This window comes from Nesoenas mayeri, assembly GCF_963082525.1.
Source record: "Nesoenas mayeri genome assembly, chromosome: 2".
NCBI classification, from domain to species: Eukaryota; Metazoa; Chordata; class Aves; order Columbiformes; family Columbidae; genus Nesoenas; species Nesoenas mayeri.
The window spans coordinates 42,420,867-42,565,045 of record NC_137543.1 but is presented as its reverse complement, the minus strand read 5'-3'; the positions used below and the strand labels follow the sequence as shown (position 1 = coordinate 42,565,045).

General features: G+C 39.7%; 4 protein-coding genes across 6 annotated transcripts in view; 2 read left to right on the top strand and 2 right to left on the bottom strand.

The window, feature by feature from the left end:
• Positions 1–16,175, top strand: part of RGS20 (regulator of G protein signaling 20) — a gene marked incomplete at both ends in the record, with an annotated part of 40,763 nt that extends 24,588 nt beyond the window's left edge. For both annotated transcript variants that reach the window (XM_080339116.1, XM_080339117.1), the window contains 4 exons: positions 9,570–9,718; positions 13,647–13,733; positions 14,584–14,818; positions 15,987–16,175. In XM_080339116.1, the coding sequence (XP_080195242.1) occupies positions 9,570–9,718; positions 13,647–13,733; positions 14,584–14,818; positions 15,987–16,175 (660 nt within the window). The remainder of the gene's footprint in view (positions 1–9,569; positions 9,719–13,646; positions 13,734–14,583; positions 14,819–15,986) is intronic.
• A 6,365-nt stretch (positions 16,176–22,540) lies between these two features.
• On the bottom strand, positions 22,541–51,898 carry TCEA1 (transcription elongation factor A1). The gene is made up of 10 exons (XM_080338573.1): positions 51,613–51,898; positions 45,206–45,268; positions 39,991–40,096; positions 32,145–32,232; positions 30,958–31,106; positions 28,551–28,607; positions 27,436–27,590; positions 24,719–24,865; positions 23,547–23,618; positions 22,541–22,983 (listed from the first exon to the last, which is right to left on the bottom strand). The coding sequence occupies exons 1-10, from the start codon at positions 51,679–51,681 to the stop codon at positions 22,975–22,977; spliced, it is 915 nt and encodes a 304-aa protein (XP_080194699.1). The 5' UTR covers positions 51,682–51,898; the 3' UTR covers positions 22,541–22,974.
• A 4,502-nt stretch (positions 51,899–56,400) lies between these two features.
• LYPLA1 (lysophospholipase 1) lies at positions 56,401–69,619 on the bottom strand. Its single transcript, XM_080338574.1, has 9 exons — positions 69,532–69,619; positions 68,942–68,973; positions 65,872–65,937; positions 64,393–64,440; positions 63,489–63,559; positions 62,733–62,806; positions 61,929–62,030; positions 61,170–61,346; positions 56,401–59,751 (listed from the first exon to the last, which is right to left on the bottom strand). The coding sequence occupies exons 1-9, from the start codon at positions 69,598–69,600 to the stop codon at positions 59,698–59,700; spliced, it is 693 nt and encodes a 230-aa protein (XP_080194700.1). The 5' UTR covers positions 69,601–69,619; the 3' UTR covers positions 56,401–59,697.
• Positions 69,620–73,535: 3,916 nt separating this feature from the next.
• MRPL15 (mitochondrial ribosomal protein L15) lies at positions 73,536–85,031 on the top strand. 2 transcript variants are annotated; one of them, XM_080339643.1, is made up of 6 exons: positions 73,536–73,669; positions 76,995–77,152; positions 79,470–79,635; positions 80,112–80,235; positions 81,383–81,763; positions 84,580–85,031. In XM_080339643.1, the coding sequence occupies exons 1-5, from the start codon at positions 73,571–73,573 to the stop codon at positions 81,718–81,720; spliced, it is 885 nt and encodes a 294-aa protein (XP_080195769.1). In that variant the 5' UTR covers positions 73,536–73,570; the 3' UTR covers positions 81,721–81,763; positions 84,580–85,031. The 2 variants fall into 2 exon arrangements, with proteins under 2 accessions (XP_080195769.1, XP_080195768.1); XM_080339642.1 differs by lacking the exon at positions 84,580–85,031 and having other exon boundaries at positions 81,383–83,877.
• Positions 85,032–144,179: the final 59,148 nt, after the last annotated feature.

Here is a 144,179-nt window from a genome sequence, read left to right as displayed (position 1 = left end):
ACTTGCAAGGACCTCAATGAGAACAGGAGGAGAACAGCATCTCAAGGTCTGAATCTTTAACTATTTAACAAATATATTTAAAAACCTAAACATACTTAAACTACCTTAGAAAAAATTAAAACATCCATGTCTAAATTTACAGTCAAAACAGTAAGAATTCTCTCAAAGAATTAATTCAGTCAGAGCAGAAATAGAGAACAATAGTTTATGCACACAGATACACATTCACCCTCTGCATTCTCTAGTAAGATGATAGAGGGTCACTTTTAGTGATCAGATAAAACTCTCACTGTTGGTAACGACCCATGTAAATGCATTCAGGAAGAAGAAGGAGGATTTAAAACAAAACAAAACAAAACAAAACAGACATATTTTGAAGAAAGGCATTTCAGCCAATTCATAACACCTCTGCTTAGCATGACCTGGTGTTAAGTCCAACTCAAGATATGAAATCACTTTTTTCCGCAGCATAAAAAATACAAATAACAACCCCAGGTTCCAGTATAGGTTGGGAAATTACATATTAGAGAGCAGTGTAGAGGAAAGGGACCTGGGGGTCCTGGTGGACAACAGGATGACCATGAGCCAGCACTGTGCCCTTGTGGCCAGGAAGGCCAATGGCATCCTGGGGTGTATTAGAAGGAGGGTGGTTAGTAGATCAAGAGAGGTGCTCTTCCCCTCTACTCCACCCCGGTGAGACCACATCTGGAATATTGTGTCCAGTTCTGGGCCCCTCAGTTCAAGAAGGACAGGGAACTGCTGGAGAGGGTCCAGTTGTAGGGCAACAAAGATGATTAAGGGAGTGGAGCACCTCCCTTATGAAGAAAGGCTGAGGGAGCTAGGTCTCTGTAGCTTGGAGAAGAGGAGACTGAGGGGTGACCTTATTAACGTTTATAAATATATAAAGGGTGAGTGCCATGAGGACAGAGCCAGGCTCTTCTTAGTGGCAAACAGTGATAGGACAAGGGGTAATGGGATCAAGCTGGAACACAAGAGGTTCCACTTAAATTTGAGAAAAAACTTCTTCTCAGTAAGGGTGACAGAGCACTGGAACAGGCTGCCCAGGGGGGGTTGTGGAGTCTCCTTCTCTGGAGATATTCAAAACCCATCTGGACATGTTCCTGTGCAACCTCACCTAGGCGTCCCTGCTCCAGCAGGGGAATTGGACTAGATGATCTTTTGAGGTTACTTCCAGTTCCAAACATACTGTGATACTGCGAAACAGCAGATCAGATCCTCAGCTGGTATAAATCTCCTTGTCTTCAATGGCCATCGTGAAGTGATACATTTTTTCAGCAGCTGAAAAATTGACTCTTGCTACATGTAATCAGCATTAATACTTCAAAATTTAAAGTATAAAAACTGGGATGGAATTTTCTCTCATCACAAGAAGATTTTGGTGTTGCAAAAAAAAAATATGCTGATGGACATACTTATATTTGATTGTCCAGGAAAATAAAACAGAAAATCCTTGACACTGGGCAGTAACAACTCCATTTAAAACAAGATACTGATTGCATGCCATGCAAACTAAAATCTTTAGAAAGGACAACTCCATCTTGCTTTTATTTCAAAGTGTCAGCTGACAAAATAAGCGACTGTCCTGGGAGGGTGGTGGGACAACAAGCTGTATTTACCAATTGCCATTTTTAAAGTGCACACCTGGTGAAAAACAACATAATATGTTGGCTGATGCAAGAACATTTGCTCTGATGTTTACAGAAAATACACCCAGTTTATTCTTTTTTTTTCTAACCACATTATAAAATTTCTCTATAAGGAGCAACCTGTCCAGTTGAGTTGGAAGTTCTTTCCTACTTCAGTGCCAGATTGACCAAAACCAAAAAAGTCTCCTATCAGATCTGAGTGATCTGCCTGACAGCTCCAGGTCTAGGATGATGTCTGTTCCCCTTGCTTTCCCCAGGAATGCACTCTCTTGTTCTACAGCCAAATAGCAGCTCAGAACTATCCCTCACCCTTGAATTAACTTACTTTTATACACAGTCAGCTCTCACGGCTCCTCAAGCTCCAAAGTGTTCCATCTGATTGCTACAACTGTTTTCCCTGCCCAGTTCTGTACGTGCATTTCTCTGCAACATTATACTACTGTTTTTAAGACAAACAAACAAACAAACCAGAAATCATTATTTAAGCATCACTATCAGGTTGTGGGGACAAGTTCAGGCCGCCTCTTATGCTGCTTATGAAATGCAGCAGCTGGTGGGGGAGCAATACCCATATCAATTTAAGGCTTTTGACACAGTCCCTCACAACATCCTTGTCTCTAAAATGGAGAGATATGGATTTGATAGGTGGACTGTTTGGTGGATGAGAAATTGGCTGGATAGTCTTATCCAGAGGGTAGTGGTCATTGTACTCGGTAGTGATGAGGCCCCCTCTTGAACACTGTGTGCAGTTTTGAGGTCCTGGAGAGTTCAGAGAAGGGCAATGAAGCTGTTGAGGGGTCTGGAGAACAAGGCTTATGGGGAGCGGCTGAGGGAACTGGGGCTGTTTATTTTGGAGGAGGCTGAGGGGAGACCTTATTGCTGTCTACAGCTACCTGAAAGGAGGTTGTAGCGTGGAGGGTGTTGATGTGCCACGAGGATGGAGCCAGGCTCTTCTCAGTGGCAAACAATGATAGGACAAGGGGTAAGGGGATCAAGCTGGAACACAAGAGGTTCCACTTAAATTTGAGAAAAAACTTCTTCTCAGTAAGGGTGACAGAGCACTGGAACAGGCTGCCCAGGGAGGTTGTGGAGTCTCCTTCTCTGGAGACATTCAAAACCCACCTGGACATGTTCCTGTGCGACCTCAACTAGGCGTCCCTGCTCCAGCAGGGGGATTGGACTAGATGATCTTTTGAGGTCCCTTCCAATCCCAAATATACTTGTGATACTGTGATACTGTGATCTCTTCTCCCAAGTAACAAGTGATAGGATAAAAAGAAATGGCCTCAAGTTGTGCCAGAGGATGTTTAGATTGGATATTAGGAAAAAATTCTTCATGTAAAGGGTCATCAGGCGTTGGAACAGGCTGCCCAGGGAACTGGTGGAGTCACCATCCCTGGAGGTGTTTAAAAGACATGTAGATGTGATGCTTAGGGACATGGTTTAGTACCAGAGTTAGGTTACAGTTGGACTTGATGGTCATGAGGGTCTATTCCAACTGAAATGATTCTATGATTCTATGAATGGCTCAATATTTGGATGGACACTGGTGACAAGTGGTGTCCCTCAGGGGTCCATATTGGGACAAATACTGTTTAATATCTTCATCAGTGACACAGACAGTGGGATTAAGTGCACCTTCAGCAAGTTTTCAGATGACACCAAGTTGAGTGGTGTGGTTAACATGCCTGAGGGATGGGATGCCATCCAGAAGAACCTGGACAAGCTGAAGCAGTGGGCCTATGAGCTTATGAGCTTCAACAAGACCAAGTGCAAGATCCTGCACCTGGGTCAGAGCAACCCCTGGTATCAGTACAGGCTGGGAGATTAAGGGATTGAAAGCAGCTCCGCAGAGAAGGACTTGTGCGTACTGGTAGATGGAAGATTGGATATGAGCCGGTGATGTGTGCTTGCAGCCCAAAAGGCCAACTGTATCCTGGGCTGCATCAAAAGGAGCGTGGCCAGCAGGTTGAGAGAGGTGATTCTGCCCCTCTCTGCTCTGGTGAGACTCTACCTGGAGTCCTGCATCCAGCTCTGGAGCCCTCAGCACAGGAAAGACACGACCTGTTGGAGAGAGGCCAGAGAAGGGCCAACAAGATGATCAAAGGGATGGAACGCCTCTCCTGGGAGGATGGGCTGGGAGAATTAGAGTTGTTCATTCTGGAGAAGTCTTTGAGAAAAAGACCTTATTGCATCTTTACTTAAAAGGGGCATGTAAGAAAGATGGGGACAGACTTTTTAGCAGGGCCTGTTATGATAGGACAAAGGGTAATGATTTTAAACTAAAATGAGGTAGATTCGGGTTAGATTTAAGGAAGAGATTTTTCACTATGAGAGTGGTTGTACACTGGCCCAGGTTGCCCAGTGAAGTGGTAGATGCCCCATCCCTGCAGACATTCAAGCCCAGGCTGGATGTGGCTCTGAACAACCTCAGATGAAGATGTCCCTGCTCATTGCAGGGGGATTGGATTGCATGACCTTTGAAGGTCCCTTCCAACACAAACTATTCTATCATTCTATGTGCCTCTTATCTTACTTGCCAACTCCACAAGTTGTGTTGTCTACTGAGTGTATTCTCAACTAGGACAAAGAAAGTAAAATATTTAGCTAGACATAAGTAGCAATATAAATAATTCCCTTTAACAACTTTAAGGTAAGCCATTAGCTTAAAATGCTGTTGATCATTGAAATTTTTCTTATCAAAACAACCTTATCATTCATAATGTCAGTCCAGAAAATAAGAAAACCCCTCTTGCAAAATTAGCAGTCACACTTCCACTGGTTTTGATTACAGTTGATTGATACCCTTTGGCCTAGTACTGTGGGGTAATAAACTTGAAGAGGTTGCCAAGGTAGCATGTACCATAGCAGTAGCATCCACAGGTGAATAATTCTTCAACTAATATATAATGTTAGTCTCATCATTAATGAAAAGAACACAGGCACTATATTTTCTAATTGGTTTTACACCTACTGCCATGACCTATTCAGATCACCTAATCTCCCAAATTAACAAATGTAACATTATATGTAGAGAAGACCTTTATATTGGGAGGTCTAAAAAAACCCTCTGCTTTTTGCCTTGAGCATCTAAAGTCTACTGAAGGGAAAAAAAACACAGCTGCCTCCATTCCCACAGATCCACAAGTCAGTCAAGCAATTGTTGAAGTTGTTACTAATGTGGGTTGTACTGTAAAGAAGCAGGGCCTTTTGTAAATTCCTATAAGCAATATTCACTTCAGTTGTTGAGGAATCTATTGTCCATTCCTGCACACAGCACAACTGAAAACAGTAATTCAAGCAGTTGTTTGGGAAGGTTCATTACACACCAAGAAGCAGCAAAGTGTGATGGAGAACTTCAACGACCCATAGTGATATGGGTCTGGATATAATAGAGGTAGCAGAAACTCAACTACAGACATAAAATAAGGCTTTTCTGTTTCTGTCCCATTAGTGGCTCTGTCATTAGCTCACTGCATGATCTCAGACAACTTGCTTCACCTCTATGACTTTTTTCCATACACCTTCCAAGGTTATTATACTTTCCTGTGTATAGTCATACTAGGATAGTCTCAATGCTTTTCAAGGTACTTTTCTTTGAAAATGGGTCCTTACAAGACTTGCACAAACTCGGTGTCCGTGCCTTTGCCTCTGTTGCAGCAAAGGTGCAGCTTATAGGAGAGCAAAGCAGCAGACAGGGAGCTCATGGTAAGCTTCTTGTATCACCATACACAGCTGCAGAATTGCAGAGCTTATGTTTCCCTGGTTTACTTTTTTTTATTACATATGTTTTTAAAAAACAAATCTAGAAAGCCAGCAAATATACATATGAAATTAAAATATATCCTTTAGGCAGAGCTTATATCTCTTGCTGTGCGTTCAGGCCTCATGTCTGGCATTACACAGTCTCAGTACAATCATGATTAGGATATACATTTACAACAAATTGTGCAGCAAACATTAACATTTTAACTTTATTTTGCAATTCTGGCTAGACAATGAACCAGAACAATGTAGACTTTTAATGTAAGACATCCCCTCCTGCAGATTAATCATTCTTATGTGGCCAAAGGGAGTTAGTCCAGGTAGAAAGGTACATAGAATCATGTGCCTGATGGCCATTTGGTTAAGAGACAGAGCTGCATTAAAAATAAAAATAAATAATTTTTTTTTAAAAAGGCAGGGAAGAATGAAGGTAGAAAAACTATGCTGGGATGGTTCACTTACTCTCTGTTTGTTCTGTGAACTTGTAATAGCCTGATATGTTTTTGTCTCATGGGTCTTAATACTATCTGTGCCAAAGGAGTTTCTACAACTTCATAATAACCTGCACCACTGTTAAGCTCTCTACCTTGCTATCCTACAAAATCGAGACTAGATTTTATTTAGCCTAAGGTAACTCATTATTTATCTCTGAAAGAAACAGAGAACAGCACAACACCATAGCCTTTTACTGATCAGAAGATCAATACGCTTCTACACTTTCTAAACAACACAAACTCCTACAATTTTTCTGTGTAAGTCATGCCTTCTAAACATCTCGTTACATGTTTAGGCAGATGCTCTCTCTTTCTTGAAATGCAATACCCATAGTACTTACACAGAGGAGTAAATTACTTCCTGTATCTTACCCCAGTATTCCTGCTAATACACCACAGAAAGTCAAATCCTAATTAGTCAAATCCAAAGCTCTATTGAATATACAATATGACTGTCAACTGCCACAGGAAATACAAGATAATCACTAAACAGCTCTGTAATTCAAAAACTTGGGCTGTCTTTCAGCCAACAGATATATCCCAGTCCTCTTTCTCTTATTTCCCAGTTCTCTAATATAGCTTGGCTATCATGAAAGCACGTTTTATCTGCTAAAAGTATCTTTCAAATCAAATCTTCATCACATAAATGACCAAAAACTACTTGCTTATTCAATGAGAAATGGTCAACTTGTTGTCAGCCAGAACTCCAAGATCCTTCTTCACGGAGCTGCTTTCCAGCAATCTTGTCCCCGAGTCTGTATGCACAGCCAGGGTTGCCGTGTCCCAGGTGCGAAATCCAGTACTTGCCCTTGCTGAATTTCATGTGGTTGGTGATTGCCCAGTTCTCCAATTTGTCCAGATTACTCTGCAGGGCCTTTCTGCCCTCAAGAATGTCGACAGATCCTCCCAATTTTGTGTCATCCATGAACTTACTTTCTCAAGTCCTGTGTTCAAGTAATTTATAAAGACATTGAAGAGTGCTGGCCCTAAGATGGATCCCTGTTGAACCCTGCTAGTGACTGGGCACCAGCCCGACATAACCCAATTTACTAGAACCCTTTGATCCCGGCCTGGCAGCCAGTTGCTCACCCACTGCACTGTGCGTTTATCCAGCTGTATGCTGGACATCTGGTCCAGGAGAATACTGTGACAGTGTTGAATGCTTTACTGAAATCAAAAAAGATCACATTGGCAGGCTTCCCTTGGTCAATTAGCTGGGTAACCTTGTTGTAGAAAGAAATTAAGTTGGTCAAGCAGGACTTCCCCTCATGAACCCACGTTGGCTGGGACCAATGACTGTTGTCGTTCAGATGTTTTTCAGTAACTCCCAGAATGATCTTCTCCATGTTGACCTGGCAGCCAAGAGGGCCAACTGTGTCCTGGGTGCATCAAGCACAGCATTGCCAGCTGGGTGAGGGAGGTGATTGTCCTGCTCTGCTCTGCACTGGTGCGGCCTCACCTGGAGCACTGGGTGCAGTTCTGGGCACCACAGGATAAAAAAGATATAAAGCTACTGAAGTGTATCCAGAAGAGGGCTATGAAATTGGTGAAGGGTTTGGAGAGGAAGCCATATGAGGAGTGGCTAAAGTCACTGGGTTTGTTCAGCCTGGAGGAGACTAAGAGGGGACCTCATCGTGGTCTACAGCTTCCTCACAAGGGGAGGAGGACGGGCAGGTGCAGATCTCTTCTCTCTGGTGGCCAAAGATAGGAGCCAAAGGCATGGCGGGAAGATGTGCCAGGGGAGGTTTAGGTTGGACATGAGGAAAAGGTTCTTCACCCAGAGAGTGGTGGAGCACTGGAATAGGCTCCTCAGGGAGGTGTCACAGTCCCAAGCCTGACAGTGTTCAAGAAGAGACTGGACAACACCCTCAGAAACATGGTGTGAACTGTGGGGTTGTCACATGCAGGGACAGGAGTTGGACTCTATGATCCTTGTGGGTCCCTTCCAACTCAGGACATTCTGTGATTCTATACATTTTGAAATGAGAAAGGTGGTGGGGTTTTGAGAGCTATGTTATTTTTCTGATTTTCTCTTTTTGGGTATTTAGGTGTTGCTTGTCAGCTTAGTTCTACAGAGTTACAAAATAGGTTATCATTTATATCTGTACTGTTATTCTTTTAATTTATTCCTCCAGCAAAACAGGTGCACCTTCTGCTCAGCATGTCATGCATTTTTCTCTCAGGGGAGTGGGTGGTTCTCACAAAAACAAAAACTATTAGGCTCTATAAAAGGGAAAAAAATTCAGCAGAAAAAAATCCAGCACACTTTAATGCTGCACTCTGCTAAAATAATCTTCTTTCTTCTCCTGACACTTCTCTCAAGTCCATGACAGCATCTATGCATTCTCCCACAAGTTACCACAGTAGTATTTTCTAAACCTGGCTAAACATTTTATAAATGAAGGCAAATTTTAACCCTCCAGTATTTGTCCCATCAGATTTTTTATCGATAATTTAATATCAGACTGAAACAACTCAAAATCTGTAGCAGCTAATTTTAGTTCCCCTACAACTGTCATAGTCCCAAAAGAACTTTTAGCAACCTGAAAAAACCTGCACAAAAAGGGGTTTCATGACACAGGAAGATGACTAGTTATGTGTCCAAAAATTAAATAATCAAAATGAAGACGTACTTGTCTTTGTACAAGCTGGCATTTCATCTATAAAAGACATCTGTCACTTAAATATGGCACAACCCTCAGCGTAATAGGGGGAGCATTATTAAGTGCTGTAGGGCAAGTTTGAAGCTCATAGAGAGGTTAGAAAGAGACAGAGACTTCAAGGGGACTTGTCATTTCATTAACACCATTTCTCTGCACAATCTGCAGAACTTAGGCTCCAAAAAGGTTTCCTAGAATAGTGCAAAACCGATAACCAGTGTTTCCATGAAAAATTGTTTCATTCTGTCTTCAGTTGGGGAGGCAACCAAAAACCTGCATGTTAAATATTAACATGCAGTCATACGTTTTTTCCATTAATAATTCCTCATCTTTCCTTGACTCCTTCTTGAGAGAAAAACATTTTAAAAATTTGTGGCAGTCAGACCTCTAATGGACAGGTAAGTATTATTGACCTTTCTCCTTTGCTGTAGGACAGACAACCAGCAGGTTTGAGACATCCTCAACTCTCACCAAAGGCCAGAATTTCAAGAGAGCTCAGGTGTCTCTCAAGCATCACTAAGCCTGTGCATTGGCTGATCAAGACAAGAAAATTTTAAAAAGGAAAGAAAAGAAGAGGCTCTACCTATCTCTATTCTGTACCATTTTCTTTAAGATTAGCCTTGAAGTCAAAACCTCAGGAAACCCTTTTCAACTCCAAGGTTTATATACCACTGTCCTAAGAGCTGCAGCTCTGAGATCCCTCACTTCCACCTTTTGCTCTCTACATCACCGCTCTCTCCTCTTCATATGCCCACCCACGTGCAGAATTCAATAGCCACTTCCTTTCCATCACAGCACTTAAATATAAAATCTGTGCATTTTCCAAAAGATTCAACACCTAAGAGCACCTGTGTGGAAAAGCCAAGCATTTAGCTTTTCAGTTCCCTCAGGAGCTGTGGCCTTTGGCAGTCCTTGGTACGACTTTTAAAGCAAACAGAAGACAGAGACGCTTCTTACTTGCCTCTTCTCTTGCTGTCTAGCAGCCCATGGGATCAGAGCGGATGGAGATGCGCAAACGGCAGATGTCTACGACCCAGGAGACGCCAGGCGCTGCCCCGGCCCAGCACAGCACAGGGAACCGCGGGTCCAACGCCTGCTGCTTCTGCTGGTGCTGCTGCTGCAGCTGCTCATGGTAACCCCTGTCATTCAAGCCTCTGGGGAATAGAACAGGGGAGGGAGGTAATAGCCAGTGAACTGGACAACACAAGCCAAACAAACCACCTGGGTAACTCTGCAAGCCTGAGTCTAATAGAGATGACTCTGCTCTAGTACTAGACACAACCTTCCACTCCAGTTTACTCTTTTTTTTTTTTTCCTGCCATTGAAATAACATTTTTTTTTTAAGAAAATCTCTGTACAGTATCTTTGTTGTACTTTTGTTGTCAATACTGTGTAATGGAAGGTCTGTGTTGTGCAGGACTGGTTCTCCTCAGCCTTGAGCTTCACCAGGACTTTCAGTAAAAACTGAAAGCAATACCAGAATATGTAACAGCTTTAGATTTATCACTGGAACTTAGCGGTGAGCACAAGCGGTGTTAAACAGAGTTAGAAGAGGGTGGAAGAATATACAGGTCAGAAAACAAATAACCAGGTGCCCAGCGCTGTTCTTTTGTTTCAAAACTGGATCTGTTGTCATTAATGAGTGTTGCCAATTTATGGCACCTGCAACTTGCATGAAGTTAATCTGCAGGATTAGAGATTTTAAGTATTGTAAGTATTTGCTGAAGATAAGGAGTTAACAAAACATAGTTCAGAAGAACTCCTATTACAAGGTGATAAGGAGGAAAATTTATCAGGGAAGCAAATCATACTCAGAAGTCCTTTATCTGTTTGGGCCCACATGTTAATTAATGGGTGAGACCAGAACTTGCATTGAAATAAAGGAAAAAGAAGTCTTAAACAGTCTTAGGAGTTCAGCCAAAACAGACAGCAAGCTGAGTGCTTCTTACAAATAAACGATCGACCAGAGCAGGCAAAGCTGGCACTGAGGTAGAGGGAAGAAGTCATAACTAGTCTTACAGCCTAGGCTAGTAATCTATTCCACCATTATTTGTTTTTCCAACAGCAGCTGATAGCAAATGCTTTGGAGAACAGCATTAGCAGGTGAGGGAAGGGCAGGCTGATCACCTCTTTCCTATTGGTACTCAGCTCATCAGAAACAGAAATGACCCAGTTGTGCCCTCTCCAATGCAAACAGTGAGTATTCTACAAGGGCAAAAAGGCTGCTTGGATTTTTTTGCAAGATGCCAAGTACAGTGGCTCTGATCCTACCAAGCTTTTCAGCAGGTGCTTAGAGGTAAACTAAGGTAGAGTTTCAGGAGACAGTAAGTAGTGTGCCTGTACAGGATCAGTTCACTACCTTGCAGAATGTCAAAGCATCACCATACAAATTCCAGTGTCATCTGAACAACTGTCCAGTGCAATCACAAGTCATTTAATCTAGAGCTGCATATCACACAAACATGTCTTTCCACAAAAGCACATTTATCTACTATGTCAGAGTACATAAAATTTGCATTTTACCTTTTAAATTGTTAGTAAAGTGGTTTTTTGCCATTTTACCTGACATCTTCAGGATGCTCATTTTCTGTGCACCTCACTATTCAAACAATTCAAAGAAAGCAATTTACTCAATAGGGTTTGTGAAAGTACCCAAATTTAATGATGTTTAAAATTCCTATTTGCATTTCAGAATCATTTGGGAAACCAACACAGGCTCCAAAACAGAGCAGCTTGTTTTAGCTTTAAAATAATTTCTGATTTTTTTTTTTGAGAACAATTGTTTTCTACTAGCAAGAAAAGCAAAACAAACCGTAATTAAGCTATTTATATTTCCTATTCATAGAGCCTTTCCTCAAAATAGCTCAAGTACTTTGCACAGAAAAATTATGAATAGGAATAAAAATAACAGTCATGAGTCATGCAGCCAAGTTGCTGAGCATCCAATATCCAGCATACTCTTAATAGTAGATTTAGAATGAAGAACTGGTGAAAGGAGTCTCTCAGCTGGATGCTCAGAGCCTGTGTTCATTCCTACAACCAAAACTCAAGCCTCTAGCCTGTTACTCTTCCACATCCTGACAAGTTGCAGTATTGCGATAGTCTCTTTTTTTTTCATTTGTTTGCTGGTACATTTGTAGGGAAAGCGTCTACCTGCAAGTAATTTCTGAGGTATGGCATGTTCTCTTAAGCTCTTATTTGTCTTTTTCCTCTGTTGTGCATTATCCTAGGAAGACTGTAATCCTTTCTTTTGGATTTGTTGTTTGCTCTCAATCCAAAAATAACTCTGACAAGCATATCATTTCTTGTCTGTCTGTGAGGAACACAGAATATATCACTTTGCAAATTAAAAAAAAGCCAGAATCACTGGTAAAAAGGGCAGTAAAGGATCGAGACCTATACACCCCAAAAGAATAGAAAATTAATATTAACTGCTTACTTTTTTTTTTTTCCTGAAAAGGTGGATTGAAATAATTAATTAGTTTTAATGTATGGTTCAGATGTTGCAGAAGAAAATAGGTTTGTAATAACTGCTCTACAGCTTCGCAACAGGAAAGCTTCACTACCTCTTCAATGCATGGACTGCCTTGGCAAAGAGGGATGCAGGTCTCTGCAGATCATGCACTAACGCTAGAGAGAGCAAGAGGAGGAGCTAACCAGTAAATAGTAAAGCTCCATATAAGACAAAGCCATGAGTTTAGAAGGCAGAAAGGACAGAAAAATCAGCCTTACTAGAGATAAATGAGATTCTTAAGGATTAAGGCAACAAAAACTGTTAGGACATTAGCATTAAAGAAAGGTAAGATACAAATGAAGAAATTAAATTAGTTATTTTCCTAGAACAACTGTATTGCTTTAGTGCAGCTGAAGGACCTGTTTCATACGAATTACAGGTTGTATCTCAGCTGGACATTTTCTTCTTGACAAATTTTAAGCAGCTTTACAAATTATATGAATGTGTGTGTGCATATGTGCGTGCATTTCTTGCTAAACTATGACAGCGTATGAACTGGACCATAGTCCCTATTCCCTAACAAGAAATATGCACGTTCTCAAATCCAGTCTCAAATGAAAATGAATCATCTGCAACTACAATGGGAATTTTTAAAAACTAGAATTAATTAAACTAACATTTGCTGAAATCAGCAGGAGTTGACAGCTACTCTTCGATGGGACATGAAAATCTCTCAGTGATCACTAGTGATCGCAGCAAGCATATTTTTATTGTAATGCTACAAACAAGCTAATACTCATTTCCAGTCAGACATACTCAAAATGATATTCAGCAATTATATATCTGGTCTTTGTGCTCCAGGCCTCACATTGTGAAGCATATACTAGCACTTTTTTAAAGTTGCAATAAATTACCACACAATCTGGCACCTGAACTCTGAAAGATGCTTATACTTCCCACAACACATAAAGAAGCATCTACCTTGCTTAAAACGTGTGCTCCAGCTTCTCAACTCTGGCTTTCTTGTAACATGGTATCACGATTCTAAACCAGTCTTGGCCCTCATTGTGCCCTATGGATATAAAAAATAGCCACGGGGGTCGGAGGGGAACCCTCAAAACTAAAACCTGAAACAACCAACCTTGAATAACTCAACATAAAGCCAGTTCATGTAGTCAAACTCAAGTAAAAACATTGCATCAAGCATACCCAGTATAATAAGGATCAATGGAACATAGATTTGTTATGTGATAAAGGGTACTCATGTATACATATATATCCCATGCATATATATGCTTGTGTACACATACATATAGGGAATTTGACTTGATGATCCTCATGGGCCCCTTCCAACTCAAGACAGTCTACGAATCTATGGTCCCTGTATGGAAAGTCTATGTGATACAATACTGAGCAGCATGCAGCTACATTGAAGTCTGCCAGGTTTATATAACTGTAACATTAATGTCAGAGCAAAACTAGGGGTAATGTGGCTAATGTTAGCTTCTGTCCTTTTTTCTGATTTAATTTTGGAGGAAAAGCATCTGGGGTACGTTCAGCCTCTTCCTTTATAAAGTTGACCAAGATTTTATTTGCTACCTTGCAGTCTTACTGTTAGAAATCAAGACGAAGAGAGAGCAAGGAGAACATCTCATGAACTCCAAGCAGAGGGTATTCTAAACTGTGAGGAAAGGTATGGTCTTTACAAGTGTTCTGTCAAGCTAAAATGAAACAAACCCAAGAAAACATGCTAAATAATTAAAGCAAATTACTTGAAATATCCAAATAACTATTATCACCTATTTGTCATTTATGCTGAATTTGCAATCATCTATTTCTTACCTCCTAAGGAACCAAAGGTCTGATCTATGATCTCTTACCTTATTTATATGCAGCATGTAACCACATCCCCACTTCCATAACATGGTACATCAAAACCAGCATTGTAAATGGTCTCCTTTTTTTTCCTGAAATAATTTTTAAATACAACCTTTTCCCACTCAACAACTATGTAATGAAGCTACCTGGCAGTGCTCAGCCTTACAAAAATAAGAACTATGAAGAGGCGCTCAGATCCTCCCAGGAGTCAGGCAACTCTCTTCAGAATCGCTCCAACAGGTAGCAACACCTGTAAAACCGTAATAGACAGCAAGGTGCCTTTTATGGGATTTGAATCATTGCTGCTTTCTACATATTTTCATTCAATTTTTAACAATGATTCAACAAGGACTACTAGGCATAGAAAAAATGCTTAGCAGTTGCAGAGGAACTTTGTTGCAATTACTTTGAGCAACGACCTGCAATTTCTGCATCACAGCGCTGGCAGGCATCTGCACCCGAGATTTTAATAAGCACACTTTAAAAGGGCATCTTGTAAATACATTTACTAGAGTTTGTCCTTGAGTAGTTCAGGTGAGGAATTAGAGCCCTGTGAACCTTGTGATTTTTTTCCATCGTAATGGGAGATGCCTCCTGCCAGCTGCAAACAGCTTCAGTCACAATCATTAACTTCTCTCTTCTTGTCCTCTCCTTCCCCCCCCAAGCCCAGCTCCTACTCTTGAAGAAGTAAATGCCTGGGCTCAATCGTTTGACAAGTTGATGCTTACTCCAGCTGGCAGAAATGCTTTTCGTGAATTTCTACGAACAGAATTCAGCGAGGAAAACATGCTTTTCTGGATGGCCTGCGAGGAACTAAAACAGGAATCCAACAAAAGTGTCATTGAAGAAAAAGCAAGACTAATTTATGAAGATTATATTTCTATCCTTTCTCCAAAAGAGGTATATTACTGTCCCAAACACATTATTTGGTGCTGTTTTGCAGCTGGTTCTGAAGTTGTAACATGTGTTTAAAGCTACAACAATACCCAGGAGTAACTTTTCTCCCCTCCATGTTCCACTGCCAACAAGCAGAGATTTAGGGGAAAAAGGCGGACCCATCCTTGAGGTGAGATGATCAAAACTAAGTCCAGTGGCTGTAAGAAAGCTCTGGCATGCTGATGTGAAGCCTTTAGTTTGAGGCATGAATATACAGATCATTACTTCATCCTTGCTCAAATTGTATTTGTTGAACAAATCAGTTTTTTTTTTCTTTACACTAGGAAGGGGGTGGGGGGGTGTGTATCTCTCCAAAAGCACAGTAACCACAAATAAAGTGTTATTGGCAAAGCGTAAACTGTTCAAAGAGCAGCTGACAAAATACAGCATGGAACAAACACATCGACTTCCTGAAAATTTTAAAAACTGTTGCTTTGCTGTTAGCAAATATGTCACATTTTGAAGACACCTCAGTTCAGTTTGAATATAATCCTGCTAAGTAGGCTGAAATTTTAAGTCTTCCAATATCCTTGCAAAACTCAATTGTTTGCAGTGCAAGCTATACTTACCTACCTACAAAAATGCTGTTTAAATCTAGTCGGTCTATTCCAGTAATACTAATATCTTTCTGCAGAGACTAGAACCTTGCAGGATGACATGTATGTTGTATGGCATCATTACATAGCCATAATACCTGTGATTCACATCAATTCACCCTGCTTTTTACCATAGGAATTTGATTAAGCAACAGCTTCCCAGGTTAGGGTTTTGGCCTGTGTCACAGTGCTTACTCCAAATTCAGTCTCTTTGCAACAGCACAAACTCCCAAGGAAACAAACTGTCACCAAAAGTTACAAATCCTCTCTACTACAGAGCAGGAGGTTGGTCTGGAAACAGTCCCCCAGTCCCTCAGGTTTCAATAATAACAGGAATGCAAACAGCCTTCTTCAAAGTAAGGTCACCTCGGTGAGCGATTTTCTCTGTCCATCAGAGATTACAACACAGGCATTTTTTGCCTAAGTATATTTAGCAGTTTTTACACTCTCAAAGGACATCAGCTGAAAAGGTTAAAAAAGCCCGCTTTTTCAAGCCAACCACTATTAATTACGTGACTTTCTGTTTTAATATGCAGGTCAGTCTGGACTCCAGAGTACGAGAAGTTATTAACCGAAATATGCTGGAACCCTCACAACACACCTTCGATGACGCACAGCTTCAAATTTATACCTTAATGCACAGAGACTCCTACCCTCGGTTTATGAACTCTGCTATTTATAAGGACTTGCTTCGGTCCTTATCTGAAAAATCCATTGAAGCATAGGATTTTTTTCTTAAACATTATTTATTTTAAAACAAATGGAACTCTGGGCTACGCCAATTCACAGGGAATTTAGAATTAAACAGATATTTACCTGAAAATAACTCAGGCAAGTTTTACTACGGACTGAATGATTTAAACCCGCACAAGGCTCTGACACAATCAGCTAACTACAGTTTCTGATCAAATTCAGTGTTATTTTGCAAATGAAAATGAAGAGAATGGACAGAAAGCGGTGGTGTTCAAAAAATGCAGTATTTTTTCAAATGCAGCACGCAACTCAGATGCAAATCTGTTACAACGTATGTCTGAGGTACAAATGCCAACTGAGCATGAACATTTAATTTTATTTTTAAGTGGAGTGTTGAAAATTTTCTTGGAAACCAAACCAGTTGCCACATCGACAGTAGGAACAAAGTGAAAACAGTACTGTCAATATCTGGGTTATGCTAGACAACGTTTCACATATTGTACGGATCGTACCTGGCACGGGTACGCTCCACTCGTCTTGGTAAATTTAATTCGTATACGGTGTGCTAATGGAAATCAGTATGGCAACCTCAAGCTCGTGAAAGCTAATGGTTGAAATAATGCTGCCCATAAAAATCTTTTGCTGAAGAATTGTTATTTTACTACTAGAGTCTGCTGAAAGCATTTTTAAGTTCATATTGTTGATGTTTATAAAGTTAAATTATTTACTTAAGAGGAAGAAAGGTCTGGGCATTTGAATTCCTAAATAAAGCACAAGAATTCTCACATATTCTTCTCTTCCCTTGGTAGGTAGATGTAAAAAACATTTCAGTATTTGCTCCTGACAGGATGGCAGTATCAGCCATCCTGCGTTTGTACACATGAAATTCTCCTGTTACCTGACAGATCTTGTACGGTTTCTATTACAGATACTCATGTACTTAATACTCTGTTCTGATTCAGCACTATTTCAGACTGTCTGGAAGAAAAGCAACAGCTCTATCTGCTAATAAACCACGTTAATTTACAGTATCCCCCAAACATTACACTTGATTTCTGATCATATTCTAGAGTCAGTAAGCACAGGAAGTACTTGGAAGAAAGTAAATGGAATTCTGCATAATCTGTTTGTAGATCAGTGATTCTAATAACTTATTTTAAATTAAAAGATACACTGCAATTCCACTATGTTGAACTTGGGCATTTATAGTGGATTTCAATTCAGGATTATTTAAATTTATCAAATGACACATATAGGTAGGAAAAGGACATACTGGGAACAAAGAATAAAAATATCCCTAGAATGAAAGAACCAGACAGGCATAGTTCAGTGACATTTACTATAGCCTTTCAGAAACCTGCTATTTGCCTAATTCTAGCACTATGGAAAAGCATAAAATAAGGACTTTCTGTTTCTGAGAAAAAGGAAATGGGAATAATAAGGAAGAATTTAGGAAATCAGTTTGTTTCCTCAGTGCATTCAGCAGGAGACACATTCTCTCCTTACTGCATTTACATTATTAAACAAAACCCAAGATTTTCCATTACACAGCACCACAGGAGAAGACCTGAGACACAGTAAGTTAACAACAATAATTATGGATCAGTTACCATCATCTTCTTCCAAAAACAAAGCACTATTCAACTTGTCAGCACAAAAATGTAAACCAAAAAGCTTAAGTGAGACAGCAAAACAAAGTGTTTTGTCCTCTGTTAGTACAACACTGGATGACTAAGTTAAGACAGAACCTTCTATATACCCCTGTTTAAGACACAGTCCAGTTAGCAGTTGCCACCGCTGAACATATCAACACTGGTCGTTCCAGCTGAAGTTGTAGTGCCAGATTTTGCACCTGGGACATGGCAACCCTGGCTGTACATACAGACTGGGGGACGAGAGGCTGGAAAGCAGCTCTGTGGAGAGGGATTTGGGGGTTCTGGTCAACAGCAAGTTGAACATGAGCCAACATTGTGCCCTGGCAGCCAAGAGGGTCAACCGTGTCCTGGGTGTATCCAGCACAGCATTGCCAGCTGGGTGAGGGAGGTGATTGTCCTGCTCTGCTCTGCACTGGTGCAGCCTCACCTGGAGCACTGCGTGCAGTTCTGGGTGACACAGGATACTGGAGAGTGTCCAGGAGAGGTCTACAAAGTTGGTGAACAGTTTAGAGAGGAAGCCGTATGAGGAGCAGCTAAAGTCACTGGGTTTGTTCAGCCTGGAGGAGACTAAGAGGAGACCTCATCATGATCTACAGCTTCCTCACAAGGGGAGGAGGACGGGCAGGTGCAGATCTCTTCTCTCTGGCGACCAAAGATAGGAGCCAAAGGAATGTCAGGAAGATGTGCCAGGGGAGGTTTAGGTTGGATATGAGGAAAAAGTTCTTCACCCAGAGAGTGGTGGAGCACTGGAACAGGCTCCTCAGGGAGGTGTCACAGCCCCAAGCCTGACAGTGTTCAAGAAGAGACTGGACAGTGCCCTCAGACACATGGTGTGAACTGTTGGGTTGTTATATGCAGGGACAGGAGTTGGACTCCATGATCCTTGTGGGTCCCTTCCAAAGCAGTGCTTTGGAGATCATAGAATCATAGAATGTCCTATCAATACAATCTCAGTTTATATAAAGTGTTACATGAGAGGTAGTAACTTCAACAAAGCAAACAAGATCTATCAGTAAAGCAGCATATTCATGGGGAGCTTGCAGTCAGCCTGACAAAGCTGTACTTGTTTTAATCAGCATGGGTAAGACTCTCTAAAACTCTAAGCTGACAAAGTAAGTTTAACTAGGTCAAATTCAGCTTGCTGGAAAGATCAGACACATATATCAAAGAAAACATTCAAAGTGTGTCATTTCACAAAATGGAGGAATTTCTTTCTTTTAAGTCACATCTCTTCCCTGCAAAAATACCTCATGAAGAGCTGGGAAACAGACCAAATACTCATACTTTTTAATCAAGTAATATATTACATTATTCTGCAAGAAAAAGATGCAATGAAATTAGAAGGGAGAGAAAACTATATTGGTTTGGGCAGTTCTACAGTTAACATCAGATTATTAAAAAATAATTTCTAAGCTTATTTCCCATGTGCCACAACTTCTAAGCAATTAAAATTCTCTAGGCAATTTTCTTTTTTTCTTTCTGCATTGCATCGCACTGACATTTGCACTGCACCTCTTTTCTGAAGGATCTTAACAAATTTTAATGCTGTGTTTTATATTTAAGCTTACATTCAGAACCAATAGTGGAATGTTGGTCCCTAGATACCCTCACAGTATCTCTTAAAAAACCCAAACAACCAGCCCACTCCCCTAAATATCATGTTATTTTGAGTCTGTTCAGCACTGGATTTAATTGAAGTGGAGGAGGAAAAATATAATAAAAATAAAGGACACTCACCCACACAGAAGGCAGATTTTTAACTACATTTCACTACTATATACTTGCTCATTATGCACAAACTCTTCTCACAGCAAAAGTGAGTTGCACTGAAAAGTTACTATAGACAAGCTGCTACATGAACAGCAGGAAAAAATCATCATATTGACACAAGGTATTATTTATAATTCATCAAGCAAGAAACTACCACAAAATCAATTTATCCTGGTTTGAAAATAAGCATGATTGGTTTGCCTTGGCATTTATCTAACGGCAGGATATCATTAAGCTCTAACACCTTTCCAGACCACCGGTATTCTTCCTTCAACGTCTGCACTTCACAAACCAATAAATCCCACACAACAGGCACACTGTTAGGAACTGCTCTTTTCACCAACCTGCTAAGCCGTATTAAAATTGCATGGGCTTCTTCAGCCAACATATTGTGCTTTACACTGACCTTTAAATTCCAAAGTCATTAGCACAATACAAATGAAGGCAAAGGGGGGAAATATATATATGCATCTCCCCTGAAGGGTTCTACCATACAAAGACAGATTAAAATTTTTCACACAAAGATCATGTACTTATGCATTCTGATTACAAAGGACATCTGAAAAAGACTATCTCAATGTGAAATAATTTTCAAACAGCAATTCAGAAAAAGTGTCTTCTGCCATGAAAGGTGTAAGCATCATTTCAATGACGTGAATTAAAGATTTTCTACAATAATGTAACTAAATTAATCCCAAACCTTTTAAAATGGTAAAACAATTCAAGCTTAGTGATGATCTAGAAAAACAGAAGCTAATATTCAGCTGTATGAAACTGTAATTAGAGGTGAAACTCCTCCGGTTTATTGATGTGAATGACTACTGATGATCTATTTCAAGAGGCGGGCATTTGAAACCTAATACAAACACTTCTAGCAGAAACAAGACTTCATGTTGATGAATTTAAGTTCTACCTAAACTGGTATGGGTGGTAAGTTTCAATTTAAAATGCTCGTATGCGAACACAAGTGGAATCCTGAACCCTGGACAAAAAACAGGTGTTTCCTTTGCAATGCCTGGAAAGTGAAACAGGGCTTCAAGGTGGGAATCACAAAAGCCAAGACCATTGAGCGGGTATTTATCTTCTGCTTAGTGCTAGTCGAAAAGAATCATTCAGGACAAGACATTTTAAAACACATACTTTCTACTGAGCACATTAAATGAATTATTTATGAGGAAATGTCTTCTCACGATTTCTTTCACTGCAGGAAAGTAATTTTTCTTTCTACCCTGGGGACACAAGAGAAGATGGATGAAGGCTGTTGTCCAGCCATAAGGTAACATTAGGTGAAACAACATTTTATTTGAACTCCTACTTGGATACACCTACATCACAAAAAGAGCTATTGCAGTTTAGTTCTTTTAATAAAGTCCAGATACAATTTGCTAAGTACAGAAAGAAAACTACTACATGTTCTCAAAAGGTAATTCTCCTAAGCGCCACAATCGGGCACAGACACTAAAGGACACGTAGTGTGAGGAAGGTGATGCAAACCAACCTCTGTCTGTCCTGTATTTACGTTGCAAACAGTACTGGAAATTTTGGTCTACTTGGCATCCAATTTGCAATCATTTCTAACGCATTTTGTTAGACTTGTTCCTTTAGTAAGGTCCCCAAACAAAGCAACATAATTGATATTAAACACCTGTCATTAGTTTGTTGCTGTCTTAAACAACTTGAAAAAAAAAAAAAACCAAACAATTATGCATCTTTAAGTAACTCTTAAGAAGCAATTCTGTCAAAGGACCTACATATAAACCAAAAATAAACCCATTCAGTTAGTAGAAAAAACCAGAATGTTTTATAAATTAGGGTAGTAATATAAAATGAGTTTAAAATGTTTTATACAAAGCTATACAAGAAACTTTAAATGCTTAGCAATTTTCTGCCTACAAATGTTTGTAACTAAACTTCTCCTTTGTTTTAATCATTTTTTTGTTTCAAAAGAAAACCCACTTTTCCTTACTTGGACAAGGTGACTAGAAAAGCTTGCTCTATTAAGTATTTACCTATCACTGCTCGTCTTGAAAGCTCAAGAGTCATGGTACTATTTCCAACTCATTTGTTATGACGGTCACCGCCATGCAAAAAAGTATTAAACAAAGAAAAATCTTGTTTTTCCTGTGCAGCCAAGGAATTTATTCTCCAGGAACTATACATACTCTTCCCATCCCCCTATGAATCCTTTCTATGTTGCCTGGATAGACCTCCGCAGCCCCAGGCTTTGATAAATAATATAAACCTAGGTATAATGAAAGAATTTAATCTGTTCTGAAAATGTTGACATGTTTTTCCTTGAAAGCACATTTGAAAATACTTCTAAAGACGAGCATTGTTACAAAGCAGGCTCTAACAAAGCAGCATTTATATCATTCCACATATAGGAAAGACCATAACTTCAATACTTTATTCTCACCTGCAGGTCTGTCCTTGACATTGGATACTCTCCATCTCAAAATTCTGTTCATGAACAAAATTAATGTCATTTATATGAAGTGAATTTCATACTACCTTCCCAGACAGCTTATATTGTGATGGATTTGCTAGCTGGTGTTATTAGGACAGCCTAAAACACAATGCCTCTGCTTATTTACAAAGTCTGAACTAAACTTAGTTGTCAAGCACGTTAAGCAAAACTGAACACTCAAATCAGATTTAACCAACTATCTTAAGACATTCCTAGAAATAATACCTACTGATAGAAAGTAAAATACACTCTTTGGGCAATTAGAAATATTGCATTGATTAAGGCTGGTTACACAAACAAGATTAACCAACCACTGCAAAAGAGGTCATCACATCCACTAATACATCTCCAAACGCCAGATTACAAACCTAGTCCTAACTCCGAAACAGTATGCACAAACTAGGAGTGAACTAAATTGTTATTTAGTTACCAACTGAGTTTAACGTAATCAGATGAAGTTAGATACCCTTTCTCTTTGCAAAACTAGTAAATGCAGCAGCAAGAAACAAATTCCATTCTTAGAAGTGAACAAATGTGGGGATGTAAAATCCATATGGGAGGAGCGTGTATGTTTCAGACTGCAAAAAATACAGTACCTTATTCACATCGTTAAAAAAAAACACCCAAGTCAATTACCAAAATGTTTAATTGGTAAAAGTTTAATGTCAACTTACTTATAAAAATGAAAAAATATTTTAACATTCACCATACAATTGAGCAACCTGGCCCTACTTACTATCAGCTATAGGAAGGCATTTAAGGAAATGATGGTTGTGTCAAAACAAAGGCTAATGTTGGGCATGTATGCTGCTTTAAAAAAAAAAAAAATGAAAATCAAAAACTTCTTGTCTGCTGGAAGCTAGATGCTTAGCCTAGTTTTTAAAGCTAATTACAAAATCCTCCTTTATACTGGTCCAGATGTCTTGAGAATTTCTTCTTCTAACAGAACTGTCAAAAGAAAAGAATTTTTATGAGATCTTCATACAGCTTATTTCTAAATCTTTGCAAGAAGAAACAGAAATATGACACCATAGTTAGTATATGGAAATTACTAGTTAAAGCATTTGCTTAGATCATAACCAGTCCTTCACTCAAGATTCTTTATACAGACACTTTTGGAACAGCAATGTTACCAAAGGTTTTAAGGACAAATGAACTCTTTCAGGTACTGCATCAAACAATTTCTAGGCTTTAGAAAGTATCTGGATATCTTGAAGTACAGACTTGAACGATATTCAGTAATAAAATATGCAAAACAAGATGCATATTTTTTTTAATGCAGTAATCTTAACATATGCTGTGCAACATGGTTCTGCAGAGCTGCAGCGTTCTTAATACAGAAAAAAACCAGAATGAAGACATCACAATTCACATTGTCTGCTATTACATCTTAAGTTGTATATTTTACAGGCCTTCATTTGAGTGTGTCTTCACTTCACTGGACTAACCAAAATTAAGCACAGAGTCTGGCTGTCTGCTATTAAATATGCAGAGCAGTCTCACAGTCTTACCTTCCATCTGTTTCCACATTCATTACAGACAACAAACGTTGTCATGGGTTCATCAGCACTGCGGGTTTGAACCTTTGGCAAAGGCAAGAGCCAGAGATGAAAAAGAAAATTAGTGTCTTAAGTTTTTGGTAGTATGTCTTCAGTGTAAATGTTTAAAATCAAAATTTAACATTAAGGAAACACATTGGGATAAAAATACAAGTCAACTTTCCATATCAATTGAAACCAGTTTTTTGTCTAGACGATAACGTAATCATAAACTTACGTTTTGACAGGTTTAGAAGCATAAAAATACCAATTACAGCACAGAAACTGTGCACATACTTCCAGGAAAAGATTCTGCAATAAAACTACCTGTTCAATACAGCTTTACATATATTTACTGATGCCAAGGCTTAAAAGTCTCATGATTGAAAATCAGCTTTCTACTTAAAGTGTCTGATATAACATACTAAATTATAAATGCAGTTGATCCGATGATCAAAATTACATGCCATGAAGCACTGCTAAACAAATTAAAGCCCTACTTTCACATATTTCCTAATTAAAATAGAAAAAGGTTGTAGGAATGATTGTAAATCAGGTTTAATGTTAGTCAAATGGTAGATGATACATATATATATAAATATATATAAATATATAAACACAAAAATGCTCTGAGCAACCTGACCTAGTTGAAGATGTCCCTGCTCATTGCAGGGGGGCTGGACTAGATGAGCTTTCAAAGCCCCTTCCAACCCAAACTATTCTATGATGATTATATATGTATATATATATAAAAGTGTGTATATATCATTATTTTCTGCTACTTATTCCCTCTGTAAAGAAAAGCTGAGAGATATTAAAAACAGTAAATTAGCTTTCCTCTACATAACACTATATTAATAAGACATAAAAAGAAGAAATACCAAAAACTCAGCATTGCAAAGAAATTGACATTTCAGGCTATAGAGATTCTCAGCTTGGATTTATATAAAATCTTCGGTAAATTAATACAACTAACATTCCTTATGTAAGCACACCTAAGCAGATCCAACTGTTTTCACATATTTTGCAATTTGTTTACATTTTCATCTAAGTTCGTTCTGTAAAGACAACTTTTTTCTCTGACAATCTTTACATAGGACTTAAGCTTTGAAAAATGAAAACTAAGAGTGTGAATAATCATGTACCTGGGTGTATGTACAGTTCTTCTTTTTGCACTTGCCACACGTAAACAGATCAGTCTGAGTACCTCCTGTTTTAGCCATCTGGTGCTCTCTGATAGCTTCTTTGGTCAGATTTTTGCGCATTTCTTTCAGTTCATCACTTGCCATTTCCTGTTATGGATAAAGAGCAGAGAAAGTATAATAGTTTTTATTTTAAACAAGGCATTACCACTGTGCAAATACATACATTTTTTAATCTAGAATCCATGAACAGCAACTCTATTGAAAGGCAAAGTAATTCTACAAGAATTTTATAAGACTTAAATTGTGGTATTTCTCAGTAGAGAAGCTAATAGTTAAAAAGTTTAAAATGTTTGTGAGTTTTTTTTCTTATGAAGCTTGGTAAAAAAAAAAAATCAGGAAAAGTTAGAATATCAAACACCAAGAAGCATTTCTACATAAATGCATTTCTGAAGCTCAGAAACGTAATCGACAGATAAGAGATGGAGGAGGACTGTCCTGGTTTTGTTAAAAACAAGTTTCTCTTTCAGTGAATTTGCCTGTCAGCTAAAGCCTCCATATTAACTGCATTTTCCTGGAGAACCAGACACATGTTTTGGTAAACCTAGCAATGGAATGCAAACTTATTGATAAGCATGGATGGACATCTCACAAGAGGGGTAACGAGAAACAAGTGACCAAGAAACTGACCAACTGTGTATAACATTCCATTCACGTGAATACTTCATATAAAAGTGGGAGATCACGAGGATCTCGTCCCTTTTCCTTTTTGCCTTTGGTTTTTCCCTTCTGCTTATGGTCGACATTAGGAGGGGACCTTGCTAGTCGTCCCTGCGAACTGAGGCCTAGTGAGAGACTGAATCCAGCTCTGGTTGGCTGCAGAGTCTAATCCAGGACTTCGGGTGCCAGCTCTGCAGTTGCTGAGACTTTCAAGATTGGTTTTGTATATTTTGTATTATTTTCTCTATTCTTATTAGTAGCATTAGTAAAACATCGTTAATTTTTCCAACTCTCTCTTCTCTCTGTCCTTCTTTCCCTCCCAACTGCCTGTCCTGAGTGGGAAGGGGGAGAGGGAGGGGCAAAACGGGGGAAGTGGGGGGAGAGGAGGTTAACAATACATCTGCCAAGGTTTTATTGTCACCCCGCAATCTTAACCCTCGACAAGGACTAAAAAGTTCTCTAGAGAGGAAGAAAAAGATCTCTCTAACTCAGATCCTTGCATAAGTATCTCATTGACCTATAGAACATTATTATAGGAAAAATGTACACTATTTTGACCATTTCTGTATTCGTCCTGAGACAGACAGTACAGCCATAATTTACCATACAGAACAGAAGTCACACACTTAGTTTCAAAACACTAACTGAAGAGCTCAGATTCACTGGTCTTCTTCTTCATTTAAAACAGTTCTAGCGTGCAGATCTCCACAATGTACAGTAATCAAGTGTGCACAGCAAGAACAAGTCGTTCCATATTGCTTCAGTCAAGTATTACTCCACATCCCATGTAGATGTTGAATGCAAATCTTGTATTAATGCTGTTTCACTTTAGAAGTAATCTTAACATTAAGGGTGACATTTAAGCCATTAGAATTTTAATCCAAGACATTAACTAAAACAAAGAACGGGCACTGGAATATGTTTGTGCACATGTACATACACATATGTAGAATGAAAAAAGATGTGCACTTTTCTTTACACATTCCTTTATCAGTGTTTGCCTATAGAAACTATAGAAAACAAACAAACAAAACAAAAATAAACACCTCTCCTTTAGAAAAAGCTAATCATTATTTTAATTACTTGATCATGAATTTAATTTCTTTCAGTCTCCAAGATAATTCTATATAGCTGATTTGGTGGGGGTAGAATTCAATACATACAAGCAGAACTACAAAACCAAAATCAGATACTACCCTGCTTTTGGTTTTCGCTCTCATAAAATCCAATTTTTCATTTGACTTCCTAGATTTATTTTGATTTGTAAAGACAGTAAGCATCTGAATGGCAACTTTTAAAGACAGTGAGCATCTGAATGGGAATTTCTATTCAAGTGTCCAAAATGTTCTTTCAGAAACACACATTTAATTTTATTTAAAGGGCAATTCTCCTAGTTTATTTTCTCTACAATTTATGGCCTTTTCTATTTATCGTGGAGAGTTTCCTTCAAACTGACTTGCTGTATTCTGTCAAATGCGAGATAAACTTTAAGTAAACACTAAAAATTCCAACAGGAGAGGGACTGATCTTTAGAAGCACAGTGCTATCCCTTGCATGGGAGTATAACAGCAGAGGTTAGTATCTGAAAAACAAATAGCAAGACAGGCTAACACTTACATATCCAAAAAGGTGAATGGGTAAGCAACTTGGAGTCACTGGTCAGACATATTCACATATTCCTAAACTTTAAAAAACACCACTGATATATCCTGCGGCCTCTTAAAAATGGCACAAGATGTCGTGTTTCAGGAAATTTACATGCAACAACTTACCTGGTTCCTGACTTACAGACCAATTCAGATATTTAGGAAACGTTAACAGACACCACTTTAATCCCCTCTGCCCCAACACAGCCCTGTAATTCAGACTGCTCAAGCCACAAACAAGCCACAGTAATTCAAAAGTGCAGACAGCTTACATAAATTACTTTCATGGCTAATAAATGCAGGCCAGGACATAAATCCAATAGGGAAAGAGTTGAAGATCTCTGTTTCACTCACCTCTGCTGTCATTTTGGCAAACTTGTCAGGAGGAATGTTCCCACATAACACGTTTTTCCTTAGGTTAGGATTCTTTGCATCCTTGAGATTTGCTATTCTACTTCGTACCCTATTTTTGTATTTCATATCAGTGTTTTTTAATTCTTGAAAAATAGGTGCCTTGTATTTAAGGAACAAAACATTACCAGGTAAAACAGAGCACTATAAAGGGGGGCATTTGGCGGGGCAACTTTTCTAAAGCGATACACTTCTCCACTGTTGATTAAGTCCTTCCCTCCACCCCAACCAAGTTACTTTCCTGTTCAACACAGCTGACTTGATGTCCTTCTGAAGCCTAATTGTCCTTTGGCACGTGGTGAGTGAAACACAAATTTTTGGGTAGTGGGATCTCAACTGAAATTGTGAAAAGTCACCCATAAATTTATGTCCAGTTCCTTGACCTCATCCTAAGGATTAATTGATTTCTAAACCAAATATTGAAACACTAGCTGCCCACTAACAGAATTTTAAAACAGGTTTGCAACAGGAACAAGAAATTCCTTAACAGGAATGGTGGCCGACTGTAATTACTGAAGGACATTAACAAGTTAGAATCCTGAAGCTTACACTACTTCTATGCTTCAGAATACCTCCCCACCCGCCCCCCCCCCAAAAAAAGCCCAGATCTCTCCTCTGTACCTATTCAAACACTACTACTATTTCAAAATTTCAAACTAATTTAAAAATAAACTTGCAGCAAATTAAATAAAGACATAAGAAACAGATTAAAACTGTTAACAAGAAAAGATGTTAAAATAACATAGAGGAGCCCAGAAATTTATGTTAGAATGCTGCAGTAAGATATAATATTGCTGCTGCACGGAAAACATACTGAACTGAAAAAAAACCCATACACACTCACCTACACACATTCCTAGATGCTTTAAGGCAAACCATTTAGGTTGTGCTGTTTTTTAAACACTAAATGGCTGCGTTGATGTGTTGAACATAGCTTGCTATTTTTGTTTTAAATTAGATTTTAAAATATTTAATAAATAGATCAAATTAATTTTAACACCACCAATGCTTTTAAAAACACTCTTGTTCTAGACGCATAGATGTAAAACAAAGGATATCTTCTTCAATCTGAGAACCCAGCTCTTCCTCATCAGCACCAATAGCAATGTAATCATCTGAAGGAAACAAATATTAAAATATTAACAACCTGATAATTTCATCAGTGTTCTATAGCCCCAAGAGCCCAATTAACACTCAGAAACTCAGCAAATTATGAAACAACTGCAGTATATTTTCCTTTTGTACAGACAAGTTTAATTTACTGTACACTTATCCTTTCAAAACTTTGTCAACATATAACTTGGAAGAACAAAATGCAAAGCAGAGATGTGTCATAAAATATGTAAACAGAAAGAAATAAACCACAGCAATCTTGAAGACAATGCAGCATCTGACTTAAAATGTCTCAAGGCAATAAAAATTTAATGAAATATAACAAGGGCAAGTGTAGAGTCTTGCATCTGGGTAGGAACAACCGCAGGTTCCAGTATAAGTTGGGGAATGACCTGTTGGAGAGTGGCATAGAAGAAAGGGACCTGGGGGTCCTGGTGGACAGCAGAATGACCATGAGCCAGCACTGTGCCCTTGTGGCCAGGAAGGCCAATGGCATTCTGGGGTGTATTAGAAGGGGGGTGGTTAGTAGGTCAAGAGAGGTCCTCCTTCCCCTCTACTCTGCCCTGGTGAGATCACACCTGTGTCCGGTTCTGGGCCTCTCAGTTCAAGAAGGACAGGGAACTGCTGGAGAGAGCCCAGCACAGGGCAACAAAGATGATCAGGGGAGTGGAGCATCTGCCTTATGAGGAAAGGCTGAGGGAGCTGGGGCTCTTTAGCTTGGAGGAGCGGAGACTGAGGGGTGACCTTATTAATCTTTATAAATATGTAAAGGGTGAGTGTCCCAAGGATGGAGCCAGGCTCTTCTCGGTGACAATCAACGGTAGGACAAGGGGCAATGGGTACAAACTGTAACAAAGGAGGTTCCACTTAAATATGAGAAGAAACTGCTTCACAGTGAGGGTGACAGAGCACTGGAATAGACTGCCCAGGGGGGTTGTGGAGTCTCCTTCTCTGAAGACATTCAAAACCCACCTGGACACATTCCTGTGTAACCTCATCTAGGTGTTCCTGCTCCGGCAGGGGGATTGGACTAGATGATCTGTCGGGGTTCCTTCCAATCCCTAACACTCTGTCATTCTGTAATTGTCTACTGTCTCTGACCAAAACCCTTACTCACAAAGACCGCTGCCTTTCCAAGACAAGTTAGGACAAATTATATGCAATCTGTGCTTTCCTCTTCTCATTTTAATACGGGTGTACTTCAATAAGTAATCCAAACACCATTTCTCCCTTGATTCTCATGCAGAAGGCTATAAAACCACAAAACAACCTTATTGAGATTAGCATTCAACCCATGGATGAACAGCTTATATGTGCTGTGGAAAGTAAAAGAGGAAAGAGTTCTTGAGAAAATAGCTAAATTTAAGACTACATGGAATAAAATTAAGACTACACAAATACTAAGATGATATGTGCAATTTCCTGGGCAGAAATTATTTTAGAAGTCTATGAACTACATATCTAGAGGACCAAAAATTCATGGTCTTTTGTCAGCTTTGATTACTGTCTGTATCTGAATTTATGTGAACTAAAATAAAGAATAAAGGAGTGAAGAAGCTAAAAATGGATGACTCGGAAATCTGCTTACATTGGGTCAGGTTACACTAAGCTAAAACCAGAGCAACAGGAGCTTACGACTCACAGTTCTAGTAGAAGAGAAGGATCCACAAGAAAAAAAATGTCATTCTGACGAGTCCAACTTTAGTTTGCTCTTAATCTGGCATAACATTCAATTAGTCAGTTTAAAGACAACCCAGTGTACATGAAGGAGGAAAAAGAAACAAACAAATAAATGAACAAAACCCCAAAACTGAAACAGTCAGGGAATTTACAGATTCCCAGAAGGTATGAAGACAGAGCAATGCAAGACTCTCTTACTGCAGGTATCTCAATGAAACTTCAAGATTAAACCAAAACAAAAAGGAGCCTCCAAAAACCAAAATATGAAGGCCACAGGATCACTAGTGTAAGAAAGACAGGCATGCAGACAGTAGCACTCTCAGTCAGAGACAGGACAAAAAAATAGCAGCTTCCACAAAAAGATTTAAATGAGGCACTAAAGGGGCAATAACCTTCCTGAAAAGAGGATCCTGTGTAGGCAAGATATCAGATGAACAGAAGCCACAAATTGTCCTGCATCATCGGCAACAAAAAAGTATTTCAATACATTTCCATGCTGTCAAGTTACTCATTACTTGCAACTTGGGTGAACTGGCCTACGGGTATATGCACACAAACGAGCATAAACAGAGTTTATTCTATCCTATGGAGCAGGAGAAAAACAGAGTGGGAAGAACTGAAAGAAAGAAGGAAGAAATAATTCAACTTGAAAATACAGTCTAGAAACCTCACCTCCTGTTCTGAGAGCTGCAGAGAGCATTTCTCTACATTTCACTCGTACAGAATCCGAAGTGCTTGGAGCCCGGGGAAAAGACGGGATGAAAGAATTTGAGGGAGCGCTACCCTCCTCCTTCCTGCTGCTGGAATTGCTACTTGAACTGCTAAAAAAAGCAAAAAGAAAACTAGTATTAATGGTTTTTTTCCTCCCTTTGAATAACTTTTTTCCATGGAAATATACATGACTTTTGCTATATCCAATTCAAAGTATTCCAAAAAAAAGATCCAGGCCACCTTTTTAAAGCTACTTATAGCTCTAGAGTCAACACAATTTTAAAAGTGTCTTTAAAATATGCACTAGGGTATTCCATACAATAGATACAAAACAGGTATTTCATTCCATTATGTAGCATATAAGTTTTAATTCTCAGTTCTCTATATTAACATGAAATCTTTCCCCCCACTGTGAAATTTTACTTGAAAAAAAGTGAAGATATATCACATAAACATTCATTCTGCAGTGAATGCATTGCATTCAGTCTGCTTACTGTAGTGAAGTGGTACCATGGTCATAAACAAACAAGTGATGTAGACTTGCAAACTGGAAACCAAAAAGTTTTCAGCTTGCGTCAGGACAAACAGTTAGCGGTTAAATTTCAATTTGAAAATGGCTGCTGGAAACAGATTCACTAAAACCAGAAATGCATAGAAGAAACGGGCTTGCAAATACTATTTTGCAAATGTTCTTCAGCTCCTATAGCGTCATAACATGGGCTCATTTTTCTGATAACATGAGATTACCAAAAAAAGTGCAGAATGGGATTGTTTACTAAACATAAAGGCTAAGAGACAAAAGAAGCATTCTAAACCACTAACATATGCAACTACCACAAAGCTGTGACTGAAAGCTGTTTTACAGTTCTCAAAGCTCAAGTATTGAGAGGGTGAGGTATTTGACAGATGAGACAAATGTAATAAAAAAATAACTAGTCTGGCCATATCTTGACCTGTGGCTTTCATCTTCTTTTATGTCAGCAGCACCAGGATTTACTTCCCTAACAACACTCTGTTTCTTGTAAAACTCTTAAGTATTTCAGAAAACAATGTGGAAGTTGTCTCTAATATGAAAAATTTGGACCAAACAGTTTAATGTTATTTTATACTGAGTGAGGTTATTTGCACAGCCATGAAGAATTAAGCACCTTTCTTCTCTTGCTTCAGGGCTGTTTTGTGAGGAAGATGCAGGCTCCTTTTTCTTTTCTTCAGAATCTTTATCAGTTGAAGGTCCATCTGGAAATACAAAACATGAGAAACCCTCTTTTATCCAGAAATTGTAACTGATTCAAAAGCAGTGCTAAAATATTTGTGAGTTCTCCTGAACATGGAAATACTATAGGCTCCCACTCTCTGCTTTGACCTTGTCTTGCAGTACAGACTTCCACTCTTCAACATCCTTCCCAGCCTCGCAAATAGGAACGATGGCAAAACTTCACATCCTTTAAGTCCGGCATCTGCTTCAACTGGCAGTGAAGACATGTAGACTTTTATGATTTACTTTTGCCAACTCTGCTGCATAAGGTAGACAATAACTTCTTAAACTACTGCATCAAGTCTCTGGAGTCTGTCTTCCATGTTTTAAATATAAGCTCCTACTAAACACGTCTCATTCTTTTTAATTATATTCATTGGATTTCTACCAAAGGACTGAACCGAGTGAAATGGAGGTACGAAAACTACCATAGTTGGTATATATAATTTTCATATGCTTTTGAAGGAGTTTTCCAGATACATATACACTATTTTTGGTGACAGCTCTTAAATTATTTCCCTTAGTGTTTAAAAATATTTGAATTTGCCTTTTCTATACAGGCTATGTTTAATGATGATTTTACAAAAAATAAAGACGAAAGCCTTTATTAAAAATGGCAGTCACAACATTTAACTTTAGCCTAGACAGAACACATACATCTTTCCATTGTAAAGAGCAATTCAGGTGGCTAGATCAAGCTACTGCTTTGATTTGCTCTCTAGGAAGGCTGACTCTCTTCAGAGCCTACAGAGAGAGCTGAGTGAGACTGGCATCACTCACTGACAGATTTTGTAAATTCCTCTCTCTAAGCCCTCATAAAGCCAATATTACTCTTCTAAATCCATAGACTATATTATTGGGATAAGCATTTATTGCATACTTGAAAAAGCAGTAAAAACAAATGACAAAAAGAGAGGAAATTGAATAAGGCTCAGTCCTTCCCACAAAGATGTCCTGGATCAGGTATCTAAATCCTTGTTTAAGCATCTAAAAGCACCCTCATTTCCTGAAGAGCCCCATCCCCACATTCCTCAGGGGAATTTGGTGGCATGGAACACGGAAATTCAGATCTCTTATTCAAGCACTGGGCTTTTGGTGTTTTTTTTCCCCTAAAGAGTAGAAAATTACTGCACTGGCTTATTTTTAATAGGAATAATTTACATTTAAAGCTATACAGAAAAGAGAAACTGAACAGGATTTGTATATTTTCCTTAACTTTTGAGTTAAGGAATTTAACAAACCAAATATCACTTTGTTAAAAAAATCATCATCATAAAAGGAGATCACATTAAAGAAAAAAGGAAATTAAACACAGTAGATTGTGCACTTGAATTGATTGTCTTTAATAAACTACAGGTGCTGTTAAAAAACACTAATAAAGCTATCAATTCAATCAAGTATTACTTATAAAAAAGTAATTTCACTAGAAAGCAAATGAGGCTATAAAACTGCATGGATCACAGAAGTTCTTTGCTATGATACATAAAGTGCACAACGTGCAGAGAAGAAAACCAATCCCATTTTTAATATGCATATTCATATGACTACTCTCTATGGCAATAAACACTTCGATGATATATAATTTAAAAATATATTCTAAACAAGCATGTGATCTCATTTACCCTCACCATTTTTTGAAGTATATGATAATTTTTGTCAGAGGCTTTAAGACAAACTGATATATTAAATAGGTACGTTGGGCTACAGCTCAGGTTCTGCAAATGAGCGCAGCTGCCTTAGAGCTGAGCTCTGCTTCAGCCCATTTACCTTCATATTTTTTTCTGGCAAGCAAGCTGTCACATTCAGAGCTGACCTGGCTATCTCCTGCTTATTTTTGCATCAAATACACCGCTGTGGTATAGCTGGCACCTAGCTTGAGTTTATCAAACACTTCTATTTAGCCCAGCACCTGAGAACCTCTGTCCATACCCCAATTGCTTCTTTCACCTGTGCAGGGCAGGTACACATGAGGCAAAGGCCCGGCTCTTTGGACCAGCTGGGTCCAGCCTGCACCAGTACTTCTCAAACCAAGTTCAAATTTCAGCAGCTGAGACAACTGGTACATCTCCAGCAAACATGTCTTCAAATCTACAATTTCTTTAATCACCTAGAGTTTATACAGTCTCTTGTTTAATCCAGAAATCTGAAAACAACGTTAACAATATTCTCTGTTTGCTCAAAATATTCTCCTCAGTGTTTAAGTCATTCATTCTTATGGATCATACACTGGAGATCACCAAGAAGAGGAGATCCAGTGTCAAGAAGTATTTACTCTAAAACCCATACATTAATAAGGATTCTTTATTTTATTAAACTACTGTACTGACAAAAGACCAGAATGCAATTAACAGCCTGCTAGGCTAGACAGCATTCCAGCTATCTGCTGGAGAAAGGGAAAAAGTTACCCTTGAGAAACTAGAAGTCCCTCCTAATTAACTTATTTTACATTCAACAGCCACACTCTATTGCAAAGGAAAAATGACAGCTAATGGGAACTACAAACCACCACATAAATTCTAAAAAAGTAAAATGGCCCTTCTGTTAAAGACATTTTAAAATTACAATGAGCAAGTGATTCATGTTAGGAAGTCTATAGAACATCATAAATATTATATAACATAAATTACAGGTTGCTTTAAAGAGGCACAATTACCTTTTCAATTACATACAGCTATTAAAACTTATCCAAACCTTTTTTTTTTTATTATTTTTTTCAGAAACAAACTGAAATTGTCATCAATTTTAGGACTGAAAACTGTAACTTCACAGTTATTAGCTATGGTAGCTTCAGAAGGCCATAAAAAAATCTTTAAGCTTTTTTTTTTAAAATAAGCTGATTTATATTAATGCTTTTTTAAAATAAAAAGAACAAGCTAGTAACATGAATTGACTGTTAGCCATTGGAATAAGACTATCAAATTCTGACTACTGCATTGCAGTTTCTATCCTGGGACTTGAAATTAATTCAAAAGATACTTCTACCTTTTCTGGTGAAATAAGCTCTCCAGGGTAAATATGACAGTGTCCTTTGTTACCAGAACAAAATTTTTAATACAATAGTATACAGTCAGAGATAACATAATTAATCTGAATGTTAGAAGCCATTAATAGCTTCATTGTAGATTCTTCTAATTAGAATTATATTACAGGTTAACTCGAGACATTTGCTAGCAGCTAGAAAAAGAAATAGAAAAAAAAATGTATTGTTTTAAATTAATAAACATAACTTTAAATTATGACATTTTAAAAAGTAAGAGTATTTCAGAAATGTTAATGAAAGGTGCTTAGTTATTCCCTGGAAGCACATGAGAATTCAATTTAGTGGGTTATCTTATGTTACTGATTCAGATATCACCACCAAAACTTGAAAAGTTTTTTAAAGGAAAGAGATACAAGAACAGGTAACGGATGGCATACTCATTAATTTAACAATGACCCCCATGGTTAACAATTCTTTAGCCCCCACCTTCCAGATCCTGATAAAAATAATCTTGAGATGCACAAGCAGCTACACTTGTCAGAAATTCCACTGCAAGATGTTGCAAGGCATGAAAATCAGAAAAGTGTCTTTCTAAAAGTAGCATAGGGAGGAATAAGACACTATAAATAAACAAAATAATGAACTGTTTGCCATTTTAAAAGATTTTTTTTATAAGTGACAAAGGAGCATGACACATTAACTTATTTGCTACAAGTTTTTTCTCCTATACATTACGATGTAATTTGTATCACGTGTTATTATCTCTCCATTGACAATCCCAATAAATTATAGACCAACCAATTGTATATGGAACAGTTCCAAATTTCCACAGCTCATACTTCACATGGAAATGAAACTATTGAAATTATTCATGCACTTGGTATCTCATAAAGACATGTACCTTTCTTATCAATATTAAACGATGATCTTAAACACTATTAGACTGTAATTTAGGAACCTGTTTTGTCAACAACGATTTTTTGAGCAAATCCAGTAGGTTACTAGATGTTCTTGAACAACTTTACCTAATAACAGCATTAACATCCCTGTAAGATAGTTCTAGATTGTACCAGCTTGTGCCAACAGAATCAAATTCAGGTTCAAAATAACAAAGGATTGCATGAACAAAGCAATCCGAGTAAAAGACTTCTGTGAAGTCTGGCTGGTGTTATCTTCTCTTGACAATTACAAGCACTTGAACATTACTTTAAAATAAAATTACTCAGGCATGCACTTTTCTGAGATGGGCATTTCAAAACATTTGTGGCCTTATTTTTAATTACTGGCCGTAGATGATCACACTTGCACTTACTGTTAAGATTATTGTCCAATCATTCTGTGTTTCCAGCTCAGTACGTAAACTAAATGCAATTAAGCCTACTTAGTTAGAGGTCTGGACATTCTTTTCCACTGTATACTTCTACAGTTCAGCACGTAATGATTTGTGATGGAGAATGTTAAATGCATTAAAGTTTATTATTTTTTTTTTTTAATATAAAGGATCACCCCACATAATCTAGGTGGGTTTGCATAGATCCATTACCTGCATAGCATACTCTATACACTCAGCCACTTGGCAAAACAATTGTTATTTGCAAATCCCATGTTATAATTGAACAGTATTTTATTCTGAGAACAAAATTTGTTTCCTTATGTAAATTGTGACCAACACGGCTGTGTGGTTAAACGTTCTTACAGCAACATCTGAAAGTGATCTTCCACTGTAGCTCACTCACTTGGTGAGTCACTTCAGACAACGCCTGCAAGCTCTTACAGGCAGCTTCCCAACCCCAAAAAAACACCGCTAACATGGCATGGCTCTGGTCCAGCCATCAGCATCTGGTGATTCACAACCTTACTGTGACTTCTTCTCATGTTTCTCATGCATTCTTAAAAGGTAAGTTCCAACAGCTTTCAACTTAGAAAGTACATGCAGGCTGAATAGTCAATGATTCTTGCCTAAATTCAAAATGTCTTTGATAAAAATAACTCACAAAAACTTCAGATCTCTGAGTACGACGCTTGGTATGATTAACAGCTGTCTGCTTCCATCTTTGATCCATACCATTTTACATGCACTACAAACAGCATAATCAAAATTGATTTCTCAAGCATATGGTATTTTGTATTCTTCTGAGAAAGTCAAAGCTAATGATAAAACAGCAAGAGAGTACTTTGTAAGACTCCCACCCATACTTCACCCAGCCCAGATACCCTATCTTCCACAGTTATGAGATTTTACATTCTAATGAATGACTGAGCAGTGAAATGAGAGGTGAAAGATTTGCCCTACTATGCTTTACTACAAGGTCTACATTATGATCAAGGAAAATCTAGCTACGTAAGTTTTGATTACAAGCAGTGCTATATTTTCAAGAATAATTTGATTTTATACAATAAGCGCACAACCACAACCGTACTAGACCTGGCACAATAATGTACACGCAATACCTGCTCTGTAACAAAAATTAGAGTGTGCACAATGGTCACATACCCAGTTCAAGAAGAAAGTATTCAGTTCTGATTAATGTCAAATATTTGCTATTTACTTTCCAGTTCCTCACGTTTGATTTCACCTGATGTCAGCAGCCTTCAGTAGTCTCCCAACTGTCCTAAAACAATCTGAATGTGGCAACCCATCAAAAGGGGAAGGTCCACCTCTCCCCAGCTGTGTGTTACTGCCGCAATCCCTGTGCAGCAAACAGTAACTGCAAACAGGCTGGATCAGGAAACTGATACAGTTGAAATCTAAGCTGGAAGAAATGAGTAAAAGGATTGGTTCCCAACTGGTCCGTTCTCAGCTCCAGCCTCCTGGAGAGCCACTGGAGCTCCACGGAGGCCCCTGTGCAGAATGGGCACCAGGAACACCCCTCGCAGCAGCATCCCACACCCAAACTGCGACCCGCTGGCACCACAGGCTCATTCCAGACTCCTACAGCACCAACAGCCTCTGATCCCGGGCAGCAATAACACACCCCGTGTTTCACATTGTTCAAACACAAAGATGAGTCAGTAACAACATACTAAGACAAGTTTGACTGACTTAAGATATTGTGTTAAAAGAAAAAAAAGGAGACAGAAGACTACTTTTACTGTCTCAACAAATAAATGGCAATTCCCTTGCTCGAAGGACAGCAACGCCCAGAAGGGTCAGTCCCCCTGTCCCTCCCAAGAGCACTCCCGAAAGCTGAGAACTCTGTGGGAAATACAAGAGTATTTCCTCTACTTTGCTGCCTACACTAAGTTGCAGTATCAAAAAATTTGAGCTTTAGAGAATTAAAAACAAACAAACAAACAAACAAACCCCCCCACTTTGACAGGGTCATTTTTTTTTTTTTTAAACTTAAATTAATACCTTGAGAGCTGGGTCACTCAATCCAGCTGCTGCTTTTAGGAGTCTTTAGAGTAATTCAAATTAATATGCGAGTCCATTTCTCCACTTATGTATCTTACCACTTTTATGCATTGGATAGAATACAGCGGGACTTCAAGTTCTAAGTGGAAATTTAAACATAAAAAGTACATAATTTTCACTACCTATCAGGGAACTCTAACCAGATCCTTTCTAAAGTATGCATTTAATTTATAATAAAAGTCATTATCATTATTTTAAAAGTCTTTTATCAGAATATCTAGTATTATCTAAGTTTAATTACTAAAACTAACCTCATTACTATTATCTAACTTTCTAAAGGTAGGTTAAAAAAAATGTCTGCTGTAGAGGTTATTGCTTCTTGCTAGAACTTTAAAGCTGTCACAAATTGTCCATTTCTACATACATATACTGTGAAATAGATACAAAGTAATTTCTACACCATTTACAAGAGAGTAATAAAGTATCTGATAAAATACTTCACAATTGATAAAAATGAGGCTGACTTCAAATGGCAAGAGATTTTAACACCTCCTAGTATTTAGCATATTTTTCCAGACAGAACAGTAAATATTTAAATCAGTGGAAAATAATGTAAACTGCTTTCTATTTCAAAATTTCAAGCCTTCTAAATCTTAGTTTAACTAAACCTGATACAAAGAAATAGAGTACAGCACAGTGTATGAACAAAAATACCTTGACAGTTTGAGATGTGAGCATTTTCAAATATATTAAAATTAAGCACTACAAAAAAACAGCTAACAGAAAGGTTTCATTAACTGCATTCATTGCTTTAAGGGCAATTAAACAAAAAGTATAAACTCACTAATTAGTATGCTGTTTAAAACTCTGAAGGTTTTAGAAAGTGCAGCTCTATTTCTCACTACCTTTAAGTTCTAACAGATTTTTTAACGCCAACTTTTTTACCGTTTTTTTTTCCTCTTCACAAATCACTTTATAACCAAACTTCAAAGCCTCCACCCTCTCATATGAGATTTTGCACAAGTTCTTCAGAGTACCTGTTATATTTGACAAAGGAAATAGTCAACAACAGGTTCGTTAGTGCTTGGTACTGCAGTACAGTCACTGGCTCAGCAGCAGGCAACCAGACTTCAGAAATGAGTCATGTCACAGAAGCTGACTTCCTACTGCCTGCCAGCCCCAATAAGAATATATTCATTTTTTCTATGAATACACTTTCACAGTAACGCACTGGTGATAGTCCAAGGGTAAAAAAAACCCAACTACATCAGTGCACAAAGTTTCAATACCTACACAGGAGCACAAATGTGTCTAAAGCAAGGCAGTGGTCAAGGATTTCCACCAAGACTGTGTACAGTTAAAACATGCAAGAGCAGGGGAAAAAAAAAGCTCAAGTCGCCATACCTAACAGTTTCTTCCAAGACTTGATAAGAGATTTCGCTAAAGATGTAACTTCTTCATCTGTGCTTTGCTTGCGTATCGCATTCACTGACATTCCAATTCTGGTAGACTGAAACAGAAGTAAAAATACACACTATAAAAGGTGACATGAAGATAATTTAATAAGCATATATAAAGTTGTATTTCACAGGTTTTTTTAAAGTATCTTTTTCTTTGCTTTTGGTTTTGTGGGATTTTTTTGTTTGTTTGTTGTGGGTGGTTTGTTTTTTTTGTTTTGTGTGGGGTTTTTTTATAAGAATAACAGGACGAAATGCTGCAAGCCTTTACAGAACTTAGATTAACAATATGAACATTTTAAGAACAAATGCAACAGTGTTACCATTTGTTTCTATCACAGAAGTTTGGGGCCCAGGGCAGGGTGGTGGGGTATGACAGTTAAGGGGAGTCAATCAGAAGACTTTTCGCTCCCAAACGATTTACCTAAACCAAGCATAACATTCCAAACATATAGCTATGTAAAAATCATATGTACATCTTAATGTTACATAAGTTTTTAGCAAAGTTTCTTGCCTCAAAACCTTATTTTTCTCTGAAGCAATGACTATATTTACATTTTGGCATGATTTTGGCTTGCCAACTGCTTCAGTGACTTCATACTTCATTTAGTGGCTGTCAAAGAAGCTGGAATATCAGTTGGGAGGGATATGTTTTAGATTCTTCATCATTTTGGCAATACTGAAGTTCTTCAAAATCTTAATCACGGAGGGCTCTGCTTTTAGAAAGGAACAGCAAGACCAGCCTGTCCCTCTGAAAAGGCCAGGATAGTGACAGGCTTTAAACCTTTGGCACTACTGCCACCTATGGAGTGAAGGGATTAATTTACAATTCGGTCCTTTTAAGTCTCAGAAGATGAGGACACAAATTAAGCTCAACAGCCACAAAAGTTTCATTTTAGAAGACTTCTGACTAATGTGTTAACCTAACAAGTAGAACGTTTTCACGCTTCTAGTTTCATGAAACAAGAAAAGTCTTTAACAATATGAGTATTATATTATCATATCATATTGTGATTGATAAATATTTTTTTAATTGTTCTGAAGCTGCTCAGTTTTGTTGCATTTAGTATCTACAGGAATCACTAAATATAAATTATTCTACTTACTTTTTCAGCAGCTCATCATAAATTTCCTTCTCTGTTAAAGGAAAATTTAAATCTTTGTGGCTCACTAAAAATGGAAAGGATTTGTTCCTGTAAATTACTCCTTACAACCCACACAACACTTTTTGGGACACTGTGGATGTGCTAAATGAGTGGAAATGTACTGAAATACTCAGTAGCTATTTCAGCAAAGGAAATACATCAAATAACCTCAGTTCTGAGCATCAGCTCTAAACACGTATTTTGAATTAAAGAAAACAGATGGTTAATCACCTGTAACTGAAGTGTTTCAAGATGGACCCCGCTCACTCTGACTAACAACACTGGCCAGTGCTCTTGACATGTTAAACACATACTCTGGACACTATGTTCAGATAAGAAAGAATAACATGTGCTTGGAACTCCATAAAACACCTATCATACCTGAATGAGAAAAACATATCTAAAAAAAACCCCAACAATCCTCCACTGATAACTGGGCATAACCCCAGCCTACTCTCAGCCACAAAAAGGAAAGACACCAACTAATAGACTTACTTAGGCAAGTAAAACTCATAATTAATTGGATAAATTAATTTCTTCCTCTTATCACACAGGAGAAACATGTTATGGTAATTGTCTAAACCACTGGCTTTGTCAAGGCAGTAGATAAACAGTTTATTTTTTTTGCTTTTATACAGCACTTGATCTGGCCTGTCCTAAAAAGAGAAGGAATGATCTACCAGTTTATTTGCCTGCAAATTGACTCAGATAATCATAAAAGATCAGTGTTATTATATTCTCTAAATGACTTTGCTTTAATGACAAACCAGCTATCAGTATCTGAAACTTCCTCAGTCTTCCAGCCTATGGAGTTGTTTGTGTGAGAGCTATTCTAAAAGTGGAAAACTCTGGTATTTTTGTCTAGCGCAGTGTAACCTGTGGAACTGCTTTATCTCTGTGCCAGTTTATAAGTGTGCAGGCATATGGAAAGTTTCCTCACCCTGCCCAAAACTCATTTTTAACAGATCATTCTTCCCCACTTCAAATTCTAGAGCACTTTTCATGTGCTTTCTGAGAGTAAAGAGGCTTAGAGACAGCATAAACCAGCTGTTTTCACCCCCAAAGCATTCCTGCTGTAGGCCAAGCAGCCTTTAGCTGGTACCAGCCATAGTTGGCCTAAGTAACTTACAACTGAACCCAAAACAAAACTTATGGTGGCAGCCACTCTTCTCTAAACCAGAACAAATGAGAAAATATAAGAAACATAGTTGGGGAAGAAAATAAACCACTGAAGTAAGGAGAGGTGTTACCAACTTTAAATTGTAAGAGTATGAGGACAGAATTGGTGAGCACCTGGACCAAATGAGAGCCAGATCGACCCCTGCACATCAACCACCTCCAGGTTCCTGGGTCTCCCCGGCTCACCAGTGAGCTGGCAGGAAGTCAATAACAAGGACCGTACATCACAACCTAGTTCTGCAGACGAGTAGCTTCCAGTAAAACCTGTTTGTTAAAATAAAGACCGTCTGTCTTACTCACCATTTGGCTGCACACTACTCACAGTTAGCACTAGGACCATGATGCCTTTAATACTGTGTGACTGCTAAACAGATTTGCAATTCTGACCACTGGATAAATCACGTGTGCAGAAGGCTCCTGGCTCCCTGCCCAGCTGAGCAAGTATCAGCTTGCTTACATAAAACTCATTAGATATGACACAGTTGTATTATTTTCTGTAACCACTTGAACCTTCTGTGGCAAAAACAAAGAAAGACACAAGCACAAGTCCAGACTACTGATGTGCACCTTCCTGCTCCACATACCTGTAAACTGTTCAGAGGACTTTGTTGCTTCTATGTGAGCTGGCAATCATGTAACAGGAAAAATCATCACTCCTTTTATTACACAGGAATAATTAAATGACCACATCAGCTAGCAGTGGTTTTCTCAATGCAGCCAGTTTTCAAAACTGCTTAAAAATGGGTGTGGAAGTATGCTTTTCAGTTGTGTCCTGTGTCTCATCAGTTCAAACACATCAACAGACATCTCAGTCTTCACAGAGGAAGCAAGTGCCCCCACCTTCTCATGATCATCACCCTCTTTGACATCACCACACTAACAATCTGCTACCAGAGCGATGCGTGTGATTACTTTGCATTTCAGCTCTTGCTTAGCAAATCTGGGAGACTAATATAGAAAATTTCTGGCAGACCTCACATATTTATAAAATTCTCAACAAAAATAATGTAAATTTGAGTCTACACATACTGCTAAATGCCATCTTATGCAGAACAACTGTTTTGAATAGGGTAACGGATACTTAAGAAAAACTTCTTAACTTAGCTACAGTCAATCTATTAAACAAGAGTAGGCTAAAATACCTGATCCCTTTAGACCTACTGTAACACAGAGAAATGTCCTTTACAACAGTGCCTGCCCACATACAGATTAAAACCAATAATTTACTGTAAATATAATTTCACTCTAAAAACAAGTACCTGTCATATGGATAGGAATGAATAAGCTTCTTCCAAGTAGGACAGAGAAGTGGACAGGATTAATATGCAACCCTATATAAATTAAGTCAGGGTCACACAAGAGTTGAGTCTGTTTGTACTTAGCAAAATTGGGAGTCCTCCTCTGTCGATAACATTACTAAGGTTTTCATTGCAACTAAAAAAATAATAAGTTATCTACTTGTACATTCTTCTGATCCTCACGGTTCAAGGATAAAGTCGTTCTGCTGTTCTGTATAAACCTTCTCCTTCTAGTCTTGCTCTTCTCACTAAGCAGAAGCTTTGCACAGCAGCATTTACAGAATTTCTGGAGCACTTGCAGAGAGATTTTTCCTTCCAAAGGCAAAAACATTATTACACAAATACTTTGTATTACAACCTGCACAAAGAAACTCCAAAGAATCAGGCTAACAGAGGGGTTCTATGGGTTTTGTTGTTTTGTGCGTTGTGGTTTTTTGTTTGTTTGTTTGTTTCAGTTGGATTTTATTTCGTTTTTAAGGAAAGAGGATGGACATAGGGGAGAAGGTTGCAGTGTTGTATCAGCCATGCCATTCATGCATTTAGGTGACAGTTTCAAATTCCTATTTTCTGTCACAAATAGTACTAGCAAAAATGTACTAAGTACATTCTGCAAATATATAGGATGGATACGTCAAGAGTGACACTGCTACTGCCACTTAAAATTTGAACTTTATTCTGTATCTGTGACCATTAATTGTCACTTAGAAAAAAAGTCACTTTTTCAGTCTCTTCCAATTGAATTGGCTACCATGGCAAATCAGGTCTTACATTTACCTCTGTCATTTGAAAATTTTCACAGAGATAGGAAATACCTAGTTATTTTAGAAGAAAAGTTGTTCCTTGACGAATTACTTTACAAACTCTGAAACTTGACATGCAAACAGAGTTCACTGAGCTACATTTTTAAAGAATTTATAAATAAAATATAAATGCTACATTAGAGATGTAGATATAAGCAAAATTAGAGAGAGCATGCATGCAAGTGAGAGAGGTCGTACCACACCATCATTCCTGCCCAAGGGGAGCAAAAGGGGAGGAAGAACAGTAGTAGTATAATTACCTTAGGAAATACACTACTCAGAGTTAAGGGGGCAGAGGGGAAAGGTCAAATACAACTTGCCCGAACATATGAGTTATGTTTCTCCTCACAATCCAAAACCAGAACTAACTACATGAGAAAATAAGGTATCAGCTCCAATCAGGTGCATTCTCCTTCAGAAGGAAGGAAGAACACCACATTTGTGTTAGTAAGAACCTAAGACTATACGTACGTTAAGTTTATAAGCAGCACTTCCCCTTGGTCCATAACAAAATTCACTACTTTGAACTTAAACAGAAAGACATAAGAGCTTGCTACTGGGAGAAAACACTTAAGTGCCCTAAATCAGTGTGAAATAAGACTAGTTATTCTGTAATAACACCAATGCTTCCCTACATGGGAATCTACTTCATTAGTGCAACCTTCTTCCAAATTTGATTGCTTCACTTTCATCATCATGGTGTTAGTACTTGCAACATAACAACAATAAGAAAATCATACCTGTAACAACTCAAGGGTCATGGGAATATTCTTAAGTTCCTTCAATAAATCAAGAGCGCCAGCCTGCAAAAAATAAAGGAAAAAAAAGAAAAAAGTCAATTTAGTAGCAATCAGGTACTTTAAATATAATATCAACAACACACACTTATCTGCCTTCAAAGTCCCAGGCTGGATTCAAACCATGAGTTCCCAATTTATCCACAAAACAACACTAGGACAAGGAATGTTCTGTTCCACAAACTCTAAGCGTTAACAGGCATTAACTCAGAAATAAAAGTATTCACTCAAACACTAGAGAAGTTTATTTCATATAATTCAAATGCCAATTAAAGTATTCTGTCAATTACTACTTAACCAACACACATCCTCAAGAAAACAGCCTCAAGGGTACTTAACTTAACAGCATCAGAAACAAGCCAGACAATAACAGCAATTTTCAGTTCAGAACAACCTCACCTGTTTTAGTTCAAGAACTTGGAGTTGAGAAGCTCTGCATGGCCCATCAGTAATGCATATATGCACATATAACTATATATATATAAAACAGATCCAGCCAACACTCTTAACTATGTTTGCGGTGGTATGGTAAAGCCAGAAAAGCTGACTGGTTTAAAAACTGTGATCAGACAGCTCTATTTTATTAGACACGGCTATAGTTTCCCCAACAGAAAAAGACAACTTTGTGAGTGTCCAAATAAAAAATGCTGAGCAAGATTTGCTTTCAAGTCTTATTTTTCGACTACTAAATTCAAATGAAATTCAATGAAATACATAGGTTAGGTTGCACAGATTAGTGCAGACAACACTCTCCAGCCTTTACCAGACTGGTCAAGCACCAACATGTTCCAGTCTAGAAGTCAGAGCCCATCCTATTGTGCTATAACATCTGAGCTAATGCACTGGTTCACTATTCAGCTATGGTGAGTTTTACTTATTTTCCTTTTCCCCTTGCTAAGTCAATAAGGAAAGGTACAAACTAATACTGTGTAAGCAGCAACTTTCTAGATAGATGAGTTATTTTCAGAGATTGTACTCTTAGGCATTAATACACTCTATACACAGCTACTCTGACTAATAATTCATTCCTTGACAATGCAGGCCTTACTTAAAAAAAAAATCATAAATATGAGTTCCATAATTTAATTTGTACATCCTTGCTGACCTACGACTCTGTTTAAGCAAAGCTCTACACCATCCACTTCTTACCGTGCACACAATACAGCAGCTTCCTAGAGACTGAGATGATTTTGCTGTTATTCAAGTGCACATGGTTCTGAACCTGTGAGCTACAAACAGCCAGAAGGCAACTGCCTGTGCGCAGAAGCAGCCACCCTACCCTGGCTAAGCCCATTACACCTTCCCGCCCTTTTTTTTTTTCTTTTTTAAATTCATGAGGTTTGGAAAAACAAACCCACAAAATTTCCATTTTGCAGAGCATTGGAATTTGGTTCCTTACTCTTTCCTTACTGCTCTTTTAACTCACCCTATTTTGTTTACTTTAATATGCATTTTGCTTGCCTTTGTTTTTAAATTCTCCCTGCCCAGCTTCTAATATGATACTTGTTGCAAGGAAACTCTTGTAATCTCCTGCTGCATCTGCAGGCCTACAATTTAACCACTAAAGATAGCACAAAGAAAATAACCAGCAAGGAGCTGAGATGAAAGTGGAACTTCTGTGTCAGAATCAAACACACACAGCTTCAGACACTCTCAAATGTCTGCTACAACCTGATTTTAAAAACATCTGACAGCAAACAAGCCTCTAAAACCAAACATTTCTCTATGTACCACCTACAGAAATCCAATTCACTTTAAAAACGGAACTTTTACTATTTTGCCATCGTAGATAAAACCGTTAAACTTTTATTCACAATATACAAAACTTCTCAATTTTTAAATATAGAATTTTAGCAGCGATGATGCAAGATTGGGAAATGTCATGCTGTTTTCAGGTGCTAAATTGAGTTAGCAAACTAAAGCATTTATTTCACTAAACAGCCATCAGTGAGGTATCTTCTGTAAAAGCACAGATCCAACTAAACCAAATTAATTCTCTGCTCTGCTACAGAACAAAATAAAATTGAAGAAAATTTTCTTAACTGAAACCAAGTGAATAATGAAATTCAGTGTGCCATTTTAAAAAACTATAATCCGATAATACTTATTTCCAAACCAATTAAGTTATTAGGAAACTGTACACAGTATGTGATTTCAAAATAAGCACAGGTTATTGTAGTCTGCAATATCAGCATAACAATGATACTCTCATGCTAAGTAGCGCTCTCTACACCTCATCTTAGAAATAGTCTAGTCAAAATTTCTTTGCCTCTGTAAAATCCCTTTCGAATTGTACATGCAAAACTAACTTGATTATTGCCAGTCTAAATACCTTCCAAAACTAGTAACATGATCCATAGGAGGTTAATAAACTATGCCACTAGTGAGAAAACAAACAAAAACTGCACAGGTTCTTTCTACACACGTTACCAAAATTTCTAATGCACTGATGTTTTCTAATCCTTCACTCTTTTCTAAACAATTATATTAGGTGTATCAAGAATTAGATGCTTTAAAATTAAATTCAAATTGAGTTTAAACTCACAGCAACTAAACAGTTTTTCATAACCATTTTTCTTATCATCAAGTCAAATGCTCTCTTTTCCTCAAAGCCAGACTGAAAGTTGCACGGTAGAACTATAATTCACTGGGTCTGTTTATCTTGGAGAGGAGAAGGCTTGAGGGTGACACCTTACCCCAGAGTCTACAGCTTAGGGGGGCAGTGGACAGGGAGGTGCCGACCCCCTCTCTCTTGTGACCAGCAACAGGACACAAGGAAATGGGATGAAGCTGCGTCAGGGGAAGTTCAGGTTGGACATCAGGAAAAGGTTCTTCGCTGAGAGGGTGGTCAGTCAATGGAACAGGTTCCCCAGCAAAGTGGTCACAGCACCAAGCCTGTCAAAGTCTAAGGAGCATCTGGACGATGCTCTTAGTCATGTGGCTTAGTTTTAGGTAGTCCTGCAAGAAGCAGGGAGTTGGACTCAATGATCCTTGTGGATCCCTTCCAATTTGAGATATTTTATGATTCCTATTTTTTTTTTATATAAGACTTCTCTGTTTAAAAAAACGTGAACCATTAAGAACATTATTCTAAATCTACTTTTAATGGCAGTTATATAATTGTATAGAAAATGAAAGGCAATGGTCCATTCCACCTGGCTGGTTGGCTTCCAGTTTACCTTGTTACTGGAAATAACAGAAGTCAGTTTCATACAGATTTAGATTATTCTTCTCAGCTTCTCTGTTGATCAGATCATAACAGCAGAATGATGTTCTGTATTCATATTTTAAAGCTACGCTTGAGGTGACAGAAAATGGAGTACATTTCTGAAGGCAGCAGAGCTATCCAGTTATAGTTCTGTTCTATTTAAGGAAGCAAACATTTAATAACAGGAACAATTTTACATTCTCTTCTCTAAACTTACTCAACCATTCTCAATTATTCTAATCCATGGTACAACCTTATTTTTTATACCTATTCATTACAGTAACTTAATGAAAGAAAGGTGTACTTACAAACTATAGGAAGGCAAAACATACATTTTAACCCAATCACAGTTATTATGAAATCTATTTCAAACAAATATTTGAAGTAAAGGCACAACTACGTATATCATAGTGTAGTAAATACAATATTGCAATTATTATTTTGTCCTTCAAAACTAAAGAACTTCATATATCACCTCACTAAAATAGTTGTGAAATCTGCACACCTACAATTAAAGACTTAGCCAATGCAAATCACCAAGAGTGTGACTCAGGAAGGGTGTCTGCTCTAACTCCCAGTGAAATGGCAAACAGCACTTTGTCACAAGCCACGCCATCACCTTTTGTACAAGAGATTAAGCATCTCTTGCCGTCTGATTCTTAACAACTTCAGAGTGAAAATGTATCACAACTTTTCTTTTTTCCTATTTTATTGATTGGTTTCATCAGAACATTCTTGTTCAAAGACATACACCAAACACCTGCTCAGTAAAAATGGAGAAAGGAATACGAGAGGTTGTCCGAGCATGATTATTGAGCAGGTACTTATATAGGAATGTATTTTTCAATTGAGCTTCATCTTTGTGAGACAATGAAGTATATCTTCATAGAAATTACCTTAATAATTTTTCTAAAGTTAGGATTTTAACTGTAAGGCAGGATGAAGTAAGAGATCACATTGTGTAATTTAAAAATAAATATCTTATAAATGACAAAGACTAGTAAAAAAACCCAGACAAATCTCCTGTACTTCCCCTCTCCTACCATACAAGTAAGGCTTTTTATCATGGTACACACACATGCTTCAGATAAACTGTCAGATCTCAAGTACTGGCTACAGAGGCAGCTCAGGTCCTCAGAGTTAAAAGGGTTTTGAGACACCAACAAACCAACAACAGAGCCACTTGTGTGCGGTAACAAGCTGGAAAAAACGAAGTACAGAAGCACAACTGCTGGTGGTGCTGCTCTGGCTCATGGAACGGGCTGAAGACAGAGACCCAGGCGCTGGCTGCAACCCAGCACAGCTCTGTGTGGTCACATCAGAACGACGCTGAGCCCAGCAAAGACACCGCACTGTTCCATAGAGCTCTGAAAGTTAGCAAGGTTATACAAACTAAAGCGTGAATACACGCCCACAGCTGCTGCTAGGAATTATATCCAAATTCCCAAGCCTCCCAGATCACCGAGAAACACCCTGTGGTCACCAGGAGCATCTCTGGGATCTCTGCAGCAAACACTCCCCAGCCTCAACACCTGTTCTCATGTTACCTGGGAGTTACTGTTTTCTTTCTACTGTCAGAAGTTGATGCAAAAAAACCGAATTAACTGCACTTTATCATTCTTATTGCCACAATACTGAAATACTTCATAGCTGGTAAGCTTTCACCACCTCATAAGAAAGAACCGCTACTCCAATTTTAAAGCTGAGAAAGCAAGACTGAATTATTTTGTCCTGAAAAAGCATGGGTAACAGAAATACAAAGAAAGAAGCAGGGGACAAACCAGAAAAAAAATATTCAAGTGAGTAAACATTGGTTGTAAAAAGTTCTTCCCACACTGTATCATTGCAGGGTTCAAATGTATCAGATCTAAGCGATGTAATACTATGCAACATCAAGGACTTTGAAACATAACAACGCCTGGCCTGTGTGTACTTGCAATGAATTTGTTTGGATTCTGAACCAAACAAATTTAATTGCTGTAATGCAATCAGTATTTCTACAAATATGCAAATTTTATTAAAAAGCATTATTTATAATTTCGATTATCTTAAAAAGCACAAAAAAATTGCTGCACCCATTAAGACTTCTATAAACTGAAATACCACCCATCTCAGTTCCAAACTATAACTAAGCTTTAGCACTCAATGCACTAATCATAACATATAGAAACATTTTAACTTTGCCTACTAAACCAATAGTTTGTAGGAAGAGCAGCAAGCACAAACATACAAGTTAAAAGAAAATAACAATATGCCCACCTAATAAAGAAGCAATAATTGGAGTCTATAATTTACTTTTATGCTATTTTATGTGTAATATCTAGAAATAGTACAGACATTATATGATACCTAAGTAAATCCTATATCAAACGCATACATGAGAACAACACTTGAACTAAGCTAACTGAATTCTACCACCATTCTGAGGCAGAAGTTACTCCTTCACTTGACAAACCCAGTTAAAGTGACATTCATTCTTTGTTTCGGGCTTAAAAAGTGGCTCAGACCAAGTGGCCAACATCCGCTTCAGCACTTTACCCACACAGCTCTTGCTGCCCTGCCGCGGCAGGATTAGGGTTATTCATTCACATTTAAGTTTGCACAACCAAAATAAAACTGCAGCTTTCACGCTTGAAAGCAGAAATAACCCAGGTAAGAGACCACCTCTGCAGTTCTCCCCAGGATGACTGCCCTCCCCACTCCACACTCAAGTGAGGCAAATATTGGGATTTTAATGAATGGGCAGCGGGAGGGAAACGCCGATCGGAGCCAGGGCGGGTGCCCGCGGTAAGAACCTCTTCCCGGTCGAGAGCGCCGCGCTCGCAGCCGCGGGGCAGCGCGGGGAGGCGGCGGGCAGCCAACCCGCCGGGAAGGAGGGCCGGAGGACGGGGCGAGACCCCTCGCAGCGGGCGGGCCGCGCCAGCCGGCAGCTCCACGTCCTCCCGCGGCGGGGAAGGCGCCAAGGCCGCCGGGCCGCGGCGGGGAGAACCGTCGGCGGGGGAAGGGCGCTCGGTGCTGCGCGGCGGGAAGGGGGAAGGGCCCGGCCCCGCTGGGAAGGGGGAGTGCGTGGTCGGCCCGGGGCCCGCGGAGGCTCCGCGCCGCCGAGCCGCCTCCCGACGCGTCCCGTCCCGCCCCCGCTCACCGCGTTCTTCTTCTGCACCATCTTGTCCATCTTCTTGGCGATGCGGATGATCTCGTCCTCCGTGGTCATGGCTGCGGCTGCCCAAGCGGGGCCCGGCGCGGCGCGAGGGGAGCTGGAGCCCTCGGAGCAGACCCGCTTCCCTTCACCCGCCCTCCCCGGGGTACGCGGCCGGGGCCGCCGCCGAGCTCTGCGGGCAGCAGCGCAGCCAGGCCGCGGCGCAGCGCCCCGACCCAGCAGCCACAGCGGCGACGCCAGGCAGCGCGCGTCGAGCGCCGGCCACAGGAGCCAGGCAGCTCTGCCACAGGCCGAGAACATCGGCGCGGGGGCGGGGCGGTGGGGCGGGGCGGCAGCGACACGCGGTGGGGACGGGGATGGGGGCGCTGCGTGGGTGGGTCTCGCCCGCCCTCCCGAAAAGCCCAACACCAGTACGGTTAAACGTTCTGACCTCTTACAGTGTCTCACCCTCTGCCTGCGCGTACCACGCGTAAATCACGGCAAAACGTGGCACCAGCAACTCGCTTCCTGCGTTCAAGCTTTTCTTCAGCCAGCTGAAGGCTCAGAGTAACTTTGTTAGCTATAGAAGGATGGAAAATGCTCTCACCTGTAATTGAAAAGGTGCTTTTTTTTTTTTAAGTCTATCTCTAAAGAGCTACTTTTCTATAAAATGGATCGAGCATTTCAAATTGTAATTTTACAATCAGTTCAGGATTTATAAGATAAAGAGTCAGCACAAGAGTTGGAGATAAACTTCATCGCACTCTAATGTGCTACAGCACTCCCATGTCTTAAATCAGCCCAAATCTTGTTCCAGTGAGACACACGCTATAAAGTTCCACTAACTTATAATATGCACCATCAATGAAATTCTGTTCATGAACAGAGTTACATGCCTTTGTTACTGTGATTTGCTGTTGAAGAAAAGGAACAGCATAATTAAACTGTAAAATAAAAGCATTTACTTCAAGAAAATGGTAGGCATATCTGAAGGTTACAGAAAGATTGCATGAAGATAATCTCTTACGAAGATGCAGGAAGGCGCTTAAACATCCTTCTGGAATCTATTAGTGAGCAGTCTAATGCTGTGGCTGCCTGAGTTGTAAACTGAGGACTGTAAAATATGTACATTTTGGAGAAGAGGCGAGAGGCATTTTCCTTGAAACGACACTGAAGGACATGATTACAGCAAGAACTGTGGCTGCACTTCTGTGTCATGTACTTCGCAGCAAGGCTGTCCTGTGTTTTGGAGCCATATAGAGACAGGTGCTTTTCAGGTGCTCCTACGTATTGCTCAGTTCACACAATGGTCGCAGTGTCTGCCAGCTGAAAGGCCTGCACATACACTGATAAGAAGCAGTTAAAATTATTTAGGAGCTATACGGGATCCTCCCACAGGTTAGATTCAGGCCACGGACTGGACAAGCACCACAACATTTAAGGAATTGTGCCAGTTCAGGTTAAATTCCATTTTGTCTGGATGCAGTAACCTAGTACCTGAGTGTAAATAATATGCTAACCTCAAATGAAATTTCTCATCATGTTTCCCCACAAACACACCAATGATAAAAACAGTACAAGTTGTTAGCAGCTGAGAGCTATTGCTACACTGTATCATAAACACGCTTGTACGTGTTCTACAGTAGGTGCAGTTTAGGTCAGGGATAATGCTATCAGAAAACTAGAAACCTCAAAATCAGTCAGCATGGTTAGTTTGAATATACTTATGTTTGGGAATGAAGTCTTCCAGTATTAATGCCTTCAAAAAATGCAGTTCAACACCTTCATCGGAAATGCATTGAAAGAGGTAAAAAACTGAAGATGAAATCTATTAGCATCCGAAATGTATCAGATAAGGAAATAATAAAAGTAAATTAAATGCTACACAGCACTTAAAAAAGGCCTGCTGCTGGACTGTAGTGGAACACATACTTCTTTAACATCTAAGCTAATAAAAGTAGCATCAGAAATATTTCAGTAGGGAAATCAACGATTAATCAGATGGTAATGCATATCCTTTGTCTGCAAATTGATGCAGTAAAATAAAACATAGCTCACACTGTATGCTACAATATCTGAATGACACTCAATTAACTGAACCAGTACTAACCAGATTCTTTATATTAGCTGCTCTATCATCTTTATGACAACAATTCCTTATTGCAAAGAAATACACAGCACTCTCTGTGGTTGTTATCTTTTAGATGGCTCTAAACCAAGCTGCTTTGTACAGCATCAATTTCTTCTATAATGTGCCACTCTAAGTCCAAAGAGCAATAGGAGAGGGAAGAGACTGAACAAGTTAAACTATGCAACCTTTACCCCTGTAGCTTCTTCCTCCTAAATAAAGCCATTAGAAAGAATGACACACTATTTGTTACACTGAATTCTCACAAATCTTTTGGCAACATTTTCTAAAGAATATAATATACCTGCTGCTGCAAAGAGCCTGTGTCTGACTCACTAGAGCCTGTCATCTGCTAGACCACAGGACCTTTCACAACACTAACGCTTCCTAGGCATAGATGGCTCTCCTAAGGGGGTGCACATATGAGATCTTGTAGCATTTACTGACTAGCCTCATTCGATATGAGAGATCATCTAGAGAAATTAGAATCATAGCATCATTTTGGTTGGAAAAGACCTTTAAGACCACCAGGTCCGACCCCTAACCTAACACTGCCAAGTTCTCCACTAAACCATGTCCTTAAGCACTGAATCTGTACATCCTTCAAACACCTCCAGGGATGATGACTCCATCACTTCTCTGGGCAGTTGGTTCCAATGCCTGACAACCCCTTCCATGAAGAAACTTTTCCTAACATCCAATCTAAACCTCCCCTGCCACAACTGGAGGCCATTTCCTCTTGTCCTATCAATGGCTACGTGGGAGAAGAGACCAACCTCCTCCATGCTACAACCTCCTTTCAGGTAGTTGAAGACAGTGATAAGGTCTCCCCTCACTCTCCTTTTCTCCAAGCTAAATTTGGGGGGTGCAAACAGCAGCACACACAAAATTTGTAGTGAAACATCCCTGAACTTCTATCAAGGTACTTAAAATCGTCCATTTCCATTCTCTATGAAAAAGGCTCCTCTAATCAAGTGCTAACAGAACTATGCAAAATCTAAAATTCACAGTTCTCCAAAAGGTTTTATATAACCACGTGTTACACCCATTATGCCTCTCCTCTTTATTTGAGCTCTCAGTAGAAGAATGACTTATATCTACCAAAACAGAATTTCAACTCAGCCAACTGCTCCCTGGCATTGCAGAAGATGCGATGAGTCCAACCACAGATACCTGAGGGCAGCTGTAGCAAATGGGAGCTCCGATTCCTCACAATAGCAAGATTTTCTTCAAAAATTTCTGAAACAGTAACATGCATCTTGATTAGTTCTTTCTATGGTTATGCAACTGATGGGTTGGTGGTGTTTTGGTATTTTTTTTGTTGTGGGTTGGTTTGTTTTGTTTTTTCCCTCCCCTCTTGTTCTCTGTTTCCTCACACTAGCTCTCTAGATTATAATGGTTCAGCCTGAAGGTAGACCAAGTATGATTTTCAAATTCTGGTGTTTTCAATAAGTTCTTTGCAAAATGCCTTCACTTTTGTGAACACAGAAGCAGTAACTACAGGCATTTAAATACATTGCAGACTATGGACACAAGCCGCTTTTCAGTTGCTTTAAACTGCTTGAGGGGGAAGGTGTACCTTTATTACATGTACATCCCATTCCCTCCCAAGTTTCCTCAGCATCTCTTCCTAGACAGTCTCTAGTTTTCTCTAGGATGCCCCATGCTACATGTACCACTGATCAGCCTCAAGTATTACAGTTAATCCTAAAGAGCATCATGTAACTCCTGAGCTAAAAACTGCTTGTTTAACAAATGCGTAAAGTGGTATGTATGCTATGCCTAATGTAACTTCAAAGGCTCCCAGACGTCACAGAACCCCCCAAGAAAGGTGCAGTAGTACACAGTGAGAAGACTGAGGCTCTTTAGTGTGCTAGAATAAGGCTACCAGAAAATACTTACATTTCTTCTACCTTTCAAAATTACTGCAAATTCCAAGAAAACAAGCTAAAATAAAATTAATCCAGGATATGGAAAAAAATCAAATCATACTTACTTAGCATTCTCTCAACAAGGTAGCAAAACATAAATTGGTGATCTTCTTTTCAGTAATTACAAATCATCGGTTTTTTTGTATTGCAGTATTATGGACATATTACCATGCAATACATCTGCAAGCAGCCTGTGAAATGTCCATTTCACAGCACATGAAAGCTTGACTTCTTTCAGGTAAGTGTGGAAAAAAGTTGTTAGTACTTTACCAAACAGTGACTGAAATTTATTTCACAATGATAAAAATGGAAAGCTTTCACATTTTCCTTACTACAGAATAACTCCCAAAGTTAAGAGTTTTCATCATAAATAAAATGAGTAAACCAAGTAAATTACATCTTAGATGCTTATAGTAAATATAAATGGCTTATACTTCATAATACAAAGACTAAGTGTTCAGTATTTCTTTATAAAATTTAAGATACACAGGCCTTGTACATATGGCTTCATTAACATCTTAAAAATTTGTTCTCAGTCATATCCATCAACACAAACAGCACCTCTACATAAAAGATGCATCCTAATGACTTCAATGAAGTGCAGTATGCTTCATTAGAGAGAACATGTTTTAATTAACAGTTCTAATACCAGTTGCAGTGTACAGTTATAAATCTACTGTGTTGTAATTATACAAGATAGGAGGATGAGACCAAATCATAAAGCCCTCAACACAGTACAGAGCTCAGTATAGGTTTACTTCAAGAATGGCGGCAAGATTGTCTGATAAGACATATTTCAGCAAGAAGTCAGACTTCTGACTGCACAAAACTGCAGTCAAATTTAAGTACCATTTTGAAATTAAAAATGCATTAGGGAGTTAGATACCCATAGAAACACACTGATCTGCAAGTCAGGTATTTTCATATCAGTGCTTTCAGAAGTTTGACAGACATCACCTCCTTTTGCAGAAAGTCTAACATTACAAAAAAATAAACTTAATTATTGGACAGTTTCAAATTGCAGTTTATGAGGATATGACATTCACATTTACAATACTGACAGTTCAGCTTCTCCATTTTAATAGGATATTATGAAAACTCCTACTCCAGACTGAGCGATCATTCAGCCTAAAGACACATGCAATTGTGACAACCATTCCAGTATCAAATCACTTCAGGCAGTGAAGAAGTTCAGCTACAAGATCATACACACAGCTTTCCAACTAGCTGGGAAGCTACAGAAGACAAGAGCTCAAAATAGACACTGTGATACTGGCGGAGACAGGATATTTCCTTGAAGTTTCCTCCAGCTTCTGGGCTCTATAACAACCCTCAACTACAACATACTCGTTTACCCCTGAAAAAACAAAAACAAAAACAAAAAAACCCCACACACTGCAGGGGTAGAATTCTTCCTAGAATACAGAAATTCAGAATAAGTCACAACGTTTACTTACATTTACTTTGGTAACACAGCTCTTTGTAGATAAAGCAAGTGGCAAAACAACAGTATGAACAAAATCTTGTTATGATAGCTGAATATTTGAACAAAGTTAGCACATAAAGCATTTCTGGAAAAACATCTGAAAGCATCACTGAGACAACAGTTGAAGCAGACTTGGATTAAAATGCATAAGCACTAGAAACTGACCACAGGCTGTGAACATAGTTCACCAAACTGAAGAAAGTGTTATGAAGCTAATGCAGAATGAAGTTAGGACTGATCTTATTTTAACATCTTAGAAATTGTTTTAAACTCCTTCTAACAGAAGAAAGAATATGTGAAATGTATGCACAGTCAATCAAAAGTTCAACAAGACACCTGAACATCATTGAACAATTTACAAACAGAACAAGAAAATAATATAAGAAAAATTAGAAGCTTGTGAAGAACTTTGGAAACATGCCAATATTCAGGGAGTTATTTAGAAAACAGGGGAATTAGGATAAATCTAAAATCTAGGAGAAATAACATACAGTTTGCTTACCAAGTTTGCAATTTAGCAGGACTGCAAAATTAGCTAACGCAATTTAGGAATGACTCCAAAATAGGACATAATGTTTTCTCAACAGAACTTTGGCACAACTACAATAAGAGTATTACGGTTTCTTCTGTGAACTAAATTAACTGAAAGACAAACTGGCAGATCTATAAAACAGAATGATTGAGGAAAAAGATTAATTAAACTTCAAAGTTAATAGACATGCCCTCTCAATGAGAGATGGAATATCTTAAAGTGTTTCAATACCATCTAGAAAAAAATAAACCTTTTAAACTTTACATATTAAGAGATGTTTAATAATCCAGAGAAACTGGATTAAAAAAGAAAAATAGCTTCCTAAAAATTAAGGTTAATACATATGAAAAAAAGCACTGAAAACCTAGAATTCATACTATGTGAACAAGCCAGATTTCTGGCTGCAGCCCTGTTAAAGAAGGGATATAGAAGTGTAATTCCCCATTTATGTATTTGTGCTGGCAGATGTCTCAGACATAAATCCCTATACACTGTAAGAGGACCACTTGATTAAGTTGGGAGAAGAGAAAGTACCTCGAATGCAGGTATGAAACACAGTGCTGACACAACATATGCAGCCAAAACAAAAATAATCTTTTCTTGCAAACATATTATAGAACATTGTTATGCAGCATACTATGTAGTAAAAAAACGTAGTGTATTTTTTTAAACATTCTTAGTGTGGTGACAGCCTCTAACTCTACAGAAGAACAGCTGTTCCAGAAGCAAATTATGGCTCTCAGCTACAAAGACCTCTTGAGTGTGCATTAATTTCTGTAACCCACTGTGTTCTAGAATTTTTGAGCTTCTGAAAGAAGAGACATTCTGCATCTTGTAGACGTGCTTTTTTTTTCCCACAGTAGGTCTTCATATTCCTAGGCTATACTGATCTAGGGAACTGCAGAATGGTATATTCAAAAATAGACTTCTTTGTTCATTTTCAGAAATAGTCAAGTCTCAACATGCAATAAAAGAAAGTATTAGATGGTATAAATTTAAAGTTATATCTCAATTGCACTTACATTTCTATTAAAAAAAATTTCAAATTTGACAACAGCTATGTTGCAGATGAGACTTCAACAATACACAGAACTGCACAGCTGCATTGTTTTCAGTTAGTTACTCCAAAGCAGACAGATAAAACAAAATTATATGCTGGAATTGCTCATGTGAAATATATCAACATTTCCACACAAATGAAAGCTACAAAGACTAAAGCACAAGATGAATATTCAGTACAGAAACAGGAATTTTTAAACGAAACTCTAATTAATTTTACGCACTTCTTCAGACTTCTGTTCCAAATCAGCATTTGACGTGAGTTTATAGTAATAAAAAAAAGACAATAAGTGACAAACAATGGTCTAACAAGGAATGAGTCCCGTTAGAATTTCCACAATATCTAGCTATATGAAAACAGCTAAAATTGAGGTGGTTTAAAGATAAGAAATATCTTAGCTGACTTCTAGCCATTCTAGAACAATCCTCCTTATCTGGCGTAACAATATATAATCCTTAAAGCTTTGTCCTTAGTAACATTTATTCTACCATCATATGCCCATTACATTACATGTTGTATACTTTATGCATCCATTACATAAAGGAAATGTTTTACTGTATTTTCAGTGAGTATTAAGAACAAATCATGTCTCAAGTATAACTAAACCAGTCACATTGATGTTGCTCACTTAAATTTAGTTTTTAATTACTTGTACAAATGGTTTAATCAAAAAAATAAAATCAGATATTTTAAAACAGTATGCTTAGGTTGCATTCTGTCATTGTTACCTAGCTGCCTCATTCATACAGTCCCACCAGTGGATGATTAATACTAGAAAGATTTTCATTTATTGTACATGTGTATTATTCAAACCTCATCCTAAATATAAATTTGCAATACAGTAGTAACACTGCAGGTATAGAAGTAATGCTTCCTATCAGGCATACGAAAAGATTAACACTCTACCACAGTTGATGCTGGTGTATTTATACAGAAGGCTTCTCGCACATCATTTCAGTCTACGGGAGGTAGATGTTTGTCTATGAACTGTTTTACATCCATCATCTCCTGTTTAAAGATAAAAGTGTTTATTAGTTGAAGTTCCCTACTAATATATATTCAGCTACACTAAATCAGTGTTTCAACATTTCAGTCATAATAAGCAGCTGGGCTACAAATACTGAGTAATTAGTTACTTGATAAAATCATACCACTCTGCACAGAAGTCAAGGCTGATAACTCTTTAGGCACTATGCACTCAGAAGATGCTAAAACACAAGAAAAAGAGCAAAGACTACTTTTCCTCTCTCTCTTTGAAGTTGAGCAGGCAAGCTACTTATTAAACATCAAGTGATCTGAACAGCACCAAGCTGAGGAGTGACAGGATTTGAATGCAGCAAAGGCTGTAGCTTCATGTATAAACTTAGCAAGTCAGCAGCAGCATGAAAAGCCAGCAGCTTTTCCTCCTAATCATTCAGCTTCACCTTCAAGATGCTTCCTCCCTTAAGGAAAAGCAATATGGTGAACTACCAATGGAAATCAAGCCACATTAAAAAAAAATATAGCTTTTTTTTTAATTAGGTCAATGTTGTAAGAAAGAGCACAATTTAATATATTTGTGCAACAACTCAGTGCTATTACTCCCTAAATGCAATACAACTGCGTAAATGTCCCAAAGAGGTTGTCCAAAGGTACAGATCCCACAAGATGAAGCAATCCAAATTAGCAAAGTTACTACTGCTGACAAATGGCAGATCCATTCTTGGCCTCCTCTTCTGTTTCTTGCTTCCATCATATACTTTGTGTGAGTTCTGATGCTTCAGCTCACTACAGCTGCAAAAACTGAAGCCAGCAGCTTTCGCCATTTTAGCAAGTTCAAAAAGTTCAAAGACATTTCTGATCAGCTCCAGAGCTAGTATAAGACGAGAGGGCCACAAGGTCACGGACAGAGGAAACCAGTCCACCCCCTTCTGGCAGCAGCAAACCATTACATCAGCTCAGCTGCCTGCTGAGCCAGATCCATAAACAGAAGTTCTGAGACTGCCTCTTCTATAGCATCAACCCTTGCTCTCCATTCCTTTGATGGCTCCATCTATAGAACTAACAAAATTCTTCTCTCCAAAATACCAAGTTGAATTAATACTGGGAAAGTCTGACTTCTAATTCAGCAATTTTTTTTTAATAAGCAAATAACAAAAATTAGGAAAAATAAAAAAGACTATTTTATAGATCAACTAGCATAGTCCCAAAAATACCGTCTAACAAGGAAGTTCCCACTAGTCACATAAACTTGCCTTGGATGCTTTTTCAGCCAGGCACTCAGTTACTCACTAAAATAAGGCAGTAGCATCAAGCACTTGTTAAAGCAAACCAACAAACAAGCAAGCAACAAAACCAACACAAAAACCCCACACCCAATACATATCTGTTTTGAGGGAAAAAAATTAACCATACACAGCTGAAACACTGTATATTAATAAAATTACCTCAATACATGAGCTATGCATCATGCCAGAATAAGTTCTGAAGTTTACGTTGGCTGGATTTATCATACTCTTTAGCTTCTCAACAGTGAGAGAACCAAACATTAAAGGAACCAACGGGTCACAGTCCCCATGGCACTGAAGAACAGGAATCTCCTTGTTGACACCACTGATAGGGCCCTGTTAAGAGGCAGAATTGGAGGAGGGAAGAGACAATAAACGGAAGTAAGGCTAACACCTTTGAGATAAAATTATCCCATGGCACTAAGCCCTGTAGTCTGACAAAGCAAGTTGAATTCTGAAGGGGAAAAACCACAATGAATAGTCTGCAAGTTCCTTATTAATTCAGCTCTGTGCCTGACAACATATTAAGTTCAAAAACCTAAAATTTTGGCACTAATTATGGAACAGAAAAACATGATTGCAGATACCTGATACTTTCTTTAAATACCTGGTCTCTAGTAAGACAGTGTGTTGAAGATGGAAAGAGTAACAAATAGAAAACTCATGTTCAAGGAAAATTTCCTGTACTCTTTAAGTTTCCTAGGAACACATTTAAGCAGAGACAGCTACTGAGTATTTCCTCATTTTACTTGCTTGTCAAACTCCAGAAATCCAGGGCCCTATTTTAAAAACTTCTGAGTTATCAAACAACTGTCAATATTCAGTAATAACAATGGCCACTAATTCCTGCACAAGGTACAATCTTCAAATGCACTCATTCCCCAACTGCAAATAAGCTTAGGAAAGAACCATAAATACCTGAGGAAAAGAAGCCCGTAGAGGAAGCCAACAGCTGAGGGCTACAACACCTGCTAATTTTTGTTGTGTTGTAAGAGCTGTATACAATGACAAAGCACCTCCCTATGAGAAACAGATACAGGCATTACAATGGTGATGGTAATATTCCTTCTAATGTTTGTTTCAAGATCTCTGGTTTTTAATTTAAAGGTGTTTTTCCACTCCAAACTATTCCTCCTTAGAACCAGCACTAAAACAAATATTCCTGTACTTTTATTGTGCTTCACCTTCCTATCTAATTTCATGTGATCAATTAGAAGTAAAACAGCAAATTATCATAACTAAGAGCTGGAAAAAAAAACAAAACAAAAAAATAAAGAACTATCAATCACAACAGTATAAGCACAACTAGAATATTTTAATTTACTTGCACACAGACTAGGGAGCTGGTGTATGGATCAATTAATCTATAAACCTGCCTACCACAGAATTTCCCAAATACAACCAAACCGTCAAATACCTAACAAATGAAATTTAAAATACCAGCAAGATTTTCAAACAAAGCTACGTAAGTTAGGTGCATAAGGACTTTTAAATAGACTATTAATTTTAGTACTTTTTTCCCCACATATATGTAATTTTCCAGTGAAGAGTAATTATTTGCATAAAACTAAAAGACTTCATTTGTTAAGGAAAACTGACATTTTAAAATTTTAGAAGCACGTAACATCAGTTCTTTTCAGTTCAGGTTCCTGGATTTCCCATGTTAGGAAAGCTAGGTTACCTCCACAGAAAAATACACAGTTCTTTCCAATCACACCTTACCTGAGAAAAGCCTCCCAGAATAATTCGATTAGAAGGAATTCCATTTTTTACTTCTTGATCTATCAGTGCTTTAACTACAACATAAATAAAGGCCAGTAGTTAAAAACCACTCTGTTCTGTAGAAAGTCTAGAAAAGGAGAGAGACTTTCCCCCTCATGTCAATAGAAAGCTAGTGAAAGAAAATCTAGTCTACTGTACATTGAAAAGTATCAAAAGATCTAGAGCATGATCAGAAATTCCAGTGCCACTGTACCATTTCCAAAAAGAAAAACATGCAAGTAAGTCTTGCAAAAGCCCCACTACCAGGAAGATGGTATCCTCTTCCAACCACTCAGCATCAGAGGTAGATGCTCATACAGTTCTAACCTACTGTGCTACCCAGAAGCTCTTTAAATAAAAGGACACTGGTTCCCATGTACATTTCATAGTTGATAGTATGAAGTGTTTATGCTGGTGAGTTACTCTATTTACTCATGTAGTTTAAAAAAATTTTAAAACCCCAACCAAAACAAACAAACAAACCCCCACCAAACAAAACAACCACACCCACACAAAAAAAATCAAACATAATCAAACACAAACAACCCACCCACAATGAACAAGGCACTTGGCTAAATTTGATCAGCAACAATACAAGATATACATATTACCTTCCCAAATAATTTTGTCTTTATAAAATCTGTTTCAGACTGATAATTCTTTTTTAAGAATACATGTAAGTACTTTTAAAGACATAAAAAGTATTCCTAAGCATACCATTCTCGGCTGCCTGCTTGATCCCAGCTTCATCTTCCTGTGAATCTGGAGAAAGCCCAATGATATCAAACCTTACAAAAATATCAACAAGAGTATTACTCATTAGAGCATCCATTCCACTTCCTTAAAACAAAAATAATAAAATTGGGATATTTTCCAGATAAAAAGGGTAGCTGACATTTTATTACTAACCACTCACAGGTTACAAGAAATGGTGGACAATCTGTGAATGTTGCTAAAAGTCTAGAACTAGTCAACAAAGCTTTTCTGAATTTCAATGTCTTCTGTACTTTACTGCAGATTACACAGCTCAGTTTTGATATTTGCTGCAAAAATATCAGCAGGAATTTCAATTTATCCATTGCACGTACAATATTAAAAGGCTGTTTGAAGAAATACAGGAAAAATAAAACAAGTTATTTGAGGAAAAAAAAAATAAAAACATAAAGAGGACTGGTTTAAGACCACTGAAATCTACCACACTTTTCTTGTTCTCTATTCAGAATGGATGTTCTAAAGAACAGTTTCTAAATATCCTACTCACCCACCAAATATTACTCACTAGTAGCAATAATATTTCTACATCAATTCCCTACTACTATGAATTCATACACAATACAGACTATAGACTATACTTACTAATATACTAAAAAAAATAAAGTTGGCTTTGTATTTTAAGACATAGAGATTAGTCCTGAGAAATAACAATTACCACAGATACAAAAAGAAAATCAGAGCATACTCATTAGAGGCCTTTTATAACAGAACTAAAGTAAAGTTGTTTATACTCACATGTGATTAAAACCAGCCATTCAGGTTGTTCATGATTTTTAATTAAGAACAATGAGTTCAAACCCCTAGCTATCTTTTGATTAGCATCGTCTGTAATTGAACAAATACTTACCATGATGGCATAGCCATGTTCATGTTCAAAGAAACTGGCATGACTGGCCTAGAAATGAGAATGAACATCACTGACATTAAGATATACACTGAAATTCAATAATGTAGATGCAGTTACATAATGAAATTACATACCCCTAATTCTGTCTTATTTTTAAGCCATAATTACCATTAACTACCTTGTAGCATCTCTTCAATAAATCTCTCTTAAAACCTGCCAGCTCAAGCATACTTAATATTCTGTGTTGAACTACCATTCTCTATGGAGAGCAAGCAAAGCATCAGCAGTCTGCTTTATATACATGTATGAATGTATGTACATCATATATATATTTTTATATTTCTATATCTCATTTAGTTATTTCTAAGTAACAGTTATTTATCACAGCCCTCCCCACACACACAGTGGGTGAAGGCACCTTCCACAGCAGCATCAGGAAACCCAAGGAAGTAGCCAGACACAGTGCAGTGGTGGGTACCAGTCTGGCCATGGGCACTTCTCTCAGCAGCTGAACCTGCTGAAGCAGCACCCGCCTCCACTACAGGGCTTATGCCCACCCTTGGGCTGCTTTTCAGACAACACCAAGGCAACTGGAGGAGATTATGCCATGGATCACATCTGGCGATAGTTTTAATCTACTGAAACTGAGGAATAGAAGTTATGTGGGGAAAGACTGAAAGAAGACAAAGGGAGAGCCAAGAGAACAGCAGATATTGCTAAGCTCTTTCTGAATGGTTCAGCAAGTGCACCCACGTGATAAAAGAAATACATAAATCACAGCCTGGCTAATCAGTAATACACCAAAACATTGCTTATTATCTCCCTATCATCCCTGCTCCACTTCTCACAAGACTGCTGGAGCAAAAGACAATCTCAATTTTGTGTTCAAATAATTTAAGATTATACTTAACTAGTTTTTCCTATCATTAAGTAAATACTAGATAAATCTTAATGCTTTATTTACTGACTTCTGACCCTGTTTAGAAATATTTCACTTCTCAAATTGCACAAAGACAGCTCAAATTGCATTACTTGCTGAAAATATGAATATCCTGTGAATATCTGAAACTTGCTGTAGGTATCGGGGAAATTTCATCTACTGTACATGCCCCTGAGTTTAAGAAGTACATGTACCTAATGCGAAGTATATTTGGTGGTCAGTAAAATATTAAAAAATATTCCTTTTAACAAATGACTGTTGGGGGGGAAAAAAAAGGCAACTACCAACTCAACTCAGTGAAAACAAAGTCAAAACAATCTCACTTTGCACATAACATTTTCCAAATATGTTTTCAGTCTGAATTAGTAACAAAGGCAAAACATGAACATTTTTACCATAGTACCAACATTACTTTAGAGTGATTTTTAATATAACAGCAAAATGCAGAGACATTCAAATCCTATTTGACTTCATCTGTGCAAGTGTCTTAATAAATAACTCTGCAGAAAAATGTAAAACAAGAAAAGTTACAAACTTACGCATGTGGACAAATGTATTTCACATGGGGGCTTTTGATACCTGCAAGTGCTTCTGACCATCCATGCCTGCCAACAGAAAAATATATTAAATTGCATTTATGTTTTGGCTTAGCTCTTATTTCTAAGTTGGTGCAACAGCACAGCGCAAGTGTGAAATATGCTGAATTAAATCAATATAAACACACTTGTAGAAAATTTTTACATTAACTGCAGTATGCTATGAATATAGTACTAAACTTATAAGGTTTGTTCTGCCTCTGAATATTTGTTGTATATAGCCAGAGACATTTTATCTAATTTGACTATCACAGTCACGGCATAGCTGAAGAAATACCACTGTGGCTCCAGGCAAAGCATGCTCTGTATCTGGCTAGTTTATCAACTTGGGGGCTACAACACACACACACAGTTATCCTGCTTCCAGACAGCTCTGGCCCAGAGGCTGCTTTTCTGCTCCTGTAGAGTTAAAGCAGCTTCTTTCACAACCAGCTTTGCTTTTCTGAACCAAATTTCTTGATGCAGGAGAGAAGCAAACTGACATCCAAGCTAAATCCACATGGAGCCAACCTAAACAATCAGACCTATTAACTCTGGCTCAGAGTGAATGCTCTCAGATTCAGGCAGTCATGAACACCGCTTCAGATTGCAGGGAGTTTTTTAATCTCAAGCACATGCTGTATGAATGCAGAGAATAACGCAAGATCTGCACAGCAGATGAGCTATCAAGCTTCCCACAAACCAGAAAACTGAAAAGCCTAACTTAAATGAATAGCTCCAAATGACTCACTCCAGGGCTCATCTAGACATGAACTGAGCTTCACCCAAATCTGAACCTGTGTAGAACCAATGCCTGTGCCTGCACTTCGCTTTCAAAAACATGCCAGAGTACCTGTATTTCCCGATCTTTCTCATTATTCGGTGTTCCTAACTCATCCACTAGGAAGCTGATGCTAAGCAGAAAGCACCTGTAACAAACTTGTCAGTGACACAGCAGAACTAATCAGACCAACACCAGACAAGCCATAAAAGCATGCTGGCTTAGTTTTAATATCACCCTGAAAAGTTAACGTGTGCTACCTAAAGTTAAAGACATTTCAAACACACAGACAGCACAGACATTTGAAACACTGGCTGCATACCTCAGCCTACTTCCTGCCAATCCATAAAAATATATACCATTAACAAATTGTGGTTGATAATTCTTGCATATTTGCAGTATCATAGAAGGCCAAATAAAAATCTAAAGGAGAAATAAGACTTTTTTTAGCCAACTATAAAGATTAATTTACAAATTTGGAAAGCAATATTGTATGCACATTTAAGCAGACTCTTCAGAACAATCCTCTATGCTGTACCTTTTGTTCAGATTTTGACAAGTATGTACCAATCGTTAAGTACCATTTATATAGGAACTAAGAAAGAAAAAGAACATAACCTCTATTAGACATTTCTCAGAGTAAGAAAATTACAGCTGGTGAACTGAAACAAGTAATTTAAAAAAAATTATGTGAAGTAGGTCAGCTTAAACAGTATGAAATTGTAAAATTGTTAATTAGTTCTCTTCAAACAATTATTTTTCCCGTCAGACCTATGGTTTTTTTGAAAAAAAAAAAAAACTGGCAGTATGTCAAAGGCAGTTTTAGGGTAATCTGATCTGCAGTGAACTAGAGGAACAAATACAGCTCAATCACCGTATTTGCAGAGGTGTTATAACTTAATGCATATATTTCCAGTGTGCCCAGTGCATTTGCAACCTTGAAACTGCATAACATTTGCATAAGAAATACAATTTCTGTTAGAGAGCAAATCTTTGTGGTTTGGTTTTTTTTGCCAGAACCAACATCAACTTGATTTGGAAGGACTCAAATTCCAAAGACTCAAAAGATTCTACAATCATTTGCTGAACATGTGGTGCCAAGACACAGGCAGTCCTGCTGCCTCAGCTGCGTGTAACCAGCAGATAATGCAAACAAGGTGGTGGGTCAGCACAACAAATGAGAGCAAACATCTCCACTTGTAGAATACTGGCAAGTGCATAGACTTCACTCTTTTAACTTATTAAATGTCCAGCTTACTCATGTTTCAAATTTGACAGCTTACCTTTTTTTTTTTTTTTTTTAAGTTCTCCAGAAAAAGTTTGTCTTAAACATTGTAAGTTTCAATCTAGAGGCAACATTCAAACTACACATAAAAAAAATTAAGTTCTTAAAAAAACCCTATATAATTGCACTCATAATGGAGCACAATACACAAAGCATTCATGCTTATTTTCAGTATCTAAGTACCAATTCCTCTGAAGTCTTCTACCAAAAATAGTTTCAACACACTCCTAACTTGTTGATTCAATGGTTTTAATGAATGTATGCTTAAACCTCGAAACACACAAGCTTTAAAGTGAAACATTATACCACACCTGTAACGCCTCCCAGAAATTCCCTACTCTTTCTGTTTTTACTCAAATGTGGAAATGATACAAACAAGGCAAACAAGGTAATGCACAGATTGTTTGGGGTTTTTTTTTTTGGAGTCTGAAGACCATATTTCAGAAGAGAAACCTGGAGACACCAGGTGACTACTTAGGAGTTCGCACAGATGAGTAAGTAAGCCTGGATTTTAATGTGTGGCATACTGAAGAGGAATCATGGCCTAACTGCAGCTCCTAGCAAATCAGCAATCTGCAAGTCTGGAAAAAAGAGAGGTCTAGATGTACACAAGCACAAGAAATACAAGAAGCCCACGCTCAGGGAAGTGAAAGATCAGAAACCCACGGAGTTATTTTTCCACTAAGTTCAACTCCAGAACAAAAGAGTGAACACATTCAGAGCAAATTAGGTAAATGACTGAAAAGAAAGAAGCAGCTTTTGAGGAGTTACACTGGGAAATTTTAAATAAATAGCTGTCACCATCATTCAAACATACATGAAGTTTCACCTGTTTTTAGCCACTACAGTCAAGTAAGGGCAAAATAAGAACCTTAAATAACTTTTTAACAGCCCATACCTTTAAAACATGCAGCCTTATATTTGAAACGGTAGTAACTATTAAGTATGCAACAGATCAGAACACGTACCCGGTATCTCCCAGTCCATGAAGAAAGATGACCTAAAGGAAAAAAACAAAACAAAAAAACCACCACGGTTGTTTAAGATCACTGAACAATAAACGCACCCAACCCACGAACCACAGAGCCCACGCAAAATCCCACGGAGTTCGAAGCACGACACGACTTTCTCTGAGGAAACCTCTGCTTGGTTCACTTCCCACCCGGCGCTCCCCCCGGCCTCCACGCCGCCATCAGCGGCCGCGCCCGCCCTGGGCCGCCACACGGCGCCGCGGGGCCCCCGCCGACACCGGTGACCTTCCCCCGCCAGCGCTCACTCCGGCCGCGAGTGGAGCGAGATCCCGGCCCCGAGCCCTGCGGTAAGGTAACAGGGGAGAACTGTCAGCCTGCTCGGGCCGGGCCGGGCCGCCCCGCCGTACCCCCTCACCGCCGGGCCTGTAACCGCGGCGTCGCCTTCAGGCCTCGGGGCCGCTGCGGCCGCCCCCCACCCGCGGCTGAGGTCACGGCAGAGAACAAAGCGCGGCGGGGGCCGCCACCCGCCAGGGCGGACCCCTGCCCGCCGGCGCCTCCCCGAGGCTCGCACCCCTGCCCGCACTCACGGCAGCCGTCGCCTTCCTGGCGGCCGGAACGATGGCGGGGAGCGGTGCCGACATGTTGTTGCCGCACATACACCGGGCTGCAAGGCGGCCAGCGGGACAGCGGCCAGGAGCGGGGAGGCGGGACGGGCGCCGGGCCAGGAGGGCGGGGTGAGGCGGGCGGCGGGCTGGGAGGGGCGCGGCCGAGCGGGCGGCAGCCGGGGGCGCTGCGGCGGCTGCGGGCGGGGGAGCGCGCCTGGCGCCCACAGCCCCGCGCCCACCCGCTCCCCGAAGCGCGTCCCCGCACCGCTCCCGGGCAGCCTCCCTGGAGCCGATTGGCTGCCGCCGCGGTGGCGGGACTGGTGTCGGCCGGGCGGTCGCGCGGCTGAGGGGAGTCGTTGCCGCCCGGCCGCGAACCTGAGGTGAAACGTTAACGCGGCCTCCCTGGAGCCGGGGCAGCGACCCGCGATTCCTCCCCCGGCCTTCGACGTGTCTGCCCGGGCCGGCCCGCTGAGGGAGAGGAGGCGGCGGCAAGTGCGGCAGAGCTCTCGGCTGTAGCGGCGGCAGCGAACGCCTAGTAGGGAAACCCTTCTGGGAAAGTCCGCTTGAAGCCCGGTGTGTTGGAGAGTGGCGAGTCTGCGCACGCTGTTTGGAAGTCAGGCTCTGCAAAGCTGCGCCTGTATTTGGCTTTCCAGTGTTTTAAAACTCGCTTTCAAGTAGCCAGATACATCTGTCAGATTATATTGCACTTTTATAGTCTAATTTGTACATGTCTGTGGTTTGAGTGTTCCTGTAAAAATCGGTTTTATGCTGTATTATAAGGCTTAGGGGAAAAGGGAAATTGCAGTGTCTTAAATAGGTAAATATAAATTAGCAAGTAATAGGAAACAGGAAAAACAGCATATATACAGCAAACAGCATTGTTAGACAGAACTCATTTGTCCTCAGCGAATCAGATGCCTTCATCACCAAATTAAATCTCTTGGTTTACAGCTAAAGAGTCAATGATTCTTATTCATCTTGAAATGTATTAGGCTATTCATGCACTCTGTATTGAAATTACTGGATCGGTCCTGTCCATTCCGAATATTTAGACTGACTCCGAATAAATATGGCAAACACATTTCTATCAAAATGAAATACTTTGTTCTTTGTCTTCTATTCCATACATCTTTGTCAGATATTTCCTCCCAGAAAGTCAATCTGCTCATTGTATTTGCCGGGTGCTATCTGGCTGACATAGATGCTATTTTGGCAGCTCAAACAGCAGCTGAATGCACACTATCCTTCTTTCACATCCTTCCTTCCCACTGGTGTGGTCCATAAGCAGCAGGGACATTTTTCTACAAAGTTTTTGCTCAACAACATTAATATTCTTATCAGCATGGCTGCATAAAATATATTGCAGAAGTCTTCGCACCAATGGTGTAACATTAAACACACACTCTCTTTTGCTGTGATTATTAGGCTGCTTTGATGCATAGTACTGCTGCTGGGGGTCCCTGTTATTGACAAAATTGGGTTATTTTCACAGGTAGCTTTTTGTGTTCTGATTTATCCCTCCTTTAGTGTGTGTTCTTGTCTCGTGTACTGTACCTGACTCAAATCTGTTATGAAAATACAGTTTATGAATGAAAGATTCCTAAAACATTAGGAACTTCAGATTATGCTAGGTGCTTATCAAGTACACTGAACCTGATTCTTGCTGCAGAAAATCTTTTTGGAACATGAACAAAGTTTTGTTTTCCCTCTCTATCGTGCTATTTACCACATAAATGTCACTTCTGTGAAGTGGCCTCCTGGTGAACCTCCAGCCTAGGAGGTCAGAAGTCTGCTGTTTAGCAGAGAAAAGAGCCTGTTTAAACAAGCCAGAGCTTGTTTAACCTGGAGAAAAGGAGGCTGAGGAGAGACCTTATTGCTCTCTACAACTACCTGAAAGGAGGTTGTAGTGTGGAGGGTGTTGGTCTCTCCTCCCAAGTAGCAAGTGATAGGACAAAAGGAAATGGCCTCAAGTTGCACCAGGGGAGGTTTAGATTGGATATTAGGAAAAAATTATTCCTGGAAAGCATTGTCAGGCATTGGAACAGGCTGCCCAGGGAAGTGGTAGAGTCACTGGTCCTGAAAGTGTTTAAAGGCATTTAGACAAGGTTCTTAGGGACATGGTTTAGTGCTAGAGTTAGGTCATGGTTGGACGCAATGATCCTGAGGGTCTCTTCCAACTGAATTGATTCTATGATTCTAACATTTTAAAATCTTTTAGTCGATATGTCTGGAATGACCTTACCTGGATTCCTGGTTGCTCCCAGCGTGGCTCAGGGTTGCTGGAGAAACATGAGCTGTGCAGGGACTGGGGATTCATGAGTCACAGAGCTGTGGGGTGGCCTGGGCTGGTGTGGAGTGTCCTGCGGGTTACAGAGAAATGTTCAGGGAACTGAGCTTCTGAGCTTTTAAAGACTTGTAAGCTGGCTGTCCCTTTACAGTGAGATATCAATCATGTGAGTGATGTTTTTCTACCCAATTTCAAGGTTCTGCTTAAAGTAGTGACAGCTTTACAAGGCAGAGCATGCTCTAAACTGTGTTTTTCCCATGCTGGTAGCTAAGATCACAGAATCACAGAATGTAAGGGATTGGAAGGGACCTCAGAAGATCATCTAGTCCAATCCCCCTGCCAGAGCAGGAACACTTAGATGAGGCTACACAGGAGTGTGTCCAGGTGGGTTTTGAATGTCTCCAGAGTAGGAGACTCCACAACCCCCCTGGGCAGCCTGTTCCAGTGTTCTGTTACCCTCACTGATAAGAAGTTTCTTCTCATATTTAAGTGGAACCTCCTGTGTTCCAGTTTGAACCCATTACGCCTTGTCTTACCACTGGTTGTCACCAAGAAGATCCTGGCTCCATCCTTGTGACACTCAGCCTTTCCATATTTATAAACATTAATAAGGTCAGCCCTCAGTCTCCTCCAAACTAAAGAGCCCCAGCTCCCTCAGCCTTTCCTCATAAGGGAGATGCTTCAGTCCCCTAATCATCTTTGTTGCCCTGTGCTGGGCTCTCTTCAGCAGTTCCCTGTCCTTGAACTGAGGGGCCCAGAACTGGACACAATATTCCAGATGTGGTCTCACCAGGGCAGAGTAGAGGGGGAGGAGAACCTCTCTCGACCTACTAACAACCCCCTATCTAATACACCCCAGGATGCCTTCTTGGCCGCAAGGGCACAGTGCTGACTCATGGTCATCCTGCTGTCCACCAGGATCCCCGGGTTCCTTTTTCCTGCACGGGTCTCTAATAGGTCGTTCCCCTCAGGACTCAGGTAAGATGTTTGTCGTGGCATTTCATGTGTATTGTTGCATTGTGTGTTTATTTTGTGAAGGGGGTCAGATTTCATGTTAAAACTCAATAATTTCATAGAATTGTAGAACAGTTTGGGTTGGAAGCTCATCTAGTCCAACCCTTCTGCAATAAGCAGGGACATGTTCAACTAGATCAGGTTGCTCAGAGCCCTGTCCAGCCTGACCTTGAATGTCTCCAGGGATGGGGCCTTGTAGTTTAAAACCATTACCCCTTGTCCTATCGCAACAGGCCCGGCTAGAAAGTGTGTCCCCATCTTTCTTACAGGTCCCTTTTAAGTACTGAACGACTGCAATATGGTCTCTTTGGAACCTTCTCCCACTTCACCCATTTTCTCTTGGAACAGGGAGAGCTGTGGTGTGACCTTTTCTCCCAGACGTGACCTGCAGCAGATTCCACCCACAGGAACAATTTGCTCAAAGAGCAGTTTCAGGACGGAGTGTGGGATGCGACACTGAGAGGGACCGGGTGAGTTTCACAACGAGAACCGGCCTTTCTGCTCTGTATCTTCTCAGCAGCAGCTTCCCTAGTTCAGTTCTTCGCCCGGGTCTCCCCGCACCCCGGCGCTACCGGGTGACTGACTCCTTGCCCCGCCCTGCCGGCGGCGGTGGAGGCTGCGCGACACTGTTGGGAAGACGCGGGAGGTGTGGTTTACGGTTCTGCCGTAAAGCAGTTCACCCGGACAAGCCTTGCTGCTGCCCTTGGGAGGCGAGCGGACATGAGTGGGAATGGCGGGACCAAGGCCCTGGAGCTGCTGCGGTCACTGCCCAGAGTCAGCCTGGCCAACCTAAGGCCCAGTCCAGGCTCCAAGAAGCGGGTGAGTGCCTGCAGCTCGTCGGGCGGCTCGTAGGCACGCTTTCCCTCCGGCGGCAGGGCTCTTCGGCAGGGGGCACGCCCGGCCCTGGTGGCGGCTGCCTCGAGGGCTGTCAGAAGGTCTTTGAGGACGCTGCGGCAGGCCCAGGAGAGCGGCCTGGCCGGAATAGGCGTGGGAAGGCTGAGGAGTGGGTGTCAGTGTTGTGTGTGTTGGCCCTGTTCGTGCCGTTTGTATGTCTTGTAGCCGGTGTGCGTGCCCATCCCCACAGAGAACTGGCTGAGGAGTGGCTCAAGCTAAACCTCAGGACCATCACGGGGGACAAGCAGAAACCATAAAAACTATAGAGTACCAAATGTTTATGAGGTGGGGTAATATACTTGAAAAAGGAGGATTAAAAAGCTTGAAAAGGAATGTGATGCCAGCCAGCACTTATTTTCTCTGTTGCTTTCTCAAAAACAAAACTGAATGTTATCTCCCATGTCTCGTTGTAAAGTAATTGGGGAGTAAAGAAGAGCAATCATGAAGAAACCCACCTGATTTGTGGGAAATATCAGTGAGCAGGGGGATGACGTTCAAGGGCTCAAATCACAGAATTAGAGAACTGACAGGGAGCACCAAACAACACTTCCCTGTCAACTGTCAAGTTTCCCTAGAGATGCATATGGAGCCGGTGAGTGCTGCATAGTTGCAACCTCCTAAACCTGTGACAAGAAAAGAGAGTGGAAATTCTTCCCCCCCCTGCAGCTGTTGGGGTTCCCTTGTCAGGTTACTTCTCTTGAAGCCATGAACACCCAGCTTGGCCAGAGTCAAGCACAGCTAGAAGAAGAAGCACTGTGCAGGACTGAAGTGGTGATTACTAAGGTTTTTTAAGTCAATGCAGGCTCCAAAATAATGCTTTCAGGTTTATCATCTAGAAGTTATGAAACAATTTAAACTTGAGTTTTACTGGAACTGATGCTTTCCTGACAGTGTTTGGTCTCAGGACTCTTCATTTTTCAAGGTGGCTTTTGGGTTGAGGAAAACTTTTTTCTTTTAAATCTTGAAAGCAGAGGTTTGTCTACACTCACTGAGTCTTTGGCAAGTAACCTGCAGCTCTGTATAGGAAATTAGAATTTTTTACTCATGTTACTGCTAACTCTTTACCTTCAGTTAGAGTTTGTACAAGTGAACTCAGCTCTGTTTCTCTGTTTTGTTTTGTTATTTTGTGCCCAGCAGTCATTTTTTTGTGATTAATGAAGTTCTCAAGTAAGTAGGGCAGGTTTACGAGCATTTGACTTCACAAACAGAAGTTGTCGGAAAAAAAGGTTTTAATTGGCTCCTCTAACAATGTAAAATGTGGTCAATGTACTGATTACGCTGCATTTGTGGCTAGATATTGTGGGTGTACTTGTATTAACTAGAGTCACGATGTAATCTGGTGTGTGTACAGGCAGCTGCCAGAAAGGGTGGGTGGACCAGAAGTGTCCTCTCTTTGCTTCCAGGTGCTCTCTGCTGCTGGAGGTTGTGTGGTGAGCCAAAGCAAGGAGCTAAAACAGCTGAAAACTAGTTAGACAAAAATTAGTTTTCATCTAGTTTAATTCCCTGACCTGTCCAACACGGAGCCACACAACTTCTTGTGTCAGCACAGGAAGCACTGTGAGTAAAGAAGCTTAGTGTGCCAGCTTCCTTTGGTGGCAGGGATAGTCTGGTCTAGCATAAAACCGCACTTGAATGCTACGCTATTTAATATTAATACAGGTAAGCTGTGCATCTTAGGTCAGATGATGTTTCAAATATATTAATGTATTTTTTTTCTGATATATATCCATACGAACTTTTCTACTAATATTTCAATGCACATGCTCCATAACTTTGGAAACTTTACAGACATAATAAAGAGCATAAAACATCAAATTTTATGTCTTTGTGGTGTTAGGCTGATAATCAAATAGCATGATGTAACGAGCAGTTTTCAGACCTGCATTTTGCTGAGTATTCTATACTGCAGTTTAACTGCACAGAGTGGTTTTGTAGAGTTAGTGGTGCTCGAAGTTTGGCCATCTGAGCTCTGAACACATAAAATGAGAAGGTGAAGAGGCTTACTGTAGTCTCTTTAGTAATTATTTATGTACATTATTATTGATCCAACAGTGACTATGCTGTGACTTAACCAAAGTTAGCTCATAAGCAGTACAAATGCTGTTTATACTGCCTTGCTTTACATGTATCCCAGCCCGACTGATTAACATTAAGGAACACGATGGAAAATAGCAAATGTATGAATTGTGGTGTGGAAATATGAGACAAGTCAGCAGCATGACATTGCTCGTTCCATATGCGTTCATGCTCCAGTGAATGTTAGTTTAAATGAGAAAAGCTTTGTAAGATCAAATGGATCCATCAAAGTGATGTGACTGTGCCTCCTGGAGCTGAACAGTGAGCTCTATCACATGTGGCACAGCAGCAAGGATTCTGAACCTTGTGGCTCTGTCTTATCCCTGACAAAGTGTGAAGAAATCAAAGTGAGCCTTAGTGCTACAGATTCTTCAGTATATGAATTAAATAAAGTCACCTTACACAGAAAACTTTATTAGGTCAGTGTCAGCTGGCACCGTTTCATTTAGTAGCAGTGGCTCCCAGCTGCTCATTTCCACCTTTGCTTACTGCTGGTTTTGTAATCCAATAGATATTTGCATACCCATGAATTGTACTGAATGGTGCAACTGACCTAGATTTTAAATTAAAAAAGAAAAAAGGTTTTAGCTTTGCTTATCCCATTCATCATTTAGCTATGCAAGTGCATCTGCTGGCAGAAATAGGAGCTGAGTGCAAGAAGATTGCTAAACTGCTACTTATGACTGTAATATTATTTTAGAAAGTCTGTCCATGAAAAGAATCATATGTGCATAGTATATATAGCCTGTTCCCCTGCCTCTTGAATTAGAATTGATTTTATTTATTTTTTTTTTACCTGTTTTCATTGTCAGTGTTTGGAAACTTCTGAGCACTGAGCAACTTTCTCGTGATACAGGAAATATCAATAGTAATTCAGGAAAATTCCCTAACTTGGAGAACGCAGGGTGTAAGGTATAGGATTCGGTACTGGTATTCATTTTGTTGCAATATGTGTTCATGTAAAGTTTCAGACTATATGTGGTGTCTACCTAGAGCTGTGCTCTGCAAACATTACATTAACTGCTTTTCTGATAAGTTTTCCCCTTAGAAAAGAGCTATTACTTTATTTTTCCTGAAGAATCAGTATTTTGCTTGTTGTTTGGATCCCTGAAATCTTATGTTTTATACTTATTGCCAAAGTAGTTGCCTGAATGTATCATTGATTGTTTTCAAGGAGAAAAGACGTGGCCGTGGAAGATATGGAGGCAGGAAGTGTGGTCGAGGTCACAAAGGAGAAAGACAAAGAGGAAATCGCCCCCGATTAGGCTTTGAGGGTGGTCAAACTCCATTTTACTTGGCCATACCAAAATATGGATTTAACGAGGGACATAGGTAAGTTTCTTCACGTTTAGTCAGAAAGTAATTGTTGTCTGCTTTGCTTGGTCTTTCTTCTGAAGCTGGAATACAATATGCCAAAACAGACCTTACTGAAAATGAGACAGTCCTCTTGATTGTTAGCTCCCTTACCAGCAGCATCTTCCATTTCTTGTGAGATTTTTTTTTAAAATGAATTATGTTCTGTTGGTTTACAGCTCTTCTTCTTTGCCCATTTCTTTGCATAACCCCTCATATATAGCAGTCTCCTTTCCTGCTGCAGCTGAATGTATTTCTTCTCTCAGACAACTCCTCCACACGTATCTGTTTCTCCTGTAGTCTGTCTGCACAGCAGATAACCTGCTGAAATGACTGGGAACAGTCCCATTGGCTCGAGTGAGGATGTTGGGCATGGAGGTGTAATCCAAAGCCTTGCTTTGTGATCTCTCTTTGCTTCATTCATTTACCTGGTCTCCTGCTAGCCAAGCAATTCTACTTCTTTTCATGACAATTTATTTTATTTAATTAATTTATTTATTCATTTAGCCCTGCAACACTGCAGGTTTTATCTGCACTCCTATCTGGTCCACTTGGGATCTTAACAAGCTCTTTAATATAAAATCCATTGGATGAAGCCATTAAGTCATCTTTGACTATTGTTCTCCTCAGTCATTCTGCCTTGTTTGACACTTCTATCCCCTTCACATGATGTTCTTGTTTATGCCATGCCCCTCTTTCAGCTTTTTAATGTTTAAAATTATTCTTCTAACCAGTCACTGTTCTTAGCTGGAGATCTGTATGCCAGTTTTTTATTAGTTTCCTCCACTACATTCTCAATTACACGTTTGATTGGTTCATTTTGTTGTTGTTTAAAGCTGGTTTTGTTTTTTAAGATAGCATTTTTTTTACTTTGGTCACCCTGGTTGCTTTTAGGTATGGTCATGAAAGCATTGTATGGATAGAGAAGTTGTTCTAGGCAGTAGTAAGAAAAATATGCCACACCTCGCAGACAGTTCAAGAATGAAAGGACTTGTGAATTCATTTGAAAATTGTTAAACTTCCATTTGCTGTTATAACTTCATCAAGTAGCTGTGTATTTTTAAATTTCCATTCTTTATGCGTGGAGTATAACTTACCTGTCCTGATGATGAAAGTTTTTCTCTGTCAGTCTTTCCAGTTTTGAAGCACGATTCAAACTGTATTTCCACGTACTGTCATTTTCTTCTGAAAGGAGTACTTCTAATAGGTGAAGACATGGTGTAGATCCTACGAAGGAAACACTGCAGAATGCAGACACTGAGCTTACGTCAACAGCGGTCACATGTTTGTGAAGAATCAACAGCAAAAAATTCCAAGTTTCTACAGTGACAAGAAATAGGGTCTTGCTGTTTTTAACTGCATCTGACAGCATGTGGGAACAAAAGAACTACTCTGTAGTTTCTTTTCAATGTTATGGGCAAAATTTCAATGCCAGGCCTTTGTAAATGTTTTTCTAGTGAACACTGTAACTGCACTTGAGCAACACTATCATGATGGGATGGGAGCGTGCTGAACAGTGTGGATTGGCTCGTATAGTAAAGCTAGAACTTTATAAAATGCAAAAGTAGGTTCTGCTGAAGCTGATATCTATTGACAAAATATTCTAGTTTCCTTTGGGGATACGGCTTAATGCATATTTTCTCAAAGTTTCTCTCTCCTGGTGGTATTTTGAGGAAGACTCCATTAAATACTTGTGAGATGTCAGGTAGAGTGGTAGTGGACTAAAAAAAACCTTGTTGGACATAGGCAAGTGATGCAGGAGCATACACAGAGTTTGGCTGATTGTCTTGGACTAAATTTGTATGGGAGGAGAGGATATTTTTTTGACAGATTTTCTGAATGTTTAAGTGAAGCTACCAGGCTGGATTCACTTTGAAGATGGTAGTTATTTAGGATCTTGTTGGCTTACCAAGAAACGCTGACTCTTTCATTTCTTTTTTATTTTATTTATTTATTTTTTTTTCTTTAATTCCTTAAGCCAGCCAGGAGGTGGAGAGATATTCTGGAGTAAAATTAGCTCAGCAACAGCAAAATTATTAATATCATATTGGAGTAGGGTGTGTGAGAAAACCTGAAAGCATAATGGAGTCTTGGACTGTAACTAGGGATTGTATTTGCATTAAACTTAAAATTTTGACTTATAGGTGAGTGTGTTTTAAACACTTGGTATTTTTAGGAGTAGGTAGAAAATGGAGTACACTGTGATGTATCTCAGTTAACCAGTTGCTATTAAAGCTTTAATTTTGTAAATTTATCATTGTTTTGTTTGAGTTTTATTTTATTTTTCTCTCCCCAGCTGCAGACGTCAGTATCAACCGCTCAGTCTTCAGAGGCTGCAGTACCTGATTGATTTGGGTAGAGTTGATCCCACACAACCAATTGACTTAACGCAGCTCATTAACGCCAGAGGTGTAACAGTGCAACCTCTCAAAAGGGATTATGGTGTCCAGCTGGTGGAGGAGGTATGCGTACAGGATATTTATTACTTCAGGCATATAAAGCCTTGGGTCTTCAATTTTCCATGCCAGGCTGTCAGATTGACCTTCCTCTGTATTGGAAGCATCTTTGCCATTTATAGTTTGCTGTCGGATTTTTGTGGTAACACCACCACAAGAGGGCACTGTGTGTTAGCAAAAAAAGCCAAGATGGTGTATTAAGACCTGAGAGACTACAAACATAGTAGTTAAGTCACACATAACAAGAGGTTGAACTAGTATTTTAGAACAGAAGCCTAGAATGTACTGAAAGAAATACCTTGGACAGGCAAACTTTTTTTATTCACACTGAGGACAGTTTGGTTACTTGTCTTGGTGCAGGGAACAGGCACATCATAATATTTTGCAGGATTTAATGTTTCTTGCAGCTTTGCCGAGAAGAATAAATTTATATCCAAAACCACTTGTTTTAATTTTACTGTAATATGTGTTAAAATTTACAGGGTGCTGATATCTTTGCAGCAAAAGTAAATATTGAAGTTCAGAGGGCATCTGAATTAGCGATTGCAGCCATAGAAAAAAATGGAGGTGTTGTTACAACATCATTCTATGATCCAAGGAGTTTGGGTAAGAATTTCTTTTCATCTGTGACTTTTTTTGTTGTTGTTGTTTTGATTGTGCAAAGATTAAATGATCCAAATCAAAGTTTCAAACATAGTTCTTACTGTAAAATCATCCACTTCTATTCTAAAAATTTCAACAACACATTGTTGTACAAATGTTGAACCGTAATGCATCCTCAGTTTGGGGTCTTTATTTTTTAAACTGTTCACTTGTTTAGCCCTACCAGTGTTATTGTCATTTACCAACTTAATAAAGACTCTTTATTTGAATTTTTTTCTTCCAACTTTTCCAAGTGTTTAATAACCTTGAGAAAATTCAGGAAAAAAATAGATTTTTAAAGAACTGTGGATATTTATCTTTTTAATTTAAAATATTTTTCCACTTAAAGTGAGGAAATAAGTTACGGAAGCTCAGAATCATTCTAGTCAAAATGGCTATTGTTTTCAGAACACTTTCACTGAAGAATGAAGCTTTGCTTTGCTTGAGGCTGCATCCTGCCTAATATTCATTCATGTGGTTTTTATTGACAATAATGGAGCTTTCATGTGTGAATGAGGCTGAGAACAAGAGCAACAGACTTTTTTAGTTGCAAAATATGTTATTCTGGAGTGATACAAGTTCTCTTTTTCCAATCCAGAAAATAATAAAAATAGTAAGGTTAAAAAGATCCAGAATGTCATTTGCCAAATTCAGTAAAACTTGAGAGGGTAGTCTCACAAATGATGAAATAGATACACATGCCTTCGATTCTTTATTTAAAATACTAACATTTGTTGGTACACTGTATAAATAGCCATGCAAATGCATTGCTTTTAACCTGGAAGTCAGTCCTTTAAATAAATGGCGTCTTTTAGCTTAGTTATGGTATTTTACCGAAGTAGTCATTCTAAATGTATTAGAAGTAATGATTCATCTGAATCGTCACTATAAATATCAGTTAAACAGAGTTGTTTGTTTTTTTAGGTGAAATTTGTAAAACACTATCTCATTCTGAACAAGAAAATTCTTAAGATTTGGTTTTTTGCGTGGTACTTTTTAATAAGAGTTTAATAACTTATTTAGCACAAAATACTAAATAAGGTGTCACTTAATGTCTTTAAATATGTATTATGGAGCATAATACCTAATTGTCCTTCATGTTTATCCACAGAAATTTTATGTAAGCCAGTAGTATTTTTTCTGCGTGGCCAGCCTATTCCAAAGAGAATGCTTCCACCTGAAGATTTAGTCCGTTACTACACAGATGCAAAGAATCGGGGATACCTGGCAGATCCATCGAAGGTTGCAGAAGCCAGGCTTGAACTTGCCAAGAAATATGGCTACGTCTTACCAGACATAACGAAGGATGAACTCTTCAAAATGTTAAGCGCACGCAAGGATCCTAGACAGATATTTTTTGGTCTTGCTCCAGGCTGGATTGTGAACATGGCAGACAAGAAAATTCTCAAACCAACTGATGAGAGGCTGTTAAAATACTATAGCTCATGAATTCAGGACTAGAGACAACTGCAGGTGCACAGGAAACATCTGGGTATGAAATAATGGATACTAAGTGGTATTTGTTTTGTTTTGTTCAAGACTCCTGTTAGACTAGACAAAACATACATTTTTGTTTATGTAATCTTCTGGTGTAGCTCTCAACTCTCTTTATTATCACAATACAGTATATGAAAAGTCCTAACATTCGGAAACAGTGTAGAATCTGACATAAAGAGTGTGTTCAGGCACTTTCTCTCGTGATGATTTGCCATTTCTTTTTTTCAGATAAAATGTTTTGATGTTGCCTTTATTTCAGAGAATGGTTCCAAAGAGTTACTTGACCTAATAATTAGTTTATATTTCTCCCTTCAATTTAAAATCAGAAATGTGGCTGTACGAAGCCCATATTAGTTTTACAATCATATTACATATCATTATAATCTATGTTTTAGAAAATGGTATCCTGAATACCTTTGAGAGGTAGACCATCTGTTTTTGGAGAGGGGAAATTAAAAAGAACCAGAAATAACAAAGTACTTCAGAATTCATTCTCTTCAATTCAATAGCGATGTTTTGGATTTTGCCACTTCCATCAATATCACTAGAGCTTGAGAGGTCTTGATTTTTGTCTTATGTCTGCAGGTGGAATTGAGAAAGACAGGGTGTGCAGTTTAAAAGAACTGTCTATCTAAATTACAAAAAGAAAAAAAAAGGCTATCTTAAATGTTTTTTATTATTCAAACTGAATTTAAAACTTGTCCAGACATAAATGTAATGCCATTAATAAAAAATGCATAGTAGGATCCAGAGTCAATGCACATTAGACAGCGACAATAGATCGCGAAGGATGGGAATGTGATTAAGTACACAATTAAGATTCAGTTTTCAGCTTGATCTCAGATTGCATACATGACCATCGACAAACGAATATAGATGTGAAAAGTTATGAACAAATTATTTTAATGGGAAACAGTATTTTAATCACACCGATCTGATACAACTACGAAAACTATTTTCCAACAAACATTTGTTTCATCAGTCTCTGCAGAATACTGTATTATTACTATGCAGGAGTATTCTAGGTTTCATATGGAAGTTTAGGATTGGGTGTTGGGACGATGAACCAAGCGGTAAATGAAAAGATGAGAGAGGACACTAAGTTAATCCATCAGAACTTGATCAGACTCCTTAGAAGTTAGTGAGATGTTTCATAATTACATGAACTTAATGGAAGCTGAATTTGGCTTTAAAATATGGATAATTTGGTTATTATGGTGCAGGAAACAGTCCGGAAGACCAGAACACAAGAGTAAGTCTTGCTTTCCAATGTTCATGTGCCCTTGGAAATGCTATATATAGTTTCCTGTAGCTGCCAAACCATCTCATCTCCTAGGGGAAGCTGCCTTGAGTGTCAGAATCTCCTGTATAACACCTGTATTCCACTTGTGTGCTTCAAGGAGGAAAAAAAAAAACAACAACAACTTATTTTTCTTTCAGGGAATAACAAGAAGCAGATTAATGTTTTCGTTGGTGTTTGTGAACTAGCTCAGATATTTGTTTCACTCAACAAACCGCCTTGTAAATTAATATGAGCATCTGTAATTGCAAAACAAAATAAAACAAGTCTTCTATTCTCATGATGATTAAATAATCTGAAATCCAAAGATTAACAATGGAAAGTCACTAATTTTTGATAATTTACTCTTCAGCTTCTATTGTCTGTTGTTAATGTGTGTTAGATGCTATCAGCACCGGTCATTCTCCTGACTTGTGCTTTAAGTATAGGTGAAACATAGGAAAATAACACCAATATAAATTGGATTGTGAATAGCAGGAATTTGGTTTTAGTGGCACTAACATTCATATTTTATACAGCGCACAACACTTTTTTGGAACATTAAGAATAATACAGCATGCCAAAAAAAGTATAGCTAGTGTTAACTTGAATGTGAAGTAAATAACTTTCTCACTTTAGATGTATCCTGTTCTGCATCCTGATGATTGTTGGTTTGGAAACTTAAATGACAAGCAATACTTTTTTACTTTTTTTTTTTTTTTTTCTTTTTTTGTTATTACAATACTACTGCCTCCATTGGGGAAGGAGTTGGAGGAGGGGAAGAGTATTTATTGCCTTCCCTTATTTGTGCCATAATGTTTCTGTTTTTATGAATCAATTCACAATTGTATTTTGTGGAGGTGGTGGTACTCAACAGGAAAGCTACTTAACTGGAAGCGAAGAAGGAAGTTAGTCATATTAGTGAAGACCAGAAGACAAAAGTGTTTATGTATCATTGTGTATTTTTGGGAGGAGAAGAAGGGGGAAGGCAACTTTGTTTCCACTCCTGCTCTTTGTATTAAAATGAACAAATTGCTCTCAGCAATTTTTTTTTTCAAAATCAACTTCTTTGATATATACATGCGTGCACATGTTGGTTTCTGTAGGTTTCTAAATGGTTTTCAGGTGAAAGGGTAACTTGGATAAAATGATAACAGTGAAAGAAAGAATGAAAACAGGAAACAGATGCCTGGTGACGTCGAGGGATTGGATAGCGCTTATTCAGTGAACGACGTCTTAGTCACAAGGCAGCTGTATCCTGGCTCTGATACTATAACGCTACAAATACCTTGGAGCCAAAACAGCCACGTTCCACCAAATCCGGTCATTCTACTTTATAAAGGTGATCTTTTATCATCTTATAATTGGAGAGGGCAAAAAGGGCTGTATGTTGCTTTATTTAAAATATGCAATGCTTGTCTTTTTTCTTCTGTTTACAGTAGCTAGTGTTTTATAACTTGTTCTGATTTTTATTTACTAGTGAAAAAAGTGACAAGGTTATAGAGGATTTCCTGTTCATTTTATCTCATCAGGAATACAAGTCTCCGGGCAACCGAATACAGAATTATCAAAAGCACAAGTAAGTTATTGACAAGGTTTCTAATAAATCCATAATAAACAGCCTCCCGATGGACCATTGTTTATATGAGGGTGAGGCTCACTGATGAAAGACTCTAGGCCAGCACTGAGGCTATTCTTTTTATTTAGGAATATCTACCATGTTTTCATGTTCATAAGATAAATTATTGTCTTAGATATCCTGTTTTGATAGGGGTTTTCATACGCAACAATGTATTAACACAGCAAAAAGCACCCAATTGGCTGTAACCGGAAAAGCACTATCAAGTATCTGAGGAAAAGAAACGTGATTTGTGCCATAAAATACTGAAAGCCATGTCAATTTTTATCAACATCATGCTTTTGAATGGTTCCTTGATAAAATTGGTTATGTATGTGAGACTGAAATAAAAATAAAGGCCTCTGAATGAGTACGTACTTCGTTATATCATACCTCGATAATTGGAAATCACCTGCTTCTTATGAGAGAGACTGATAGCAGCTGGTGAATACTGTACTTACAGGTGGCTGACTGCAGATTCAAAATGCAGCCAGTTAAAATAAATGCACTTTCCTTTTTACTTGTATCTACAACAAAGACACACTGCCTTTTACTTCATTATACTTCATATTAGACATGTTTAACAACCAAAAGTTGATTCCCTGATTTCCAGAAAGAAATAAATGAATAAATCAGTGGCCCTGATCTGAATCTTCACTGGCAGTGTGCCAACATTGTTTTGACATAAAAGCATAATTGATGTTAGTGCTCCAGGAAGTCATATAAAAGTGATCAATTACGAAGATAGCTTCCCATTGCTATTTTATTATTTTGTGGTTTATTGCTAAGGTTTAAACTGCTAAGCTAATGCAAAGCTAATTTTGCACTGTTGCACACCCACAAGTTCTGTAAAAAATTGTCTCTAATTTGAAATCGTTGCCCAAGTTTTGTACTTTAAATATTTAAGTGTTATGTATATCTAAGCTAAGATGCTGTGTCTGTCCAAAATGGGCAGTTTAATTTTCCATATGCAGATTTATTTCTTAAAATTTCCTCATCAGTGATCAGATGGGAGCAGTTTTACATAACTCACAGTCTGTACATCAGTTTACTGTGGTATAGTTTAGTCTATGAAAAGATGTAGTTAGAAGTCCTGGTGTGTCAGAATTCTTACCCCTTAGTTATGAACTTTTTAAGCTCCTTCTCCTAGCCCAGGTGGCCCATCTTGATCTTTTGTAGCAGAAACATATGGCACCGTCTACAGAACTATTGGTTTCTCGGTGGAAGGCAACTATCTTCAGATCTATTCTGTCTCCCTTGGTTAATATTCCCTCTGTTGCATCTGCATCTTCCCGAGGTCGCTTCTCACTTCTCCCATTGCAGTGGTGGGAACCACAAGGCTCAATCATTCTCACAGTGTCATCCTGTCTGGCCCACTCTGGGTTTGAAAATCTGGTTGTTTTATGTGCTTCTGCAGCAGGAAAAGTGTTGATCATTCCTGCATCTGTTTATATGAGGGGGTTTTTCATGGCTTGAGTTTCCTGGACTGGTGTTGCTTTTGTTGTTAAAAATGTCAACAGCAATGTTGTTTACTTGTTAACCTTGTAGATTCCAAGGCATACACTGGCCATGTTGAAGGGCCCTTTGAGCAGTGGATTCAGAGTTATTCAGAGCCAAGGAGCACTCCTAGAAGAGTGTCTGTGCACTTAACTCAGGATTATTCTCACTAGATACAAGTCTTAATGGATCAGAAATTTTGCATTCAATGCATTAATACTCAAATCAGTCCCTCCTTGCACTTTTGGAAATCCAGCTTCTAAAAGATTCATTTTGTCTCCTGATAGGATTGTCCTGTCTGGTCTTTAATTTATAAATATGGGCAGGTTAGCTTGAAAGTCTGCCATTTCTTAATGTTAATATTCTTCTTGTTATTCCTTGGGCAGGTAATGACAGCTAGAGGTTTGTGTACATAAAGTGGTCTATGAAAAATAGTTGATATGTACATTTACAGTAAACTAGTTTTCTGTGGCTTTTTTTTTTGGGGGGGGGGGGGGGGGGGCGGGGGGTGAGGATGCTGTTATAGTTTGCCTTGCTCCTAATGTGGAGTACCTTAAATTAAGAAAGTAAATTCACCCTTCATATCTGACAAGGCAGATGCTTTCTTAGTTGAATGTAGCTGTGATTCAGACCTTCAACAGTTGGAATCCAACTTTTTCCCTCTAATCTAAATACCATGAGGTGTTGTTCTCATTTCAAAATAAATGCAATTTACATTGCTCTCAGGTAGACAATTGTTTAAGCTCATTTCCTAGGTAGTAGAAATCTGATTGGTACAGTCAGTGGAGCCTGGAGAATCCCTGCATTTAGCCTGGATCAATCAACTAAATCACCCCCTAGGTTCCACTGACTGTGACAGTAGTTTTAACACGTAACACACTCGTATACACCCAAAATTTAAGTATTTGGAGCTGACTCCCACTGTTTTCAGTGACCCAAGATGCTTGAAGTTAATGGTTGGAAGTTCTCCTTAGGGATCCGTGTATCTCCAGTGTGGATTGCCTGGCTTACCATTTGAAATTTCTGAAGCTTGATGTACTAGGTTGTGTTTGTCTTTGGAATTAAGCACATTGATTTAATAAAAAGCAAGTCAGAGGACATCTTGATGCCACAAGAGGCAAAATGCTGGCAGTCAGACAATCAGTATTATTTTATTATACAACTGTTGAAGACAGCAGCTTTTCCAGGATACAGAAATCAGTGGCATCCTTGCCAGAAGCTGCTGACTCTTTCAAGGTGGATGACTCCCAGTTCCTAGCCCTGCACTGGCATTGCTATTCAAAATTTGACTGCCTGCCTTCTTTGGCCCTTTTGTAATATGTTGCTGATGTTTATGCTAACTCTGATGTGTGTGTTTGCAAAAGAAAAAGTGGGGGAGGAGGATTGTGTCCCTCCGAGGGCTCTGCTTCAGCATGTGGTGCATGTAATGGCTAGAGAAGGTGACAGATGTTTAAACACAGATGTTGTCTCACTGCACTCTGAGAACATGCAGACCAATGTGTCTCTTAGGGTTCCCCCTACAACTGCTGTGATAAATTGTGTTATTTCTATAAAAGACAGATTTGGGACTGATCCTTCTACAGATTTGGACTTGCCATTTCTCCTGTTTTCAATGATATCTGAGTCCCTGAAACCTCATAGACCTGTTTGGTTTCTAGTGCACAGGCAATCATTTATCTGGTGGGTTTTTTTTTGGCAAGGCAATTGCACTAATCACCACAGCAGGCAGTCTGGATATGGCCCATGTACTAGGCTTGAGACTGTTCCAGGCTAAATATTATTCTACTGGTTTTATGTTGGACTTGGCTGGTGTAACACTACTGCCACCCTGACTTCTAGGACTTGTAAAATGTCTGGGCTCATTATGACTTTGTTGATATGTTTTGTTGTTGTTATTGGAAGGCTCCAGCCCTTCCAGGTTCATCATTAAAGACAGGTGTTTACTGTGGAATGACCATGAAATGAATTACCGTAGCAAGGATGTGAATGTGTTGCAAAATTCTACCCGAGTCAGTTTTTCTACATTCATTTGCATGTATCTGAGGGAACAGAAGCACTGGGCTGCTATGACTTTATTTATTGTGGAAAATCTTATCTGACCATTAAGAGAACCTAAAAAGAAAATAGAGAGCAAAAAGACGTCAAGTAATTTTTTGCAGCATCTTGTGAAAAGTGCACATTTTCCCGGTTTGAACTGTTGTTCTCAGCGTAGCCAGATGACTGTACTGGTGGCATATGAGGAAGCTGCAATGGCAGCAGAGCACTGTGGGCACTGACAGGCAAATGTGCTGCTGTAGCTGGCCCTAACAAAAGAAAAGAGAATCTATGGGACCTGGGAACAGGAGCATCAAGGTATGAAAGTCTCTATCTGAAGAGATTCCAAAAGCAGAAACATACTAGCGTTCTACAAACACCACTAAAACTCTGCTGCACTTTTAATTACTCTTTGTTTTTGCTGACTGTACTGTAATGAAGTGTAAGTATTCAAGAAATCATTTAAAGAATACATTTTAGGAGTTTTTTTTGTTGTCCTTAGAGTTTTCAGCCCTGCAGGGATCTTGTTTCCAAGTATTGTTCCTGTATCCAGCAATACTAGAAGCAAATTTAAGAAGTGGTTGCCAGCATTTTCATGGGATGGCATTATTCCAAGAACTATTGCTTTAGGATAAACAGTAAATACTGTGAGGCTTGCAAAACAGTTACTGATTCATTGCTTGTACTCTGCTGACTTATTCATTGTTTGAGAGCATAACTCCTCTGCTGTCTCTGCAGTTGACCTCCAGTCATGTCTCCTCAGCATGAAAGAAACACACTGTTGTTTCCAGCATCCAAACCTATGGGTAGCAAACATTATATTAACCAGGTATGTGAGCATCCCACACAAACAGCATCTTCCTCTGCTTCTTTCCCCAAATTATAACTCTGCTGTGATTATATGAAGTGCTCAGAGTTGTATCTGCTCACTGGGCAGAGGGAGAAGGTCCAGTGTCCTTCTGGCACAGGCAAGGCTGACACCTAGTGACCAGATGCATTTATTCCTATGGGAATTCACTGGATTCTGGTTCAGTCACTATTCGCTCTTCTCTAAATCTGGAAGGTTTAAACTTCAAATGGAATAGTTAATTTGTGTCATCGTCACTTTTGGCCTTTGTTTTCAGTGTTCAGTTTCTAGTGTTCTCTTCTAAAGATGAAGTTAAGGTAGCTTGAAAGCTTGTTCAAGCTTAATATTGGAGCCATGAAGGTTTTGCATGTGGTCTCCTGGGAGCTGTGCATTGCAGCTGCTCTGAGCAAACTGTGAGATGGCTGATAGCAATCACCAGTAGGTTTGGAATATGGTCCTTCTGTGGCTTTTCCTTAATAAAATCACGGCTGACCTTGGTGTTTGTATTCTCTTTGTTCATCCTGTTTCAAAAAAATGCAAAATCAAACATAAGGAGATATTCTCTGAGTTGCAGAATGTTCTGTCTACTGATGTCTGCTGACCAGGGGTAGCATCTTACAATGACGCTGCCACTTGGAAAGTGCTACTTGTTCAGTCATCATTGCAGATCCTGCTGGAAATGCTTTGAGTTCTGTGCCTTAGTGAACTGCGTATTAAAGAGGAAGAGTAAAACTTGGCTAAAAGACTCTTCCAGAATGCTTATGATTTTTCTTTGCCTATCTAAATGAACATTTCAGGAGTATAACCTACTTCTGAGAATTGTATGTGACCTTTACCAAAAGAAATAACCATATAAATTTGGGGAAACAGCCCCCGCAATGTGAACCAAAGCAGTCTTCTCCTTGTAAGAATAATCATTGACTCCAAAAGTTGACTGCAGAAGTTCTCAGTGGTTCCCCACATTAATGGGTTTCACACAAAACCCTATACTGAAGCTCTAAAGAAGCCTTGGAGCAATCATTGGGACTGGATAAATGTTTGTGTTTTAAATGTCTCTTATCATTTAAATGTTTCTGGAAATATTGGAAATAAACATTTTGGTTGATTCAGCATGACTCTTTGCTACTAGTACTGTGTTTGACTACACAAAGTGTCCAAGCTCGATGTTTTTCTGTGGCTGAAAGGAAACTTTGATTCTTCCTGAATGAAATAACTAGGAACTTGCACAAGCCATGTGTTGTTGAACGGAAAAGGCAGGCTTCTTTTCCTTCAGATAATCTTTTCTATCTGACTCAGAACTTTACATATGGCTCATGTTCTGTATCTGTGGCATGTTTCTAATTAACCCATGACAAAATAAGTGTTCTGTATTTTAAAATACAGTGATTTTTTTCATGTGCTAACCATCTCTGATAGGATGTGCCTCTGGAGAGAGGCCTAGCAAATTCTCAAGGCACGAATCTCTGTCAAAGGCAGGAGATTCTAGTCTCTGAGCAATACAAGCCTCCAAATAGTAACCGTCTTTCCGTAGGTCTGGGATTCAGGTGCTCTGACACTGTGTATGTGAAATCCATTTTTATTCAGAGTAGTCCACATCATCATGACCTATTTTTTTTTTTTCTTCTATCATCACAGCTTTCACAGTTTTGTTTCAGGGCTGCAAGGGCACCACCAAGCATGACCATCCCCCTGCAACCTGCTGGTCGATGCCCCCTTCCCATCCCAGGGAGGTGCCCAATGGCCAGGGCTGGGGCTGCCCTGGTACCCCTGGCTGCCCTGCTCCTGCCCAGGGTGCTGGGACAGGATGAGACAAGCTGCCAGCCCCGACCTGGCCACCCCTCATTGTGCTGTGACACTAGGAATGAGGATAGCAAAACTGTGCAAACACACAGAACACAGTTCTTTTCCCTCTCTGAAGAACTGATGGTGCAGTTTGGTGAGTGTCTCAAAACTGTCACCCAGTAACATTTGCCTTGAAGGGAAAACTGTATTTTCTCACTCATGTTTGCAGCTATCCTTGGTTAATCTCCAGAAGTAGCTCACAAAGTTAAAGGGTAGTTCATCTGCATAGTCAATTTGAATATTTTAAAAATTCACAAAAACTGAGTTCTAAACTTTATTTCATTTGCACTGAAAAGCTAATGATCAGTTATGAACAAGAGTCACAAAACATGTAAATGTGAATTTGACGAGGTGTAAGCAATAAAGACCTGTCAAATTATTCATTTCAAAAGCTAAACACTGGGGACCCTGACAGCCTCTAATGGGATCTTTGAGTTTATAAGGAAAGCAGTATATAAGGACATCCTTGCTCTGCCTGCAACTGGATTCATCATACACTTGCAAATATGAAGTACAAAGGCATTTCCTAATTTCAGTCACAGCTAAACTTAAATGAAAGTTGAAGCTGAATGTATCTGTTTGATCTTAGTTCTTGTGACTCAGGATGTCTCCCTACTGCACATGCACTTGAATTTTACACAGCTGTGTTCTAAAAATACCAACTGATGAAACCTTAGGTGAAAGATTTCACACCGTTGAGGTTGTTTTTTTGTTGTTTTGTTTGTTTGTTTTCAGAAAACCACCAGGAAATGCATGATTCTACACTGAAACACTACTTTTGTATCTCTGTCCACTAATATTCTTTATCAGAAGTCAACAGTTTGTGATAATTTCTGCCTATAGTATTATTGACTCCTTTTTGAAACTCCATTTGAGAATTCCTAATTCCACTTTCCTATAAACTAGTCCAAATAAAGACATCATGGTGAAGTATAGTCTCATGCATTAAGCTATACAGTACCGGGTCACTTAAATAATGATGGAACTTTCATGCTCACTGAGGAATGACTGAATTTCTTTTTGCATGTTTGAGCAATTTGCTCACATGATTAACATGAACAGAAAATGCTTACTAAAAGAGAGGTCAAAAGGAGAATATAAAGGTCTCATATGAATGAAAAAGTTATTATGACATGCAAGAAACTTTGAAGGCTATTTAGTTTCCCTGGGATTCAAATGTTTTTCTCTCTTCTCTTTGCCCCTTTCAACTTCTTCTGTGTCATCCTTCCTAGGATGCTAAATCCTCTGACCACATGAAAGACATGTGCAAGGTTCCCACAGGACACAGGTCCTCCTAACTCATGGCACATTGCTGTTCTGATTAACCCCCCTGTATTGATTTGTTTGGACCAATTAGATTACAAAACCTTTTTTTTTTTTTTTTTTTTTAATCCACTCTGAAAACAAATGTAATTAATGTCCCTTATTTACCATGAAAATACTGTGGTTTATTACCCCTTGGCTGATAATCAAAATCTAATCAGCAAGCCACTCACTGGCATAGTGCACATAAACCCTTGATTTTGTCAAACTGCAGCCTGATGGCCAAAAATATTAATAAACCACCGTGCATAAAATCTTTACAGAGTTTTCAAGGAGAACTTTGACCTGGATGCATGATAGTCTAAAGTATTTCTGGAAGGCTGGTGGTAGTAGTAATCCATTGGTCACAAAGTATGGGAGGCACTGATTGAGCAAGGGCTGGCGATGCTGGTATAGCCACTTCTTCAGTAGGTAGCAGAGCACTCAGCTGCAGGCCTACCCAGAAAAGAAAGGAAAATAAAGATAGATATGAAAATGAAAGGAAAGAAAGAAGGAAAGGAAGAAGAAACGAAATAAAAAGAAATGAAAAGAAACAAAATGAAATGAAAAGAGAAAAGAAAAGGAGAAAATGGAAGAAAAGGAACGAGGCAACATTTTTCAGTAGCTAACACTAACACCGACTGACATTCCTAGAATGTGATGGGTTCTTATAATAAGCTTGTGCAATCAGAAGCTGAAGAATCAGTTTCAGAGAATGCTACAGTCAAGTTTTTAATGTGTTTTAGTCTGATTTCCTAAGGAAAATCATGTCATAGAATCATACAATCATAGAACACCAGGTTGGAAGGGACAATAGTGATTATCTGGTAGAACCTTTCTTGACAAAAACACAAGATGGCCCAGCACCCTGTCCAGCTGAAGCTTAAAAGTCTCCAGTGTTGGGCAACTCACCACTTCCCTGGGGAGATCATTCCAATGGCTGATTGTTCTCATAGTGAAAAAATTACCCCTTCTGTCCAGCTGGAATCTCCTCAGGAATAACTTGTACCTGTTACCCCTTGTCTTTTCCACATGATTCCTTGTAAAAAGGAAGTCTCCATCTTTGTAGCCACCCTTTAAAAACTGGAACATGGTGATGAGGTGTCCCCTGAGTCTTCTTTTCTCAAGTGTTGTGCAACAGTACACACTTGCCTGTCTGTGCACCCATTTGGCTTCCTTGTAATTTCTTTTGAAATGTTTTGAACAGTTTCAGCCCTGCTTGATGAAGGAGTAGAAGAATCCAAGAGCGGAAGGTCCCACAAGCCCCATGAAGACAAGCAGCTGGACTAGGAGAGGAGGCTCGTGTGTCCTGACCAATGCACAGGCTTAAATGTGAATCCTTCTCATTAGACACCAGTAAACGTAGCTCCAAGGCTTCAGCTAGCAGAGCCAGGCTTCAGCAGGAGTGCTGCTCATAAGCCATGGGTGAAAGGGCACGTCTCCTGCCTCTGATGCTCTTGGAAATATGCACACAAAGATACTGTCTGGAGAGGCAAACAATGAAAACAAATCCACAAAGTATCCAGTCAAAAGCAAAACAGAAGTTCTTTTCCTCAAAATCTTTTTCACTCCCAGCAGTCTCAATACTGCTCATAACAGTAGTAAGAAAAACCCTTTCAGCTGTGGTGTGATTTATACAAAGTTGGCAGTCTATTAAGGTTAGAAAAATGATAACTATAGCCTTCTGCTTTCACATCAACCAATCTAAAACTTTCAAAACTATTCCAAGTGTATTTAATGCAAATCCAGCTCAGTAATTTGGATTTTTACATGCTACTTTGTTCGGTTTTATTTCCACTTACTCTCTGCAATTTTTTTCACTTGCCACTCATAAAAAAAGGAGACACATTTTGTTGATCAGTGTCAGAAACAGATAGATGTAAAGTTCAACAGTACAGAGAATAAAAAATATTGGAAGCTGCTATTAACCTAGAAGAAGATTTTAATTTGCTAGATAATTTCTTAATGAGATGAACATTCCCCATTTTTCCTAATTTATGCCATGATTGACTTGGTGGTAACTTTTACCAGTTACTCAGGCAAGAAAAAAAAGGTTTTGCGTGATCTTCTTCTGCAGATGTGGACCATTTTTTAATTGCCTAAAAAATGTCTCTTCCTTTTTTTTGCTACTAGTTTTCTTTGGGACAGGAGCTGATTCCTTTTCTGCCCTGGCTGGAGCTGGCAGAATGCACCTGCCTGCGTGACCCAGCGCGAAACAAGGAGATAGCTCAGCTCTGCATGGGGCCAGCAGGGCCAACGTGTTTTGCTGCTCAAGAAAGAGACTGGCTGGTACTGCCCAGGGGTTCCCAAGGGAGTTTGCCCACCAAAATATGCTTATTGCTGAAAGAACAGCACTGTCGAGGTGGGACAGAGGGCTGGAGGCAGAGTGAGCTGACTCCTGCGGCCGCCAAGGTGTGGGTGGTGAGCAGCCAGGAGGTAAGAAGGGGCACCTAGCCTCAGGCCATGATTTTCAGCCCTGTGTGTTTTGTGCCATTGGTGAATAAGGCAGTTGGTGTGTCTATTTCTTTCTGACATTGCTCAGCAAAATCCATCTCTCTTGTTCAGGAGTGGCAAGTAGAAAAAAACCACACAGTATCTAAGTGGGGACAGGCACATAGCTGGAACAAAGTAGTGTGCAAAAATTAAACTTAGGGAACTGAATTTGTGTGAAATACACTTGGAACGATTTTGAAAGTTTTAGACCTGTTGATGTGAAAGCAGAAGTTTACAGTTATCATTTTTCTAACCTTAGCAGTAACTCACAGATCTTTGCGAGTGCGGCAGCATCAGTCACCATCAGCAGGAAGGTGCACACAAAGTTATACAGAGGAAGGCACACCCATCACCTTAACCACCTTACAAGAAATTAGAATTAAGGCTGAAGTGTGTGTGGGGTGTCGCGATTTATTTTCCCCAAAAGCATCGTACAAACCCGTGGAAGAGGCCGGCGGTGCAGTGGCCGCTGGGGGGAGATGTTACCGCGCACGGCTCCCGAGCGCCAGGGCGAAGCTGAGCGGCTCCTTTCCTGGGTCAGGTGCGGAGATTGAAAGGCTCTAATGTGAGCGAAAAAATCTCTAGGGGGGTTCTGAAGCAGGAATGCTTCAAAATCTGCTTTGCACCAAAACAGAGACTGCTGTTGAAAACGATGGGAAATGTCCCCAGACGTCTTTTTGTAATTAATTAGTCAAAAAAGCTTTTAACGCTTTCAGTCATGCGTGGAGATTAATGAGGCAACGACTTTGGGGGAAGGAAAGTAGAGTTTTGAAACATAATGGTTAGTAAATGGGAAGGCTGCTACTCTATTACCTTTACATTTCCTGGTGTTAAAACCTGCAATCTTTGAGGATATCTCTATGTCAGAAGTGGTAAGACGAATATTCTCATTACACTGAAATAATGAAGTGATGGTGAACCTTTTAAGGTTGTCTGAAAAAGAAGTAATAATAAAACAAAGTAATAACAAAACAATAAGCAGAGGCCTTTTGTAAAGATATTTTTTTCTTTCTCTTAATAGATTTATACAGTCATGGAAAGTATTCATTAAGTATAACATGTTTGGGGGTTGGACTAGATGACCTTTAAAGGTCCCTTTCAACACAAACCATTCTATGATTCTATGATTCTATGTTTGGACCATTTTTCAAGTGGGTTAGAATTACATTATGCTACATCACTCTGCAAACAGCCACACTGAGCTGTTTATGAAGCTACTGTTTAGTGGGATTAAATTTATTCATTTAGAGCTCTGCTTACAAATTAAGGAACTGAAGATACATTGAGATTTAGTCTTCTAGGCAGGAAAGCAGTACCAAGCATTCAAATACTGGAAGGAGTAGTCTTGGGAAATCAGATGCAATCCAAAGAAACAGCAATTTCATGTTCATTTCTGTAACAGAAGTGTTATGGAAAACCAATTGTGTGATGTGCAGTCCAGAGCAAGAAGTACTGTAAGTGTGCTACTGAAAGGAAAAAAAAGGCATCTATTCTCCTTTTCACCCTAAAATCAAGCAATGTACCATTTTGTGGACCCAAGCACAAGCTGGCCAATTCCAGAATCCTTCGTATCACAAAAAAATAAAGTGGTGTGTTTCTGGATTATAGCTGTGTCACCTCCTGGTTGTCAATAAGCAGTATTAAGCTTAAACATAAAGCAATCTTGCTTTTGCCATTAGTGAGTCATGTAATTCTTCTTCACCTCACTTTCAGGAAAGATGTGAATATGAAGCAGGATCTTCAGATTTCCTCAAGCTTAGGAAATTTTTAGCATAGAATTGCAGCATAAGTGTATCGGAGAAGAACCCACAGAGGACAAGGTTTTGTGTTTTAGGTTTTGGCAGCCTAGTGGCTCCACAAACTCTGCTTTTTTCCTGAAGTCCACTGCTGTCAGATACCCTGTTAGATGGGAAATACACTGCTGACATTGGGAAATATTTTATTCTCTTCCAAAAACCACAGCAAGAGCTTCAAAACTGGAAAATGAGGAAATAAGACAAATGCGAAGGATTAAAACAACCTAAGTAAGATTAGACAACAATCACCATTGTCTTCTCCTCATGCCCTAGCACAATGTAACATCTTCCACGACATGTTAGAGATTTCTCACAAAAGAGATCTTCCACCCACAACAAAGCCAGATTGAGTTTATTAACTTCAAAAGTGTTCAAAAGCAAGAGCCATTTTGTTTGTCTGTGGTCTTTCACCATATGTGCACCAAGTGTAGGAGATGTAGTGATCAAAAGGATCATATGCTTTATTCTGCTCCTTTTTTATGGAAATAGTAATTTATCAAAGTCAATGGATTTATTTTCTTCCGTGGTGTACCCATGGAGTGAAAAGCCAAGCTCCAAACTGAGACCTTTCCTACACATTCACTCAATGAGAGCTCTTTCCCTAAGTTTATCTCAGATATTCAGTGGATGTTTTGTGATTAAACTTTGCTAATGCAAGCAATGAATCAGTATGTAAAGGTTTCCTCTCCTGCATGGCAAAAAAGAACAGACCCCTTAAACTTTCTGTCATGTGCAAAGGCAAAAATCACCGAAAGGTTTGTAGACTGCTTGCAGCCTATGAATTACAATGAGCTTCAGGAGATAAGAAGCCATCCATCTTGAAGCATTCTGGAATAACGTGAACTAAATTGCTCAAGAAGACCCTTGGACCTCTTTGCCTCTTGATTGTGAAACTCAAGTGCACAACTAAGGTCAGTTGATATTATTTCTCATGGATAATAGCGCTAATTTACACATCACAGTCATGACCAATATCAACTAGAAACTGGTGTCATGCAGCACACTCAGAAGATCGGATTCCGCCAAGCTTAAATCCAGCCTTGCATGCTAAAGTCAAAGAGCAAGGAGAGTGTCCACCTTGCAGACCCTTTTCCATTCCTGTTTATCTTAAGCATCTGTGGAAGACAAGAAGACAAAGATCTCCTGGCATGTAGAAATGTATAAATGCTCTCTTCAACACAGTAGAACTGGATAGCCATAGGGAATGTAGTGTCCTCTGCCTTTATGTGAGGAATGATGTACGAGGTTTTTGAGGAAGAGTTCAATAAAGGCAATTTATTGCTTTGAAGGGTAGAAGTGATTACTGTGTTTTCTGTCATCATCTCTTTGAAAAGATCAAGCAGAATAAAATACTGAGCAGACTAATAAAAGGCTTCTCAAGCTCTCCCATTTCCTGATTATTTTTTTATACTTTTGAGATAAAACTGTGGATCAGCATGTGAGACATGACCCAGGTTTGAAGAGGAGTTGCCAGGTCCCAGTGAACCAGAACCATGAACTAAGCTGAGACCTTGTTCATTTGCTCTGTTCCAGTGTGGACAAGAAATAAAATCCTGTTTATTTCAGAGCTGTCCCCTGCATTTCCACAGATTTTGCAGTACTGCACAATGGATGGAGACTTAGTACAAGTGCAGTTTCAGCTACTTCTTAATTTAAACCTTCCTCTATGGAGAGTCTCTTGCAATATAAAGAAAATCCCTTCTGAGGCAATCTTCTACTTATTTATTTCAGGATCACATGAACTGGCAGAGAATGTCCTATGCTTTGTTCCTAGCTCCCAGTTTGACAAGCTGTCCAGAGTCAAAATAACCCTGGCCTCATACCTCTTCCTAGAGTCTCCTGCTGAGTGTAAAATATGGCTGTCTTGAGGTTTGAATAAGGCTTTTAATGTGCCATGGGATGTCACGGTCCACAGAAATGGAATACAGTGTTCTGCTTGCTGAGAAACAGAAAAAAAGCTAACCAAACTGGTTTCTTCTTCCTGAGTACATAGTGACTGACTGGAAATTCAGTCACTGAGACTAAAAATATCAGCCTTGATCATACACACAAAAATGAAGTATTTGACAGGTGGATTTAGTCTTTCCTCAGCATGAATATTTATTTGTCACTAAAAGTTTGGTGAGTACACTGAAGCCAAATAGTGTGGGTTCATCTCCCACTGCACCATTAATAGATTGTGGGGTAAGATGGATGTTGTTTCTTTGAATTAAGCCCTCCAAGAGGGGATGGTCAGAGCTCTGGTAGAAGTCGTGCTGGTTTAGAGGTTGTACATGGCTGGAGGAAATATAAATTTTTATTTGTGAATGTAAAGAGAAACAAGTCTTAAAAGCAGGGCTTTTTTTCCTCCCCACTGTTATGCTTAAAGGAGATGAAGTGCTGACACCCTGGTCCTCACAGCTACACATAGAGGCACAGACTGCTCTGGCCAGGCTAGTCAGTGATTTCTGTAGTGGTGCAAATGTCCATGAATACAGGAGTACTTCAGGAACAGGGAACAAGGACTGCAGCATCAAACATCTCCAGTGTTGTTGAGTATTCGTACAGTTTTCTCACCACCTTTTTCCCCTTTCTTCTTCCCAATGCGGCGCTATGAGTTGCAGAGCAAAGTGAGATGTGAGACAAAATAATTGCCCTGTTCTGTCCAGCCCTGATGAAGACTCACCTGAGGAAATGGCCACCAGCCAATGGTGAGATTTCAGAAGCCAAATAAATAAGCATTGCTTTAGGTTGAATTTTTGTTCAGTGGACAGGAAACCTGCTTGGAAAGTACATGGTGAAGGCCACGGCTGCAGACTTTGTGCGTAAGTTCTGGAGAATGTTGAGAAATTGATGAGACGGCTTGAAGACACCTTCTGGAAATCTTTGCTCTCTCTCACTGCCTCTACCAAGGAGGACCCTGGCACAGCCCTGATTCTGAGGATAATATTACTTTTCAGCATTTTTTCACTTCCCAGTCACTCCTGAACTGTATGTTCTTCCAGGCCTTACAGCATGCTTTTTTACTGTGCTGTGCTCAACCAAGACTAGTCTCCATTTTAATAGATGTATTTTCCACAGGAAATTAATGTATTGTTTCCCCAAAGCTATTTCAGTCTGTAAACTTCACTGCAGTCTGCCCAGTTGCACGTTATTTCAGCCAACCACAGGAATCTAGTGCCCCTGACAGTCCTTTTAGCAGTTTTAGCCAAGGGAATGGTGTCAGGCTCAGATTTGCTACTTGGATCCTCCAAATGCCAGTCCCCTGCAAGAGATCTGTTGGCTAAATATCCATGTGTTTTTTTCCCAAGGAAACCTGTGTACAGAGAGAGTACGGTGTTTTCCTAATTGTTGTGTAAGTTCTCTGACTGTGAGTGCATCATAGTACCTATAGACACAAGGATATATGGTACATATGGACTATATATGTATACCAGTATACTCTGACTGAGGATTTGTATATTTTTAAAAGTCTTTTCAGTCAAAATGGTTGTTTTTTGGGGTTTGGGTTTTTTTTTGTTGGTTTGTTGGGTTTTGCTTGTTAGTTTGTTTCTTTGTTTTAATTAGCATGGATAATTGGAATTCTTCCTTTTCTGAGGAGGTATTGATATAATGTCAGTGGGGGCGTAACTTCACTTTTAAGGTGACAAACGCTTGCAAAGGACAACGATCCTTTCCCTGAGCCATTCTCTGCCGAGATGACAAGTAGCTGGCGGCTGTCAGGTCTGTGTAGGAAATCTCCACAGCAGCACTGAGAATGTTTATTGTAGGGAGAGAACTTTTGCCCTCTGAAGTCACCTCCTACTAGTCACCAGTAGGTTTCTGATATTCTATCACAGGAAATTCCTGGTGGACCACAAAAGCAATCCCCTGAGTCCAGCTGCTTCTGGGGGAGAAGCGGTGCAGCGCACCGCCGGCTCGAGCCTCAGCCTCCAGTGTGGGGCAGAGCACCTGTGCCCTGCAAAATGCAAACTCTGTGCTCCTCAAACAATGTTAAAATGAACTATACAGAGGGGCAAAGGTCAAGCGAGCCATTATTGTGCTGCATTTTATGCAAACAAAAAAAAATGTATTAGAGGATGTGCTTTGTATTGTAACAAGGTACTGTAAGATTATATTTAGGCTTCATGTCTTTGAAGCCCTTGGTAACACAACTGCATAATCACAGCTCTTGATGTTAATGAGGAAGTTATAAGGTGCTCCATCTAAGTGGGAACAGTGTAGGAAGAATTAATAACCTTCAAGAGGGTGTATAAAACCAGCTATCAAGACTCAAAAGCTATCTGTGTCAGGTGAATATATACACATTTCTACAGAGGAGAAAGAGGAAAGATAGCAATTGGCAATTACTTTTCTCACCTTTGAATGCAAAGGCCTTGCTTGTCAGATGCTGGTTCTTTTTCTTGTACACCTTGGAGGACACAGCCCTTATTAACACCCAATTTTCCTCTGCTCTTTTGCCAGGGTTTCAAGTATTCAATCACAGTAGCTATCTCAGTAAGCGAGCAAGACTGGATGAACCTTTATCTGCATGAGTCAGTGCACAACAGGGAAGGAAAGGTTGAGCACCCTGTGACTGGATGCTATAGGGCTGTGTGTCCTTTAAATAAAAAGTATCATCAAGCTCCTCCTTTCTTTGAAAGACAGGGATGCTGTGGAAACAAAATGCCAATCCCTGACAAAAATAGATTACATGATCCCGGAGACTGCTGCTAGCTCTTAACCAATGGCTGATGTGACCTGTCTGCAGCCTCAGGATGTGTATGTCTCCTGCAAAGAGCCCTGTCTTGGCCTTGAAGGATCTTGATGCCACTCTCCTTGTGTGCTGCTCCTGAAGTGCTCCTCTGTCCATTGACTTGTGCATCACCACATCATCGCTGACTAGCCTGGTCAGAGCGGTCTGTGCCAGTGTCTGTAGCTGTGAGCAGCACAGAGCCAACACTTTAGACCTCAGCTCCTTTAACCAGAGCAGTGCAGCAGAGCAGAATTATGCTTTAAGAGGTTGTGTGTTAGTGTTTGGTGATGTTGGGGGTTTCTGACTGAATGAATGTGGCGATATCCTCTTTTTTTTTTTTTCAAATAATATTTTGAGGAGGTGAAAACTAGTTGCAGCTGATCATGAACTCTGCAGTGGTTGCACCAAGTTCTTCCAATTCCAGAACATGTAGTCTCTAGACCATGGAGGAAGGCATTATAAAGATGCTCTCTGAGGGTGTCCATGTGACTTAGAGGCATATGCAGCACCATTTTTTAGAAGTGACTTACTGAGAAGTGATGAGCTGGGTAGGGCCTGTAGAGAAGTAAGATGGGCATTTTTGAAAACTGTACCCTTTATTTTAAAAGAAAGGAAAACGTGAGGCAATCGCAGCTGATTCAGCATCCGGCAGTCTCAGCCAAGTCATATTTTACCTCTTCCCTTCCCTTCCCGCACAAAACTTCCAGGAAAACCTGCAAAGAAAAGGCATATGTGGGTAGGAGGAGACCCGCTTTTAATTTCTGTGCCTCCTATTCAACACAATGCCACACAATGCACAGGATGCGAATATCCCAAGGCACCGTATACAATACAAGTAACAAAAGCACACACATGCACAAGAAAGGGGGGAGCAGCAAGCATGACAGGGTTATTAAACCAAAGGCAGGTAAAGCTGTCTGTAAAATGCCTATGTAAAGGAGACTCATGAAAAAGAATCATCTTTAGAAAAGAGAATGGCAGGAGCTGAAGAAACATTCAGGTGATCATGAGAATTTGATTTCCGTTTCAGAGCAAGATTTATCTGTTTTTCTCTATCATGTTGACAGTAGTGGCCAGATCTTCATCCTAATAGAGGAGGAGTCTGGCACAGCACGTCTGCAGTGCAACATCCACTGATGCTCCTGTGACACTATCTATAGAGCAACCTGGAGCCAGCACTGAATCATTTGATGGCTAAAACGATAGCAAGCAGAAGTTGCTGTGGTTAGAAGCATACCATGGCTACTCCTTGTTTCCCCTTCCTCTGGCTGCAGAAAGTGCGTGTAGAAGCTGGTTATTCCTGCTGACCCTCCACCTCATCTGTCTAAAAGAGATCACTCGGGAGACAAGATGAAAACCAAAATTCTGATGGTGGTGCAAAATACTTGGAGAAACACCCAGCATCAAAGCACTAAACGAGTGCACCAGAGCTTGATCAGAGAAATCTAAGTTTTCTTCAGCCCTCTTGCTGATGCATTGCTCTACATTTCCATTAGAAAGACGATGTTGGGGTGTGAAGAACCTGGAGCTTTGCCTGACCTGCTCGCCAGCTCAAGCACAAGGTGAATGAGCTCAGAAAATCTGCAAAGAAAACATAGCCTTGAGAGGTTTACAGCAAGAATGTATTCTATGTTTTCAAACAGGAATAAATATGAAACACTTTAAAATAAATAGAGGCAGGATCTTTACATACTTTCTTTATTAAAAAGACCATTTTTTTAATGTAGAAGGCTTCATACATAGATAGGAAACTCTAGATGATTTTTTAATCACAATGATGTTAGATGGAGCATCAAAATCACATGTGGGCATATAGAGGCAGAAAGGAGAAACTGCAGGAAAGTTAAATGGGGTATAGCTATGAATCACCTGGTCCCTGTGGAATGTGGTCACTGAAGTAACTTATTACGCATTAGTTCTGTGTTTAAGAACAAATGAAGTTGGCACTTTATTACATTTGCATGTTGATGGACAAGTGCTATCTGTGTAGTGTAGCTATAGTGGGCATATAGGATCATTTGCAACATCTCAGTTGCCTAATTCTCAATAAAAAAAATGCATAATACAAGATTCTCCCTTAATAGAGGTTTGGTTATCACATCAGGTCCATGTTTGATGTAAGGTTACTGATAAATTCACTAGGAAGAAGGAAGATGAGCAACAAAGAAATACAGAGAAGACTTTTTTTTATTATACAGTGAGACAAGGCAGGGATTTTGTGTAATGACTCTTGAAACCATGGCTGGTAGAACCAGATGCCCCAGACCTAGCAGCAGTCATGGCATGGCACCTGCACCTTCAGTGGGTTGTAGAGCTGCAGTTACTGTGCTACTTAAAACTGCATTGAAGTTTCCTATAAAAGGCATGTGCTGAATACATATACTATATCATACTGTATACCACTACTATGGATTTTGATTTTTTTTTCCTAAAAAAAAAAAAGAAAAAAAGAAAAAAAAAAGAAAAAAAAAAGGAACAAAGAAAGGGTTATTTTAGCTGTGTGTACTGGTATCCTTTGCAGCAAGAAGACGTGTAGAGTTTTTGGAGGTTATGCATAAAAATGATTTTGTGCTAAGTTAACTAAATGCTACTTTAAAAAATAGTTTATCTCTTGTATATGCTTATGCATTATAACCAACGTTTTGAGTTTTAATGAGAGATTGGATAAATAAATATCCCCTCCTTCAGTGGAGTCCAGCCCAACTCCCCAACGAACTTGTCATCTACTGCCTGTGTCTCTTTCCCACGCGGCTCTGCAGAACCTGGCTTGGGCTGGTCCTTTGTGGTCCTCGCCAGCTCAGGAAAAGGAGTCATTTGTAGCCTGGACATCGGACTGAGTGGTAAAAGTGACCAAAAGTGAATCAGTGGGTTAGTTCCAGTAAATGATTTCATTTTTCTTGTGTTTAAAAAAATTTTACTTGGCTAAATGCCAGTAATTTGCTTAGAAAGATGCTGAACACAAATGATGTCTTCTTTATGAAAGTTAGCCTATACCATGCACCAATACCTTTACAGCATGTTCTAGTATCTGTAAGTGTGCACTTATAAACCTATGTTTTTATAGTAAAATAGCTCCCAAAGCTTATCCCATGGATACTCTGCATATAGTTTTCTTGCAGAAGACAGAGCTCTTATCTGTGTGTGAAAAGTGTTGATATATTTCCAGTCATTCAGAATCCAAATTCCTGTGAGGATAAATGGTTTGATGCAGAGTCAGTTTTTGGAGGAACTTGGCTCTTGGGTGGGGATTGGATAGACAGAAAGAAGAATCATGTTTATTTACCACAAAACCTTTTTGCCGTTTGAAATTATTCCTGTTCTGTACTGATGAAACCAAGACCTTATGGGAGGACTGGAGTTGTTGGGTTTTATGTATGTAGAATCAAAAAGACTGAACCACCACAAAGTAGCACTGAGACATGAGGCCAGGTATTTAAGAAATATTGAAAGTGTCTGCCCTGATGAATAGTGTTGGCTGCTCTGCAGAGGAGCCGTGCCTCTCACTCATGGGCTACAATACCAGTAAACAATTTTAAACAAAAATTTACTTTGTTGAACAATTAATCTTATTATTTTCCATTGATCTACTTCTGGCTGCCAAGATAGCCTTACTCTGCACAGCATACAAGCTAAATTTGATCTGTTACGCTGTAATTCCAAATTTCCTCCATCAGATTCCAGGGGAAAAAAAAAAAAAAAAGGGAATAAGGTATAAAAAGCTGAATAAAATATCTAAACCCCACATAATGAAAAGCTGACACATTTAATTCATCTTGAAGGGAGAAAGGCTTTTCTTCTAGGCTGGCAGGCGTAGAAAGGAGGAAGCTTCATGTGAGCAAAGGTCTGAAAAGAAGTTTGCTGAGATCTTTGGAGTGTGACCAAGCATAATCCAGTCATGGGGGACTAGTTCACACCATGAAACAGGTCCGGCACCCCAATGTTTCTCTGGTGTACTCAGAACCCTGATTAGATTAGGTACCATCTTATAATTCAGATGGACAATATTCACCAATATTGCCTGGCAGGGCAGGGGGAAATTATTCCAAACCCCAAACACTGATTTTGTGGTTAACATTTCTCTTTCATTTCAGTTTACTCCAGAACCACAAACAAACCCAAACCCAAAACACAAACCTTCTATTTCTACCCCACCACTGCAGCACAAACATGTCAGACAAGATGACTTGTTCTTCTGTGTCTGCTGGCAAAGCATCAGGTGGGCTTGTGCTTAGGAACAGTACACAACACAACAGAGTTTTGTGCTTGTGCTGGTTGCTACTAGGAGGAACGAGCAGGTGACCATATTACTGACTCCTACATCTTCCCAGAATAAAATTTATTTTAATAGCTATGCTGTGAATTTGAAACCCCTTCCTCAGTCTCGAATAATTAATTTTGGGAAGGTGGGATAAGAACACCAAAGTATGTCTATTAACTGCAGGTGGCGAGCATGGGCTACTCTCTTTTTAATAAAGGTTTTGGTCAGGAAGCATCACATCCAATGGACATTCTCATATTTATATAATTAGAAAAAAATCCACAATGTCTATCTACAAGGGTTTGAACAAGACTTGTAAGTTGTTGCCTTGATTATAGTGACTCAGTGCAGCAGGAATGCCAGTTATGAGGAGAGGAATCCTTTACATCCCACCCAAGGGAGTAAGAGGGAATCTCTGGCACATCCCTGTGCAGAGTCCAATGGCGAGACAGCTTCCAGCTGTTGGACACGGCAGGACTTAAAAGTGAACTACAAAGTGGGGGGGAGCGTGGGTGTGTGTTTTGCTTTGACTGTGCTGTAGTACACAAAGGAGAGCTAGTTTTCCTCCTTTTTTTTTTTTTTCCTTTAATTTCTGCTTGTCTTTTGTTTGGTTGGTTTTTAACATCAGGAATTCGGGTTTTGCTTGTCCCTAGAAAACTGTGACTAAGCTGAAATAGTAATAATAAAGGAGTGAAAGCTGATAAATCAAATGGAAAGGATTTAGTGGTGGACTTGGTAGTGTTAGGTTAATGGTTGGACTTGCTCAATGATCTTAAGGGTCTTTTCCAACCTAAATGATTTGATGATTCTATGATTTCTGCAACTAGGGCAGTGTCAGAATTCTGCACATAACCCAGCCAACTTCTTGTAACTTCTTGTAAAACCCCTTTTCAGCTGATGTTCACTTTCTCTGGGTTTAGGCCATAATGAAAACAGGTTTTTTGGTGCTCTGCTTTCTACACCAAAAGAGGACAGACAGAAAGATGACGCAAGTTCACTCTAAAGAAAAAAATAAAAGAGGTCTACTCAATCTCTGTAGCTGTGGAAGTGATTATTAGACATAATTATGCATTTTCTGTTTCTATGTCATTAATTGTAGGTCACAGCAGTACCCTTAAGGATAAATCTGGCCACAAAACCCTGAAAAGGTATAATGCGCATACTAGATCTGTTACCTTTAAAAATGCTTCGGGGAAACTTACAGATCACCTGGAGGGTGAGGTCTACTGCAGAGTGTCTGAACTTTCAAAATCCCTGTGTTTAACCAGTGCTTGAGTTTTCAACGTATTTGTCATAAGATTGTGCAGAGTTTTAGCCTTGCTCTTTCTGACCCTACTTGTTGGTCTGATCTGCCTGGACTGAGATGATTTAGGATCTTGATTGCTCTGTGCATCTTCTTTATCCTGACTTTTCTCCTTCTAATTTAGTGTCTCACGTAATGTAAAGCCCTGAATACCAATAGTGTCTCATTAATAGAATTTTTTCCTTCCTGTACCTTGTTTTTAGCTTAGATCTGGTAACTGTGGGTGACTATCTCTAATAAATGAATTGACAGTCCATAGTATTGGTTGCCAAATTCAGCTGACTATGTATCTGTATTTTTTTTAGTATGTCAATCAGTTATATGGTCACTAATGACATTTGTGACTAAAAAAGTTAGGGCTAGAGTGATGAGATAAAGGACATAGTTCAGTGCTATTTTTCAGTGCTCAAACTTATCATTAGGGACACCAAACACATTGTTTATTCCAAGCACAGTGTTATGCAGTTGAATAAGTGTATTAAGGGAGTAAAGCAACAAATTTCATTAATTTAAGAAAAATTATTTATTAGCAATGTCTCAAAAGAACTTATTGTATGGTTGGGTGTCTGCCTTGTGTAGTGAGGAAAGATTCATGACCCCAAACAAGAATGACCTTTACTTATTGAAATCCAAAATATATCTCTCTGATGTACTGATCTGAATTTTATTCAGTGGTTTCTGTCTTTATACAGTTTGCAGCCGTGTTACCTCATCCCAAGCTGGCAAGATTGGGTCACCTGGGAATCCGTGGGTGCTCCGGGAAGCATTGGTGACTCAGTGCAGCAGGTGGCATGCTGCCATTTGAGTCACCCATGAGCAGCCCTTCGCCACCACATGACAGGCACCGTCCGCTGATGGTGCCATCTTTCAGATGAGGTACAAAACTGATCCTTGGAAATGTCAGCAGGTTTTCTTACTGGAGAGAAGAAAATGTTGTTCTACTTAAGGATTATTTCTCTGTATATTTCAGCATTTGTCTTGAACTGGTGAAGTATATTCCATTGCATTGTTCAGTAGCTTTCCCATTCTAGCTTGAGTTACAGGTATTTGTGAAGGGTGAAGTGATTCACAAAGGTGTAACATTCCTGCAGATGCATTTCCTTGCAAAGCATTTGAGGGTTTCACACTGTTGCAGTAAGTATCGTCTAAGTTGTGGGGATATACAGGCTAAAGTTTGCTGATGACACCAAGCTGGGAGGAGTGGCTGATATGCCATAAGGCTGTGCTGCCATCCAGTGAGACCTGGACAGGCTGGAGAGTTGGGCAGGGAAAAATTTAATGAAATATAACAAGGGCAAGTGTAGAGTCTTGCATCTGGGTAGGAACAACCCCAGGTTCCAGTGTAAGTTGGGGAATGACCTATTAGAGAGCAGTGTAGGGGAAAGAGACCTGGGGGTCCTGATGGACAGAAGGATTACCATGAGCCAGCACTGTGCCCTTGTGGCCAGGAAGGCCAATGGCATCCTGGGGTGTATTAGAAGGGGAGTGGTTAGTAGGTCGAGAGAGGTCCTCCTTCCCCTCTACTCTGCCCTGGTGAGACCCCATCTGGAATATTGTGTCCAGTTCTGGGCCCCTCAGTTCAAGAAGGACAGGGAACTGCTGCAACAAAGATGATTAAGGGAGTGGAGCATCTCCCTTATGAAGAAAGGCTGAGGGAGCTGGCTCTGTAGCTTGGAGAAGAGGAGACTGAGGGGTGACCTTATTAATGTTTACAAATATATAAAGGGTGAGTGTCACGAGGATGGAGCCAGGCTCTTCTCGGTGACAACCAATGATAGGACAAGGGGTAATGGGTTCAAACTGGAACACAAGAGGTTCCACTTAAATTTGAGAAGAACCTCCTCAGTAAGGGTGACAGAACACTGGAACAGGCTGCCCAGGGAGGTTGTGGAGTCTCTTTCTCTGGAGACATTCAAAACCCGCCTGGACACATTCCTGTGTAACCTCATCTAAGTGTCCCTGCTCTGGCACGGGGATTGGACTAGATTGATCTTTCAAGGTCCCTTCCAATCCCTAACATTCTGTGATTCTGTAAAAAGCTTTGTCTTCCTCTATAAGGAAAAGTGATTGAGTTAGGTTTAGCTAACATATTAATAAAGCCCAGCCAAAATTCCTCTCTTTTAATCAAGGCAAAACCCAAAGGCTCAAATTTTAATTTGTGTTCCCTAACTGGGCTGCAGTGAAAAAATGTCATAAACAGGTAACAAAACCTCTTTTTGTGTGTATTCATAGTAAGCATGTGCCAAAAATGTGCATGTCCACACTATATCTCAAAGTGACAATCACAACTTACTCTCCAGTTAACTTTTGCCACTGTGATTCTTTGGTAGCATTTTTTGTTTGCTTTGCTTGCAAAGATTTTGATTTCTGGGCATGTTCTTCTGAGGAGAGAAGGACATCTCTGGCCCAGCCCCAGGCCCATGAGGGTCCTGCTGTACCACACTGTCCTCTGTCCCCCATGAGCTGGCTGGGGTAGAGCATGGTGGTGGCAGGGAAGAAGAAGCATGCAGAGGGGCAGCAGCAGCCCCTACAGCCACCCAAGTCCTTCCTTTCTCCAAGGAGCACTGCTGGCAGGAGCTGGGGAGACAAGAATGGCAGGAGAAGGCAGCTGGGGGAATGGCTTAAGTTGTTTGTCCACCTGGCTCTGCTCCATCTTCATTGCTGACTCCATATGTGAGCTTGGAAAAGCTTTAACGTAGTGGTGGGCACAGAAACATGGAAGAGTCAGCTACAGGGGCAGCCTCTATAGAAGGGAGCAGTTCTCTGCATGAATCAACAGAGAAAAGGAGGAAGGTCCTGTCCCCCATGTAATGTGTGCATCTTTCAGGATGTTTCTGAAGTGCACACATCCAAAAAGTGGTATGTTAGAGCTCAAAAGCTAGAATAAAGGTAAAAAATTAGGCACCTGAAATAAAATCAAACTTAACCTGTGGCAAAAGAGTTTGTGAGTTTCATTTAAGTCTTTAAAGGGCCATCAGCTCTGCTGTGTAAATACGATGAGCTGAGAGATAAAAAATACCTAAAATGTCAGAATCTGTGTGATCATATGTTTGAGACAGATTCTTCTTTCTTTTGTCTGAACTCTGTTTATCTGAGCCTGATGACTCCAGTGGAAACAGTCCTCTGGACATCAGTCCAAAGCGAAAGAGAGTTGATCCTGATGCCTCTGTGCTGCTGATAGATAGGAGCACAGCTTCTGAACTGTCTGGCAGTTGTATTGTGGATAATACACCTTTAACCCTACCTCTGCAGAAAGGGTTTGCATTATTCATCATTACTTGTCTCTATCCCGTTGAAGTTCATGGTGATAAATCTAGCTTATAAGGCACTTACAAAGATGGGTGTGGTGTGCTGATAGCATTCATGATTAAGTGCTTTCCTGTGTCAAATATAGACTGTAATATACTACAAACAGGCAGTCGATTTTTATACAAACTGATGTGGCTGCTATCAGACTCTGACATTTTATACTAATACTTAAAATAAATCTAGAAACAGGAAAGAAAGTACAGAATTATTGTTTTAAGCTAACTGTGAGGGCTTATCTTCAAAGTGGCAGAGTTTCTATTGTATTTAAAGAAACTGGTCAGTATACTGGCGTAAAGGTTAGAAGTACACATGAAACTGGAGTTAAGTTCCAGCCTCAGTTTTCACTTTTGATATAGAGCCTCTAAGATGCTTTTTGTTCTGACACGAAGATTTAAAAATACTTTTATTTCTTTTTTTTTGTTTTGTTTTTTTCCAGGCTTGCCAACTTTGCGTTAAAACCTAATTCTATTCAAATCACTGGGAATTTTGCCATGTATTGCAAAAGGACTGGAATGTGGCAGCAGGCACTAAAATCTGTGTGATTTGCTGGACGCTGGGTCTACTTAGGCAAGAAATAGGGACATACGGGTTAACATTAAGAGTCTTTCCTTTCCGTGTTCTGCTGCATGCAATATTTGCATGTCTTTTTGAGTTCTCAATTTTAATGGACAAGAAAATGCTAGAGTTTGATCTCCTTGACAATTAGTAAAGTTTTCTGTCTGGAAATTCTCACTTTAACAAATTTCAGAGAGCGGGCGCTTCATTATAAGGAAGCAGTGTAAGGACTAGTGAGGAACTGAACCCAAAACCAAGCTGAAAACTGATTGAGTAGAAAAGATTTTAATGAAGTTCATAAAATGGTGATCTGCTGAACACAGGACATGTTTCTTAATCATGTTTGAGATTTTGACCAGCCTGAGGCTACTTCCACTGCCAGGTTAAGGCTGTTTCCATGAGCTTGCCTGAGACTCACCTTGTTAGCCATCCACACAACATGTGCCCATAGTCACACTGAGTGCCGGCTCTGTTTCAGCCATGGTGTGCTAAGGGGAAAGTGCAATCACACTCGCCCTGTGGTTTGATCTGAGCTTCCTTTCCCACAGTCTGGACAGATTGGGTGTGATATTACAGTCCTCGGAAGATATCCTGAGTCTGGCTCATCAAAAGCACAACATGAGGGATCGAAGTTTGAGCTCCAGCTGGAATAAAAGGCAGCAGTAGAGCCCAAATGAGGACAAGGGTGATGGAGTTTCCCATTGCCAGCTTGCTCTCTGGGCTGCTGATAACTTTACAATGTAGAAGTTTCTCTTGTCTTTTTTTCTACAAGAAAAATGACTCACTGTGTCATCTCTCAAATTCTGAATATAAGGAAATGCAAGACTTTAACACAAAATGACATTTTTATGATGGAGAGATGAAAATGAGTGGCTTCTTTGAAATGTGAAATTTTGGGGACTTGAAACAACAGAGTGATGGTCTATTCATGAAACACACATGATTCTAAAAAGTCTATTGAATTTATTAGTCATAAACTTTTATTATTAATGTTGCCATAGGTTGTTACTCTTCTCATAGGCTCCAACCCTATGAAACATGAGCAGGGAACAACTTAAACCAAAGAGAAGCCACATTGCTAGACCTACTTGCATGTACAAGATTATTTATTGGTTTACATGTCCTTACTTACAGCAAGAAAATCCAAACTCCAATACTTATTGCTAAGAAAGAAATAAAATATAAGAAAGCAGTTTTAATAGTCTGTTGAGCAGGTGTTATCAGAAAAAAATGGTTTTTGTCTCCAACTGACTAGTCTGAAAATCAAATTTTTTTTTTTTTTAATCAGTGTAAAACATTTTGGTTCTATACAGGTAACTGGGGTTGTGCATGTTGGGTGAGCAGCTGATAGTGGAGTAAAACTTTTCTAAGGAATGTGTCAGAACTTTTTTTTTTTTAATTAGTAATTACACTATACATTCCACCAGTTTAATTACCCAACATGAAAAATGTTGTCACTCCAGCCTATTACTTTCTGAATTCACCAGAATAATTAAGTGTATGGTCTTTATTTACATTTAGTAAAATCATTTTTAGCTAAAAGAAGGAGAGGAGAATGTTTCTAGTCCAAGTCTGTTTGTTTCTTGCCACTGGCTGGTGTTATAATTCAGGTTAGAAATAGAAATCTGTGTGCAATTGGTACATTTTACTTGCGCGACACTTGTGTCATCAAAGGTACAAATTCATTCTCAATAAATGAAAATTGTATTTTAAAAAACTGAAATTATTGCATAAATCACATGCCTGTTTTTGGAGCGTGAAAGTTTGGTGAGTCCTTTATACAGGCTGGGTTTAATGCATGGCAATGGCAAAGGGTGAGGCAAAATTGAAGGAAAAAATGCCTGACTGACAGCACTCCACCCAGATAAGGCCATTGCTTAGAGAAACTTGGGAATGGCTCAATGCAAGCACTGTGCCAAGAACACACGCTCCACTGCATCCAGGAGTGATTTTCAATCATCCAGCCCTTGAGAGGTCAACGGCAGCAGCAGCCTGCAGGCTTGTTCTCTCCTCTCAACACAGGAAAGACTCATGCCACTCCTGAGTCTGATTTAAGTCCTTTCCCTTGCAACTGCTACTTATTTATAGAATCACAGAATAATTTAAATTGGAAAGAACCCCTGGAGGTCACCTAGTCCGGCCCTTTGCTTCAGGCAGGCCAGATGAGGTTGTTCATAGCCTTGTTCATAGCCTTGTCCAGTTAAGTTTTGAAAGTAACTGAGGATGGAGGTTCCTCAACCTCTCTGGCTAGATTTAACCACTCTAACCTGTTTGTTTGTTTGTTTGTTTGTTCGTTTTCTTATATTTGCTGAGAAATTCCCTGGATGCATCTTGTGGCCATTGCTCTTGCTCTTTGACTGTGCACCTCTGAGAGAAGTCGGGCTCCATCTTGCTTGTAGGAACCATTTAAGCAGCTGATTATTGCAATCAGATCCCTCTGCATCCCCAGCCTTTTCTTCCCCAGGCTGGGCAAATCTGGTTTCCTCAGCCCCTCCTTGAATGTAATGCCCCATGTCCTTGGTGTCCCTCCACTGAACTTGGTCTAATGTGTCAGTGCCTTTTACTGGGGAACACAAAAGTGGACATGACAGAGTACTCCAAACGTGGCCTCACAAGTGCCCGTTGGAAGAGAACAGCCACTTACCTCAAGGTGCTGGCTGCTCTCTTGCTGATGTTGCCTGGCATGTGCTTATCTTGCATTGCCTCAAGGGCGCACTGCTGACTTGTGTTCAACAGCGTCTCCACCTCAGGTTCTGCTCTGCAGAGCTGTTCCCTCTCTAGTTGATCTCCAGTTTGCAGTGTTGCAGGGGCTTCTTCTGTCCCTTGTGAAGGACCTTGTATTTGTTCTGTTGAACTTTATGAAGTGTCTGTCAGCCAGAAAGTACAGTGTATGCAACATCAGCAAATCCATGATCCATTCCTCTAGAGGAAAGTCTTCTCTATTAATCTGTCTTTGAGTCTTAGCTTTCTGAATTTTGCCAGAAGCCCATGGACAAGAAATTAGCCTGCATCCCATAACTTTAGCTCTCTAACAGCTCTGCACCACAGAATCACTGTGATTTATAATAAACCTCACTGTGATTTATAATCAATCTGCATATGAGTGGTTAGTCTCAGATAGGATTTATCTGGTGTTTCACAGGGTGAGTCTAACTCCTTCAGAAGAGCACACTATTCTATGTTCGGTCAAAAAGCATAAGAGAGAATTGTAAGTGGTTGTCCCACTGGTCAAAATGAAGAAAATACTAGTGAGTAGAAAGGACACAACCTTAATCAAGTTATTTTCAGGCCTCTAGAGGAAACATTTAATAATTGGGGAAAATTTACAGAAGAAATACAAGAAAAAATACAAGGAATGTCATACAAGAAATGTCATACAAGAATTGTCATACGAGAAATTAGCATACAAGAAATTATCACCATGAGGCATGAGTTAGTTCGTCCTCACCTTTCTGATATCATTCCTTGGAAATGTATGAGAACAGGACCCTGTTTCAGCCATTGCAGTGAGACATGGTGTAAGAATAGCTCTTTCTCTTGATATAGGAGAGCAGGAGAGATTTGTGGACATATGTGCATGAGAAATGAGGAAACATTAGTTATCTAGAAGTATCTTCTTTTTAGCACAGGTGACACACAAAAAAAAACCCAAAACCAACCCTCAAATAAACAGAGGACTGAATTTTGTATTGAATGCCATGTCTCCTTTACTGCTGATAATATTCAGGAGAATGCAAATGGAGTCTATTGAGAAGCAGGACTTTGACAAAAAACAGGTTGTTTATACTTCACCTATGGAAGTTCTTCCAGGCTTCTCCCTCGGGAATAGATAGTGGTTGTGTGTTACACAGGTTATGTGTCAAACAGCTGAATATACAAATCACAGTCTCTAAAAAACTTAGTTTAGGTCCTAAACTTTTAAGGAAACCTTGTATAACTTGGAAAACTCTTAGCTTTTTAGTTGAAATGTTCCTTGCTGTCTGTTCATATGTGACTTAGGTATCTTTGCTATGCAGTACTCTCAAAAATGTATGGAAAAGTTTGAAATTTAAAAAAAAAGACTTTTTAAAAGACTGGATCATCAGATATTGTGTCAGCAATATATGATTATTATCCTAATTAGAAAAGGACTGATATTCATATTGAAATCTGTGAGAGTTCTGCTGTTGAATTCAGCTGGGACAGATTCTATGTCTAAATCATAACTAAACTTCGGCAAGGCTAAATAAGAGAGACAAGCAGAGATTAAATTATTCACTTCGTCATAATTATATCAATGGTTGTGTGTTCGTCCTGCAGAATGGGAATACCTTAGAACATGGGAAGTGTGCCAAATCCTGATGTTCTTTGTTGATGTTCATGTCACTGTGAGGAGGAAATTAGGGAAACCCTCAGTGTCTGACTCATGGCAGACCACCAGTGGCATTGAGTTTGGAATGAAGTGAAAAACATAGCTGCTGAAGGCAATAAAAAGAAATAATGGCCAAAGGCATTGACGGGGCTGGTCAGACTTGGAGGTGACAGACTGATCTAATTTCTGGAATTTGACAAAACCAACACATCTGGATTAAAAACAAACAAACAAACTTTTTTTTTTTTAAAAAAAAAAAAAGAAGAAAAAAGAAAGAAACTCATGTGAGGAAAAAAAAAGGTAGCTCAAAGTGTCTGAACGGCCTTTGCCAGACGTTCTCAGCAGTGCAGTTCTCACTGTTCTGGATCACTTCTTTACTGTTTATCTTGAGTAAAGCCTTTGTAATTAAGTTAATACTGATTTAATCATGACAATCATAGCTGGTAGATATCCAAGGCAATGATAACAAAAAGCAAGCAGTGTACAGATTGCATCTATGACAAGAGATTGAAGAATAGAATAATATTTAGGGGGCAGGTCATACTGCAGTTTTCCTATTGTAACTGCTGTTAAAAACAAAACCAAACAAAACAGAAAGCTAGAGCTAGTTTTTCTGCAAGTGTTTAATCATTCTTTGTATAATAAACTTGAACTAGTTTGTTAATACAGTCCCACGTAGTGGTGAGGATTTGACAGCCACATTATTACATTGCAACTTGGCTTAGAGGTGGTGGGAGACACACTCATTGTGTTTTAGGTCATTTGTGTTCATTAGCAAGCGCAAATGCATCAAAGCCATGTTTGCCTTCCCCTGGTAAGCGAGGCTGTAGTTCTCTCACCTGGACTCAGCATCATTCAGATATGCAGCAAGGTTGTCCCATCTGACACCTCATCTCCTAGAGAGAATGAGTTGGGATCATGAGGCATTAGGCACAGCTCCACTGTTTCTTCAGGTTTTTTAATTACCCAGCAAGCTGTCTGCCCAACAGTAGCAGTGGATTGGAGGGATCCTGGAGGCAGGTGGTGGAGCCACTACCTGCAGTGCCAGTACAATACTTCATCAGGCTTAGGTCTCCATCTTTAGACTAGAGCTTGGTTAGATAAGGTAGCCAGTGCTAGCAGAGGAAAACCCTTTAGCGTGATTCATGTGTTACCTGAAACAATGTTACAGCACCATTTCAGATTAGAAAATGTAATTACCCTGATCAGTTGTTTACAAAGAAATTGTTTGAAGCTTTCTAAAGACATTGTTTGCAGTCAGGGCAGTATCACTTCCATTGTGTGTTTTGTGTACTGGTCTGATAGATAATGATGGGAGCTCCCAGAAAATGACCCTCCCTCAGAGCATCAAAGTTTAAGGAGTATTTGTAACCCAGCTGTAGAATCTCATGCAATAGGCAGAATGTAACAGCCTTTAAAGCCATGACTATTAAGTTCATTACGCTTTAATTTGAAAATTGGACACTCAGCTTTTCCAGGATTTATGGCCTTATCCTGCACACACTGAAGTCAATGGGAGATTTGTCCTTGGCTTCATTTGAACACGATTAAGTTCTTGTGATGTAATGTTTGATCTCCAAGCAATGAATTCAAGAAATAACTAGATCTGAGTAGTTATCGAGATCACTTATAGCTAATCAGATAAAAACCCTACAATTTTGAGGGAAAGAGGGAGAGTGCCAGAAATTCAGGGCCACTGAATGCCATGGGAGGACATAGTGGAAAGCATTTCTGGGTTGACAAAATTTAAATCACAGTCAGAATCATCCTAAGCCAGCCCAGGCTGGAAAAACCCTGGCTGATTTGCAGACCTGAGCAGCTCTGAAGGACTGCGATTTCATTTTAAATTGCAGTCCAAAACTGATGCTGAGCTTTAATGTTACATTGCCCTGGGGTCAATATAAAGTCAGGTCTCTCACCAGTTATAATCTGGCGTAAAATCTTGCTGGAAATGTTTGAATACTCACGATTGCTACTTTTGATCACAGACAGGTTCAGAGTTTGTTGTTATTTTTTTTTTCTTCACGCTAATGTAAGGCTACTGGGAGCAGAGAAAGTAGGGGCTGGTAGCAGCTCCACTATATTGATTTTCTGGAATGTGAAATTTTCCTAGAATGGAGGGGGTTTTATACATTAATTAGCTTAAAAAGGTGACAACCACACTAGAATACACAGGTGAAGAAAACTTCCTTAACCTTAATTGTGCTTTAATAAGGCTGATTTCACAGCTAATATAAGCACATTCTACACCAACTACTAGTGCTTTATAGACAAGGCTTTTGAACTTCATTGTATCCTTATGTAGACAGACCCTCGCTCCCCTTAGTCTCTAAAAATGATTGAAAATGGCAAGTCTAACACATGCAGGAGTTTGTGATACTTAATTCACTAGTTTTAAGCTGTTATAGAGGAGCTTCAGGCATGTGTAAAATGTACAGATTTTGATTAAAGGGATGCCTTTATAATGGAGGATAAACTGAAAGTGGCATATGCTGCTCAGAAACGCAGCTGAGCTCAGTTAGCTCAAACCGCCAGCAAGCTGGTTTTCTATCCAGTGACAAAACTAGATTGCAACATTTGCTCTCATTACTGTGCTGGTGGCTAATTGCATGCCCTGCGTTGGTCTGATGCTGGCACAAAACTGGAGAGATTCGCATTTGCAAAATCTGGGATACAAACCTGAATATAACTAGCCTGGAAGACAAGCCCAGGGAACTCTTTCTATCACACCTGCTGTATGGTGTTTATTAACTATTACTTTTCAGTGACAGGAAGGGGCATTTATTGTAAACTTTCGCCTTACTTTGACAGCAAAAGGAGCAGTGTTTTTACTTTTCTTTGAAATCCACCAGATTCTCTGTACCTGTGCAAAGGTTTAGAGACCTGCCAGAGCCATGAAAGCATCCTCCTGCCATCCCTAAGCAGTAATTTCAAGGATCTCCTCCCCGTTCACTCCCTCTTCACCCTGCCTTCCTCCTTCTTCAACCTGCCCCCAAGGGGTTGCTTGCTGGATGCTGTGCCAGAAGGAAAATGTAGATCCTTGTTTCAATTAACCTTAATGTCAGAGAAGGCTCTTGACACTCTCCCCACCACCACCTGTGACAGAAGTCTGCCCCGTGAACATATCTCATGTTAGAATTGTTGAGAATTAAATGTTTGCTGCGATTCATTACATTGGTTTTACAAATCCAGTGCTAGGTCTCACCTTCTCCGCAGCAGAGATGAGATCTCTCAGCTGGCACTTGCACACCATGATGTTGCTGTGATGTTGATTCTGTCATCAGTCTTCCATTCATTTTTTGTGATCAGATTACAGTGTTTTCACGTACTTTAGTTGTCAGCAAGGAAATTATACTTGTCTCCCTGTGCTTGTGACAGCACTGCACAAAGCCACTTCCTAAATAACAGCATAATGAACTGGAATTTCTTCTCCTGTAGAAGGCCATATCCTCCCTCCAGTTGCACATCCAGAGCCTGGACATGTATGTTAATCCACAGCCTTACACAGGTGCTCTTTCTCCTGCTCACCATCTGAAGTAGCCATCCAGGTGGAATCATTTGTGAAATCCAGATTTCTTTTTTCAAATGTGCAGTAGCTTTGCAATATCCCATAAAGGAGATGTCTTTGGAATGGGATAGAATAAAATCCTTGCAGGGCTGAAGCCTTTGATTTGAGTTATTTCTCCCGTTCACAGAATAACGTAGACACAGCCAATACATGCACATACAGGTGTGAGTGTAGCAGGAATATCCAAGTGTTTGCTGCACTGGAAGACACCGAAAATGTGAAGGGGTCTGAAAAACTGGTATTTAATGCACTGATCTTTGAAGCCTTCACAATGAGGCATTGTTAGATATAGGATCTGCTAAACAATGAGACCTTGATAGGACATAATACCTATTCAGAAGCTCAGCTTTGCACACTTGCTCTTAAAACATCCTTAGCTCAACTTAAATTTACCTTTGTTGCACACAATGCACATGTGACAGACGGGTACATTCATTCATCTACTTTATTTAGATCTCTGACAGGCTTACCTACTGTCTGCTGTAAAGCTGAGGTTGTTATGGGTTCTTGAATCAACGCTATTGATAGCTAATAGCTTTTGAAACTGTCACTGTCAGATGCTTCAGGTGACAATGAAATAACATTGAGGTAAAGTTAAAACCTGGAGCTCTGCGAGCATAACCTGGTTTTATCTAGTTGCCTTTTGTTTACACCTTACATGTCCTGCTTGGAAGGTTCCTCCTTTTGAATAAGAAGTGCAGTTTACAGCACATACTGTACTTTGTCTACTGGCCATTAAAGATCCGAAAGTACTGTTTGTTGCTAGCAATCAGTTGAGCACCTCCTATTACCACAGGCTGACAGCCAAGCTGGCAGGTCTGGAAGAGGTATGAGAATCCAGGATGCAGTATCCTGACTGTTCATAATGTACTCGGCCGGTCACCCAGAGGTTTTCCTCAGCAAGAACCCGCAGCTGATATTTCTCTAGTGTGACGGCAAATGATAGCAAGAAAAAATGGCACAGGTTTTCACCAGAAACACTTTGTTCTGCCTTGGTTTCTTAACCTGGAACTGCCTTGTAAACAAAGTTGCTGTTTTTATAAGCTTGCCTGTTCTTTCAAATTTTGCCACTTGAGTAAAAATGACAATTTGAAAATATATAACCTTTTGAAATCTCACACATTGAAAAATGGAAATTTCAGGGCTCCAAAACATATAGGAATGTGTTTGTCCATGTGTTCAGCTGATTTTAGAAGATTCTTTAACAATTTCCAACATACAAAGAAAATAGTGGTGGTTTTGTATAAAATGTGTGCTTAAATTATAACTATTTACAGCAGATTCTGGAGACTCTCAACTGGAAAATTATTTCCTAGCTGGAGGAAACGTTGAGATGCTATGATTCCAAAGAGCAAATCCATAGTGTGGCCAGACAGTTACTTGTAGTAATTAAGGGTTTAATTAGAGGTCAACACTAATTAGCTCATCTGATACAAATTCTTTGCAGGAGCTAAGTGGTTCATGATTCAGATTTCTGTCTGCTGCAGTGAAGTGCAATGGTAATCAGGGAAAGAAGGAGAAAAATGAAGTACTTCTAAGCGAACAAGTTCATGCTTGTCCTTTGGACAAGCCTGTTCTTGCTGCCTTAAGAAGACAGTTTGCACAGTACTTGAAGTAGGAGGGGAACTTATGCAGTAGGAGAAGTAATTGCTGATGCGATGGGCCAAGTGACCATCAGAATGATCTAAAAAGCCTTTTAGCGTGGTTGTGATTTTGATCAAGAGCACGACTGAGAAGGAAGTAATGCATTTGCCTATGTGCCTTGTTTAACAGTTAACACAACAGATAGAAGTTAAAAGTAGAAGCTGTGGAATCTCCTGGAAGCAAATTTGTTACCTTTTAGCCATAAGAAAATGGAAACAAGAATCTTTACTCAAAGGTGATGCAGAAGAGATTTCACTCATGGCTCTTGGGAGCCTGTTCATTGCTCATATTCACCACTAATTTAGGTGCTGTGGTTGAGAGACAGACTGGCTCAAGTTTTACAGCTATTTCTAGTCATTTGATAACTCCCACTTATCCTTCCCCTCCTACAGTGCTTTAAAATGACATTGGGTATTTACATTTTTGAGAGTGAAAAATATAGGCCCACCTTTTAAATGGCCATGCTTTTCTGTTACCAAGCAGCCTGATTATCTGTGATTGGAGTCGTTGGCATGTAAATAAAGTGCTTGTCGAGGTGGCAGACGCAGGGGCTGTGGATTGGCATGCACAGCCACCAAAGTGGGGAGCCAGTGTGGGACACTGAGACTCATCAGCATTGCCTGGAAGGCTCGAAGTCCCACTAAAAAGAGCTTGTTTGGGTTTGGTCTCTGGACACCTCTTTTCCTAAGTCTAGGAGATTATTATTGAAAATTAGGATATCTTTCCTGTTAAATACTCATGTATCTTAAACATCATTCTTATTGATTTGTAGGAAGAATACAGTTTAATCTAGCTAAGGATGAGAAAAAATGCTAATGTCTGATTATTTTTAGAGAGGAAGCTAGCAGCATTAGGATTGCCTTTTGATTGCTTTGTTTACACAGTGTTTTCAGATCTGGTTTCCTAAAGATTAAGGAAGAGAGTCACCAAGGCTTTGAGCATAAATCTCAGCCACCCTCTGTGCTGGGCTTTACCAGCTCTGACACCTTCTAACAGGGATGCCTTTATTGTCACCACACCCATCTTGGCCTTCCAGTCTCCTGGTGAAAACCAGAAGAGGCTCCCAGAACTCACTATGGCCAGGTTTTGGAATGTTTTCACCCTGCACTGGATATTAAAGGCAACTGGGAAAAAAGTCTGTTTGAATTATCAGAGCACAAGTCCACATAAACAACTTATGAGAGAGATATCAGTGTTGCAAAGAGCCACTTAATAGTACTGAGGAATATCACTGGGGACACATATTTCATATGTTTTATGACTGTTTTTCAGCATGCCTTGGGCAAATTGCTGGCCCCATGAGACTAGGATGCTGCCACCCTGTGCTTTTCCGATCCCCAGAAAGAAGACATGGGGAAAGCAAAGGGAGAGGTGAAGGGAGGAGCAAGCCAGCTGCTGCCAAACCCATGTAGTGAGCATCCTCTGGCCTAACTTACCCACTACTCCACTGAATCAGCATTGTGTGATGTGAATGCTGCAGAGCTGGTGGAGAGGAGAGCACTGATGGGCCGGAGAGGAAGGGAAGAGAAATAGGGAAACAAGAGTGGAAGTGAAAAGAGAGGGAAAATCAAGGTGGAAATGTTCAGTTTTTCTGTTGCAGTGTGTGGTCTGATTCAACCCTCGTCATTATAACCACATCCCACTTCAAAAACTGCTTCTGCATTGGGGAATGGCTTGAAGGGCGAGACTGGCACCATGAGGATAAGGGCCAGAGCAGGCAGAGGCAACTGGCTTATTGTCAGTGCTGTGAGTCATTGGTGTGGGCAAGGCCAGCATTTTGTCTGGGGGAAGTGTTTTCCTTCAGGGTAGAGGACAAAGAAGAGCTGGTGTTATTTCTGGATCTTGCAAAGCCTGCAGAGCTATGGATAGGGTTAGAGACAGCAATGTGAATTACTCCCTAGTTAGTTCTGTGACTGCTAGAAATCTCTGGTGCAATTAAAGCTAAAGTGTTGGAGTGAGCAGTAGGGCCCAGGAGGCTACAGCTAAGACAATAAGCCTTGAGTGAGGCTTCTTTGCTGGATCTTATAAAAGCTGCAAGGTTTCTAATGACAGGTTCAGTGACTTTTGAAATGTATTTGGGTCACAAGGCAAAACTGCTGCCTCCAGCTCTAGCATTAAACATATTCTGGGTAGTTTTAAAATTGTATATAACTGCTTTGTCGTAGTCATAAACCAGAAACTTAGTCAATCTTTACCTTTAGCCACTGCTTTGGGGTGAACATAAGCCCTCAACCTATCCCTGTAGGATCTTGCAACCTCCTTAGCTTTTTAGCTCTTACTGTCCTAAATTCAGAGTCTCGAATGCTAAGCTTAACTTAGGCTTGTGATATGATTGACAAACTCCTCGTTAATAAACTTGAAGCCCTTTGCTACTGCCTCCAGCCTTTGTTGTGCTTTGCACGTCGCCTTCTGCTTCAGCTGGTTCTAGCCCCACTTTTATAGCCCATTAAGCCCAATCCTATCAGTGCTGGTTGTTTCAACACCAGTCTGCATCTTATCCACTTCAGGCATCTCTCCTGGTGCCTGACCTCATCATAGACCTCCAGGTATTGTAAAATTCAGTGATAAAGGGATCTTTTCATCTCACATTGTGCCAAACCAGAACATAAGCCCAACTCTAACTGTAGGGTGAGGTATAGCACAGCAAACTCATGTTTGTGCCAGAACTCAGCAGAAGTAATTCACCCTTTTGGCTTAGTCTTCACCCTGCTACTGTTGCTTTGCACATCTACTAATAAAAGCAGCTCTGTCCTGGACACAAACTCTAACACCAAGATGTAACTGTAACTTGGTTATGGTTATGAGAAAGATGGCAGGAATTAGAGGAGCTATATCTTTTGAAATATGCTTTTTATGTCACTGTTTATACTACAAGCTACTCAGCTATGATTAAGCCTTAGCCCTGAGTAACATTTCATGAAGACATTTAACTGCTGGATCCTACAAGCCCTGCAGGTCTAGGATGAAGGTTCAATCTGACAGGTGAGAATATTTTAAGGCAAGTTTTAAAATAGCTTGTGTTCAATCTAGGGCTAGGAAAAGTTTCTTACAACTAAGTATGGAAGATGTGTGTTTGTGCTAGGTCCTGGTAGAGTCACAGCTCTTCCGGCTACTAACAAAGGAATATTTCTTGCTGTGAATAGAAGTCCTTAGGCTACCATTAAATAATGGTTAGTTTAAAGTGTCTGTAGAAAAAAGAATGAAGAATTGAGGTTGTTACTGGATACTGTGTCATCGGTCTTGTTGGGAGAACTGGGATGAACAACAAATTGAAGAAATCTGTGATAGCCAAGAGTTACGTGGGCTTTGGGTTGGGTTTGGGCTTAGGTTTAGGATAACTCCAACAGATGCAGCTTTATAGTTAGACAGGTAAAGCTCTTAGAGATAATGTGGAGACCAGAACCATTAAAACATTTAAAGAACAAATATGTGTTATTTTTATTTCTGCTGTAGGAAGGATTTCTGGGCTTCAGTGAGGCTATTCTGGGGATTAGGGTAAGGATTCTGGACAGCCATAGCTAGATGTATTCCTGAATCATTCAAATAATTGCAAGGATGTGGGCTTTTGCTAGTCATGAGAAACGCCTTCTGATTAGTGCTGGGGCAGGTACAAGTCACTGGGACAAAGTTCAAGGTTAGTGTATGCCTAAACACAGCTTTATTCTCCCTCCATTTGCCTGTGGACAGCAGCACATGCACTTCCTGTTTGTGACTTTTCTAAAAATGAGTCCAAATGGGAACACTTCTGGTCTGAAGGGTCTTCAGGTTTTGAGAAATCTGGGGTCTCTGTTTGAACTATGCGGTTCTTGTCCCATTCATCTGGAATTTGAAAATGTTAAATGTTGAGTGGGAAAACATACAGAATGTAGTGCCCTGCTTAAATGCTTGGTTTTTGTTTTTCAAGAGTAATTGTTGCAGCAGAGCTGTAGCTGTCTTTCCTGGTGCCTGTTTAAGCTGTGCTTATTTTGTTAGAAAATGGCTTAATTGCCCAGGGTGAAGAGTTAAAGTTTATTTTTATGCCACTCTGTTTTTAGCTGCAGATTGACATAACTGACTAGTAGTGGAAGCCCCTTTGTATGAAACATCCCTTATCGTATTTGTCCCTCGAGCATATTGTGTGCCAAATTATCACTCCTAATAGGCTGGTTGACTTTCTGGACAGAGGAAACATCTTGATAAGTTTGCTAAATATGTTATGTCAGAGAAAGTGTATTGCGGATCTTCTATCATCTGCATAAGGACACACACAGTTCAGCTCTGAAGTGCCAAATTCCCTAAGCTCACCTGTTGGTCAGCATGTTATTCACAGCATCTGATTATCCAACTGTGTACACTTGGCTGCCATTTTTTTCAGAGACACTTACGCAGTGGCGTATTGCAATGACGTCAATTCTTTTCCTGTCTGACCTAGAAGACTACAGTGACTCAATGTTGGCTAGGCAGCCTTAAAGATTAAATCGAGGACACTAGCTTAATTGCTTTAACAGTCCCTTTAAAGGATTTCCCAAGAATGAGAATCATGACAAATTGTAGCTTAGGGGATTTTAGTAATTCCTGAAACTGAAGCTAATGATGCAACCCAAGATACGCTCTGTGTTCCTGTTGATACACTGTGGATTTCTTAAAAGAGTAATCAGCATTGTGAAGACTTTTGTGCTAAAAATCCTGAGTGCATTTGGAGCCTAATTCTGATGCACAAATTTGTGAGATGAGTCCTATTACCCCAGCTGGAATACCTTATCCAAGTAAGAGATGCAGGATTTGGCCATAGTATTTGCAAAATATATTAAATATATTAAAATATATTAAAAAACTTTCTTATATCTAGTTACAGTAACTTGTGAAAAATTAAAAATAATTATCACTGTAAAATGTTCAAACCTTTCATTTAAAACTATCTTCAAGTTTTATTTCCATCTGCAGAACTTTGTCATGCAATTTGGAAAAGCTGTGTTTGCAGTTGCTAAAGTGAGTGCCTCTGCTTATCCTTTTGCTAATAAGGAAAAAACCCCCTAGATTCTGATTTCTGCTACTTCTGCATAAATGTAAAGACGGTGACTTTCACCCTGTTGCTCAAGCAGTACTTTATTGTTTTTCAAAATACAATAACTTTTCATTTACTATATCTGTTCAGAAATACTGTGGGGTTTTTAGATTTTTCAAACAAAGACATTCTATATTGGTGTTATATCACCAAGAAATAGAGTCAAACATTTGCCACAGTTACAGTGGTGTCCTTCCAAAACTACTTTAGTACAGTTAGCGAGTATACTCCACATTTATACCAGAGCAAATAAGAGAGATTATTAGCAACATGTTTATCATTATGATTGGAAAAGAGAATCTATCACAAACTTGACATTACTAATTCTGCATGGGTTCTCACTTTACAGCTCAATCCAACTAACAACATCAGATCTGCAGGAGGAAGATAATTTACTCTTGGAGAGCTGGAGAGAAAGGAGGCTGAGTAAGTCTGAGGAAATTTTGGGGACTCCTATGCAATGCTTGAGACTTGCTCATTACCTCAGAATAGCCTTCTCCATCATGCAGCTCTCCTAACCACAGCTGAACTTTCTTTCCTGTAGACTGTAGAACTGTTGGGGAGAAAAAGCTGTGGTAATTTCCCTAAAAATACATTACTGAAGGTAGATTTTGATTGAGAATAATTAATGGTGGTTAAAACATGGTATTGCTTGCAAGAATACTGCAGGTAGTAAATTCTTATATCCAGGGAACTCGAGGTAAGATGCACTGAAAGGAGATCCCATATGCTTGAAGCTGAGGTACCAAGGTTCAGATCCACAAGGGAGAAAAAAATGTTTGGAAGTTTTTAGATTTCTGTGGTAAGTTTTAGACTAAAACTTTGAAGGTATTTGGATTTTTATTTAATGATAGGTATTATCTGTGCTATTTAAAGCATAAGTCCTGAGGCACAAAGCAACAAACAACAAGCAAGACATTGGGTGGGAATGCCTGGCCATCAGCTGCGTGGCACGTCCATAAAAAGGTAAAAGAAAATCCATAGCTCAGTATCATCGGTTAAATGTGTCTTTGTTTCCCTCTCTTTTGTCAAAGCTACTAATTTTAAAAGATGCAATATTGAATTTAGGATAACCAATCAGATACCAAAATGATTTACAATGGTTATAAAACCTAGATATGCATGTTTTAGCTTGGTATCAATTTACCTCTCAAAACTATCTAAAGAAGATATACCTTTCACAATGTGTTAGCTTAAAAGTATTTCCCCCAAACCTGTAAGGAGAACAGGCTCTCCTCTGTGGGTTTGGGTCCTCTAGCTTTACCAGGTCTTTTAAGAATATCCTCAAAAAATCCCTAGAATACTATGGAATACCCAACCTATTTACCTTTGATAAGGGCAGCAAGAAATGCAAAGAGAATTGTTTGCTCTAGGGGAGAGGCAGAGCTGGATGATCTGAAGAGTTTTATAGCCAATCGTGTGTACGGCACATCCCAAATTCCACAGTAGCCCCTTTTAGCAAGGCTGGAGATTGCTTCTTTCCCTGTGATGAAAGCTTATGCTTGATGCCCACACCTTCTTTCTCCCAGAGCAACTACCTTCAGCCCCCTCAATAAAATTACTGCCATTATATCAAAGCATCTTGAACTATTTATTATATGTTTGTTTGTTTGTTTGTTGTTGTTGTTGTGTTTACTTAAATTATTTATTTTGAAAGAAATAAGTATGTGATGGTATAAAATAAGCAGTAAGTTTGGATTTAGCCTGCTTATGTTCAAAGCAGGAGGGGGAAAAAATTTTCAAAGATGTTATCCTGGGACTCAAAGGAGTTGCCTTGGACTTCTGTGGGAACAGACGTAGAGGAAAAGGGCACTTTTGAATAGTTTAGTATCTCAGGAGCACACTAAAGTATAAAAACTAGCTTTGAGGAAATTGCTATGTCCTGAAACACAGTCATTATTTTTAAGTAAGTAACATGAAAGAGTCACAGTGAGATGGCTGAGCATTAAGTCATGAAGGTAGCGTGCACATATCATCCTGGGGGAGAAGAGATTCTCTCTTCGCCTTTCTTTCTGACTTGTCGTACAGATGTGAGATATTAACAAAGTGTAATCAAAAGGGACTTAAATCAGGAATAAACTGATATATGACTCGTCATGAAATATTCCTATCTTCACAGCTATTGTGCTCTTTATCTAATTTCCCTAGCTATCTGATCAGGGCTGTTTATTTCACTGTTGAATTATTGCTGAAGTCTGAGAGGGTGCTACTTTAAACAATGGAGCTCGTCAGCAGTTCTAGCAATTCATTTCCACAGTATCTAGCCTTGTGTGGGTCTGCAAAGTCTGGATTTGCCCTTGGAGCTTTCTCTCATACCAGATAGCTTCTGTAGATATGACCAGAAAAGAACCACAGTTTAATGACAGTGAGACATATACTGTAGTGGGTATTTTTGTGATGTGTACACTTGATATCGCTTTGTGATATATATTTCCTACTGGTGATTGGTGACTTAAATTTGAACTATAAGCCTGCCGGGGTCCCAAGGAATAAACCAGAAACTTCCAACATCATATTGCCTCATGATTTTCTGGGCATTTTACTGAATAGCTGTCTCCTGATTCAAGCAGCAAGGAGTTGACAACAGGGAGTTCTTGTTCGAAGCATCCCTTATTACTGAGTTGGCTTCTCGAATTCCATCTCCAAAGCCTGTATTTACCAGATGTTCTGATGTTGTATTGCCATGGTGAGGGTGGAAGCACGGAACAGACAAAGCTCCTACTTCTTGACTTTCTATAGACATGACTAAGCAATGTCGCTCTCACCTGTTTTAACTCCTGGACTGTCTGAGGGTTAGGGAATTATGTGGAACATAGCTGTGTTCCTGCTTGCATCTTGTTACCCTTTTATACCTGAATTGAGAAACAGCCATTTTATAACTGGCCCTCCTGACTCAGAAGGAGTATGTCCATATTGTAATTACATGCATGATGGCAAGACTGAGAGACACCAGGAAGACACTGTGCCATATAGTGGAGTGGTGACCCGACCTTCACTGTGAGCTGCCCACCCTGAACCTGCGTCCAGCCTGACCTGAAACCCCTGAACGTGGGTGAGACTGCCCTTGGCCTGACAGCACAGCACGTGCTAGCACAACGTGCTCGTGTCTGGTGGTGAGGCACCTGCAAAGGGCATGGAGGGCTACGGCAGGGCTGAGGCTGCATCTCTTTGTTGTTGTTTTTTTTTTTCGTCTGACTGCAATATTATATGGCACGATGCCCAGGCTATTTTTCTAAAACCTGGAGGGTCTGTGCAGTATTTCTGGTAAAACTGCTTGGTGTCTCATCGTTACAATTCTGAAAAAAACACAGGCACCACAGTATGTGATCGGAGGCTTTAAACTGCTGCAGTTGAGACAGATAGACTCAGGGGTATTCCAGGTTTTTCTCATCACTGATCAGCCAAGCCAGAAGGTATTGCCTGCCACCAGCTTTCCCGTTTTCTGTGAGTTTGAAATCAGCTGTAACAGAGTAGCAGACCCTTGCAAAGTGTGTGTAGGGGTACATTGCACCGCCATGTTTATACTTTATTTTGTCAAAGGAAAGGTCATCAAAATTTTCATGAGAACTTCAAAGTGCAGACGGGCTAAGGCAGTTGCTGCATACAGTCTTAGCTACAATCCACCTCTGGAAACACATCACAAGAAAGCTGTTGGCCTTGGGTTGCATTCCTGGGCCACAGAGCAGGCTTCTCAGCTGCTGTCCCTGGTGAAGAGACCTATGACACCAGCAGAGAGGTTGGCTTTTGGGAACAACAAACAAGACCCTGGAGGGAGGTGAGCCCTGACAGCAAGCTCAGCTGCCTGTTCTGCCTGAGGAGACCCACCAGCACCTTCTCTGTTTGTTGTTTTATCTCTGTTGATCTGACACCAGAGCTGGGCTGGGGGATACTGTTTATCAGCTATTCTTAGGGATTTTGACACCTGCTATAATTATCTGAGTGGTCATTTGCAGGGGGCCTGAATGCTGGAGCTTTGCACATTGTCCTGGCAGGCAGTTTCAGCTTCTTTCCTGGACACATCCAGACCTAGTGACAATAGAGAATTTCCATGAATGCCAATGAGGTTGCATCCTAGTTAAGCTGGAGTTGGTTTTGACACTAATTCTTTCTTGATGAAACTGCTAGTGATAATCAGTGCTGATCTGCAATCAGCCTCACTCCCTACACTGTGCTGTGCCTGCACCTTCTCTGGTTTTGGACAAAAATAAGGCTTTCTGTGCTATAAGTAAAGGAAATTTAACGGGATTTACTTTGCAGAGGGAGAGCTATAAGTGGGTTTATAATAGCTTGATTTGAAAGACTGATTCCTCAAAGAAGCCAAAATTCCTGAGGTTTTCCATTAAAGAGGTTTTGAAGGTGTCTGATCTAAAATGAAACAGGTAGCTCCTGTCTCCCCTTCGTGTGGATAAGGAGTTCTTCCTACACACTGTGAGCTCAGGGCCACACTACCTATAAAATTACATCTTTGGGAATTAACAAGTAATATCACTTGTTTTTCATCCTGAACATTATACAGTACAAATAGGAAATGAAGTATTATTATTGGCAGCGAGAGACGACAAACCTTGAGTTTTTGCTTGTACACAAATTGTTTCCATGTTTCATTAGCTTCTGGAGGTATTCTGCTTCTTTCCTCTCCATTGGGACAAAAAGAGGAACTCGAGCACAGAATGTAACCCCTTCCATACCATCCTCTCACTGACTGCAGAAATCCTTTCAGAAATTTAAATAACTATCATGACTGATCTGACTGTTGCTTTATTTTATATTCATGCAGGATTTAGGAAAACATCAGGCAGGATGGAGATAATTGCAAGTGAATAATTAGAAAGAATAGAAAGGAATAAATGGGTAATTACAGAGCTTCTCTTAGGGACAATATTACTTGTCATTAAATTTGATGGACTGGTTTTCTTTAGGATAAACAGGCAAATGTGCCTTCCTAAACATTTAAAGTTACTTCCTAAGAAACATAAATTTTGTTTAGATGTAATTAACCCTTCCTGAAAGGAATGAAGTTCTGGTAGGAGTGAAATCCTCGACTGAATTGCTGAGAGCTAAATGTGGATTACAGAAACTCACATAAATTTTCAATATCTCTGCTCAAGACATAGGACAAAAATGAAATGATTTATTATTTTGATTTCATAGGAGTGTGATGATTTCCTTGTATCTCAGTAATATTACTTGTTTTGTGATGATTCTTAAGATGGCCCAACCGCAGAATCTTGCATCTGATCAGCCACAAATGTTTGAGGAATCTGAACTCAGACATAGATAAATATTCTAAATGTGGCTCTTTTTGGACTGAAACAAAACCCAAACGCTTTCCCGAACTTTAAAGAAATTTACTTTCAAGACAAAATGTGAACCTAAATACTGCAGTTCCAACAGTGGTGGGCACAACAGAACAGCAAAGGATGATAAAACTTCCAAGGTGCTTATACTTGTGATTCAGTCAATTCTCTGTTCTCTGCCTCTGAAACTGATTAAAATCCTGCAGTAGGCAATTGGAGGAGTCCCTGCCCCCAGGGGAAAGCTTTGCTTGGGTTGCTAACAAGGATGGCTTGGCCTGTGCTTTAAAACCTGGCTCCTCTCTGCATTGCTGCTGGTGTCTCCCACACAGTCACCCAGGGTGCAGGACATGGGATGCAGGACATGGGGTACAGATCCCACTCAGCCTGGTTGGTGGGCCCTACTGCTGCTCCCTGAGGGACTGAGGGCTCGCATGGAGTAGTATGGGACACCCCACATTTGAAGTCCTGGCAAGGCCCATATGAAACAGATTCACTGTGGATCAGGACCATGAGTGGGTCATTTGAATAGCGATGCCCTAATGCATGAAGGCTTTCATGTTTTCTTGATGCTAGGATTATCACGGTGGATATCCTCATCTACAGAAATGTCCAGTCTTTGTAAATCCTGGTAATAAGGAAAGACAGCATACCAGAACTGTAATTTACAATAATAACCAGAGAAAGAGGTTAAAAAAAAGAAACAAAACAACAAAACAACCCAGAATAAAAATATACTGTAGGGCAAATCTCTTGCTGCACTGCTGTTGAGTGATGGAGTTTCCATTGACATTCCCTTGGCAGTGATGACTTGTGAATAACGTACACATCCCCAATGCCTGGCAACACCACTGCAAGGGCATGCGTATGTGCGTGCACCACCCCACACCGCTGCAGTCTGTGCACGAAGATAATTTTTTCCCCCTTCAGGGTCGCAAAGAGCAACGGTACAAAAGACTTTTTTTAATAGAATACGTTCTTATCTTTCGTGAAACATGGACCCACCCGACACTTGGACTGGTCTGTGGACCCCACCCTTGCCCTTTTGTTTGGAGCCTGGGATCATATGATCAACGGGGTTAGTACGTTGCTGTTTATGATCTTCAAACTTCATCTATTTTGTTTTACAAGAGTACATCATGCTGCCAAGGACTTACTTGTGCCATGGTAGAGAGTATTAGTGGGTAGAAGAGAGCAGGGTCCAGAAAAGGGACAGAGGATATGACACATCTGTCATGGTCTGCTGATGTTTCCAGGCTTGGGGTTGGTGACAGGACAATGCTGGTGTTTTAAAAATTAAAGAGCTGAAGCCTAAGCTCACTGTTCTAAGAATCAGGAGCAATTGCACCAATATCACTAAAGTGACTGCTCAGAAGTGCATAATCATGTACCTGGTATGAGAATCATGCCTTTGAACTCCTAGTTTTTCAAAAAGAATTCATGTACTACAATCAGATGGTTTATGATATTTTGGCAGGCACCTGGGACATGCAAAGCAGGCATCCCTGGCCTTCTAATGCTTGATCCATTCACTTCAGCAGAGTGATGCCTGGTTTGCAGTGGTGCCACTGAGGTGTTTCTGGTGCCCGAGGCCCGACATTGAAGCTCTTACACGGACTCTGGAGGTTGTATGTTATTGATCATGTTCTGGTATTTGCCACTAAGCACTTTTCCTGCAGGACAATGGACTACTAAATCAATATGGTCAGACTTGGTGCCAGACACATGGAGGCTGATGACAGGGGCTCTGTGGAGCCAGTTGTCACAGAGGAAGACGTGGGAGGACCCTTGTCTCCAGAGATATAAACCCATCCATCACAGGACAAATGAGCCAACCCTAGCACCCTGAAGGAGAAAGTCTTTGTCCTCTAGTGCAGACAATAGAGGAAAGTAATAAGTAGTGGCCTTTCTCGCCCTCTGGCCTCTTCTGAGTGGCTTGCAGTGAAGGGGAGCTATGGAGGGGGGGATTTTGCCCAACTTGAGAGCAGGGTCCAGCATCACACCTGACTTTTCTGCGTGAGAGTGTAAAAGTTACAGCAGTTCCTCAAGCACATGAAGAAGTCCAGGTGAGGGCCGGATTGTATCGCAAAGCCAGCTTTTGAGTCAGCACTGACTTTCACTTTGGACTGGTTTTGCCTGATGAGTCTTTGTTTCTGCCATGGTTCCCATCCAAATCATGTTTCACACAACATCACGGCAGAGTGTGTTGATGGGGCTGACAGCCTGGCATGAAAAAGCCTCCTTACCTCCTGCCACCCCTCTCCTGCCACTCATCCATGACACTGGCCATCACATCAGCTTTCCTGAGGAGGGATGGGACCCTGGTGGGGGGCTTTTAGTAAGGCACCCAGAAACTATTGGCCTGACTGCGGATCCAGAAGGCAAATAGTGATTGATGGGGGAACCTGAAATCTCAGTTACTTCCTTCCATGGTATGGGGCCAAAAAGACTTAGAACAATGGATTTGGAACCAGAGTTTTTGGAGGTCCCTCTGGCACAATGAGCTGGAGGTGCTATACCCAAACTTCAGACCTTGCAAGCACAGAGCCCTCCACTGCAGGACACTGGAGATAAAGCCAAGGACCCAAGAAAGCACTAGTGTCCCTGGCTTTAAATTAGTGTGTAGATGTGGCTGGAGAGTTCCACTGGGTGCCTGCCTTGGTTTTGGTGAGAGATTTTGAGGTTGAAACAATACATGTAAAGCATTTTTTGCTCTACAAAACCCTTACCCGGATCTAGCACTGATACACAAAGAAAACCACATTATATTGTTTTGCCAGATACTGGGCAGCATAAGTGATACTAGATAGTCCTGCAAAATCCTAAATGCTAAATTTGATCAATTCCTATGTTTTGTCAAAATTGTCAGATTAGATTAGAAAATCACAAGATGAAGTACATTGAAAACAGACATCACTAAGAATTGCTTGCAACGTGTTTGATCCTACCATAAAAGGATTTGTAGAGTAAAATTAAATTGTTTACCACAAAAGTATAAACCTGTACACTAAGTATTGCTGCATCAGTCCTGTGGTTACCTGTTTCAGAGGGCATTTTTTCATCTTTTCAACATTTGTTCCAGTCAAAGCCACATTTAATTTCGGTCTGGCAGGATAACCATGGTAACAGTGTGCTTCCAGGTATTCATCTGGGTGGAGTGAAGAGCTGGATACCTTCCAAAATTCTGCTCTGTGATTTAGTAGCACTGAAACCTGACTTGCAAGTGCTACAAAATAAGGGAAAATAAGGATTGGAAGAGTGGAAAGAGAGAGGAAGAAAGAGAGAAAAGCTGCAGTATTTTAATTTTTGCTTTAAATAAAGCTCCAAGTGAGTTTCTATATTTCATCTAAATGCAGCCTCCATATAATCTTATGACTTCAAGTTAGCTGCAGTGCAGGTGAACATGGCTCATGGAAGAGGACATGATGCTTGCAGAGTAAAGACTTCGGGAGGCTTCTGAAATGAGTAAAATATAAGATAATAGAGCAAACATAACTTAGAGAATACAGACCCTGCCATACATGCTTCTCAGTTTATTTATTTATCCTCTTTCGATTCTTCCATGTTACCATACAGAAATCTTCTACATTTGATCATTATATTGGGGATAGGTTCCCTGCATCTCAGTGCCTCTACACTCAGAGGAACTGTGCAAAAGGCACACTGTGGCTAAAGCAGAAAGAATGAAATTTAATTTCTTAAGGTCAAATTTCTGTTTGTGTATCCTTATTCACATTTTCTTTCTTTCAAGAAATGACAGTGCAAAATCAGAAACATGCCAAAAAAGAAACCATCCATTTAGAAGACCAACAGTTATTTGCAAAGTTAAAGTATCAAAAGCCAAACTCTGCTTATTTAGCATCATATGGGTTAGTGGAACTGTTCCTGAACAGTGTTGGGGCAGCAGTGTAAAAAAAACCCCTACCCTAGATGCTGTCCGGTTACTGGAATAGATGTACTTAAGAGGGATGATAGTTATGGTTATCTTGGTTGACACACTAGGGATTACATTGGGTGTTTCAGGTATGGGCTCTAGAGCTTGAACTACAGATTAAAGATTTATATATTGTATACTGCAACAAGTGCACACCCTTAACTCTGCACACATCAACATATCTACAATACCTGTTTCTTGCAAAGTGCCCAGGTAGTTTCTTTCCCAGTACATGGAACTGGGCTTGTTGGACCACCTAGCAAGAAACTTGCCCAGCACACTGGATCACAGAGCAGAAGAGAAGACAGTGTAAATGTGTAAAATTCAGGGGCTTTTCTAATTAGTTGTAGGGCAGATTTTGACTGCTCTGCTATTAGTATGTTACAAACGCAGTCCCTGGTTTAGGATCTGTCCAAATATTCTGAAGAGTCATTTCATTTTTAAATAACTTTGCTGCAATGGTTGTTTTCTTTCATATGCAGATTTATGTGTGTCAAAGCATGGGAGGAAGAGGGTCTAGACTTGCTCATGGGCAACACAGATGTGTCTTACATAAAGGTTTATCTCTGCAATTTCTTTTCTTAAATTTCTATTTGTGATTTCATAATGCTGTATGAGTTTACATGTGGAATATATTAAAAAAAAATGGCAGAGTGTTTGCATGGGTACAACATCTGGTTATCTTCTCATTTTGAAGACACTGCAACACTTTTCTCACAGAGTTGCCCTTTTTGCCCATATTAATCCTGTTCTGTCTCAAGGTCATGTACAGATTATGTCTACTACTAATCACATAGTGAGTTCTGGCTTATGTTTTGTTGCAAAAAAATTAGTGGGCAAACTATAGCAGTTCAGTAACTGCTCTGGAGGAAAATTAGCTGTCTGGGCAGTGAAAATTCCCCCAGTAGATGGGGAGTGGTCCCATTCACCAGGAGCACAACACAGGGACTTGAACCAGGAGAAAGACGGGGGTAAGATTTTGCGGGAGCAGAGCTAGGTGATTTGCCCTGGGATATGGGTACGTGATTGAAAGTGAATGAGTTAACGCATTTAAAGGAGTCACCATCCCTTAGCAGGAAGTTATTATCCTTCAGCTGAGGAACAGTAGCTGTGTGTGTTCTGCTCTATTGTGGTGTTAAGGACAATGGGTTAGTTTAAATCAACTGAAAGCATGCTATTTTGATAACTTGCTTCTCTACAAGCAAGCTCAAATTTTGCATCAGTTTTTCAGGGAAATATAAACTACTGTGAAGTTTTACCAGGCTTTTTTGAGAGGAGATGTCTCACTGAATCTCATAGGCATTTTGGCTGTTTGTTCTCATTTGAAGGACTAAGCCCCAAATTTGAGACTTTCAAATGCAGGATGTTTTGAACTAAAATCATAGGTATAGCTAGACAGAGATTTTTTCTTATAATAAGACTTTTTATTCTTTTGTGACTCTAACATTTGAAGTGATTTCATAAAAACTTAGCAAAAATGTCAAATGAAGAAGTTCACTTTTGGATAGAATAAACAAAAACCCCTTCCTTGAAAACAGTAATGCCTTCTCATGAGAAGCATATTAAAACAGAGATCTAGAATAGAAAGTTTTGCAGAATTATCATGAACTGTAGCAATCAGTGTAACTGTAATATGAATGAACAATTTATTTGTTCACATTCTGAGTTTATGTAGTTTTTTAAAAAAGGCTTTTTTCTTTATCTGTCATCAATTAATTTGCCAGAGGCATATCATATCCCATCTCCTTTGCTCATCCATTGGCCTATAGAATGACTACCTGTTTGGATTTTCTATCTCCTAATCATTACTTGAATGGTGTTCTAACATCCATATATCCCAGGAAGCCTAACTTTATAACCAAAACAGTATTTTCCAGGACTGCTCTACTGAATCTATAATCTGTAGGAATGAAGAAGAGGAGAGGAGAGGAGAGGAGAGGAGAGGAGAGGAGAGGAGAGGAGAGGAGAGGAGAGGAGAGGAGAGGAGAGGAGAGGAGAGGAGAGGAGAGGAGAGGAGAGGAGAGGAGAGGAGAGGAGAGGAGAGGAGAGGAGAGGAGAGGAGAGGAGAGGAGAGGAGGGGAGAGGAGAGGAGAGGAGGGGAGAGGAGAGGAGAGGAGAGGAGAGGAGAGGAGAGGAGAGGAGAGGAGAGGAGAGGAGAGGAGAGGAGAGGAGAGGAAGAGAAGAGAAAGAGAGAGAAAGAGAAGAGAAGAGAAAAGAAGAGAAGAGAAGAGAAGAGGAGAAGAGAAGAGAAGAGAAGAGAAGAGAAGAGAAGAGAAGAGAAATCAATGCCCTTATAGTAAAAAAAAATAAAAAAACAAAACAAAACAAAACAAAACAAACCATCAGACCTCCAAATGGATCATACCAATTAATCCATCTAATGGGTATACATCTGATTGTGTTGTCCATAGACAGGTTGCAAACATCTCACAGACTGCAGCAGATGAAGGTTAGAAATCTGTTGTCTGTGGCTCTTACTGAGAATTATAGAATAAAATTTGTATGTGAAGGTAAAGGCACTTTTCCTCGTAGAAATTAAATCTTGTTTGTACACATAGGTTTTTCTTCAGATAGCAGGGTCTCTGCTGATGATTTTGTGAGATGGAATAAGATTGCATATTGTATAAGTCAGCAGATAACAGAATCACAGAATGTTAGGGATTGGAAGGGACCTTGAAAGATCATCTAGTTCAATCACTCCGCCAGAGCAGAAAAACCCTGATGAGGTTACACAGGAAGGCGTCCAGGCAGATTTTGAATGTCTCCAGAGAAGCAGACTCCACAACCTCCCTGGGCAGCCTGTTCCAGTGTTCTGTTACCCTCACTGAGAAGAAGTTGCTTCTCAAATTCAAATGGAACCTCCTGTGTTCCAGTTTGCACTCATTACCCCTTGTCCTATCATTGGTTGTCACCGAGAAGAGCCTGGCTCCATCCTCATGACACTCACCCTTTACATATTTATAAACATTAATGAGGTCACCCCTCAGTCTCGTCTTCTCCAAACTAAAGAGACCCATCTCCCTCAGCCTTTCCTCATAAGGCAGATGCTCCACTCCCTTAATCATCTTTGCAGCTCTGCGCTGGACTCTCTCAAGCAGTTCCCTGTCATTTTTGAATGGAGGGGCCCAGAACTGGACACAATATTCCATAACATTCCATAACATTCGCAAGATAGAGCTGTACAAACTGTTAAGGCCAATTCTGTAACGTGGGATGGAATTCTAGAATTTGATCTTCCCATCTTAAAGTGAAGAGCTTGACAGTTGAGAGAGACTTGTAGAAATCATCACCTGGGGGGACCCACTTGCCTGACAGGTCAGACATGAGTTTGTTAGCCTTTAGCAGGATGAGTGATACAACCCAGGTTAAAAGGAGAGGATTGGACTGAATGATACCATTCTTCTGCTTTCCAGTAAATCAAATCCAAGCTGTGCTGTGTCTGCCTCTGTTACTGCCATGCCTGGTGACTTCTGTGTTACTGTCTTCTCCCTGTTCTTGGTATGGCATTGAGCTTTGACTCAAAGAGATGTGCTGAATTTTGGAAAGAGCAATTCTTTCATCCTGCCTTCAATCTTTTCCTTCCTTGCTGAGTCGATGTAGGACGAGGGTGGTTGCAGCTCTCTCCAGTCTGCAGCTGGAGGAGCAGCACATTTCCAGTATCAGTCCCATACAAGTATTGTTATTTTTCCTGTCATGTTTGTTGGGGTACAGCTTTTCGTTTATTTTTCTTGCAGAAAGGCAGGAAAGCCAATCTGGAAAAAATACTGCTCACTTGTCATCAGTGATTACTTGGCCGTTGTGCCAGGCATTGGCTTGCTGACAGTTTCAAGGCGGAGAGTGGGTGAGACCCAGCTGCAGCCAGCAAGAAGGAGGGAAAGAGATCTTAATCTGACTTGGGCTTCACTTGCCCTCCCTTCTTTTCCTCTCCATCTTTCTCCTCCTTGGGGAGTCACAGTTATTACTTGACACAATTAGGTCTCCCCATTCTTCATAGGACTGCCAGTCCCTGGCCTGTGCAGTTTTCAGTCCACTTTCTTCCACTCATTAAGTATAACATCTAAGGAAGCAACTCACCCTTAGGAGGGAAATGCCTTCTGGGAATAGAGGCCTTGCCCCACCTCAAGGAAAAAAAAGATAAGTAGTTTAATCTATAGTGTGTGTGAGAGTAACAACAAGGCTCAAAGTTCCACAGATGGTTTTCAACAGCTATTTTTGAACTTGGGCAGTTTCTGAAATGAAATCTACAATTTACATGAGATCTTAAAAATCATTTAGGTCATTGCCTGGAAGAGATGAACAATGTTTATACAACAGCTGAATATGCCACCTCAAACATTCATAATATATTATTAGATGTAGAAACCAAGAATACCTAATGTTGCTTAGGTGGAAGATACGAGGGAGGTGGAAAATGTGATGTATGGAGAATCGACAGACAGGACTCATCTCTCCCTGACAGCATTGGAGAAATGCCTGAATGAGGGTTTGCAAAACAATTACAAGATGTGTGAAAGAGGCTCAGTGTTTGCACAGGACAGGCCTGCAAACTGATCTTGTGCTACTGGTTCGCATAATTGGTGGCCCTTAACATAGTAAGGCTAGAGATTTTAAAGATTTTTTTTTTTTTTTTATGGTCATCTTCAAGTAGAGTTAAGCCAGAACTCTAGTGTCTTTAGTTGTCTTGTTGGTCAGCTGCCACATTCTTCTTTTCTGTGGCTCTTAAGTTGTTACACTGTGCTGCTGAATGCTGCTTGCAGAAGGTAAAAATGTAGGTGCTAGGGTAATCCTGCATGTGGTAGAAACTACTGTCATACCTACAGTCTCAAAAATGTGACAGGGCAGTAAAACCAACACAGTCAGCACATGTAAGCAGTGAGTGCAGTCTGTAAGGCTGCAAATGCATAGTCTTCCTCTTGTCTTCAACTGATCATCCAGTGGACTTATTCCAGAAAGCTGTACAGTGCATGAAGAGAGGCAGTTTCCCCCCAGAAGCCCTTTATGAACATCGGCTGAAACCTGGGAGAAATTTTTATTCATGTTTTTCCTTCTTGCTTTGGTCGGCAGAGCTGTGAAAAGACACACTGATATACTGCTGAATGGCTGTTCCCATCCTTTTCCTCCTCTTCACTCAAATCCTTCATTCCCACAGACTTTTGCACAGCAGAAATCTTCTCTCACTGCCCCAAATTGATGACAGCATCTCTACTGGCTATTACAGAGCATGTTCTTGGAGAAGAAGGTACTGAAGAGAGTTTACCAAGAGCCTGATTTTAACACACAGATTGCATCTTCACTTCTTCAGTCAGCTGGATGGCATCTCGCTGGTAGGACTCCTACTGCAAATTAAGAGGCTATGTTCAAAGAGTGTCCTCTAAAATCTGTTCCTTCCTTGCCATTTTTCTTTTAATTGCACACAGAGGTTTGCCTGAAATTCACAATTTATTGACGGAAGGTTTGTTTGTGTTGTTGTTTTCAATTAAAAAAGAATAATTTTTGTTTTGAAGAAAAAAATCTAAATAATTCAGAGGAATTTACAAGGAGATCTGAAAACATCTGACAACATCACTTCATTGGTGCTTTTTTTTTGTGACAGAAATGAGAGCATGTTTGTTTGAGCTATGTGCTGAAAACCCACTGCAAAACCTTTTTCTTTCTGGCTACACCTCTGCCAAACTGTCTAGCACTTGCCAACATGGGTTTAGATTGGATTAATCAGCTTAAAGAACAAGAGTGTAATAGGAAGATCCTCTACACTGTGCAAGCTATGTCTGGGTTCAGCAAAGAGATCTGGGGAGTTAACACGGTTAATTTGTGAAACAAGTCTGTGTAGACATAATCAATAAAGCTAAGCGTTAGGTACTTCACTATTGATCGGCAGTGCTTTGATTTAAGAATCCCATATTAACCAGTGATAAAACATGCTGCACTGTTTGTCTGGGATTTTAAAATGTACATTATTTTAAAGAAACTGATCAAATACTTTTTGTGGGTGACCAGGTCTTCATGTGCTCTGCACCATGTTGTGCTTCAGCCACGTAGGAAAAATCACAAAGCTGAGTGAATATTAACAGAGAAAAACTCTTTTAGGCTTACAGAAAGGGAGGTGTAAATTTGTAGCTGGTATTTAGCAGCAAGAGTGATCCAGCAAATCTGTTGCTTTTAGGCAAGTGATATAGCTGATAGTAGGTCTGTTGCTATCAAACTGCTGTCAGTATCATGTCAGTACCTATCTGTCTTAGTATTTATAACCTGCTAACAACAGGGAAGTGATGTGGTCTAATGACCTGAGGACAGGACTGGGAGCCAAGAGGAAGTGGGGAAAGGAAGCTGCACAGAGGAACAACTTCTCTGAACAGGATGTCTGGTCCTGCTACGGACCAAATTTTGTTGTATTTTCCTTTGGTTTTCAAGTACATCTTGGAGGGTCATTCTGATTCATTAGGCATGTTTACAAACTACAAATTACATGGCTGACCATGGTATTAATTGATCATAACTGCCCTTCGGCTGGTCACTTCATCATGGTCACCTGGCATAATGTTAAGTGTAGTTGTCTCTCTTGGCAGAGCACTCAGGTTACAAAGTCACTCTCATTGCAGCTCTTCAAAGTCCTATTTTCGCAAGACAACTTACCAGTGTGAATATGGAAACTTTCTGGTGCACCTAAGGTTATCTTGAGAGATTCACTAGGATGTCTGAAAGTGAAAACTCAGATATTTTCCTCTTGTCTATCATTTTCCTAAAAGTTTCTGAGAAGTATGAGTTCTGGAGAGAGGAAACTTCCCTGTATCTGAATTAGTAAAACCAATTTTGATCAACCCCCCTGTTTCTTTACAGGTTTTGTTCAAATAAGTGGAAAGTCAAAGCCATCTGCTACATATACTTTGGAAAAAGCTGTATAGCTAGAGTAAGCTCTAGGTAAAGAAGCAACTGGCAGGCAGCTGCTGAGGCAGAAGGGTGACCATATATGCAATGCTTTCTTTGCTTGTACTGCACCTGTGGAAAACCACACTGTAAGCCATTGCTGCTCCTCTACCCAAGAGAGAGTTTCAAGTTCACAGGGCAGTAACAGCAAAGAGGGGCCCTTGCAGAAGGAGAATGACTAACTGGAATATTCTGGGCTCCTCTTGCCTGTTCTAGATGGAACCCTTTCCCCCTTCCTGCTTCCTATAATGGGAATTGTAATGGCTTTGCCCTCTATTTCAGAACAACAAAATTGGATGATTCTGAGAAGTATTGAGTTGACTTTGTGTACCTACACTTAGCGTGAGAGATGTTACTTTTTTACTGCTCTTTGCTGATGACAGCAGTTACATACATGCTACAAGAGTCACTGAATGTGTGGAAGATGATCCCAGCCCCACTAAATGCATGCATCACTCACAAATTATGAACTTGACAAGCAAAGCTGGACAAAATCATTAAGTCCCTACTAAGGATTATTATATTATATCCACTCACAGCAACAGGGATCCATGGGCTTTAATTAAGTTATTGACAGTGTGCAGTGATACAAATGGTAGAAGAAACAGCCTCAGGAGAGAGAGACAGTTAAACACTGGGGAAGAGGATGTGGTATGAAAATAGGTTTAGGTTTGGCCATCCTAGCATTTGAGTTGTTGGATGAGTTTCTGTCCTCAGCATACATAAAACTCTAACGAAGCAATGTTGTAAAATTGTTCCTTTGGTCAGAGTTTCTGCCAGGTAAGGGTGAAACTGCACAAATAGATTGTGGAAGGTCATTCCTGTCTGCTAAAAAGAGCAGCATGGAAGAAGGTGTGGATATGTTTGTGAGATAAGAATGAGAAAGGAGTATTATGTGAAGGACGATTGATGTCACAATGAAAACATTTGCAGTGATGTTGTTAACAGATGTAGGAAAATGTGAATATTTTTTTTAATTGTTCTTCAATTTAAATTCCTGTTGTTTTCTTTGCAGTGCCAATAATTTCTTAGCCTTCCTTGTCCTTGTACTGTGTGGGATTCTCACAGAAGAGATGCTTTGTACTACATCTCACTTTTATACTATGAAACCTATGTTTGTTACAAGCTGGAATGTGTTTCTGGCAGCTTGCCAGGCATGGATGGAAAGAGGCAAAGAAACTCTTTTTGGATGGGTGAGGGTTGGGACAAGGACTGGGACTGGTAAGCACAAGCATGGAACATTCTTTGCTACGATTTTTTTAAGAGTTTGTAAACAAAATGAGGTTCCTAATTAAAGCAACCACTAAACCGTTTAACTTGCATAACTAGAACTGATTCAGTAGATTAGCCCAGGTCTCACTGACCCTGGCAGAGTGACAGGGCTTGTAGTTTGTGTGGATGAAGTGTTCAATAATTTCTCTAGAGCATTATGTGCAAATAGGCTTTTCTTTAACAGCAAGCATGCATGTCTTCTCCTTCCACCTTCCTGCTTGTTCTATCAGTCAGCAGATCTTAGCTAGACAATGTGAGAAATCAGTACTTTCTCTTCATCTTTTAGTTTCTGTATGTCAAAAAAGGGATTGATTGGACATTTATACAAAAAATATTTTTGTGTTTCTTTACAAGGGATGAAAGCCTTGCCATATATGACCTCTAGTCTAGGAGTTTAAGTGGAAACTCTTTCTGATATATACACTGTGAGCAATTGGGGTTTCTTTCACTATTATTTCAAGCATCTGGTGCTCACTCCCTTTCCGAGGCAGGATGATGGGTGGATCCATGCCCACATCCTATGTGGCATGTTTGAAAGACATTCCAGCCCCTAGTAGGCTGGATTAAGTACCAGTAACTTTAAAGCCTAGAAATGGCAATAAAAAATGACAGCAAATAACCACCATGTTGCTGCTGAAGTTAGTAATTCATATTTATCCTCTGTGTGTTCTGGACTTTAGTAATACTCTGTTTCCCTAAAACTAAGACAGAGTCATATTAATTTTTGGTCCAAAAGAAGCCTTTATATATATTTATATGTATCTCTCCCTGGACACTATTTAGATTGTCTTTTTTAATGAACTGTAGCTAGGGCTTATTTTTGGAGTAGGGCTCATATTTCTAGCATCCTCAAAAATTCTGAAAAATCATGTTAGGGTTTCTTTTTGGAGTAGGTCTTATTTTTGAAGAAATAGTGTAGTATGTGGAGCATACATAGCATTTCCATGCGAGCTCTTCAAAAGCACATTGAAAGTACCACAATGAGCACCTTTAGAAAAGTAAAAAATTTCTGTGTGCTTTCTTCACTGGTGAAGATCCAGAGATACTATGGAAGTTCTCCAAAGCAATACATGTTCCAGCTAGGGCTTTAATTCCCTTAGCCATGTAACTGTGCTGGTATGACTAGGAAAAGAATAAATGGAAGGTCATAAATAGGGAAAGGACAGAAACATAAGGGCAAGTTTTCACTTACTTCACTAACAAGTGAAGATAAAAGATGGAAGAAAAGGAGAGAGACATCAATTAAGGGAAGTGATGGACTAGGTGTAATAGGAAGCAATTACTGATGTCTTGGTTTGTTCCTTCATTGTGTTTTTATCTGTTATCTTTCTAATGCGAATTCTTAGGTTCTCTCTGTTTCACGGAAGAACTGAATGCCAGGTACTTCAAGTACACATGTGCTAAATTTCTTGAGAAATGACCTACAGGGTCACAGCATGATCTGTGTGTACAGTCTGTCTCCAATGGAAAACAAGAGATATTGTCTGGAGAAGAGCCTGCAAGCCCAGCAACATTCTGTGGTGCTTCCCCCGT

What these genes read in the sequence shown, in the direction of transcription:
- TCEA1 (XM_080338573.1), bottom strand. Translation starts at nt 51,681, where the DNA reads ATGACCACGGAGGACGAGATCATCCGCATCGCCAAGAAGATGGACAAG. An exon ending in TTGCCAAAATGACAGCAGAG is followed by an intron (nt 24,866 to 27,435) that starts GTGAGTGAAACA and finishes TATCCATAACAG; the next exon opens with GAAATGGCAAGTGATGAACT. An exon ending in AGAACTGTACATACACCCAG is followed by an intron (nt 23,619 to 24,718) that starts GTACATGATTAT and finishes CCTTTGCCAAAG; the next exon opens with GTTCAAACCCGCAGTGCTGA.
- LYPLA1 (XM_080338574.1), bottom strand. Translation starts at nt 69,600, where the DNA reads ATGTGCGGCAACAACATGTCGGCACCGCTCCCCGCCATCGTTCCGGCC. An exon ending in CCAGGAAGGCGACGGCTGCC is followed by an intron (nt 68,974 to 69,531) that starts GTGAGTGCGGGC and finishes TTTTTCCTTTAG; the next exon opens with GTCATCTTTCTTCATGGACT. An exon ending in CATGGACTGGGAGATACCGG is followed by an intron (nt 65,938 to 68,941) that starts GTACGTGTTCTG and finishes TTCTGTTGGCAG; the next exon opens with GCATGGATGGTCAGAAGCAC.
- MRPL15 (XM_080339643.1), top strand. Translation starts at nt 73,571, where the DNA reads ATGAGTGGGAATGGCGGGACCAAGGCCCTGGAGCTGCTGCGGTCACTG. An exon ending in GTGTCCAGCTGGTGGAGGAG is followed by an intron (nt 79,636 to 80,111) that starts GTATGCGTACAG and finishes TAAAATTTACAG; the next exon opens with GGTGCTGATATCTTTGCAGC. An exon ending in CTATGATCCAAGGAGTTTGG is followed by an intron (nt 80,236 to 81,382) that starts GTAAGAATTTCT and finishes GTTTATCCACAG; the next exon opens with AAATTTTATGTAAGCCAGTA.